At 41.8% G+C, this 144179-nt stretch overlaps 2 protein-coding genes across 4 annotated transcripts; one reads left to right on the top strand and one right to left on the bottom strand.

The window, feature by feature from the left end:
- Positions 1–45909: 45909 nt before the first annotated feature.
- Positions 45910–108334, top strand: NUP153 (nucleoporin 153). Of its 3 annotated transcripts, XM_075213112.1 has the most exons (22): positions 45910–46263; positions 52711–52939; positions 57266–57514; positions 57626–57765; positions 57988–58113; positions 60156–60272; positions 60491–60532; positions 65632–65685; positions 66784–66936; positions 67793–67845; positions 77125–77239; positions 77342–77470; positions 78286–78381; positions 81992–82076; positions 88968–89078; positions 90711–91304; positions 92858–93049; positions 93496–94266; positions 101806–102588; positions 103885–104157; positions 106734–106884; positions 107233–108334. In XM_075213112.1, exons 1-22 carry the CDS (start codon positions 46153–46155, stop codon positions 107300–107302), a joined length of 4644 nt encoding a protein of 1547 aa, XP_075069213.1. In that variant the 5' UTR covers positions 45910–46152; the 3' UTR covers positions 107303–108334. The 3 variants fall into 3 exon arrangements, with proteins under 3 accessions (XP_075069213.1, XP_075069214.1, XP_075069215.1); XM_075213113.1 differs by lacking the exon at positions 78286–78381; XM_075213114.1 differs by lacking the exon at positions 88968–89078.
- A 12122-nt stretch (positions 108335–120456) lies between these two features.
- FAM8A1 (family with sequence similarity 8 member A1) lies at positions 120457–142445 on the bottom strand. Its single transcript, XM_075213111.1, has 5 exons — positions 142062–142445; positions 138496–138616; positions 137901–138024; positions 127041–127180; positions 120457–126760 (listed from the first exon to the last, which is right to left on the bottom strand). The coding sequence occupies exons 1-5, from the start codon at positions 142393–142395 to the stop codon at positions 126619–126621; spliced, it is 861 nt and encodes a 286-aa protein (XP_075069212.1). The 5' UTR covers positions 142396–142445; the 3' UTR covers positions 120457–126618.
- Between the last annotated feature and the right edge of the window lie 1734 nt (positions 142446–144179).

The following is a 144179-nucleotide window of genomic DNA, read 5'->3' as shown; positions in this document are numbered from 1 at the left end:
ACTTGAATGATCCTATATGGACCAATAAAACGAGGGGCGAATTTCATAGATGGGACCTTCAAACGAATGTTTTTAGTAGATAACCAGACACGATCTCCAATTTTTAGTGGTGGAATAGCCCGCCTCTTCTTATCTGCGAAAGATTTATATTTGATAGATGTTTTCTTCAAACAGGTTTTGACCTGAGACCAGATATTTTTAAAGGTCTGACAGGCCGCCTCCACCGCTGGAACTTGGGTGGGCGGGAGGGCAGGAAATTCCGGAAAAGACGGATGGTGACCGTAGACCACAAAAAATGGAGTTTTGGATGATGACTCATGGTACATGCTGTTATGGGCGAATTCGGCCCAAGGAAGCAACTCTACCCAGTTGTCTTGATTGGCTGAAGAGAACATCCTTATAAAAGTCTCAAGATCTTGATTGACACGTTCAGTCTGTCCGTTAGATTGCGGATGGTAAGAAGATGAGAGTGCTAATCGTATGCCCAAGGTTTTACAAAGGGCTCGCCAGAATCTGGAAACGAATTGTACTCCTCTATCTGACACAATCTCAGATGGACATCCATGGATGCGAAAGATCTCTTTAATGAAATGTTCGGCCAGGATAGACGAGGAAGGCAAACCAGACAGAGGGACGAAATGAGCCATCTTCGAAAATCTGTCCACCACCACCCAAATAGTGTTATGATTCTTACTAGGTGGTAAGTCAGTAACGAAATCCATACTAATATGGGTCCACGGTTTGGACGGAATGGGTAGTGGTCGCAGCAACCCTGCTGGAGTTCTGCGGGAAGATTTGAATTGGGAACATAATTCACAGGAAGCAATGAACTCTTTGACGTCTCTCCTCATTGAAGGCCACCAGTAACTTCGAGAGAGCATCTCAAAGGTCTTGTGTTCACCGGCGTGTCCAGAAAAACGAGAGGCATGGAACCACGAAAGGATTTTCCTCCTTAGAGTAGGAGGCACGAGAGTCTTCCCAAATGGTAGCGTTTTGGTGGATGAAGCAGCCAGTAAGATACATTTGGGGTCTAGAATGGTATGGTTGGAAACCTCTTCTATATCAGAGGACGTCACAAAAGCTCTAGATAAAGCGTCAGCTTTTTTGTTCTTGGCAGCTGGTTTGAAGGTTATTATTAATTCGAAACGGGAAAAGAAAAGAGACCATCTTGCTTGGCGAGGGTTCAAGCATTGGGCAGACTGAAGATATGACAAGTTCTTATGATCCGTGAAGATCGTCACTGGATGGCGAGCTCCTTCCAATAGGTATCTCCACTCCTCTAATGCGGCTTTGATAGCCAGTAACTCCTTGTCCCCGATAGTATAATTCTTCTCTGCGGGCAGAAGACCCCGAGAATAGAAGGCACAAGGATGGAATTTTTGCTGTTCAGAGCGTTGGGAGAGAATAGCTCCCAAGCCTACATTAGAGGCATCTACTTCTAGAAAGAAGGGGAGTGTCACATCAGGCTGTCGAAGGATTGGAGCCGAAGAGAAGGACTCTTTGAGTGTTTGAAAGGCTTGAGAAGCCTCAGGCGACCATTGCTTAGGATTAGCCCCTTTTCGAGTCAGGGCCACAATAGGAGATGCAATGGAAGAGAAGTCTTGAATGAAGCGTCTATAGTAATTGGCAAAACCTAAAAAACGCTGAATAGCACGAAGAGTAGTTGGCTGGGGCCAATGTAGTACAGCATTCACCTTGTCTGGATCCATCTTCAGGCCAACTCCGGAAACTATATACCCCAAGAATGGAATCTGGGGTAATTCGAATGAACATTTTTCTAATTTACAGAACAATGAATTTTTTCGTAGCCTGGAGAGGACTTCTGCCACATGTTGGTGGTGAGAAGGCAGGTCCTGGGAAAAGATCAATATGTCGTCCAGGTAGACGACGACACATACATATAATAAGTCCCGAAAGATCTCATTGATGAAGCCTTGAAAAACAGCGGGGGCATTACACAGCCCAAAAGGCATTACCAGATATTCGTAATGCCCGTCTCTGGTGTTAAACGCTGTCTTCCATTCGTCACCGGAACGGATTCTGATTAAATTGTAGGCACCACGAAGATCCAACTTAGTGAAAATACGGGCTCCCTTGATGCGATCGAATAGCTCAGTGATCAGCGGAATGGGGTACCGATTCTTGATAGTAATGGCGTTGAGTCCACGAAAATCTATGCAAGGGCGTAATGATCCATCCTTCTTTTTGACGAAGAAGAACCCAGCTCCAGCGGGAGAGGTGGAAGGTCGAATAAACCCACGCTGGAGGTTCTCCTGTATATACTCAGATGTAGCTTGAGTCTCAGGTAACGAGAGTGGATAGACCCGGCCCCTGGGGGGAGTCTTGCCAGGTAGAAGGTCGATCGGACAATCCCAAGAACGATGAGGAGGAAGACGTTCAGACTGAGCTTTATCAAACACATCAGTAAATGAAGCATATTGAGGAGGGAGTCCCGGTGAGGTAGATGAGATGGAAGATTGCTGTACTTTGAGAGGAATAACTTGGGAAAGGCAACGATGGTGACATTCAGGCCCCCAAGACGTGACTTGAGGGGTGCGCCAGTCAATCTGGGGAGAGTGACACTGAAGCCATGGAAGGCCTAAGACAATCGGACTTGTCGTAACAGGAAGGATTAAAAACGAGATTACTTCATGATGCAGGGCACCAATCTGAAGTGTCACTGGAGACGTACTCTGAGTGATGAGACCGTTGATGAGACGTGATCCATCTATAGCCGTCACAGTAATGGGTGTTTTTAAGGTAATCACTGGTAGAGACCATTGATTTACTAATGATTTGGAAATAAAATTTCCTGCTGCTCCGGAATCAATTAATGCCTGTGACTCAAAGGTTTTGGTAGCAGAGGAAATCGTAACATCAAAAGCGCAGACTTTAGATTTCATGGAAGATGGAGAGGACTCCAGGGACCCTAACTTCACCTCTCCAGAACTAGTTAGGGCCTGGCATTTCCCGATCTCTTAGGGCAGGAGCTGAGAATATGAGTGGAATCAGCACAATAGATACAGAGTCTATTCTTTACTCTACGTTTTCTCTCCTCGGAAGATAATTTGGAACGTCCTATCTCCATGGGAATCACAGAGGGTGAAACTGGACGAAATTGAGGGTTAGAACGAAGAGGTGCTTTAGCAGAAGTTGTTTTCTCAGCCTCTTTTTCACGAAATCTCATATCAACACGATGGCATAGAGAGATCAAATCTTCAAGTGATGAAGGAAGCTCTTGAGTAGTCAGTGCATCTTTAATTTTATCGGAGAGCCCCTGCCAGAAGGCGGCAACTAGGGCTTCAGTGTTCCACTGAAGTTCAGAGGCTAAGATCCTAAATTGAATGACGTACTGGCCTACTGTATGAGATCCTTGTCGTAGGCGGAGGATGCTGGAAGCAGCGGAGGTCACACGACCTGGTTCATCGAACACACTTCGGAATGTAGAAATGAATTTGGCACTATCTTGTAATATCGGATCATTTCTTTCCCACAGAGGGGAGGCCCAAGCCAGAGCTTGTCCTGAAAACAAAGAGATAAGATAGGCCACTCTGGAACGATGGGTAGAAAAATTTTGAGGTTGGAGCTCAAAATGGACTGAACATTGGTTCAGGAAACCCCTACAAGTTTTGGGGTCTCCATCGTACTTTGACGGAGTAGGCAGGTGAAGCGTGGAAGCTGTAGACACCTGGGATGGCACTGGGGAAACGGAGGAAAGCACAGAAGCCTCAGGAGTAGCTGTCACAGTCCGTCCAGATGTTCCTTGGGAGGTTAATGACTGATAACACTGAAGTAACAGCTGTTGGCGGGCATCCTGTTGCTCCACACGGCTGACCAGATGCTGCAGCATCTCCTTGGCTGTAGGTTCCGTATCTGGGTCTGTCATTGCCTGATCTTACTGTCACGGGCACTAGGAGTCTTTACCCAGGGATCACCAGGTGGTAAGCTTACCAGAGCAATATAGATGGTAATAGTGTACTCTGGTAGCAGGGTGATCACGGAACAGGCAATAGTAGATGATGAGATGCTCAGGAAAGTCTATGACTAGCAGCACTGGTAATATGGAGGTGATAATACACGAGGAACTGTATGGACAAGGGCAAGTGGAGGTAGTCAGTGGTCTGCGTTAGCAAGTTGTACCACTGCTATAGTGAGGAGGAATGTCCAACAGAAACGAGGAGGTGATGAGAGTCAGCGGTCTGCGGATAGCAAGTGGCACCGCTGTCTGAGTGAAGGAATGGAATCCAAGTGGAGGTATCCGGGAAGTCAGTGGTCTGCGGTAGCAAGTTGTACCACTGCTATGTGAGAGGAATGGAACAGGTGATACTGGAACAGGAATCAGTGGTCTGCCTTCAGCAAGTTGTACCACTGAAAATATATGTGAGGAGGTGTACGGGGAGAGACTGCAACACAGGATGTACACGCACATTAAACACGATCCACAGTAATATGCACAATATATATAAATGACTGAACAGGTCTGCAAATGTAGAAAGTCTCTGAAGTAATCCAGCACAAGGTAACACAGTCAATGATGGCAAAAGACTCAGCGGATGCAAACTCCAGAGGAGAACCAACACAGTCCAGCAAGATATGCAATACACCAGCACAGTCAATGAGAAGTATGCATACCGTGGTTCAGAAGGCAGTCAGACAGGAGTGCAGTGATACCTGGGCGGCAGGAGGCCGACAGGATGAGAAGTCCCTGGATGTAAGAAGCAGGAGTCTAGTAGGTGCAGCGCACAGGTAAGTAGACCGACAGGGACACGAATCCAATGCTGACAGGAGGGTAGCGACCAGGGGAACCAGGAAGGCGTGGAGAGCGGATCAGCAGTAGATGGACGATAGGACTGGCAGCGGCAGCAGGACTCTGCGAACCCACGGGAGAGATGAGATGACGCTGAGGTGCACAGGAGCAGCGGATAGAAATCAGCTAGCAGTCACGATGATGAACACAGGCGAGTTGCCAGCTGGAGGCTGTAGTGCACGGAGGCAGCGGATAGGAATCAGCTCACGGTCACGATGATGAACACAGGCGAGTTGCCAGCTGGAGGCTGTAGTGCACGGAGGCAGCGGATAGGAATCAGCTCACGGTCACGATGATGAACACAGGCGAGTTGCCAGCTGGAGGCTGTAGTGCACGGAGGCAGCAGCTAGGAATCAGCAAACAGTCACTATGGAATATAATAGCATTGAAGTGGTATAGGAGACTGTAGTGCACGGAGGCAGCGGATAGGAATCAGCAAACAGTCACTATGGAATATAATAGCGTTGAAGTGGTATAGGAGACTGTAGTGCACGGAGGCAGCGGATAGGAATCAGCAAACAGTCACTATGGAATACAATAGCGTTGAAGTGGTATAGGAGACTGTAGTGCACGGAGGCAGCGGATAGGAATCAGCAAACAGTCACTATGGAATACAATAGCGTTGAAGTGGTATAGGAGACTGTAGTGCACGGAGGCAGCGGATAGGAATCAGCAAACAGTCACTATGGAATATAATAGCGTTGAAGTGGTATAGGAGACTGTAGTGCACGGAGGCAGCGGATAGGAATCAGCAAACAGTCACTATGGAATATAATAGCGTTGAAGTGGTATAGGAGACTGTAGTGCACGGAGGCAGCGGATAGGAATCAGCAAACAGTCACTATGGAATATAATAGCGTTGAAGTGGTATAGGAGACTGTAGTGCACGGAGGCAGCGGATAGGAATCAGCAAACAGTCACGATGATACAGTTGATGGTAGAAGTGGTATGGGAACCACAGTAGTAGAAGTGGTTAGGAAACCACAGAGGTAGAAGTGGTTTGGAAACCACAGGAATCAGCAGCGCTGAATACACGAGGAAACACCTTCAGAGGCTCATGGGGAATGAGACTCCAAGATCAGGCAACGTGGTGTTGACCACAGGTGCTTAATATAGGGAGTGTTGCCTGATCTGCCAATTGAGTTAAAGGGACATACACTGAAGTATAGGAAAGGGCTGCGCATGCGCAGACCCTCAGGATGGAGGACGACCACGGTTCCTAAATGTCCGGGAAGAGGCACTCACGGTCCGGTGAGTGACACTTGTGCACTTTAAATGGTTGAAACTGTTTATGGAGAGCAACAGAGGAACCAGACTTACTCTCTATATACCTTTATATATATCTTTATACATCTGTCAAATGACATCATCAGATGTAGAAAATTAGATATGTTTTCTGATGTTTTGGCTCAACTTGTGGAAGAACTCAAGAAAGTAACTCTACCTTTTGCGCTTAAATTGGATGAAAGTACGTATGAGGTTCAATGTAGTCAACTCCTGGCCTTTGTGAGATATGCCGCCAACACCTGCATCACGGAGGACTTTTTGTTGAGTGAACATCTGTTGGTTACAACAAAAGCTTTTGATGTTTACCGGCAAATTGATGAGTTCTTTTTAAAAAAAAAATGAGTTGGACTGGAAAGTGTAAAATTGGGTTTCTACTGATGGTGCCCCTTTAATGTTGGGGAAGAAATTTGGTTTTGGTGCCTGGGTGCAGCGGGAGGCTCCACATATATATGTAATTCATTGTTTTCTACATCGTCATTCCTTAGCATAAAAAACACTCAGTCCAAAACTTAAATCAGCCATGGATACCATGAACTTCGTATGGTCTTGAGCTCTGAACCACAGACTCTTCAAGATACTCTGTCAAGAAGTTTGAACTGCTCACGAAGTGTTGCTATACCACACAGAAGTATGCTGGTTATCACGTGGAAGAGTCTTCACTCGGTTTATGGAACTTAGAAAGGAAATAGATGACTTTTTGAGAGAAAACAAAAACAGACTGTGTGAAGAGTTTGAAGCCCAAGATTTCATTTTGACATTAGCCTATCTGCACATATATTTTCACATTTGAATGACCTCAGCATTTCACTTCAAGGGTCAGAAGTATCTGTCTGTACTTTGTGCAAATGAGTAAATAACTGCTCTCCAACAAAAGCTAGCTCTCTGGAAGAGACACGTTGAGAAGAACAATTATGCAAATTTTTCTACTCTGCAAAATGTTCTTTCGGGAGAGAGGGTCCCATGTTGGATACAAAGTGATATGGTAAGGCATTTGGAAAATATCATAGACACATTTGATAAAAACTGAAAAATGAACAGTGGATTCAAAACCCATTCACCTTTAACTTGGACTCAATGGATGATGCTGACATAAGGAAAGATGACCTCATTGATTTACAGAGCAAGGGTTTGCTGAAACAAAGTTTCTTCAGTCAAAATATTGGTGAATTTTGGTGCTCACAAATAGAGGTATACCCAGTTTGGGCAAATCTTTCAATCTTGATTCCATTTCCAACAATGTACCTTTGTGAATCAGGATTCTCAAAGTTGATGTCTGTGAAAAAGGCATGAAATCAGTTGGATTCCAGGCATGACATGCTGCTAGTTTTGTCTAAGATTGTACCCCGGATTTGTCGTCATATTGATCAGAAGCAGCAACAAGTATCTTGTTAAATAACACGGAGGACTTTAAGTGACTTCATAATCATACTGACAGACAAAAAGATGGTCCTGGAGAACACAATTTTCTTTGCTATTTCTGTGTATCTGAGGATGTTAAAATAAAATTTCCATGTCAATTACGTAATTTATCCATTATTAATTGCTTTCGGAAAGGAAGGGAGGTGTGAGACTAAAAACGTTAAGATCCCCTGCACTAGATACATGACAGTTTGCTCGATTGGAACTGGAATTATAGGGAGAGGTACCAGGGGAGCTAAATAGTTTGGTTTGGGGGCAGTCAGCTGGCATACTAGGCAGGCTTGACAGTATCTCTTGTATGCCATGCAGATTCCCAGCCAGTAAAACCTAAGGAGCAATATATAAAACAGAAAGGGCGCAATGAACATGAAAGTATAAACAGTAAAAACGTAAGACAACAGAGATGTTTAAGACAACAAAAATGTTTACAGCTCCTTTTGAAAAATGTAAGTGGAAGTACCGCGGGATAGTATACCGGATGGCATGAGGAGGGGAGAGCAAATAAAACTGATTCTTACCCTAGAATTCCCTATGTATGCTGGCAGTCCTCGGCAAGCTGTCCAGGTAAAACGGTGAGTCTCCTATGAATAGAGGCTCCGGAGTGTCCGGGTATCTCGTGTAGCCGCGTCTTGGAACGCGGAAGTGATAGGTTGACCCGCACAAGTACGGTGGCTGATTAGGTACAAAAATGTGATCCAACGCGTTTCATCCAGATAGGACTTTCTCAAGGATATTTTTAGAAAGGAATTGGAGCGTTCTTATGGGTCCTGCCTCTTCCTGATTGGATAAATACTTTAATAGTAAAAAATGCATGTAAATGGATAAAAAGCATGTAAATGTAGTACATGGATAAAAGAAATGGATAAAAACAGGCAGTTAAAAATGCCAATGAGCAAAGAAAATAAAAGTAAAAATAAAAATAAATGAATGAAAATTGCAAATTTAAAAATGAACCTAAAGCAAAATCACTGTTAAGACCAAATGGCATAAGGGTTCTCATCATATAAATCCATTTGGATTCCAAACGTGATATATTTTCCAGATAGTTTCCACCTCTCCAAAATCTGTTAACATGTTGTATTCCCAAAAATTTGAGTTGTTTTGGGTTGCATTTCGGATTGTTAATAAACAATAAGAAACAATCCGAAATGCAACCCAAAACAACTCAAATTTTTGGGAATACAACATGTTAACAGATTTTGGAGAGGTGGAAACTATCTGGAAAATATATCACGTTTGGAATCCAAATGGATTTATATGATGAGAACCCTTATGCCATTTGGTCTTAACAGTGATTTTGATTTAGGTTCATTTTTAAATTTGTAATTTTCATTCATTTATTTTTATTTTTACTTTTATTTTCTTTGCTCATTGGCATTTTTAACTGCCTGTTTTTATCCATTTCTTTTATCCATGTACTACATTTACATGCTTTTTATCCATTTACATGCATTTTTTACTATTAAAGTATTTATCCAATCAGGAAGAGGCAGGACCCATAAGAACCCTCCAATTCCTTTCTAAAAATATCCTTGAGAAAGTCCTATCTGGATGAAACGCGTTGGATCACATTTTTGTACCTAATCAGCCACCGTACTTGTGCGGGTCAACCTATCACTTTCACGTTCCAAGACGCGGCTACACGAGATACCCGGACACTCCGGAGCCTCTATTCATAGGAGACTCACCGTTTTACCTGGACAGCTTGCCGAGGACTGCCAGCATACATAGGGAATTCTAGGGTAAGAATCAGTTTTATTTGCTCTCCCCTCCTCACGCCATCCGGTATACTATCCCGCGGTACTTCCACTTACATTTTTCAAAAGGAGCTATAAACATTTTTGTTGTCTTAAACATCTCTGTTGTCTTACGTTTTTACTGTTTATACTTTCATGTTCATTGCGCCCTTTCTGTTTTATATATTGCCGTTTGTACTATAGGGGCTGCATATTAGATGAGCGCTTACCTCTGTTTTTATTAAAACCTAAGGAGCACTCGATTCTTCTCCTCCCTCAAATTTTCCCCCAAAAAGGTGGACATGTGCTGTTGCGAATACCAAATGTACATGTACCTGTGGGACCAAGAGTTGATTAACTATTTTCTCCTGTACCACAGCTCCCCTATATAGCAGATCTCCTTTTATTATGAAATAGGGTTCCCCCTGGGTGGTCTCTCAGCTTTCCATACTCAAATCACTTCCACCACATACTTATAAGCATTTTCCAATACACTATCATTTCGTTGGTGCCTTGCAAAGTCCTGGAGTGATATAGTCCTAGATATTGAGGACCAATCTTCTCAACCCGCTGGCAATGTTTCTGTTTCCTTCCAACCTCTCCAGCCCGAACTTTCCCCTCCTGTTTTAAGGAATGCGACGTTGGTCTAGTTACAGCCAAAGCCTGGTATCCAGGCTTTAGGGATTGCTGTGTCTATTTCCAGCTCCGGGTTAGAAAAGACAGGATCAAGTAAGGTCGGGTGTCCGGCTATTGACTCAGTTGCTGGTATGTTCTGACCGATCTGGTCTACTATATTTTCCCGGAACAGGGAAAAGTTTTGCCCCAGAATAAGGGAGTATGGTAGCCTTGGGGCTATTGCTTCTCTCCGACCACAACCTCCTTTCCTTCAGCCTCACATTACCTCATGCCCTCCCCCATGCCCCCAAATCCACACGTACACAACAAAACCTAAGTACTCTTAACCCAATCATTTTCAATAAAACAACTATTTTTTCCAATGACTGCCTTGTCTTATTCAAGCTGCCTCTTTCTATAACAAAACAATCACTTCAGCCCTAGGCAATATAGCTCCAACTATATAATCTCTGATGATCCAAACCCCAATCATGGCACACCAAACAGACTAGCTACCTGCAAAAATGCTCTCGCACGGCAGAGCGCTACTGGTGGGAATCTCATTCCTATCCCGATTTCCTCCACTATAAATTCATCCTTTCATGTTACAGCACTGCCCTTTCAATTGCTAAACATTTTTCAAATCTCTAATATCCACCCAGTCTTCTAACCCACGTCTCCTCTTTGCCACCTTCAACTCACTTTCTATATCCACCTCCTCCCCCTTCCTCCCTCACAGCCCATAATTTTGCCACATATTTCAAATACAAATTCGACACCATTTGAAAAGATATTTCCTCATGCCAAATTCCACATACTTCACCCACTCTACCCACCTTCACCTCTACTCCCCAATCCACCCTTAATTCATTCTCTCCAGTAACTGAAGACAAAGTCTCATATCATCTTCTCACCCTACAACCTGTTCCTTCAACCCTATCCCCTTCCAACTTTTCTGCTCCCTCTCCACCACTGCCTGCCCACCTCTATCTCACCTCTTCAACCTGTTTCTCTCCACTGGTACATTTCCATCCTCCATTAAACATGCGCTCATCACACCAATTCTAAAGAAACAATCTCTCGATCCAGCCTCTCTCTCCAACTACTACCCTATTTCTCTCCTCTCCTTTGCCTCCAAACTACTTGAGCGATTGGTGTACAAACGCCTGTCTCCCTTTCTCTCCTCTCATTCCATTCTCGACTCTCTACTTCTGCCCCCAATACTCCACTGAAACTGTTCTCACAAAAGTGATCAATGAACTATTTACTGCAAAGACTAAGAGTCATTTCTCCATACTCATTTTCCTGGACCTCTCTGCTGCTTTTGACACTGTTGATCACCCTCTTCTCCTACATACCCTTCACTCCATTGGCCTTCGTGATACAGTTCTTTCCTGGTTCACTTCCGAGCTATTCAACAGCTCCTTTAGTGTTTCTATCTCTAGCACATCCTCCCCTCCACTCCCACAAGGCTCTGTTGTTGGCTCTTTACTTTTTTCATTGTACACCTCTTCTCTTAGGGCACTAATTTGCTCATTCGGCCTCCAATACCACCTTTGACACCGAGATCAGTATCTTTCCCTCAGACCTCGCTCCTTCTGTACTATGTTATGTTTCTTCTGTACTATGTTATGTAACCAACTATTTTCTGCTATCTACACATGGATGTCCCAACACTACCTAAAGCTCAACATGTCCAAAACAGAGCTGATTATCTTCCATCCTGCCAAAGTCACCATCTTCCCTTAAATCTCACTTACTGTCAATAACACCAGAATATCATCAGTCTCCGCTGCTCTGCTGCCACACTTGACTCCGCCCTCTTGACTCCGTTGTGACTATTGCAACTTCCTGTTATCTGGCATTGCTGACATTCATATATCCACACTTCAATCCATCCTAAATACTTCTGCAAGACTGATCTTTCTCTCTCACTGCTCTGGCTTCTTGTGTCCTCCAGAATCAAATTCAAATCATTCAACCTTACCTACAAAGCCCTCAACACTACCCCTGCATACATCTCAAATCTCATATCAAAATACTCTCATTCCCACCCTCTTAGATCTACCTCCGACCTGCGCCTTGTCTCATTTCTGGTATCCACCTCTCACTCTTGCCTACAAGACTTCTCTCGTGCTGCTCCCCACTTATTGAATTCCCTACCACTCTCAATCAGACTTTCCCACAGCCTTCAAATCTTTAGACTCTCTTTGAAACCCCATCTCTTTTTCAGAGGTGACCTTATCCCCGATAACACTATTCACACTAATGCACCCTCATAACTGTCCCAATCTCCACTCTAAGACATATTTGCTTCTCTTTCAACTATGCCCTCTTCCACTTAGTATGTAAGCTCTCTATTGAAGGATACCCTTTGTTTTCATGTCTGCATTTATTTTGTCTACCTTGTATGTCCGTTCTATGTATGTATTGTTTTCACAAAGCTACGATAATAATACCACTTGCACTATTTGCCCCCTCACAGTAATAGGAAGACAGACACATTCATATTCCTCAGTGAGCCCATATATGCACAGGAAGCTGGTTTGACAGGCCTTGTGGAACTACAGTGCTGGATACCAAGGTGATTTCACTACCCGAGTCCACCAACGCTAACAACGCCTATTGCTGTATTAGGATGGTCACCCGTAGTGGGCTCCCCGTGCACGAGGTCATGATAACACAAGCTGGAAATCCGGGGCCCAGTCAAAACACTGAAAAATCCATCAGTTCTGCCTGAATTAGACAATACCTCTGGAAGTGCCCCAGCTCACCACACTCAAAGCACCTCTCTGGGGTCACCTTGAGGTCTGTTCCAACCTCTGGTGCTGGTTTCGACCTGAAGTTTGACCTGACTGTGCTCTGCCCTTAACAGATTGTTACTCTCCACCTTGGCATCGGCGACAGCTAGCATGTGTGGCAGCCACATTAGTTAAAACTCAGAGGATTTCCTCCATCTTGCTATCCAGTTCATTGGGATAACAAAACTGTACCTCCCTTAACATACAGTAACCAGCTAATTCCTGATAACTGTAGTGTATTGCAGCAGCTGCTACATTTTACCTCCCAAGGAAGAACAAAACGAAAAGGAAAAAAACTTTTTCTTTCTTTTTTAAGTCAGTTAGATTTCACTCACCACCACAGCCCTCGTCTGACAACACTCTGTAAGAATGACCAAATGAGTGGCTCGTTACTCCTTACTCCGTTCTTCTTAACCAGCTGCTGCTTTATTTTGTCACAACACTGTAAAACAATCATTACATTTTCCACAACTTCCTGACATATATATATATATATATATATATATATATATATATATATATATATATATATATATAACCCATCTCCTTGATGGTAGTTCTCCTCGCTTTCAGAATGGCTTGGGATTTGATAAACAAGACAGTATACTGAAGGAGAATGTGTGTAAGATTTATCTTTTTCTGAATAGGAATAATAACATGTTAGTTAAGCTTGGGGTCAGTAAGATACAGCGAATGACTAATATGAGCAGGGGATAGAGTCGACTGGACAGGTATTGTAGTGGAAAGAGATGAGGGTAGAGAATTAATTTCCATTTGTGGAATCAAATCAAGAGAAGGTGTCAGAGGACACGGCAAGCAATTGATGCAGGTTGTTGCTCTGGAAGAAGATACCATTTCAAATCGGTTCTAGTCGATCTTGTCATTGAAGAAGTTGGCAAGCTCTTTGGGAAGTGATGATTGTCAGAAGGGTTGGTGTTGGAGGGTTGGGAAAAGGTTTCAATTTATTTTACAAAAGCATGCCTGGTACTGGCAAAATCAGGTGGGAGGGAAGCATAGGGTCCCCCTCAAAATTACTAGTGCCAACACTAGGCTAAGCCAGTCAGGGCTGGTAGCACTATAGTAGGGAAGCCTGCATCAACCTACACTCCCATTTCCTCCCCCAGTACTCCTGTCTAAGCACAGAGAGGGACAACAGGGGACGTAAGTCTTTCTACTGCGCATGTGCAGTAAGTAAAATCGAATTTTGCGCTTATGAATTGGACTTAAGTCCGAATCTATGTGAACCCCTGAATGTGTACACACATATCTTTGCAGCCATCTCCCTCTCTAATCCCCTCACATATAGTTGCATCCTCTTCTATAACTCACAATTTTTCAAACTCAGAAATAACTCCAAAGTCTGCAACTCCATAATAAACACAGATATTCAAAAACCCTAAACAAACCCTCATATGTTCTAAATCACTTTGTCCCATTATATGAAAAATGGTTTGAGACAGATTTTACCAACAACGTCCCCCCATAGCTTCTTTCATTGCTAGTTTGTACAAACCATTTACACTATACTGCGACTAACTGAAGATTATTTGTTAAACTTTGCAGCTTAGCAGAGGTGTGTAAGTCCAGCAACTGGGTCACCAGGCTCTAAAGGCAGAGCGTGGATATGGAACTACACCTCCCATACTCATGCTTCAGATTTCTAAGCCTAAATTGAGCTTCTCTGATGTACATAAATAGCTTTCTCTGTGCAGCCAGCTCTTCTATTTCACTAAGTGGGAAGTGCTGTGAGGTCAAAATGATTATACGTTTATAGATTTAAGACAGCATTGAACTGATCATTGTAAGATTATCTATCCTCTGCCAGCCCACATATTTTAATATTTTTAATATTTTGCTTTTCAGAATTGTTACGTCCGTATGTATTGTTTGCAATAAATATTCTCCTATGCGATCACTGTGGTTCCAAAGCACAAAGGTTTTATTCTCAAAATATTACAAGACAAAGTTTGGCATGCATACACTTACCACATTGGCACCAACACATGCTCCAATCAGAACGCTCTAGTTTCCAAAGTCAGAGATGAACAATTTATACACTGTACAGTTGAAAAAAGCAGTAACAACACAAAAATACACAGTTACAGTATTAAAGTCCACATTTATAGGTCGATGGGTCATGACCTCCCAAGCAGTCGCGTGCCATTGGTTGATTCCTCTGGTCATTGTTCCTTGAGATGGCCAGGTGTCAACCTCCAGGCTCCTGCCTCTACACCTGTACAAACTGGTTCTTTAAGGACATCTTTGGACTTGCTATTTGGTGTATAAAAATTGATATTATTTATAACTAGCACTCACAATGTGTGTAAATAATACTGTAAACTGTGTGATGCAATTGCGAACAGAATTATACCAAACTTGTTGTAATTTATATGTTGGAAACATTAATTAGCCTCTTCACCACTTTATATTTTGTATTAAATGATAGAAATAAGTTAAGCTTATTTAAATGTTGCAACTATAATAACGTTGCGTATTAATCGCATCGCAACTCATTGTAGTGTACAGAAATGATTGTTCACCACCTTCGTCCAATTATTAAACTTCAACAGTCCACCCTTCGAGAGTGCATCCAATAGTATCACCCTTTCAAGATTCTAATATAACACTTCATTTTCTGTGATACCTGTCCCTCTTAATACCATCATTTTCTGGAGTCACCTCAGTCGAATATATACCACAATTCAACACAGCAGGAACACATCTGATACATAAATCAGTTACTATAAAAACACCAACTATAAGGATAAGGAGCTTTTCTATAGCAGTTTCCAGTTCTTGTTCCCATTCCCCTAAACCTGAAAACCATTTAACATAATTCAGCCATCAGATCCATCCTATTACTTTCACCTCTATTTCATATAAAGAGGAATTGTAGGCTTTACGAAATTCCCATTTTAACTGTAGGATCTCGTCAATTTTATGGTCAATTATTTCTTTAGGGTCATCTGTATTATTAGTGATATAAGTGCAACACCGAACTAGGTGGCTAACATCACACAATATCCACCAGTAATTGCAGTGAGATAATTTAGTCCCAATCTATGTTGTACTAATTCCTTCTTATAAGTTTGCAGCTCCTTAACCATATATCTGAATGTGTTATCATACATCTCAGTAATATCAATTAGTTTAGCCAGATCCTGTATATAGTTATAATTTAGGGTTCCCCAAGTAATCTTCGTGGGATCCAATGCAACCATGATCTGAAACCCTTTAACTAAATTTGCAGCTATAGGTTCTTCCCCTGGAATCATATTTCTTTTGACTCTGTGTTCATACTGTGTGTGTACCTGGAGGTGAGATTGTTCTGTGAATGTCAGTCATTTTATCATGGGAAATAGTCATTACTACAGGAACTATCTTTCCTAGAAAACATAACCATTTGTAAGCCCTTCATCCAGAAATATAATATACATCATATGGAAGGACATAAGGTACAAAATGGTTCATTATAATGTTACACAAAGTCTTGGTTAAGTTACCCATCGCCTAGCATTTCCATCTGTTTAAGACAAGTTTCAGCTTGGACAACTTCTAAACAGTAACCCAGAGGAACTTTTCCAACAAACACTTTCTAGTGTCTATTAACATAGCCTCATTTTAGATACCCCTCAACCTTTTTAGCTAGCTGTACTTTAACGTTATCAATGGGTCTTTCATTAACACTTGTGGAGTAAGTTATTGTCTGATCGTTCCATTCAGCTTCCCAATACTCATTTCTTTGAGTGCATAAAATTCAGACACAGCAGAGACCTACCGAGTATCGGTGAAGTGGTAAACTAGGAGATTTAGTGGAAAAGGTACTAGTCCTACATTATTTTGTCCCTGAGGCACATGACACGACACCCAGCATTCAGTTTGGTTTAAGACCTTATCCACCAATAAATAATAATCATCTAATGGATGTCCGCCAGGTTCAAATTATTATTAGACTGACATCGCTGGATGCACTTCTCTTCGATTATGGGGTCACAGTACTTACAAATACAATATTTTTCAGACAATAGCCCCTCACACTGTCTCCAAGCTTCAAGGTTAGCAGACCTTTTCTTTACACCTAAATTGAATAAAGTGTTAGATTGAACTGATTGTGTTAACATATTCTCCTTCATCTCCACAACATCAGTATCATCGCCCAAATCAAACTCTATCATCTGATCACCATTGCGAAAATAGATTTTCCTTGAAAAAATATGGATGAGAAAACCACTAGTAAAAGAATAACAGAAAAACTGTCACTCCATGACGGCAGAGTAGTCCTTGACTCAGATGTTATTGACTGCGATTTTAAGTCTCACGGAATAGATTCAGGGGTGACAAAATTGTAGTGTCAGCCTCAGCCTTATCTTGAACCTTCTTCGGATTGTTGACTTTTCTGCAGTGGGTGGAATGAATCTAAGTGTTTATTTCTGCTACTTACAGAGTTGCAGTGCTGGTCATCAACACTTGGTATGGGCCTTCCCACCTGTCTGTTCAACATCATGACAGTTAGTGTGTTGTATATCAGGAGACAGTATTTTGAGGTTCTTTTCTTGCTTTCTCGGCTGTCTGCTCATCTTTATAAGATATTGAACTGTCAATTCATTGTTGCATTTTAAATAATCTTGGAGATCTACTATCAAGTGAGATTGTCTACCAAAAAGTATTTCAAAAGGTGACAGGTTAAGAGGTGGTCTAGGAGTAGTTCTGATGCTTTGGAGAACTAGTGGCAATGCTTCCTGTAATGCCAATCCAGTTTCAGACATCACTTTACTCAATTTGTTCTTGATAATACCATTTACCCTCTCTATTTTCCCACTGGTTTGTGGCCTATAGGGAGTGTGTAACCTATTGTCCATAACAATGAGCTTACACATAAGCTGGAAGACATCCCAAGTGAAATGTGTATCCCGATCACTTTCAATGATTTTGGGAATACCAAACCTACAAATTCCTGAATGATTATCTTAGCAGTGAAAACAGCAGTATTAGATGCAGCTGGACAAGCTTCTACCCAGTTAGAGAAAACATTGATACAAACTAATACATAATTGAGATTCCTGCAGGGTGTCACACACCAGGCTCTCAGGTTTTGTCACTCACCTCTTTGCTACCTTTCCAAGTTGTCCCTGCGGATCTCTCTGTAAGATGCTGTCCAGTCTGTCTTCACTCCAGTGATCCCTCCAGAATCAGAGTATGGGTGTGGCCATCTTGGATTCGGTCACATGATTCCTCTCAGCCAATCGGGTGACAACAGCCTCCATTTCAGATTCCCTCCAAAACCAGTCCATGGGAGCTGCCATCTTGGATATAGTCACCTGATCAATCTCAGCAACTCAGAGTGCTGCTTCTGCCCAGCTGATTGCAGTCTCCAATCAGGAATCAACAACATTTATAAAAGGATTTCCTGGAGCCCTTACCTGTTTCCAGTGCAACGTTGTATTTCAGAAGCCAACCTGGTTCCCAGTAGTTTGCAGTCTTGCTATCTATCATGCTATTTATCCAGCTCTGACAGTGCAGTATGCATTTTGGCTCCAGTCTGATTCCAGCAATCTAGTTCCAACCACTCTGGTTCCATTCCGGTTACAGCAATCCTCTTCCAGCATTCGGGTTCCAGCAATCCTCTTCTAGTGTTCTGGTTACAGCAATCTCCTTCCACCATTCCGGTTCCATTCGGGTTCCAGCAATCCTCTTTCAGCATTCCGGTCACAGCATTCCGGTTCCATCCGATCAAAGCAATTCTCTTCCAGCATTCCAGTTACAGAAATCCTTTTCCAGCCTTCCGGTTACAGTCCGGTTACAGTCTGATCCAGCAATCCAGTTTCTGTTTGCTCTCCCCTGCTATTGTTATCACCATCTGCACCAGTCCATTCGCTACTTGCAGAAGAACATTATCAGGCCAGCCAGCTTTGTCCACATAGTCACCAGTCCAGTTCTAGAGACACAACCCAGTCTGGGAACAGACAGATCCTCAGGCGTAACAGTTTGCACTGCCCTACTGAATCCCGCTGGTGATCTGCCCCAAGGAGCAGGGCTCAATGCAAAGCCTGGTGAATCGGCTCGTGAGCCAGGAAAACACACAGGGACAAATCATGCAGTTTCTTCAAGAATTGTCCTCCTGCCTGGACAGCATTCAAACTATTCTCAGTTCAGGTGACTCTTCTGTTTCTGTACAAGCTCAACTTGTTCAAGTTCCTGCCACGGCTACTCATCTTCATCTGCCAACTCCTACCAAGTTTCATGGTGATCCAAAACCGTGCAGGGGGTTCCTGAATCAATGTGATATCCATTTTGAGCTACTGCCCAGGAATTTCCCCACGGAGAAAGCAAAAGTTGCGTACATTATCTCCCTCTTATCTGGACAAGCATTAGCCTGGGCATATGCATTGTAGAGTAGATCTCCTGCTTTCCTCTTGTCCTGGATTCACAGAAGTCTTCCGTCGGAACCACATCAACATCCTTAGAAATTGTACACCTTCGACAAGGCTCTTGTCCTGTTGGCCAATACCTGGTTCAGTTCCAAATGTTAGTTTCTGAGTTGAAGTGGAATGATAAGGCCCTGATTGCAAGCTTCTGGAGTGGCTTGTCCGATTAAAATTAAGGATGAACTATCTACTCGTGATTTGCCTTCTACACTTCAACTAAATTACTTGTGTACTAAAGTTGATTTACGCTTTTGGGAACATGCCCTGGAGAAAGGAAGGGGTGAAAGGGTTAAGCTGCATTACCAACTTCGGTCCCGGCAGTCCTCACTGCCAAACAATGAGCCCATGCAGTTGAACTGCTCTAGTTTAACCAAAGGGGAGCATCAGAGACGCCAACTTGCGGACTTATGCCTTTACTGTGCAGCTCCAGGACACTTACTTGATTCCTGCTACAAGCGTACGGGAAGCTCTCGCTCCTGACCGGTGATGGAGAAGCTAGGTTAGGAGTAGTCAATTCTTCTCCACAAAAATCTGATTGTGTACTAACAATCACTCTTGAACATGCTGAGCGAACCAAGAACCTCTCAGCTCTTCTTGATTCTGGTGCTGCTGGAAATTTCAATAATGCTAAAGTGGTTCAAGAGTTGCGGTTACCCACAGAGTCGTAACCTAAACCTTTCTACAACATGGCAGTGGATGGAAGTCCCATCTCAAATAGTCTTATCACCCACCAGACTCATCCTCTGAGGATGAGAGTGGGTGTTCTGCACTCAAAATTGCTTAAACTTCTTATCATTCCCAAAGCTTCACATTCCTTAGTCCTAGGTTTACCTTGGCTCCAGTTACATAACCACGAGATTGATTGGACTACATCTCAGATTACATCCTGGGGTGTGTCTTGTAAGGACTCTTGCCTCCAGCGTGTCATACCACTTCGAACCACAGTCTCCTCTGGTCAAGAGCTTCCACCCTTACCTTACAGGGACTTCTCCGATGTCTTCAGTAAAGCTGGTGCTGACTCCTTACCGCCACATTGACAGTGGGATTGTCCTATCGATTTAATGCCAGGGAAGACACCCCCTAGGCGTACCTACCCGTTCTCTCTTCCCGACACTAAATTAATGTCTGAATACATCCATGAAAACCTTGAGAAGGGGTTTATCTGTCCATCTTCCTCACCTACCGGAGCAGGTTTCTTTTTTGTGAAGTGGCGATGGCGGTCTCCGCCCCTGCATTGTCTATAGAGGTTTGAACAATATTACCATCAAAAATAGTTATCCTTTGCCTCTAATCACGGAATTGTTTGATCGTGTCAGAGGAGCCACCATCTTCACCAAATTAGATTTAAGAGGGGCTTACAATTTAATTCGAATTCATGCAGGGGACGAATGGAACACCGCTTTTAACACTCGTGATGGACACTACGAGTACCTAGTCATGCCATTTGAATTGAGTAATGCCCCAGCGGTATTCCAGCATTAAGTCAATGAAATTTTCCATGACCTCCTCTACAAAACAGTTGTTGTCTACCTGGACGACATCCTTATCTTCTCCAATAATCAGGAATCTCATCGTGTCCATGTCAAGGAGGTTCTGGCACGACTCCGTACTAACCGGCTCTTTTGTAAATTGGAGAAATGCACCTTTGAAGTTCCATCCATCTCCTTGTTAGGTTATATTATTTCTGCTACTGACTTACAGATGGACCCAGAGAAGCTCAAGGCGATTTTCAACTTGCCTTTTCCAACCATTCTCAAGGCAGTCCAACGTTTACTGGGTTTCACAATTCCAGAAAATTAATTTTAAATTTCTTCACTCATGTGACTCCTATCACAGCCCTTACCAAAAAGGGGTCTGATCTCTCCAATTGGTCTGAAGAAACTAAAGCAGCATTTCATTGCGTTAAACAACTCTTCGTTTCCACTACAGTTCTTGGCAGCCTGATTTATCATCCTGGAACTGGATGCCTCTGCAGCAGGTGTAGGTGCTGTTTTATCTCAACGTTTTGAAGATGTATATCTTCATCCTCGTGGCTATTTTTCTAGCAAATTTCTGTCGGCAGAGAAAAACTATTCTATTAGAGATCAAGAATTATAACCATTAAGTTGGCTTTGGAAGAATGGAGACATTTGTTGGAAGGCGCCAAATATACCATCTCTGTCGTCACAGATCATAAAAACCTTCTGTAGCTAAAGTCAGCTCAGTGTCTCAATCCAAGAATATCTAGATGGGCCTTGTTCTTTTCCAGGTTTGACTTCAAAGTAACCTACCGGCCAGGATCCCAGAATTGTAAGACCAATGCTATTTCTCGTTCCATGGTTCAAGATGATCTTTGCCTCACCCACAAAAGTCCCATCATCGATCCTGTGTCCTTTTCTACCACCAATATTGTTCCTACCCCGCATCTTGGAAAAATTTTCATGGCTCCAGCACTTTGCAAGAAATTGCTTCAATGGGCTCATGCTTTCCAATTTTCCGGACATTCTGGAGTTCAGAAGACTTTCAAATTTCTCCAAAGATCCTTTTGGTGGCCTACTCTCAAGCAAGACATCCAAGAATTCATTGCTTCTGTTCCAGGTGTGCCCTGGAAAATATCTCGCCAGACACCTGCCAGCCAACTTCAACCTTTGTTAACTCCTCACCAACCCTGGACTCATCTGCCTGTGGTCTTCAATAGTGATCTACCAGTTTCTAAAGGGTTCAACACCATCTGGGTTGTAGTTGACAGGTTCTCCAAGATGGCCCATGTTGTCCCTCTCACTGGACTACCCTCTGCTCCAAAGCTGGCTCAATTGTTTATTCAGGAGATATTCAGGCTTCATGGCTTGCCTTCAGAAATAAGCTCCGATCGTGGGGTTCAGTTCGTGGAGAAGTTCTGTCGGTCTTTGTGTTCAGCTCTTCAAGTAAAGCTCAAGTTTTCATCACCTATCACTCCCAAACAAATGGCCAAACAAAAAGAGTGAATCAGGATTTAGAAACGTTTCTTTGCATATTTATCTCATCTTCACAAGACAACTGGAAAGAACTCTTACCCTGGGTGGATTTCTCCCACAATAATCAGTACCACTCCTCCTCTGGGTCTACACCCTTTTTTTACAGTTTATGGTCTTCATCCTAGAATACCTGAGTTTCAGCCTCTTCCTTCTGCCATTGTACCTGCTGCTGATAACTGCTTACGTCAGTTCTCTAAAATATGGAAGGAAGTCAGTTCTTCCCTGTTAAAGGCTTCCTCCAATTACCAAAAATTTGCTGATCACAAATGTCGAGCAATACCCAGTCTCAAATCAGGGGATAGAGTCTGGCTCTCCACTCACAACCTGAGGCTTAAGGTACCTTCTGTTAGAAACCCCTCCAGCCAGTACAGCAAAACCCAGAGTCTGCGCCGAAAGCCTGGTGTTCACTTTTGCCCCTAGTGGTGGGGACAGGCTTGGCTGCAGGCAAACAGAGGGTCGTGAGATGGCAACTGGCTGGGGAGAACCCAGGAATAGTTTTACAGAGGCCGTAGAGTAGGAAGTGCAGGAGGGAGTCAGGTGAGACACCATGTGGATGATGTCAAGACTGATATATCACTTGTGGCCACTGGAATAAATAAAGGAACGGAACTTGCAGTGATAGGTAAAGATGATGAAACTGAAGGTAAGCAGTTGCCAGGGGTAACTACAATCCACAGTACTGGTGAGAGTCCGGAGATTTAGGGGAAACTGTTCCTAGGCGGTTGCCAGGGGTAACTACAATTACAGGCACACGGTGATATATGTAAACAGTCAAAAGTACCTGTGGCAAGGTTGAGTCCGGAGCCAGAGGGACATAGTTGAAATCTGAGCGCAGAGATGCTGCAGGGGCTGCGTCTCCGTATAAGGTTAGGATGAGCAGAGGAGCTGTAGATCATGCCGGAGCCATGCCTGTGAGCATGACTTTACCGGGGTCCACGAGATAGCTGACTGGAACTGGTGAGTAGATAGTAGAATACCGAATCAGGTCTGGCACACGGGATATCAACACAGGAGAAGAGTCAAAGCAGAGCTGAGTCGGTACACAGGGAAATCCAATGAAGAGTAGACAGGAATGGAAATGGTCTCATACACGGGGATACAACTAGCCGGCAGGAAACAACAGGAACAAGTAACAGGGAAAATGCAAGGGAGCAGAACACTATGGTAAATGTATTACCGGCAATTCTGCAGAGGATTAGCCGGCTATTTAAGGAGAGCAGAACCAATAGGCTGCAAGTGATAATGAGGAAGCCGGGTGGGTGGAGTAAGAAAAACAGGCTGGCCAGGTGAAGCACCTCATAAGAAATGACAGCATGATTGAGGGCAGATTCTGACAGAGAACAGACCTAACTGACCCTAACACCTATCTAATTTATCTAGCTAATCTATCTGCCTATCTAATCTACCTAAACTAATCTAAGAACTAAACTACCTATCTAAACACCCAATGTGGCTATCTAACTACCTACCTCCCTATCCCTAACTATCTATCTACCTATCTATCTATCTAGCTAACTCTGACAGAGAGCCTGGCGAGTCATAACACCTTTCATGAAATTGCCCCTCGCTACATTGGTCCATTTCCCATAGAGCGAATTATCAACCCAGTAGTTTACAAATTCAAACTTCCTCCATATCTACGAATCCCAAATTCCTTCCTCATATCCTTGTTGAAACCTTTGGTCCTGAATAGCTTTCATTCTGCACTCCCTGAGACTCCTAAAATCCAAACTCAACGAGGAGTCGAGTATGAAGTGGAAAGGATACTTGATTCACAGATTCGTCATGGTCATCTTCAGTACCTTATTGATTGGAGGGGTTACAGCCCAGATGAACGAGCCTGGATTAAAGCCACTGATGTATATGCTCCACGCCTGGTCCGTTTCTTCCATGCAAAATTCCCTTTGAAGCCCAAGAGGTGTCCAGGGTTCACCCTCAAAAGTGGGGGTACTGTCACACACCAGGCTCTCAGGTTCTGTCTGTCACACTTTTACACAGAGAATATCACCGACTGGTATTAGCGCTACTAACATGAGAGGCGCGGAGTCTAACACACCACCGGTGTTCACCAGGGACCCCCGCAAGGAGGTTTGGGCTTGGCTGCGTGCGATGTGCAGGTCGCGGTTCTCCCAGGAAGTCACCAGTGCAGCGAATAGGGTAGTCAGACAGGCCGAGTCAAAACCAAGGATGCAAGGTACCACGGAGAGTAGGCAAGAGTAGTCAGGGACGGTCCAAAGGTCAATACCAGTGCGGGCAGCGAAGTACAAGGGAAATCCGGAAGTGAGGTCAAACAAGCCACGGAGTCTATACACAGGAGTTCAGGAACAGGAATGCAAACTAAATGCTGGAGCAGGGTAGAACCAATACGCTGGCACTAGACATGTGTCAGAGGCTGCTTTAAGTACTCTAAAGGTGCCTCCTGATTGGGTTAGGGAGATTTAGGCGGTTTAGACATGCTGGCTGCAGACAGGCGAGTAGAGATAGAGTTCTGCTGCTAGGCAACAGGACGTGGATTGCGGAGAGAAGGTGACCATCTCCGGCGCCTGTGAAGAGCGCGGAGACGGCACCTGACAGTATCCTTCCCTTCTTTCTTACGGGTGGTGCAGGAATCCCGCAGAAATCTTGCCAACAGACGTGGAGCATGAATATCCTCTTCATAGACCCAAGATCTCTCCTCTGGGCTGTAGCCCTTCCAATGGATGAGAAATTGGCGTTTTCCTCTAGAGATACGAGATTCCAGAATGCGTTCTACCAGAAATTCTTCACCTCGAATAGTCTTGACAGGAGGAGGTGGAGAAGTTTTGCTGGAGAATTCGTTGAGAATGAGTGGTTTAAGCAGAGAAATATGGAAGGTATTATGAATCCGAAGAGAAGCTGGTAGATGAAGTCTGTAGGTGACAGGGTTGATCACATGAGAGATGAAAAATGGTCCAATATAGCGTGGAGCTTATTTCATAGTGGGAACCTTGAGTCTAAGGTTGCGGGTAGCTAAACAGACTTTGTCTCCTACCCGAAGTACAGGGAGATTCCTTCTATGCCGATCTGAAAAGTGTTTGTAACGGTCAGGAGCTTGTAGTAATCTGGAACGTACTTGGGACCAAATTTGAGAAAAATTGTGAACCATATTCTGCACAGCAGGTACCGAGTAATCCGAAAGATCAGAGAAGGTGGGGAGAATGAGATGTCTCCCGTAGATGGTAAAGAAGGGAGAGTTACCCGTGGACTCGTGTTGGTTGTTATTATGGGTAAACTCTGCCCAGGGTAAAAGTTAACTCCAAGACGACTGTTGATCCGAACAGTAGCACCTCAGAAATGCCTCCAGGTCCTGATTGGTCCGTTCAGTCTGCCCATTAGTTTGCGGGTGGTACCCGGAGGAGAATTATAGGCTGATCCCAAGCTGTTTGCAAAAGGATGTCCAGAATTGGGAGACAAATTGGACTCCACGATCAGAAATGATGTCCCTCGGGCAGCCGTGAAGGCGAAAAATCTCTCGGATGAACAGGAGAGCCAGCTGGGAGGCAGAAGGTAATCCCTTGAGGGGAATGAAGTGGGCTAATTTCGAAAAGCGCTCCACCACCACCCAGATGGTGTTAAAGCCACGACTGGCAGGAAGGTCTGTAATGAAATCCATGCTGATACTAAGCCATGGAAGGTCCGGAATGGGCAGAGGATGGAGAAGACCGGCAGGGGGTCTCCTCAGGATCTTGTGTTGGGCGCAGACCTCACAAGCGTGGATGAATTTCAGGACATCCGAGGGCAATGAGGGCCACCAATAAAAGCGAGATAGAAGAGCAACTGTCTTCTTAACCCCAGCATGACCAGCGAATTTGGCGTTATGAGCCCATCTTAGGAGTTTAATGCATAGATGTTCCTGTACAAAAGAACGACCAGGAGGAGGAGTCTTGAAAGAGGAATTGGTCGAGGCTACAATTGTGGAAGGATTGAGGATAGGTTTGGCAACCATAGATGACGAGACATCGGAGAAGTCAAAAGATCGAGATAATGCGTCAGCACGCAAATTCTTGGTACCGGGCCGGAAAGGTAGTATCAGCTGGAATCTGTTAAAAAATAGCGACCAGCGGGCCTGTCGAGGGTTCAGACATTGTGTAGACTGCAAGTAGGTGAGATTTTTATGATTTGTATACACTGTGTTGGGAAAAGCGCGCCTCCTCCATTAGATAGTGCCATTCCTCCAGGGCGGTCTTGATGGCGAGAAGTTCCTTGTCCCCAATCCCGTAGTTGGCTTCACTGGCCAAAAATCTTTTGGAGAGAAAACCACAAGGAACAGGAAGACCTACAGAATTCTTTTGGGACAGTACTGCTCCAATCCCAACAGAGGATGCGTCCACCTCTAGGAAAAACGGTTTATTTTGATCGGGTTGAGATAAGACGGGTGCAGACAAGAAGGCCTCCTTAATGGCTAGAAATGCTCGTACAGCCTCTGGAGGCCAAGACTTGGATTGGCCGCCTCTCCGAGTGAGGAGAGTAGTAGGAGAGATTAACGTAGAAAACCCTTTAATGAATTGGCGATAATAATTAGTAAAGCCAATAAAACGCTGGGTAGCCTTGAGACCGGAAGGTTGAGGCCAATTATGAATAGCCTCCAATTTGCTTGGATCCATCTGAAGGCCGGAGCCTGATACAATATATCCTAGGAAGGGTACTTGAGAGCAATTGAAGAGACATTTCTCGAGCTTGCAGAATAGGAGATTAGCACGTAAATGAGAAAACACCTCTTTGACATGCATGAGATGAGTAGACAGGTCTTGGGAAAAGATTAGGATATCATCCAAATATATAACTACTGATTGGTAGAGCAAATCCCTAAATATTTCATTCACAAAGTCCTGAAAGACCGCTGGGGCATTACTGAGCCCAAACGGCATCACCAGGTATTCATAGTGGCCGTCTCTGGTATTAAATGCGGTTTTCCACTCGTCTCCTCTGCGAATTCTGATTAGGTTGTAGGCTCCCCTGAGGTCCAACTTAGTAAAGATTTGTGCCCCTCGAATATGGTCAAAGAGCTCAGAGATTAAAGGAAGGAGGTAACAATTTTTAGTCTCCTGTAATCAATGCGCGGTCTGAGAGAGCCGTCCTTCTTCTTTACAGAAAAGAAGCCTGCCCCTGCTGGAGAAGATGGTTTCCTAATGAATCCCCTCCTGAGGTTCTCAGTAACATACTCCGACATAGCCTGTGTCTCGGGCAAAGACAGCGGATATACCCTGCCTCTAGGAATGTTCTTTCCAGGGATGAGGTCAATGGGGCAATCCCAAGGCCGATGAGGAGGAAGGATTTCGGAAGCGGTTTTAGAGAACACATCAGCGAACTCAGAGTAGACTTCAGGAAGGCCCACCAGGGAAGAAGTACTGAGACAGGTCAGCTTGGGTTTTGATGGGAAAACGGATCTCAGACATCTTTTATTGCAGGATGAACCCCAGCGGATAACTTGAGCTCGCTGCCAGTCGAATTGTGGAGAATGGAGCTTCTGCCATGGTAGCCCCAGGATGATAGGTGTGAGGACACCGGGGTTATTACCAAAGCTCTCTAGATACCCGGTCCTCTAGGTTCACAGGTCACACAGGTAAGGAGACAGGAAAGAAATAATAATCCCTTTTATTAAACAAAGTGCACACACTTAGTAAAATACAACAGTGCTCCCCAAGGAGAAACTTGTTCCCCCCGCCAAATATATCAAGTGTCAGAAAATCACCAGTGCAAGTAAAACTCCCCAACAAAATCCCCAGCAGGTTACCTCCAAGCACAGAGTCCTAGCAGGCCCAAACTCCTGGTAATAAAATCCACAGCTGACAATCCAAGTGGGCCAGGGTTTCTGATCCTTAAGGTGGGTCTGTGTATCTTGCTGATCCCAGCCGCTCGGCCAACTCTCCACCAGCTTGATGGGACCCTGGGTATCAGTCTCCCTACGGATGTAGGCTCACCAATTCCCCAGAATCTGCGAGTGTCTCCCGATGGAGTGGTAACAGAATCAGTCCTAGAGGTACACTGTCCGATCTCTGTCAAGAAGCTCCTGCCTCAAGCATTCCTTTAAGGCCCTCCGAGAATACGGTTACTCTCTAACAGGTCCTTGCTGTCTCCAGATTCTCCAACAACACTCCCATCCCCCAGACAGCTCCTTTTTGGTCCCTTCTCACCACCCCCCCCCACTCACTGTCCTCTTGTGATTGGTGGTGTGAAGAGTTTGGGTGGTAACCGGGGTGGAAATAGTGCATGACATCAGTGGTCACCCCTTGCTGTGATGGTGCCATTCAGACTGTGTTGCAGACTTGCTAGAACAATAGTTAGCAAACAGGGAGAGACCCCCTACTGATTTTAGATAAGGTCCTGACCCTCCTTTTTTTAACCCGTTCCACTACTTTTTGATGTCACAGGGTCCACAGCTGATTCACACTTCCTGTGAGCTGCCTCTCCCCTCCCTCTCTGGACACCACAGTAATAACAGATCTGGCCACCGGGCGGCATTTAATAACAGAGTGGGCCATGGTTGTTCAATTGGCCCACTGAGGACAGACCGGGTTGGCACGATATTCTCAATATAAGGCCCGGGTCTGTCACATACCTCCCCCTTATTAAATCAAGGGGACAGTTGGAGTCTGGTGGTCGGGCTCCAGATGTTCTCCTTGGCACGGTGGGTTCCTTAATGAAGGGTTCTCCTCCTCTCTTCTGGAGAGTCCGTCCGCATTTGAGTGGTCTTTTCCCTTTTTGTGCGAGATAGTAAAGTTATAACCTTGTAATGCTAAACTCCACCGTAATAACCTCCCATTTTCCCCAGCAGATCTTTGTAACCAGTAAAGGGGGTTGTGGTCTGTAATTACTGTGAACTCTTGCCCATAAATGTAGGGTTGTAATTTCTTTAGGGCCCACACTATGGCCAGGCATTCTTTTTCAATGGTGGCATAGGCTACCTCTCTATCCACCAGCTTTCGGGATAAATAAACTACTGGGTGCTCATGCCCATCCTCCCCCACTTGGCTGAGCACAGCACCGAGTCCACACCCTGAAGCATCTGTCTGTACCAGAAATCGTTTCTTGAAGTCTGGGGCTGCTAACACTGGGGACTGGGTCAATGCTGCCTTCAGAGCGTCAAAGGCTCCCTCGCACTCTGGGGTCCATTCTATACGTCTAGAGTATTTTTTCTTTGTCAAGTCAGTCAGGGGCCTGGCAACAGTGCTATACTGCGGCACAAATTTTCTGTAGTACCCTGCGATCCCGAGGAACGCTCGTACTTGCTTTTGGTTGGTGGGTCGGGGCCACTGAACAATGGCTTCTACTTTTGCCGGTTCAGGTCGTATGATTCCCCCACCAACACGGTGCCCCAAGTATTGCACTTCTGCCATGCCCATGAAGCATTTGTCTGGGCGAATGGTCAACCCTGCCTGCCTGATTCTCCTCAGGACCTCTGACACCTGCACTAAGTGATCCTCCCACGTCTGGCTGAAGATGGCAATGTCATCTAAGTAAGCCTGGGCAAATTCCTGACACCCCCCCAACAGGTCATCAACCATCCGTTGGAATGTGGCTGGAGCATTTTTCATCCCAAACGGCATTGTCGTACATTCAAACAATCCCAGTGGGGTTATAAAGGCTGACCGCTCCTGAGCCTCGGGGGTGAGGGGAATTTGCCAATAGCCCTTACTCAGATCCAAAGTTGACACAAACTTGGCTGCCCCTAGCCTGTCTAGTAGCTCATCTATTCGGGCCATGGGATAAGCATCAGTGGTGGTGACCTCATTTAGTTTACGGTAGTCCACGCAGAAGCGGGTGGTCCCATCCTTCTTCGGGACCAATACCACCCCTGCAGCCCATGGACTATTTGACTTCTTAATTACTCCTAAGGCCAGCATTTCCTCTATCTCCTTCCGTACTTGGGCCAGTACAGCGGGGGTCATGCGGTATGCTACCTGCCTTATGGGCTTCTCCTCCCCCGTGTCTACATGGTGGGTGGCTAGGTGGGTACGACCGGGCTTACAGGTAAATTGGGCCTGCTCCTTCTCCAGTACCTCCCTCATTTCCTGCCTCTGTCCCTCTCCTAGCTGCGTCCCCACTGTCACTGTCTCCACCCCCTTTTCCTCTCTCACCTCCCCTATCATCTCCAGTAGGGGGTCTACCTCTGTGGGACCCATGGGGGGACAACACACCACCATTGCTGCCACTTGCCGTTCCACATAACCTTTTAGTCGATTGATGTGGAAGGTTTTCAGCCAGGTTTCCTCATCATCCAGCGCTACTACATAGTTAACCGGCCCTACCTGCCTCACCACTTTGTATGGGCCATCCCAGGTGGCTTGAAGTTTATTCCGTCTCATTGGGATTAGCACCATCACCTTCTGTCCTGCGTTCAGCTTCCTATCCTGAGCGTGGGCATCGTACCACTCTTTTTGTCTTGCCTGGGCTCCTTTTAAATGGCCTTGCGCCAGCTGCGCTACTCTCTTCATCCTCTCCCTCATCTTCTCTACATATTTAAGGATAGGCTGCTCATTGGCCTGGAATGTTCCTTCCCAGCTCTCTCTAACCAGGTCTAGGGGGCCTCGTACCCTCCGGCCATACAGAAGTTCGAAAGGAGAGTATCCGGTGGACTCCTGGGGTACTTCCCTGTATGCAAACAGGAGCTGCTGCAGGGCCCTGTCCCAGTCTCTCCCTTCAGACTGTACATATGCCTTCAGGAGGTGTTTCAGCGTTCCATTGAAACGCTCACATAACCCATTGGTCTGGGGATGGTACGGGGTGGTTCGTAGGGGCTTAATGCCCCACTTTTCCCATAGGGTCTGGACTAGGTCCCCTTGGAATTGGGTCCCCTGGTCAGTAACCACTTCCCTGGGATATCCTACCCGGCTGAAAATGTCCACCAGAGCCTGGGCCACATGCTCTGCGTCTATGGACGACAGGGCTACTGCCTCTGGGTATCTGGTGGCAAAGTCCACCAGGGTGAGGATGAATCTTTTTCCGGTGTAACTGGGGATGGCTAATGGACCTACGATATCTATAGCCACCCGGGCAAAGGGCTCCTCAATTATAGGCAGGGATTGTAGTGGAACTTTCTTAGGGGCTCTCCCTATTCTCTGACAGGTGTCACAGGAGGCTTTGTAACGTTTCACATCCTGGGTGACTTGAGGCCAGAAAAAAGTCTGCAACAACCGGGCCAACGTTTTTCTGGTCCCAAAGTGCCCCGCTGCTGGAATGTCATGGGCCAGCGCTAATAAATGGGTCCGGTAAGCCCATGGTACTACCAACTGCTTCACTTCTGTCCCTGGGTCTTGATCTAGGGTGGGGGTGACTACCCTATATAACAGTCCTTTGTCCCACACTACTTTACTGCCTGCCACTTCCCCTCCCCCAGCGTCTGCTGCACTCCTCAGTTTGGCTAGGGATGGGTCAGTCTGTTGGGCCTTCCTAAATTCCCTTCTGTCCTCCTCCCCCAAATCAATTTCTGGTACAACATCAGATATTTCTGGGTTACTCACCAACGGTGCTGCCTCTGGCTCCTTGGTTCTGGTTGCCGGGGTTAATCTTGGTGGTCTCCTTGGCGTTGCGGCTTCTTGTGCTGCTGTGGCTTGTGCTCGGCTCTGGCTGCGGGTCACAGCTTGCACAAAGTGAGTGACCAATCCCTGGCCCAAATCATTCCCCAAAATCACTTTTGCTGGTAGTCCATCCAGAATGCCCACCTCCACCATTCCAAATCCCGCCCCCCAATCCAAATGTACCCGGGCCACCTGAATATCTGCAAGATGGCCCCCCACCGTGGAAATCCGGACCTGCTGTCCCTCCATAACTTGGGATCTTTTAATTATATCAGGCTCCACCAGGGTCAGGGATGCTCCTGAGTCTCTCAACCCCTGGACCTTGCAGTCCCCCACCCACACGTCCTGTAGATGACCCTGCATATTCCTAGGGCTCTGCCTCCCCTTCCCCAAAATCAGGTTCACCACATACACCCCGTCCCTTGCCTCTGGCACATCAGGACAGGGTGGCTCGGCCTCAATGCCGATTTCAAAATCTCCTGGGGCATACTGTACAGCGGCCACTGGTGCAGCTCTGGCTCCTGGGATCGGACTTCTGGTACGGGGGCAATCTCTCTGGAAGTGCCCCACCTGGTTGCACCGAAAGCACCTCTTTGGATTCAGGTCCCAGGGTCTGGATCGGGCTGGTTCATCTCTTGGATTCCGGGCAGAGTTCTCTCTAATAAAGGGGGCTCCCGGTGTCACTAGACCTGCTGGAATTGTTCGGCTCCCCCTCCCTGCAGCTGCTTGACTAGGCATACTAGGGGCTCTCCATCTTGGTCGACTCACCACATACTCATCAGCTAGCCCTGCTGCCTCCTCCAGGGTCTCAGGTTTTCTGTCCGCCAGCCATTCCCGGATCTCTGGGGCCATTTTTAGAGTCAGCTGCTCCAGCATAATGAGCTCTTTAATTTGCTTAGCGGAGCGGGCCCCTTTCCCTTCCATCCATTTCTCGCAGGCCCTCTGTAGCTGGCTGGCAAATTCCTGGTGCGACTGTGACCCTCCTTTATTCAAAGTCCTGAACTTGTATCTGTAGGTCTCTGCATTTAACTGGAATTTTACCATCAGTGCCTTTTTCACTGTACCATAATCCCCACATTCGTGAGGGCTTAGAGCCTGGTAAGCTTCCAGCGCTCTCCCAGTCAGGCTGGGTCCCAGATATTTGGACCACTCTTCCTCCTCAATCCCATGGACTCCCATCAAGTTTTCAAAAACCTGGAGATGGGTATCAATGTCTGTGTCTGCCTCTTTAAAAATTGGGACTCCACTATATCCCAGCTGAGGTCTCAACCGGGCCTCTCCCCGACCTTCTACTCTCTGAATCTGGGGTACCTCATATGCTACCCCCAACATTGCTTGGAGTACGGCTGCCCTTTCATGCAGGGTTGCCCTTTCCCCCAGTGCTGTCAGCCAATCTTGCAGCACTGCTGGAGTGCCGGACGGTGGTCTGGGTTGTGTCCCACTAGGGGGTCTCTGTGGCTGGTCTTTGGCCTCCTCCTCTTCCACCTCTGACTCTTCCATCTCCTCAGGGTGGGCCTTTTCCCATTCCATTAGTTTGGCCACCAGAACTTCACGCACGTCTGTGTCATCAAAGTCCACCCCTTTGGTTCTGCAGAACCCCTGCAAGTGTTGTTTCCTTGCTTTCATATAGAATCTCTCTGTGGCTTTTAAGCTGATCTGCTCTGCTTCTGTGGCCATTCCTGCTGACTTCCTAGCTAGGGTTTTTTTTTTTTTTTTTTTACTAACACTGGTGCTGACAGACTGTTGCCTTGTGTCCTTACAGAGCCTGACCGTATCTGGATACGAGTCCCTGCGCTCTACCCAAACGTTGGGACTGTGTGATCCCACTGCTGCCACCAAAATTGTGAGGACACCGGGGTTATTACCAAAGCTCTCTAGATACCCGGTCCTCTAGGTTCACAGGTCACACAGGTAAGGAGACAGGAAAGAAATAATAATCCCTTTTATTAAACAAAGTGCACACACTTAGTAAAATACAACAGTGCTCCCCAAGGAGAAACTTGTTCCCCCCGCCAAATATATCAAGTGTCAGAAAATCACCAGTGCAAGTAAAACTCCCCAACAAAATCCCCAGCAGGTTACCTCCAAGCACAGAGTCCTAGCAGGCCCAAACTCCTGGTAATAAAATCCACAGCTGACAATCCAAGTGGGCCAGGGTTTCTGATCCTTAAGGTGGGTCTGTGTATCTTGCTGATCCCAGCCGCTCGGCCAACTCTCCACCAGCTTGGTGGGACCCTGGGTATCAGTCTCCCTACGGATGTAGGCTCACCAATTCCCCAGAATCTGCGAGTGTCTCCCGATGGAGTGGTAACAGAATCAGTCCTAGAGGTACACTGTCCGATCTCTGTCAAGAAGCTCCTGCCTCAAGCATTCCTTTAAGGCCCTCCGAGAATACGGTTACTCTCTAACAGGTCCTTGCTGTCTCCAGATTCTCCAACAACACTCCCATCCCCCAGACAGCTCCTTTTTGGTCCCTTCTCACCACCCCCCCCCACTCACTGTCCTCTTGTGATTGGTGGTGTGAAGAGTTTGGGTGGTAACCGGGGTGGAAATAGTGCATGACATCAGTGGTCACCCCTTGCTGTGATGGTGCCATTCAGACTGTGTTGCAGACTTGCTAGAACAATAGTTAGCAAACAGGGAGAGACCCCCTACTGATTTTAGATAAGGTCCTGACCCTCCTTTTTTTAACCCGTTCCACTACTTTTTGATGTCACAGGGTCCACAGCTGATTCACACTTCCTGTGAGCTGCCTCTCCCCTCCCTCTCTGGACACCACAGTAATAACAGATCTGGCCACCGGGCGGCATTTAATAACAGAGTGGGCCATGGTTGTTCAATTGGCCCACTGAGGACAGACCGGGTTGGCACGATATTCTCAATATAAGGCCCGGGTCTGTCACAATAGGGTTAACCGATTGGGGTAGCACAAGGAAACTTATACTCTCGGAGTGAAGTGCTCCTATCTCCATCCGGAGTGGGGAAGTAGAGAGAGAGATTGAGCCATTGGAGACTTTATTTCCGTCCACAGCAGTGAGCATTAAATGTTGAGCCAAAGGGATAGTATCAAGGCAGAGTTTGGTCACAAGTTTGGAAGAGATGAAATTCCCTGCGGACCCCGAGTCCACAAAGGCCCAGGTAGTAAATGGGCCATTAGGGAAAACCAAGGTTACTGGCATCAAAAACTCAGACTCCTTCCGAAGGTAGGGAGAAAGGGACTGAGGTCCTAGGTTGACCTCCCTATTATCACCTAGGAGGTGGCGTTTCCCGGCCTCTTGGGACAAACAGAGAGAAGATGTCCTGGTTCACTGCAATACAAACAGAGGCGGTTTTTCATACGTCTCTCACGTTCCTCTGGGGACAGACGAGAACGGCCGATCTGCATAGGTTCTTCTGCAGGTGGAGTAGGAGGAACAAAGTTGGGTGCTAGACGAGGAAACGGCCGGCGAGTGCGGTCCCGTTTGAGAGCACGTTCCCTGTGGCGGATGTCCACCTTAATACACAGGGATATGAGGTCATCCAGGTTGGAAGGAAGATCACGAGAAGCGAAATCATCCTTGATACGCTCATTAAGACCTTGCCAGAAGGTAGCGATGAGAGCTTCATCGTTCCATCGAAGTTCGGCTGCAAGGGTCCGAAATTGCACCGCATATTGTCAAGCTGTAAGAGAGCCTTGGCGTAATCCTAGGAGACCGGAGGCGGCCGAAGAGATTCTTCCGGGTTCATCAAATACCTTGCGGAATCTTTCAATGAAAACCACAGAATTTTGCAGTATAGGGTCATCCCGTTCCCAGAAAGGGGAAGCCCAGGCCAATGCTTGCCCTGAGAGGAGCAAAATCAAATAGGCCACTTTAGCTCTTTCTGACGAGAAATTCTCCAGAGCCAATTCGAATTGAATAGAGCACTGGTTGAGGAAGCCACGGCATTTCAGCGGATCGCCATCGTATTTCTCGGGAGGAGGAAGACGGAGGCCTCTGACAGTAGCACCCCTAGCAGGGACAGTAGGATCATATGCAGCAGAGGATGTGGCGGCCGAGGAAGTGGTAGGTGGCGATGCTTGCAAGGAGTCCAGACAGGAGATGACTCCCTGAATACATTGCAATAGTTGTGCCTGGTTGGATTCTTGTCGTTCCACTCTCTGACCCAGGTGAAGTAATAAGTCGCGGGCCGAAGGTTCGTCCGGTCCGCTCATGGCCAGAGTATTCTGTCACACTTTTACACAGAGAATATCACCGACTGGTATTAGCGTTACTAACCTGAGAGGCGCGGAGTCTAACACACCACCGGTGTTCACCAGGGACCCCCGCAAGGAGGTTTGGGCATGGCTGCGTGCGATGTGCAGGTCGCGGTTCTCCCAGGAAGTCACCAGTGCAGCGAATAGGGTAGTCAGACAGGCCGAGTCGAAACCAAGGAAGCGAGGTACCACGGAGAGTAGGCAAGAGTAGTCAGGGACGGTCCAAAGGTCAATACCAGTGCGGGCAGCGAAGTACAAAGGAAATCGGGAAGTGAGGTCAAACAAGCCACGGAGTCTATACACAGGAGTTCAGGAACAGGAATGCAAACTAAATGCTGGAGCAGGGTAGAACCAATACTCTGGCACTAGACATGTGTCAGAGGCTGCTTTAAGTACTCTAAGGTGCCTCCTGATTGGGTTAGGGAGATTTAGGCGGTTTAGACATGCTGGCTGCAGACAGGTGAGTAGAGATAGATTTCTGCTGCTAGGCAACAGGACGTGAATTGCGGAGAGAAGGTGCCCATCTCCGGCGCCTGTGGAGAGCGCGGAGACGGCACCTGACCATGTCACTTACCTCTTCGCTGCCTTTCCAAGTTGTCCCTGCGGTTCTCAGGCTCTGCTGATTTCAGACCGCTCTGTAATATGCTGTCCAGTCTGCCTCCACTCCAAAGATCCCTCCAGACTCAGAGTATGGGTGTGGCCATCTTCGATTTGGTCACATAATTCCTCTCAGCCACTCAGGTGATAACAGCCTCCATTTCAGATTCCCTCCAAAACCAATCCATGGGAACTGTCATCTTGGATATAGTCACCTGATCCATCTCAGCAACTCAGAGTGCTGCTTCTGCCCAGCTGATTGCAGTCTCCAATCAGGAATCAACAACAACAACTATAAAAGGACTTCCTGGAACCCTTACCTGTTGCCAGTGCAAGTTTGCAGTCTTGCTAACTATCTCGCTACAGTTTTGCTATTTATCCAGTTCTGACAGTGCAGTCTGCATTCTGGCTCCAGTCCGATTCCAGCAATCTGGTTCCATCCACTCTGGTTCCATTCCGGTTACAGCATTCCGATCACAGCATTCCAGTTTCATTCCGGTTACAGCAATCCTTTTCCAACATTCCGATCACAGCATTCCGGTTCCATTCCAGTTACAGCAATCATCTTTCAGCATTCCGGTTCCAGTCCGGTTACAGCATTCCGGTTACAGCATTCTGCCTACAGCAATCCTCTTCCAGCATTCCAGTTACAGCAATCCTCTTCCAGCATTCCGGTTACAGAAATTGTCTTCCAGCATTCCGGTTACAGAAATCCTCTTGCAGCGTTCCGTTTACAGCATTTCGTTTATAGTCCGGTCCAGCAATCCAGTTCCTGTTTGCTCTCCCCTACTAGTGTAATCACCATCTGCACCAGTCTATTCACTACATGCAGAGGAACATTATCAGGCCACCCAGCTTTGTCCACGTAGTCAGCAGTTCAGCTCCAGAGACACAACCCAGTCTGGGTACAGACAGATCCTCAGGCGTGACATAAGGTGGTAGTTGGATGATCTTCAGGAGGAATGTGGGATGTATCTGCTGGTATTGCTCTTTCCGTATTATTTCTCAGATAGAAAGATAAGACATTACTTTCTTACTAGCCTGTGAAGAGAAGCCTGGTGCACACCAATATACTCTTACCAATTTGCACATACCCTCCATGTGCTGCCTCTGCTAAACTTGAAAGATATGCTTTGGGAGCTACTGGCCTACCTTGTCCATCTTTCCAGAGTCCAGAGGACTCTTGACCACATCCCTTTTACTTTCAGACAACCTTCTCCTCTAGGGGACACATATCCTGCATTTCTATTAATTTCTGTACACTGAGAGCTTCAAAAGCCATACATTTGGTTACATTTGTTTTTATGAGTGAACCTGCTGCTCTCTTAGCAGCCTCATCTTTTCTTTATTTACCAAGTGATATGGGATCCCTGTTGTATGTGTGTGCTTTACACTTGATGATGGCTACCTCCTTAGGTAATTGTATCGCTGTCAGAAGTCCTTTAATGTGCTGTAAGAGTGTGTTACTGGTGTGCCTGACGCTGTCATAAAATTACTAAAATGCCAGAGGGCCCCAAAGTTGTGCACTACCCCAAAGTCGTACCTAGAGTCAGTGTATATATTAACTGATTTACCCTCTGCCAACTCACGTGCTCTTCTCAATACCACAAGTTCAGTTATCTGTGCTGATTGAGGTAGCCAAAGGGGTTCAGCTGCTATAACACCTACTGCAACTACAACTGCATAACCAGCACAAACTTTTCCTGTATATGTCTGTCTATGGCAACTCCCATCCGTGTAAAACGTAAAATCTACATTTTCTAAGGGGGTGTCACGTAAGTCAGGTCTTGCGATAAAGGTCTAATTCAAATATTCCATACAATCATGCGCATCTCTATACCTGCCAAGTTCACCTTCAGCTACTGTCCTTCCACCCATTGTACATCTCGAGGCACATATGGTAGGTATGTAGCTGGATTTAGCGTATTCCACCTTTTGTGATGTTTGCAGGTGCCATTAGTGCTAACTCCAATCTTGTAAATCTTGCTGAGGAGACATGCCTAGTTTGGGCAGAATTTAGGAGGGCAGGTGCCCTCCTAATTTGTATACTCCACGTGTGGAGTATACAAAAGTGCAATTTAAATAATGTGCTATATTTAAATTACACTTTTGTATACTCCACACGTGGTGGTAATCATGACTGTTTTCCTTTAAATATATACACCCAGCTTCTAAAGGTTTTTTTCTCCTCTTTGGGCTTATGTATACTGAGAGAGATCACATATAAAGAGTTTTCTCTTTCTCTCTTTTTCTTCTTTTATCTTACATCTTTGTGCACGGATTAGAGAATATTAAAAGCATTGATCCGCTATTCCAGAGTTATACATACCACAGAAGAACTTTCCTTAAAGACTTTAATGGACTAAGATCAACTGACATTCTATTTTATACCAGTATATTTGTACAAGTCTTTTTCAACTAATAAGCGTGCAATTGTAACTTTTACTGACACAGTCAAGGGATAATGATACATTTCTTCTGTTACTCCCACAGCTGCAATGGGTTTCCCTGATAGATAACTTTAGAGGAGAAATTAATACAGATCTGGCCGCCCCTGTGTCTACACGAAAAGTTTTATTAGTACCAGATATAGCCATTTTTACTTTTGGCTCTTTGTCCTAATTATCAGTGAATTTAACCATCTCTAGATTATAGGTGTGACCCAGATTTCAGAGATTAGCATGCATACTCATGACTTTTTCTGCCATGGAGTACCCCCCTGATTATGGCCTCTCTCTAGCCTATTGTCAATCTTTTGCCTTGTCTCTTGTTATCTGCACGGGGTTTCTTATCCTGTCTGCATCTTCTAGCAACATACGCTTCTCTCCCATAGCTATAATATTGTATTGTGCTCATCTGCGTTTGCTGTGATGAATGCTGCTCTAGCAGAGCTAATATACTTAGTGCCATTAATTTAACATTCTAAATTTGTTTCTTCCTGGCAATATTTTTATCATGACTAACACCAGACTCCCGAAGGACGTCCACTGTTATACCTCTCCAATTCGGAATGGCTGTCTGCACTCTAGTTTTCAAAATTTTCTTTAAGCCCATCCATTAAGACTGAAACAACTACTTCCCTTTGGTGACCATTATCTATGATATCCTGAATTCCAGTGTACATAAGCATGTCTGACATTACCCTTGCAAAGAAATCTGCAGCACTTTCACCGTCAAGCCGGTACGGACCCTATCCTCCTCCACAGAGTCTTCCCTTCTAAGCCTACCTCCTCAATATCAGGCTTTGGTAGATGTGTTCGACAAGGTCCAGGCTGCACTCCTGCCTCCTCACTGCCCTTGGGATTGCCTTATAGAATTACTCCCAGGCAAGATTCCTCCTAGAGGACGAGTTTTCCCACTCTCTCAGCCAGAAATGTTGGCCATGTCTGTATATGTCAAAGAAAATCTCCAGAGTGGCTTCATCAGGCCATCTGTTTCCCCAGCTTACCACAGGGATGTGGAATGCATCAGCAGTAGTCAGCAGTGTGTGCAAAGTAAGTAGCAGTCGTTGATCACAGTGATTACCACAATGAGTGGAACAGATGAGCAGAGAACAGCGGTATCCAGGTATGCAGCAAACGTCGAGCCACAGCTTACCACAGGGATGTGGAATGCATCAGCAGTAGTCAGCAGTGAGTGCAAAGTAAGTAGCGGTCGTTGATCACAGTGATTACCACAATGAGCGGAACAGATGAGCAGAGAACAGCGGTATCCAGGTATGCAGCAAACGATGAGCCACAGCATACCACAGGGATGTGGAACAAATCAACAGTAGCCAGCGGTAGGTGCAGAGTAAGTAGCAGGTGTTGATCACAGTTACCACAAATGAGTGGAACAGATGAGCAGAGATCAGCGGTGTATGCAGAGTAGGTAGCGGCATTGATCATAATGGAGAGAGGAGGCCGAAACAGGCCAGGTGTAGACTTGATGAACCAGCAATGAAAAGGTAAAAGGAGGAGCCTTATAAAGGAGGACTGACCAATGGCTGCACAGGCCAAACACAGGTGAAGTAAGCACAGGTGCAAACAGTAGCTGACAGCCTGCACAATGAAGGGAATTAAAGTGAGAGTCAGTGTATTGAGGCTCAGGTGGAGATACCTGGAGAGCGGTATGTGACTTACAGTATGCTCAGTGCCTCAAGCCTCGCCAGGCCCGTTGGTCACTCTTTTTTTCCCGTTTTAACCTCCATGTGACCTTCAAACCAGGTCACTTAAACAAAAAGGCCGATGTGCTTTCCTTGGCCTTCGACTCAGAGTTGGACTCTGATCTATCTCTCAGTCATCTTGGATCCGAAATGTCTGCTAGTTCTATCCACCACCAGCTCCCATCCTTCAAGGAGAGCTTTCGTCCCCACCTCTCTTCAGAAGAAGCTGCTCCGCTGGTTTTATGCCTCCAGGTTCTCTGCACTCGCTGGGTTTCTCAAAACTTATGAGTTGGTATCCCGCTCCTACTGGTGGCCCACTCTTCGACCAGACGTCAAGGACTTTGTGACCGCTTGTAACGTATGTGCCCAACATAAGAGTTCCTGTGCGGTTCCTATGGGTCTATTACAGCCTCTGCCAACCAAACCCTGGACCCATATCAGCATGGACTTTGTTACCGACCTGCCACTCAGCAGAGGATTTAATACCACCTGGGTCGTCGTGGACCGCTTCTCTAAGATGGTTTAGTTTATTCCTCTCGCGGGTCTACCTTCTTCCTCGGTCAATTCCCAGCATTTCATCAAGGAAATATTCCGACTGCATGGTTGTCCTCTTGAGATCGAATCAGACAGGGGAGTTCAATTCACCTCTAAATTTTGGCATGCTCTGTGTAAAACCCTCGGCATCCAACTAAACTTTTCCTCCTCCTATCGCCCACAGTCCAATGGCCAAACGGAATGGGTGAATCAAGGTTTGAAGACCTTCATCAGGGTATTCTCCTCTGCCTCCCAAGACAATTGGGATGACCTTCTAGCATGGGCCGAGTTTGCGCACAACAAGCTCTTTCATGAGTCCACCGCTGCTACTCCATCGTTTATTGTCAATGGGCTTTACCCTTTGCTGCCCAAGGTTTCGGCCCTCCAAGAGACCCATGTTCCTGCTTTCGAAGAGACCATACGTGACTTTTCCACTATTTGGACCAAAGTGGTTGCCTATCTCAAAACGACTTCCTCCCATTACAAAACCTTTGCGTACAGAAGCCGTTGAGCAGTACCAGCACTCGGGGTGGGAGACAAGGTTTGATTATCAACCCGTAACATCCATCTCAAGGTCCCATCTATGAAGTTTGCTCCTCGCTTCATCGGACCCTATAAGATCCTATGAGTCATTAACCCGGTCTCCTACAAGCTGCAACTTCCTGCTTCCCTTCATATTTCCAACTCCTTCCACATTTCTCTTCTCAAGCCCTTAATTATCAACAGGTTCTCTGCTGGAGTACCTGCCTCCACGGTACCCAAGTTTTCACACCAAGAAGAGTTTGAGATCACACAGGTTCTGGATTCTAAGACATCCAGAGGAACCGTGTCTGGTAGACTGGAAGGGTTTCGGCCACGGAGAACGCTCTTGGGTCAACGCATGTGACATCCATGCTCCAGCTTTGCTCAGAAAATTCCATACTGTTTCTGCGCAAGACTCCATCTAAGCGTCCAGTGGGGGTAATGTCACGCTCTAGTCCTGCACGCGGGCACCTGTCTCTTTAACTACCTCTCACAGACCATGAAACCGACATACCTGGCATCAGGCTCACACCTTACGTCACCCTGCAGTTAGATCTGGGCAGGTGCAGAGTCTGTCCTCCTTCGAGACCTCCTCCTTTCCCTCATTGGCTATGGAGCACTATTTAAACCTCCTATGTTCACCTGTCTGATGCCTGTTCTTCAAGCTCACTTCCTGCAGCCTGTGGTTCTGGTTCCTGTCTTCCTTGTGGTTTTGCGTTTGTTCCTGACAGTCTGCTCGCAGTTCGTGGCCGGGATAGAACTACCGCTGTTCCAAGCATCTCTATTACCATCTCCTGAGTACTACATCGTGTCAGCTTCGGTTCTCAGACCGCTACCTCTCAGAGCTGCTACTGTTCCTGTGACTCCTTGTCCCGAGTTACCACCGCTAATTCAGTTTGCTCTCATATTGTGGCCAGTATAGAATTACCGCTGTTCCAAGTATTTTGGTTAACCACCTCCTGAGTACTACATTGTGTCAGAATCGGTTCTCTCTCTACTGCCTCTCAGAGCTACCACTGTTCCTGTGACTTCTCAGCTGTTGTCTCGAGTTACCACTGCTGCATCAGTTTGCTTTCATCTCCGTGGCCAGAATTGAATTACCACTGTTCCAATGTCTCTACCACTTACTTTCTGGCATCAGTGTCTGCCCTCTAGCATCTACTGGCTCCTCCACACCACTCTGCTGTCCACTCACTCACTGGACCGCGACCTGCAGGTATGGTGCCGCTAAGACCATACTTCCTTGCGGGGATTCCTGGTGAAAATCACCTACCTGTTAGACTCTGCGCCCGTGAGTGGACCTAGCCATGTTCAGCAGAGTCTAGGGATCCAAGTCAAGCCTTGATGACCGTGACACCAAGTAGTTGTGAAGAGATGCACGGCAGAGAGCTGGAGCGCTGAGGTCCACACAGGTATATAACTCTGGAACAGGACCAATGATGAGCGATGATCTGCAGAGAAGCCACAGGTCTTGACTGGGAGATAACTGGGAGATAAGCTGAACCAATATGGTGGTGAAGCGATGAGCTGCCGAGAGCAATAGCACTGATATCCACACAGGTGTTAGAACGCTGGAATGGGACCAATGATGAGCGATGCTCTACGGTGATAATACTGGGAAGCAGTGAGCTGCACAGGTAACTGCTGAGAAGTGTTGAGCTGCACAGGCAGTTGCTGAGAAGCAGTAAGCAGCACAGGAATTCTGAGCTGCACAGTTAATGCTGAGTAGAGATGAGCTGAACAGGTAATTGCTGGGAAGCATTAAGCAGCAAAGGTTATGGTGAGAAGTGATGAGTTGCACAGGTAGTTGTTGAAAAGCAGTAAGCTGGGAAAATCCCCTAATACTATAAATAAACCTAGCGCAATGCATTGTGTATCAGAGCTTCTACTGTGTAGAAGCTGTTTGCAGTGGTTCTGCACTTTTTTTATTTTCCTTCAATCAAGCAAGAAGATTTGGGGATGTTTCAAATATGGCCCCGCCCTGGCTGAAGAACAGAAGACTGCAATCAACAATGGGCACCCTGTGGGCAAAAGAACAGAATACATTACAAGCAGGACTTCTGGAATTACAAATTTATTTTTGACATGGTCAAGCATGGACTTTGGATTCAAATTTATTTTGGACTTTGGTGACAGTCATTTTTGGATTGAAAGCTGCTGACAACAGAAGAAAACTTCATTGGTGAGTATATTGGGGAGTTATTATTTTTAATATAAATATGTGGTGTAAACAGAGCCGGATTAACAATAGGGCTAAAGGGGCTACAGCCCAGGGGCCTCAGGGCAGCTTGGGGGCCCGCCGACATTCATCTGGTTGGGGGAGACATCGCACCCGGTTTTGACTGTCACCTGTTCAAGGAGAATGGCAGGCAGCTAACAGCAAATGTTATGCTGTTAGCTGCCTGCAGTCACTGCAGTACTTACGCGGCGCACAGTAATCTCCTTAGTAAGGAGATTAGAGCACGCCGCGGAAGCACTACAGGGAGTGGAACAACAGAAGGAGGTAAGATCACGGGCTGGGGCCTCATGGGTGGGGGCACATGGGGGAGGGTGGGCCCTCACAGTACCCTTAGCCCTTCCCTTAATCCAGCCCTGGGTGTAAATGAGGGTGTTTACTGTATTTATTGTGAGTTTATTATTTTTAATAAATGTTAGTGGTTGTAATGAGGGTGTTGTGATTTTGTTAACATTTTGGTTTGTGGAACTACATACAGGTACCAGCTAGCCGTGGGTGTCAGGGTATGTTGGCACTTGTGGTTCTCCAAGTGCCAACATGCCCTGCCTGCCGTGGGTATGCTGGTGCTTGTAGTTATACAAGTAGCAGCATGCCCACACTATTTAGGGCACCCTGGCTGGCTGGGACTTATACTTACACAAAACAAAGTGGCGTCCCATTTGTATTTTTAACACTTATATCGCCGTTATTACCCTACACCCACCGCCCAGGGGTGTAGGAAGAGCCCTAGTGCACTGGGCTGGGTGTCCCTAGGGCGGGGGGGGGGGGGAGCTAGTTTTTTTTTCCGGCAAGCCCCACTCCCTAGGGAATCCAGTCCAGCGCTGCACAGCCTGGGGTTAGTTAGTCATTATGGCAGGGGGACCCTTGCCGCGTGTCCCCCTGCTGTAGTGCCACCAACCCCGGCTGGTTTGCCTAGTGCTGGTTCTGTGTAAATAGGGGGGACCCCACGCAAATTTTTCCCCCGATTTTCACGGAAACCAGCAGTAGTCTGGCAGCACTAGGGTTTAGATTAAATAGAGGGGGACCCCATGCTTTTTTTTTTATTTTAACTTTGATCTATTTTTAACACTTTTGACAGCTGCAGGAGCTCCGGCAGCTGTATGACAGGCAGTGTAACAGTGATGTGTTTATAAAACTCGCTGCTACAACACAGGAGAGTTAGCTAACACGGTAGTGTTTTACATCGTAGCAAATCGCCAGAGATGACCAGCGATTTTGAAGATCAGGGTAAAGATCGCAACTTGATAGATTGGAGAAAATTTTGACTAAAATCGCGAGTTATCACCTGCGATTTGCTGCGATTTTAACACACTGAAAAAAATCGGACCTTGATACATTTACCCCCTGGGGTGTCACATGTTAGCCAACACTGGTCTATATGATGGATTTTTTTGCAGATGAATGTTTTAAATGCAATAAATAAATAATAAATATTTACATATTTTCAGTCATGTCCAATTTCCTAGTTCTCTTACAACATAATTACTAAAATATCTTAATACATAATTAATACTGAATATCGCAATACCCCCGCCTAACCTAAATAACTGAATTAAAGAGAAACCCTTAGCCCAGGTAGATGTAATGTAAAAATAAGTGGAATGACTTGGTGTACTGTAAAATCACAGCAGAAGGAATGTAACACTTGCAGAGCCTTCTGATCTACGGATGTAAAACATGCCACAAGTTATTTCACACGCTCACAAAAATTACCAGTCTAGCAAAAACTAATAGTTTACTTCAAATGTATGCAGAATACATACTGGAGGTAGGCTACCTGTCCCAGTATAGAGGTCTTAAGCTGGATTTACATTACACTAAGTGACCACCAGATTTTGTGCAACAAGTCACATAATTCGCTTTCACAGAGTAACTACCTTCATCATCCACCAATCACAGGCCGTCTCAAGCTGGAGCTCGGTACTCAACTCTCGCGTATCATTGTTGCACGCAGGCAGCCGGCATTCGGTCACAGTAGAACTACATTTCCCATCAGCCACTTGGCTTTCATGCGTCATTGCATCACCGAGTACGCGCGCGGGCGCAGTTGGAGACAAGCGAGTAGCGCGAGGAGTGGAGGCCCCAGCCCGCGTCATAGACATACCGGGAGCCTAGGCCAGTGTCCGCCAGAGCCGAGTCACCCTCTCGGCTCGACACGACTGGGCCTCGAGCACCGGTACACACCTGGACCAGTATTGTGTCCATACATCTGTCGTAGCACGCACAGGAACCTCGGGCCAGAGTGACCCGAGGAAGAGTCGGCCGGATGGCGGCAGAAGGGGGAGGAACGGGGACTGGAGGCAAGATCCGAAGCCGGAGATATCACCTGAGCTCTGGGAGAACCCCGTACAGTAAGAACCGCCAACAAGGCCAGCAGGTGTGTGCCCTGGGTTACATACATGTGTGTCCACGATGAAGACATGTGACTCTATGTGTCATTTCCCATGTGTCTCTTGATTACATGTGCCCCCTGTATGTAACAGTCAGGTGGGAGCACAGCTCTTCGTCCAAGTACCTCTGATATCATGCCTTAGACGCTTGTCTTAGGTGATAAATTATCCTGCTTCATCTTTAGCTTACGATGAAATATCTAGTTATGTGAATAATGGTTTTATTTACTTATTTGTAATATTTGTACGCGTAGGTTTCCTGTACAATTTATTCTGCTAATTGTTACTATTGGATTGCAATATTTTTGTTCCAGAAAAATATTTTCGTTTTAGAAAAACTCAGCAATTGCTTATTTTTTTGGGAACTCTGCTTATTGTGTCGTCACAGAGGTGAATTCTACCTATTATGACATCACAGAGGTGAATTCTACTACTTATGTCGTCACAGAGGTGAACTCTGGGTCAGTGGGTTGGAGGTGTGTTCTCTGCAGACATGTGCTTCTAACCTGAATATTGTCCCATGATCACAGCACAATGTTTTGATGCTTTTAAGTTCAATGTAATTTTTGTACAGTTTTTTTTTTTTTTTTTTTCTTTAGTACAATTTTCACTCAATTCTGTTATAGAATAACTGAAGCTGTATGTTTTATACCATTCCATCTGTATTGGAGCATAATTCTGTATATGAGTGAACACATTTCTGGATCACAGTGTCACATTTACTACCAATTTTCCTTGATGCATATGTTAATTTACAAACTTGACAGTATTGACAATGCTTGTAGAGTACATGGCTACAACATGACTTAGTTGCAAATATAGTAAATATATTTGAAATGGGTATATTAGGGTTTTTGTTACACAGCATTGAAGGATCGTGACACAAATAAGCAGTTAAATAGAGCTCTAAAGTGTAAAACAGTGTTTTGGAGTAATGTATCTAATAAGCAGAAGCTTCCTTTTTTCAATACTATGCTGCTTATCCTAAAGCAGACATTAAATAGGTCCACAGATTGGCCAAATCATGTCTTGAGACTGGATCCCACGGAAGAGGGTCTTTAAAAAAAAAAAAAAAAAAAAAATCAATAATCCCCCACTTGGCTCAGTTATGTAGTGGTCACATTATATATTTTTTAAGAGGCTCTGGTGAGAGAGCACTTGATTTCTAAAGAGGCTTTGCAGCAGCTTCCCTTCTCACTCAGATCTTTACTCTGTACTGATTTGGTGTAGGATTTATTGGTGGAGCAACGCGTGCAAAGCAGATAGTCCCACTGGTAACGCTGAAGGATGGTGGTAGCTCTTTCACGACTACTCTGGCTTCTATTTTGTTTGAAGTGACTTCTGTCCCCAGATGTGTTGTGGACTTGTATAATGATTTTGTCCTTGGCTTTTGAGTTCAGTCTTCTGTTTACACCTATCTGGACAAATGGCAGAGTTTTGCAAGGCATTAAGAATGCTTATATGTGTAAATGAAATATATATATTCATTAGAAAGGAACCACTTTGTATTTTCTGCAACTGCGAAGGGGCCCAGATCAGCAATTGTATTTCTGGTTCCTTTTTCTTTCTTTTTTTCCTCTTAGGCTTATTCAGTTCAAAATGGAATTCTTGGGCATAATCAAGCAACTGTGTTGGAAACAAACCTCTTGGAGGATAGAGGCCTTGTTTTATTTAGCAACAAGAGACTGCTAAAGATGGGTGTATACAACCTATGGCAGAAATATATAGTATATTAATATAATTCTAAACTGCACTAATGTCATTGTCCAAATCACAATTGTGGCTTGTTAAATCTGGAGAAGGGATCAGAGCTAAAAACTATGTAAGGGTTACAATATCCCAAAAGTACACCCAATGGTGGTGAACATGAGGAATGGGGGGGCTCAGTTGTAAAAATATATTTTTTGCCGTTTTCCCCTTCCCCTCCATGCCAGTGTAGTTAGTGTATGGGGGCTCACCTTGTATTTTGATATCAAAGTTACTTCATCTACATAATATCAATCAAATGATTTCTATGCACATGTTTGCTGCAAAATTTACTCATTGTTTGTGATTGTGTCTTCTGTGGTTAACTAAGGCTGGGTACACTACAGGTAAATATCGTGCCAATAACAAAATAAACGACTGTTGAGTCCGATATCACTCCGACGATCATGTTTTATCGTTCCATAGCACATTGTTGAGTTTGATTTTTTAAACAAAATAAAATCTCTGTAAGCAATGGAATGGTGAGCAAGAGTGAACACTGTTACCTGCCCACCCATGTTGATGGAAATAGAAGATGCTGCCTCTCGGCTGTGGCAGGGAGGCCTATCCTTCCTACGGTGTGGACATGCCCAGTCCTCTACAAGCCCAAATCCATTCTCCAACTCTGTGCTGGGCTCTCCTACCTGTTTTTGTAGTTTTGACTACCTGGTGCTGCTGCTGGTGTCTTAATCTGTTTTTGTTTACCCGATTGCTGGGATGTTGGGTCCCTGTTTGGAAAATAATTAATATTCACCACTTGGAAAGCTGTGAAGTTAGTGAAGAGCCTAATTCAGACTTTCTCTTTTCTCTTTGGCTAAAAACATAATTATAGGGTAATGGAAGCTCCTAAACAGACAATCAAATGCAACCAGGTTGAGTTGTATGTATCCTTTTCCTCCTGAGGAAATCTGGTTTAGATTTAAAAAAAAAATATTATTCCACTAGCAGGCTTGGCTAACCTGTGGCACTCCAGGTGTTTTGAAACTAAAAGCCCCAGCATTCTTTGCCACTATATAGCAGCTTATTACTGGAAGGGTATGCTGAGACTTGTGGTTTCACCACACCTGGAGTGCCACAGTCAAGCCTGCACTAGAGGATGCAAACTCTTCAGACAGCTTAGAAAGAAAAGTTTAAATTGTTTTAAAGAAGCTTCACTTCACCACAGGAGCAACAAGGAAATATGCATTAGCAATAGTAAAACCAACAGCAAAAAAAGCCCCCAATAAAACCCAACACATTCAGGTTGGTGTTAAAAGAAGTGAACTCTTGAAGATTGTCCAACAAATGCAAAGAGTAATTGTGTTTGTGAGACTTCTATGTAAGTCTATTAGACTTTCTGCCAGGACTATGGCATTTATTCTTGGATAGTAGATGACTGATCTAAATAGATCCACTTTATATCGGTCACTGGCACTGAGAGAAGAATATTGATTTGAATACAATTCATAGTATTCTGGGTTTCCTGGATAACTGCTTATGCCTATGGGAATATTTGGTTTACAATTGGGAAAATTTTCTCTACTAGCCTTACACTACACAGAAGATGTCCCACTGTGCACTCAATAAAAATGGGGTGGTTCAGGTGACACCATACCCCCTAACTTGGTACAGGTCAGATGCTCGATAAATATGCCATATCCTCTGTCGCAGAATAATCCAAAGCATGCTGTGCACATTCTACATCCATATGTTAATATACTTTCAGGATTTACAATAATATACTTTAGCAAGTAGGAGAAGCTGTATCAAGCCACTTGCTGTATAGGATCATTCCACATCAAATCAACACACTTTTAGGAAAAATTCTACCTTACATTCTCTGATTTCAATTAAATTTGGTATAATGCTGCCATTGGTGTAAAGAGAAACCCCAAATGTTAGGCTGATATATGCACTGGTTTTGAAGTTGTATGTGTTTAAAGTTTTACTTTTTTTTTAACAAAAAACTGAGCTAGAGAGTTGGACAAGGTCTCATTTTAAACATCTTTTTATGGGCTTTCATATGATATATAGTCATATTTCAATAAAAATAAAAAATATAACATTTTCAATATTTTGACTTTCTTAAAAGCCATATTTTTTTATTTTTTGAAAAACATCTCAAAAATTGTTCATACTGTTAATCTCCAAAGTTTTATTTTGGGATCATCTCCTACAAAGGTTTTCAGTTTTGAGTGATTCATGAAAATGTTATATATTGATGCACTACACATCTGAGAAAATAAAAAAATCTATATTTTTTCCAGTTCACTTCATTAGAGGAATGCACTTTCCTCTTTAGGTGTGTTTGGGGGATGAGATTTTACTGACAGCACCTGCTTCCACTTTTGTGCAGGTGTGTAAACTTATGTGGAAAGATACTTAAATTGTGTTGAATAGGCCTGCCTTTTACAGGGACAGGTTATGTTGGATGGGCTTTACTTAGTGAAGAAAAGCCCCTTAGTCACTAATTTAAGCCCACCCAAACCTAACCTGACCCTGGACCATTTGTGTCACATTTGAAAAAGTGGAGTGTTTAATTACAGTGAGAGTATCAGACTGGGAGGAACAGCAATTTGGAGAAGGGGTGCTGGGAGGGAGAGAAACAGCAGTCAGGGAGCAACACTGTACTCACTAGAAGAAGCCTTGGTCACCTGGCCAGGCAGAGAAGAGAAGGCACAGCCCATGAGGATGCTGCTTATCTCCACGGGTCAGGGAGCATGTGATGGACTCCTCTAATCAGAGCTCAGCACATTGTCCTCACCCCTCAGCTGTCTCTTGGGAATTATTTCCCCGACTACAGCCCAGTCCAAGCCTGCTATGGTATTTAAATTGGTTTAGAGCAGTGGTTGGTGTTTTTAAGTTGATTTAGAGAAATAAAGAATAAAGATGGAGGAAAGTGACAGGTACATTTATTGTTTCATCCCATAAAAAAGGCCAATCATATGTCTAATAAGAATGGGTTGAGAACTGATTCAGAATGGATGTGTAAATTATTTTTTTAAATGCCAAAAGTTGCAAAAGTTTCTGCCATAAGCAGAAAACAACTTGGAACACTTCAAATCGAGCAAGAGGGTCATTGTTCAGTTCCTCGAGATAATGTAGTATCCGGCTCCCACTTGCTGACATCAGAGGGTATGTAAATGCTGTTTATGACACAAAATGGTGGTTCGCATTTATTCTGGAGAAAGATAAAAACATAGATGAAGCGAAAGCGACATTCCTCCATCAAGCTGGTCCATCACCACCAATTTCATACCCAAAGAAGCCGGATGTTTTATGGATCACTATGGTAGATGTCCTGTGTAAGGTGAATCTGTTGACTGACTCCAACAGGTCAAAAGTACACCCTTTCTGAAATGGACATACTAAAAACAAATGAAGCCTTGAGGCAGATCCAACCCATCAAGTAGCACCATCCATCCAGAGCAGCAGCACCAAATGATAGTGATATGTAGAAAGCTTTCTTAACTTATGTGAAAGGCATAACAACATCACAAATGTTTTAAATATTTCAGTATTTAACATAATGTGTAATTGCACAAAATATACATCAAAGGGATTACAGGAGATAAAGTGAAAGTAATAGGCTTAGATAGTTCTCATTTTCATTATTTTAACAAACAGTCCAAAATGAAAGCTCTCGTAGCAGATGATCCCATCATTATTCCAAAATAAAACTTTGGGGATTTATTAACAGTGTGAACAATATTTTAGATGTTTTTCAAAAATTAAAAAATATGGCTTTTTGAGAAAATAAAAATTTTGATTTTAAACATTTTACAATTTTATTTTTATTGAAACATGATGCTCTTATATATGATATGAGAGCCCATCAAAGAGGTTCAGAATGAGACAGTCCAACTCTAGCTCAATCAGGTGAGCTACAAATGCAATTTAAAAAACCTATAAAATCAAGTGTTCAAGTGCAATTTTAAAGCCATCTAACTTCAAAACCCTAAGATTTTGGAGTTTTCTTTACACCCATGGCAGCATTTATTATACCAAATTTCATTACAATCTGAAAGTCAGTTTGAAACCCTGGGGTATATTTCTACAAAATGACAGCTAGAGAACAAGGCTTGTTACTGTGCCTGTGCTATGGAGAGCACTTAGCAGATGTGTGAACAGCTGTATCTGTATATGGTTATATGACTTCTGTGTACCCAGCATTGCCACATGAATGTACTCTAGCATATGATTTGAATCTGTCTTGAGACTTAGGCATAATGACATCTAGTTTAAACATCTGTGTTTTTATACTGTATGTTCACAAACTTTTATGAAAATATTTTTTTTTAAATAAATAGGCTTGACCTTAAGATAAGGCCGACTTCATCATTCATTGCAAGAATTTTTTCTGATGAATTGATGCATTGCTCTTTGTATAACATTTGCTCTAGTGATGTCTCTACATAGACAAATATGCCACAGTATCAGTTTAATGCTTCCCTTGTTTTTTTTCCCAGTCAACATTTGTAATCTCTGAAAAGACATTCAAGGTAGTGTACAGCACAATTTACTCCTCACGGAACTGTCTTGCTGTAAGGTCATTTGGTGATGTATTTAAATATTCTAAATATATAAATGATCACATATTTGAATGTTGTGTGCTTTGGTGTCTTTATTCTACCAAACTAATTTGATATAATTAGTAGTTATCAGATACATTAAAATGTATAAAAAGCTTTCTTTTACACCATCTACAGGGCATCATCAGCCGTGTGACGGATACTGTAAAGAGTATTGTTCCAGCTTGGTTGCAGAAATACTTTAACAAAGCAGATGATGTGCCTGGCAGATCTGTGACCATAGATGAAGTGGATGAGCAAGTGGATACTAGAGAGAATGATGTTGATAGACACACACAAGTAGAGGAAGATGGACCATCATCTGCTGATGGCAGAGTCACTCCAGAGCCAGTTAGGATGCAAGAAGGTGAGTCTATGTACCATACCAAAGTCTTTTGAACTGCTGTTCTATTTTGGTGTGTAGCTTGGAAACTAGGGTTTGCACACATACAAGTGTGTGTCCTGGTGCTTAGTTTTGTGACTGACACGATACTTAAGTTTTCCATAGGGCTCATCCTCTGCCTGCTTGATGCACCCATGGACATTCCACACTTTACCATACTCAACTGCTCTGTAGCCAACTACTACTTTCAAAGCTGCATTTTCCATAAATGTAACTTCATGTATATGACGCAAGATATACAACTAGTGCCTTACAATATTGGGATTATGAGAACTATTGTGGCAAGGAAAAATGCTTAGATTTCATATTTTGTGTACCGTGGAGATTAGTTTTAAATAATCCTGTAATGATTCCCCTGGGGGGAGGTTCTCTTGGATTTTTTTTTTCTTGCAATGCTGTTACTATAGCTGCGTAATACTAATTTTATATGTTCAGCATGGTACAAGCTGGGACTATACATATTTGTAATTTGAGTTAAACATTTTGGAGGTTAGGACTAGAAACTAAAAGCTCCAAACTATTCAAATAGTGTGATGCACAGCCAAAACCTTCATGATTCTGTTGTCCATCTGGCTGAATTGTCGCACGTTTGTTGAGAAGAGAATTGGAGGCATGAAGGGGGGTGGTGAGGGAGCCACCAAACTGCTGAATGCCAGAGCAGGGAGAAAACTATATAATGCAAGTGTTTGTTCCCAGTTGAGTGAAGGGCAGTTCTTTTGGTAGCAGATATGGGGCACATTTCCTCAATTTTATTGTGCAAGTACATTTTTGCATGGAAAGTAAGTAATGTTGGAGGCGAAAGTCTTGTGTATTGCCAAAATATTTTCTACATATTTTAAGTTCAAAGTAAGATTTAATACATTTTTGTTAGCTAGAGTTGACTTGAATCCCAGATCCGCATCCTTCTGGACAGTGGTCATCTTAGTGCTGGGCCCTGGGGGGAGGTCCTATCTCTATCCAGCACCTCTTCATTGGTAAGCTCGCCAAACAGTAGCAACTCTCCCTCTGCCCTTAGAGTATAGAATCAAGGGGATTTTGGGGGCTTGAATTTTGGCAGTCCACAATCAGTCTGTCTGTGCACTGCAGGTTGCCCTGATCTTCGTCTGTTTTGCATTGCTCTTTTCAGATTATGCACTGCATATGTTCTCTATCTCACTTCATCTTCCCTTTTATGTTTGGATAGCATGTCCAGGGCTAAGCCTGGAAAAAGGGCATTGTATGTGTGTATATATTCTACCTCTTCTAAATGCCACTCTAAATTGACAGGTGGGTTCTACTGAAACATCTGGTCCTGACCTGGTACAGGGCGGAGCACTTGCTGCTGTCTGCACTTTCCCATGGGTCCAAGCGGAGAACTTACCCTCCTCTGTGCTTGAGAACCTTTCTGTACCACAAGGCCTACTTGGTAGGAAAAAAAAAGGCCTAGCAATGTTAATGCAGGCCTTGTTTAGTTCCTTTCTTCCCTGACAGGGATGAATGAATGTGCCTCTGCAACTAAACCGGAGAATCGCACAGGCTCATGCTGCACTTCAGTCTGGGAAGGTTAGCGACTCTCAAATCCTCTCAAGAGGAAGGTGAGATGCCTGAGTACTCTTACCCTTCTTGCTCTAATGACAATTACAAAAGGATGCGATGAGTAGAGGATTTTGTGCAAGCCATCTGGTAAATGCAAAATAAATAGGACATTGGCGAGTTCTACAATTAACTGCTTAGAGGAAGCAGAAATGCACTGTTTCCCTCTAGTCATTTGGAAACCCTATGTAGCGACCAAGCTAGATGGTAAGTTACAGTTCCCTGCAGGTCATAGTCCATTATCCTTTCTGTAGTGAAGATAATGTGGAGGAATGCCCACCTAAGTTAGATTCCAGTTTTATAGTGTCAGGAGGATATTACTTAGACCACTGGTTGCAGCTGGGGTCAGCAAGACTGTGACTGTTAAATAATAATAATCACAATAGTAATAGAGGTTATGTTGTAGTAAAAAACGTTGTGGAGTTTATTGCAGTATCAAGAGCAGACCAGAAAAGCACAAGCTCTGAAGTAAGGCAGGGATGAGAAATTAGCCACACTGCAATGCAGGAATCATTCAGTAGTAGAACAGTCTTTTGTTGCAACACAGAAACAATATCTGAGAAGAAATGCTGGTGTAAGTCTGAGGCAATGCACAGTAATAAAGTCTAGATGTAAGTCTGCATCAGTATTGCTTAAGAGTCAAGTAATCTCTGTGAAACCTCACAAGAGAGTAAAAGATTGTTGCCGCACACAGTGCCTTGGGATTCTGTAGAGTTATATATGAATAGCCGGTAGATGCAGACCATAAAACGGGAAAATATAAATCAAACCAGCAGACTTGTATGATTCAATCCAGGTATCGGAATACAAATGAATGCAGAGCCAAGAACAAATAGAACACAGCCACAGGAACCAGGGTGCAAGTGTGTCCCAACAATATCATTGGCAATGAGTGCATAACCTGTGAGGGTTTATATATTATATAATAGTCTTCCAATCAGCTCACAGAGTAAAACACAGCTGTAGTCCATAGTAGATCTGAGTATCCTATAGGATGCAAGACCAATTTAACCCCAATGGTGGAGAGGAGGTGGAAGCAGTTGACGGATAGTCTTTGGTCTGGCAGGCTCAGTGCAGTTGTGTTCCCTCTGGTGGAGCATATTTGAGAGGCCTCTTAATAACCGGGGGAAGCCGCTGTGGAGAACAATTTCTTTGGGGCAGGGAGTACATCCTTCTTGGGGCTTGAGTGTCCATAAGAACTCTGGAGTATTTGTCCTTATCTGAGGTGGATTTGTTCAGTTCTGAATTACACAATTCTTTCCTTGGCCACAGGGGAAGGCAGTTTTTCTCCCTATCAATACTCTGGCCCTAGGAGCTCTAGGTTTCGCTCTGTTTGGTCCTCTTCACTGAGAAACAATCATAATTTGGAGGTCAGTGAAGAGGTAAACCAGCTTGGGCAGCTAAGTCTTCCTACACATAGTTGGTATGACTGGCAGCAAGTACCCAGCTGGTTTCTCCAATGGTTTGTCCTCTTCTATCTCTGATGGGGGTCAATTCCACCACAGATGTCTGATTGAGAGGAATCGTATTGCAGGGATACATCATGGGCCTGAAGTCCCCATCCAGACGATTTGGAGAAAAGTTCTGGCCATTGTGACAGTGTTCATTCCAGCGGTAGGGAACTGGGAAGTAGACTTCAGCACATAGACCCTTCATCTAGAATTTTTCCAGCAGCTGATGGACAGATGTGGGGTCAACTAGATGATTACATGGAGGCATCTGTTGAACCACAAGGTTAGGCACTACTCTTCATGGACAAAAAACCCACAGGCATTGGTAGATGCCCTCTCTGTACCCTGGAATTTTTAACTTGACTTACCTGTTTCCCCTGGTCGCAATGCTTTCTCATGTGTTTAGGAAGGTAAAAAAGAGGGTGCTCCAAAAAATTCTGGAGGCTCCAGATTGACAAAGGTGGGTGTGGTGCACAGACCTACTTAATTTGACAGGTGTCTCCTCTACGGCAGGGTAAATTTAAATTGCCCAAGCTCCTGTCACTATATGCTCTACCCCAATGTTCCAGTGTCCACAATTGGATTCGGAGTAAAGGATATAACGTAAGTATAAAAATCCAATTTTCTTCCCAGAGTTACAAATTAAAGAAACAAATGTTCAATGTTATGGACTTAGGCTGCCATGGTCATCTATAGCTTTGGCTTTTGAGGTCTTGTAGCTTCCATAATCTTTCTCGCAGCCAGGATTCAGTATTATATAATATGAGAGCAAAGATAGTTCTGAGATCATGGAAATTATTCTTTAAAGTGTAATATATACTGGCAAAGGAGTAAAAAGTATGTGATGGCACATATTGCTGCATAGGGGCGGTTTTTATCCAAATGATGACTAGTGATGCTGTATCATAGCCATTTTTAAATTTTCAGTAAGCAGGACTGTGTTTTTTGTTTCCACTTTAACTGAGCACTTAATGATTTTTCAGAAAGGAGATAAAAAATTATGCTTGTTTTCTTAACTATTATCTAGTAAAGTTATTGAAATTATGGCATCCTTTCAGAACTGATGTAAAGTTGATAAACTGCAACAATTTTAAATTTACATAGCCTTTCTCATCGCATCTCTATGTTGGTGTAGGTAGATATTGTTCAGCAGTCCTGTTAGAATATTAGTAAAAGTATAATGTACAGTTCTACTACACTGTTATTGAGAAAAATCTAAAAAAATTGTGAACATCCTTTTTTAATTTATTTATTTTTTTACATTTAGATCCTTCCACAAGTCGGTTCACGTTAAATGCTCCTGACACATTAACCAGGCCATCGTTACACCGGCCTAATCTAAATTTCAACATCTTGGGCTCTCCAGCACTTCATTGCCAGCCTTCCACTTCCTCTACCTTCCCCATTGGCACTACTGGATTCTCACTGGTAAAGGAAATAAAGGACTCTACCTCTCAACATGATGATGACAACATCTCCACAACCAGTGGCTTTTCCTCCCGGGCATCTGAAAAAGGTAAAACTGTTCACTAATATTCTTCCCTTCTGTTCTTGTGGATGGGCATTACTTTGACTTCTCAAGTTGGCCTTGGTTTTTATGTGTGTGTATATATGTTTTCGTCCTCAGATATTGCTGTTGTAAAAAGTGTGAATGCTCCCACTATCTGGTCCCCTGAAGCTGATCGAACACACAATCTGTCACATAACTCCTCCATGAACTCCAAGAAACCAACTTTTAACCTATCTGCATTTGGTGCGCTTTCACCAGTAAGTGCTGTACAATATATTGCCATTTTCTACTACATTTGCTGAAGAGGTTATTTTAAAATCCCTCCAATTCTGTCTTATTAGTTGTAGTTTTGATATTCCTAAATACCACATGTTTTAGCCAGTTAAATATTAAATATTTTTGTATTGATGTCAATAGTGTACATGTGAGATTTGATGTGATTGAATCATTTTATTTATATAATTTTAATTATATTGCAGTCCCTTGGAAATACATCGGTCTTAAAACACAGTCTGCTTGGAGATTCTCCATTTTATCCTGGCAAGACAACTTATGGGGGTGCTTCTGCAGCACGTGTATCTAGAGTTCGCAGTAGTCCATATCAGGTAAACTTAGTTAATATTTCTTACCCACTCTGGAGTCTGGGGGGGTGTACATGAAACATGCTTTAAGCTGTTTGCTGCAATGTGCTCCAAAGGGACTCATTTGATGATGGAGAATGACCAGCAAGTGTCCTCAGGAATAGTAAGAAATGCTGGGTTTACACAGGAGGGGCTCCACCAAAGTGTTAGTAGGGTGAAAAAGGGGTAGTCTTAAGGCTTCGTTTATAAATCCATCTCAACATATATAAAAGCCTGTGTAGGGAATATCAGAAAGAAATGAAATATTTAAATAGTCCAGAATGTGGTCGAGTCTCTATAACATTCAGGAATGTGTGGGACATATCTATTGCTATTGTGAATACTCAAAATGTTAAGATTCCCCCCTTCTTAAATAATTACTACTAAATCTCCCCTCCCTTCCAAATATTCTTTGGTCCTATGACTTTCAGCCTCTGTGTCCAATCTTTCATCGTACAGAGATCTGAGCAGCCCCAAAGGTGATCAGCAGATGTCCTGGCTATGTGTGTTCCAGGATCCTGCTGTATGGAGTAAATAAGGCCTAGCTAACCTGTGGCTCTCCAGATGTTGTGAAACTAAAAGTCCCAGCATACCTTGCCAATTATCGACTGGAGATCTTTCAGTATTGAAACTCCTGAAAATGTTATGATATTGTAAATGTATGGCAGCTTGTATATCATCTGGTGGTGTGGTACTTTTAATTATTGCCTTGCTGTCATCAATAAGTGCCAATTGTGAGCTGTGCTGCTGATATTAAATATAATACATATATGTTTTCCAGCTAAAATTCTGTTTGCTATAGTTCAGGTATTACATGTTATCCAGTTACACAATTTAGGGAATATCTCTATGCTCCTGGAATTATTCCTTTGATTTTGAAGACCCAAGTTGTAAAATTAATTTCATCTAATTTCCTGCTTAAAAATTAGATGTTTCTTAGAGGTGCTGGGATTTCACATAAAGCTGTTACGTGCCTGCTATCCATGCTGGCTTGTAAGAGTGTGGTTGTGTTATTTTGTAACTGCTGAACTGTAATTCCTGTGTTTACAGTTTGTCTTCCCACATGGATTAGCTTCAAGTGCATTGAGCACCTGTTGTCTGCTTGTTAATTTTGTGGTAGTAACACATGGTCTGCTAGCTTGATGTTGCTTGACAGTGACTTTTATTTATTTATTTTTTCACATTTAGGGGCGTATTCAATTGTTAGCGATAACGCTGATAAACGAGCTCTCAAAAAATCTTACCGTTAATACGGTATTTACTCGTGGAATTTCAGCTCGCAGCCCCCTGAGCGGCGAGCTGAAATTTTGCGAGTAAACTACCGTATTAACGCTTTTCGCGAGCAATATTACCGTATAAACGGTAATATTTTTTGAGCGCTCGTTTATCAGCGTTACCGCTAACAATTGAATACGCCCCTAAAAGTGCAAATTAAATTGATGAGAAATCAGACTGTGATAGGAATCGGGTTCCATATTATGTCTCGTCCTCTGACTCTTTTCCTAGGTACTGTCTGTGATGCAAGAAGCCGTATTGGGCACTATAAAGTTTTTATAATGGCTGCTGAAATTCAGACTTTGTTCAGTCTTGCTATAGAAGGTTTGGTTCCAGTATGCTATATTAAGCTGGTGTCTTACTTGAGCGGATCTTGGCTGCAGCTCCAGCCTTTCTCAAAAATACAAGGGATTATTTGTTTTAGCCTTGCTTGGCCAAATTAGTGTAATAAACGAAGGGTGTATATTGTAAGGTAAAGTTAAATAACTTTCCAGAAACAAGTATTTTGGACAGCAAAGACAACTATCTGTACTCTGAAGAAAGTGGAACATGTTTGAGTGTAATGACCAGTGCCTCAAATTAATTGGCTTGTGTAATGGCTTTGAGGAGAAGTTGATGTTGTTCAAATTGGCTAAATCCATGTTTCACCAATATTGTTATCAAGCTGCAAGTGGTATAACAATGTAACTATATTTAGCTACATTATTAATCATGTTAACTACTTGATGGACTCCTCTTTCTGTTGCTTGCAGGCACCGCTTATAAGACAAGTGAAAGTGAAGCCAGCAAATGCTCAGTCCTATGGTGTTACAAGCTCCACTGCACGACGCATCCTGCAGTCATTGGAGAAGATGTCAAGCCCCTTGTCGGTAAATTGCTTATGACTATCCCTGGTGAATAATTCACGTTTAATGTGTGAAACGTGATATTAAAGAGGAATGCTACATGGTTACAATATAAAGGAAGTCTGTTTAATTTATCATTAACATATCAATATTTGCATATTGTGGTCCTTTATGTGGCAGAATATATTTTTAATATGGTAAAAGCATATTTTGTAACATAAGTCTGTATATTCTTATTCTAGGATGCCAGGAAAATACCATCAGTCTCTACTCCTGTGTCATTGGTGAGTACTTTTCCTATAAAGTAGTTTTTAAATTGTAACAGTCTTGGTGGTAATTTATTTGCTGGTAGGGTGCTTTTCCGAACTCATTTTGGAACTTTAATTCTGAAGCATGGTTTCTGTAATGGTGTTCTGTACGTAATCAATATGACATTGTACACAGAATGTTTGTATGACCAGGCTGTAGTCTTGCGGCTGAGAAGGCACATCTACCAGTTCAAACGTTTACATTACTTATAACTGCTCTGATCTGAAAAAAGTAGACTCCCTTCCAAAAAAAATGTGCTGAAAGCTTTCCAGATAGGCAGCGAGTTGATTCATTATGCCAACATGACTTGTTTTTTTTCATTCATCCAATTTTGTTTAACTATGGATTATGCTTTGGAGTAAGGCACTATTCTACACTAAAACTTGTCTGAATTTTCCCCTCCTATTCTATATCCTGTCCCCTGTAAATTCCCCATTTTTATGTTGGTGCCTATGGAGCAGAGCACTCCCCCTCCCCCCCCCTCTTTTTCTTTGTTATGCAACTACATGTGTTCTTTGAAAACATCACTGTATTAGAGAGCGCATAAAATCTCATCGCTTCTCTGCCACCCCCTGTAACGTTTTGGGGCTCCCAGAGGGGGGCAGTGGTAGCATAGTTGAGGCTTGGGGCCTGTGGCCACGACTGACAGAACAGCACAGGACTGTATTCTGGTAAGACATGGCAAGTACAGCTAATCCGTCATTCAGACGGAGACTGATTGCATCCACCACAGCTATATGGAGCTGTGTTCTGTACAGCACAGGGTAAGCTGGACCTCCAGTGGCTGTATTAAGTGGGTCTGGTGGGAGGTGTGGTAAATCCCGCACTTAGGGATAAGCATGGCAAAGGGAACTGTGTGTGTAGCAGACCACACTATGCTTGGACTGGACCATCGGGTGCTTTTACTGAGAGGTAGCACCACCTCCTTGACTGGCTTTTACTGAGGAATAGCCCATCGTAAATCAAATGCTACTCTCCCCTGCAGGGCCAGATTCCTGTCTAGGCTGCTGCCTTGAATGTGGTGTATATAGTTTTCCTTTCAGTAGTGAAATGGACTGTCTGTTGCTGTAGACTCCTGCTTTTGCTTGGTGTTTTATTTATATATATATATATATATATATATATATATATATATATATATATATATATATATATATATATAATATATATATATATATATGGTACTGACTTTTAGTTAGCATACAGTTCAATCACTGTACTCTTGGTAGTTTCACACTTATTTTAGTTAGAAAGGCTGTGGGCATTTGCATTAACATTATTGTACTATATTGTCTGCTAGTTCACTCTTGGCCTTGATTGTGTTATATAGTTTGTTCCATCTCATTTTCATGTCAGACAATGGGACTACATCCAAATTCAATGCTGCAGAGGGAAGATCTGTTTTGTACTTCGCATGTTCCTAATGTCAGGCAAAATTACCTAATAGATATTTGGATGTACGGATTTTGAGACTGATGAGAACCAAGGTCCGTGCATGTCTGCAGGTGACGCAACTGAGATGGCAGAGCCCACATCATAATTGTGTCCTTTGGTAGTTTATACGAAGGATTATTATGTCAGATTATCTAGAAGGTGCAGTTCTTGACACCGGTCTAAATATCTGCACAACCTCTTCCTTATTGGTAGCAGACGGACAACACTGGCTTAGGTCATGGGAGGCAGACTTCGGAGTCCAAAAGAACTCTGTTTATGGGAAGGTTTCCATTCTTGAGCTTAGAGCAGTTCTAAAAGTGCTGCAGTAGGCCTGGTCCTTTGCAAGAACAAGGGATCCATACGTGACTGTCATAGCATCATGGAAGTAACTGAGAGTCTGTCTTTGGCCATGCTTCCTTGGTTACTAAAGAAGACCAAGTGGTGTACTCGTACTTCTGGTAGCTCCACATTGGCAGGTACTATCGTGGTATGCCGATATTCTAAGAATGGTGGCAAAACCACTGTGGAGGCTGCCTCTAAGAGAAAATCTTAAGTCCTGGTGAATTTTGCCACCAAGACTTGACTCTGCTGACTTTAACGACATGGCTGCTGAGGCTATGGTTTTTCAAATGGGGCTATCTGAAAAGGTCATTCAGACCATGATCAAAGTCAGTAAACCTATAGAAAATCTACATAGGCTAGTGCGAGAGAAACTGTGTTCACACTACCTTTAATTTTAATTTAGTCCTCCTTATAGGATGGCCTAGACCAGTGTTGGCTAACCTGTGACACTCCAGGTGTTGTGAAACTACAAATCCCAGCATGCTTTGCCAATATATAGCAGCTTATTGCTGGAAGGGTAGGCTGAGACTTGTAGTTTCACAACACCTGAAGTGTCACAGGTTAGCAAACACTGGCCTAGACAATAGGTTGTGAATAGGGTATTAAACAAAGTGTTTCTATCTTCCAGCCTAAGATGGTATTGGAATTTCATCTGATCAAAGATATAGTCCTCACTCTTGGAACAGGATCTAGCATCCTGAAGTGCCAAATCTCTCCACCTGTTGGATGTAGTTCGAGCCTTGGGGATTTAGGTAGACAGATCATCACCCTTGTTTATAACGAAGAACCTCTTTGTTCTGTGATGCACACAAGAGAGGATGGTCGGAAACTAAACAGATAGTTACAAGATGGCTCAAAGGTACAATCCATCAGATTTATATCTCAGAGGGAACTCTGGTTCTGGGTGATTACTACAGTCCATTCAACCAGATTGGTGAACACCACCTAAATCAGTGCAGCATGTAGCCTCCGTTAAATACTTGTGTCAAGCAGCAACCTGGTCCTTTGTCTACACTCTTACCAATTGAGGATGTTCAGTGTTTTTGTTTCCACAGTTGCAAATTTTGGAGGAAAGGTTCTGCATGTAGCTGGATCTAAGGCTAGGCACACACTGGGATAACAAGTCGGTCTGAAAATTCTTCAAACGATTGTACCTACGACTGAAAGTCTGATCACACTGACACTATTTACCTTCAGATCTGTGCTCTTTATCTGGTTCTCTAGTCTTCAGAGAATGACTGCACAATATTCATTCATTCATTGTCACACTAATTAAAACCACCTTGTTATAGCTATACACATGTCCTAGCGAATTTTGATAGCTTCTGTGACTCTGAAAGAAACATTCTGTCTCAGAAAGAACAAATTAATTATTCCTTCTACTGCACTCTGCATTTATTCACCGGGACATTCATTGCTAGCATTGGCTGAAAAGAGCACGATTCCGTAAACTGTATGGAGATTGTGAGCATGAGCGCATACATGCTACATGACTGGTCGTTGATTGGTCAGAAAATATTAAACACAACAACCAAATGAGCCGACAATCCACCCCTAGTGGCGGCTTTGGAACATCCTCCCAGGTTAAGCAGTGTCCCTGAAATTGGATGAATTAGAAAAGAGGATTTTTGTACACTCCATAAATTCCATTTATCTGAATCCACTTGAGGGACATTGCGTTCCCATCCCTTTTTGTCCTATCATCTGTTTTACTTTTGAGTAGTTTTCTTGTTTGATTATTTCAGTCCTATCCTATGGGCTTTTAGTTTAAAAGTTGAAGGCTTACAGTGGAAGGGGAGGAATAGTTGCAGGCACATTTTAGTGTCTAGAGTAGTGCCTTACGCCCATGCACGGTGCCATCTATACCCCCCATGGTTAAGCAGTATCCCCAAATGGATTTGGAGAAATGGATGTTGGTGAGTACAGAAATCTTTTCCCCTCTTGAAGGACATTTAGAAAGTATGTGTGCACCTAATGTTACATAGTGTTGTTCAGTAATATACACTAAATCTTTCATAGCAGTCTACAGTTCCGTTTTTAAATGGTCTCTGGTTGCATTCCATTTTCAGAAAATTATGACCTGCAGACCAAAATTGTGCAACCTTTCCAAGAAATTGGCTGTCTGTTACAGTTTATGTACGTGAGAAGAATGGTTGGTTGAACGCTCATCTGTAAAGATATGTTTGAGATAAAGAGAGCATCTTTTCTTGTCAGAACTTCTACCACAGTTCTCTTTTTTTATACAATGTTCTGTTCTGTCCAGGCCTGTCTAACCTGATGGTATAAAAAGGAGCACTACTTGCAGTTGTCAAGCAATAAGTCTGTAAACCTACTACCACTAGTTTCATTGTCAATCCTACTATAAGAATTTCAGAAGATATATGTGTATCCATTTGATGGAAGGATTAAAGTATGTACAAGCTGTGTTGGGCATCTGAATTGGTAGTAGTACAGCTATAAAGCTTATGTTCATGGTGGGAAGGGATAAGGGAAAGACAGGATATGGTAAACAGAGGAGATGGGTAGAGAAGGGTGTCCAGAGTTGGGGCCTCCCCTAGTCTAGTGGGTATCCTGGGATATTTGTGTCTTGTTCTAGAGAAAGATATGACTTTTAAAAATAACATGGATGACATTTGCATACAGCATTAGAAAAGAAAGGACTACCTTGGGTTGAGGTATCCTGGTAATGTAGATCAATTGATGTACCATAAGCACCATGTTTGGGTGGATTTGTGAGACTTAGGGCTAGATTTACTAAGCTGCGGGTTTGAAAAAGTGGGGATGTTGCCTATAGCAACCAATCGGATTCTAGCTGTCATTTTGTAGAAGGTACTAAATAAATGAAAGCTAGAATCTGATAGGTTGCCATAGGCAACATCCCCACTTTTTCAAACCCGCAGCTTAGTAAATCTAGCCCCTACTGTTTATCGTTGAGAGGAGGAGGATCTCTGTGCTTCCTTTGGGTAGTTGCTAAGCATAAACATCTAGCTTCATTGTAATCTGGACAACAAGCTTATCTTTGTGACTGTTCAGTCTGTATTGTGAGGCCCAGGAGGAAAGACCATGGGTGATTAGTGATGGAGATAATAGTTACTTATTCTTGGCTTAGTTGCAGATCCTTTTCTACTGTAATAGCACTCTTCATGAGCCGTTGTGTAACGCATTAAAACAAATACGATAACTTTTGAGAATTTATGAATTTTAAAGGAGGTTGATTTGTTCTCTTTGCTTCCGCCCCCCTATTTACTATTTGTCTTAGTCTAAAGTAAATTAAAAAAAAAAAATTTCTTCTCTACAGACACCAGAGAATAGTATCCTTGGTATTGCAGACAATTCATCTAAAAGAAAAAAGGTATGGTACTTCACTTTAGGGTATTTTAAAAGTCTGGGTGTTATGCTGGTTTATGAACACAAACTTCTAATTTAAACGTTCTCACAACTTTTTATGGTGCAAATGATTGTTATTGCACTTTTTTTTCTTCTTTTTTTTTGGGGGGGAATCCAGTAGACCACTCACATTGTAGTTATGCAAAATGTACTGAATCACTGGGTTTGTGAATTGTAGACATGGCTAACCTCTGATTTGTCTAGAACTTGCAGAGTTGATGTCCTTAAAGGATTACTCCACTTAAAACGAAATATTTTGTTGTATAGAATAAAAGTTATGGGATAGATTTGAATTGAAATAAAAGTAAATATTTCATGAAGTGTTTCTTCTTTGACTTGGGCCTTTTTTTTTTTTTTTAAAGGAACATTTACAGGCAGTTTCAGAATTGTTGCATTGTTTATGAACACTTGCCTTTAGAGTTTTACCTTGGTAGCAAATTTTGTGACGTACTTCACATCCCAGAAAAATCACTTTAATATAAGTCGTCAACTGGGTTTACGTTTTAAAACTTAGTGTTTACAAGTAACTAAACCATGAAGCCATAACAAAAGGACATACAGAACACTGTAGTTGTGCTCCCAAAAACACATGTGGATTGTGAGCTTAGCACTTGTTTGTCAGGCATAAACTGTGGCTTGTATACAGCTTTTGCTTGCAGCTGTCACTCTGTAAAGAGGACAGATAATCTATTCATTGACTTCACTTGCAGTACAACAGAAGCAACTTTACTTTAATTGCTGACATCTTTAAATACATTTTTAAAAATGTGTTATGTACTTGACTGATGTTTGTCCTGTAGTTGAATCATTAAGTATGTTTCCCATCTTCATTTCCTCTTTAGCGGGTAGTGCAACAGTACATTCTCATGGTAGCTGCTTACTGCAGTTGTCTTAGGCAAGCCATAGACAAACTCGTAACTAGACATACAGGTAACATGTCTGAGATCACAACAGTAGGGAACCCCCCCCCTCCCAGAATTAATTTTAATGTTACGGACACATTTTCACCAATTGCAGAAGAATTACATCTCCCTAATCAATCCATGTTTTTCAAAAATTATAGCTGGATTCATCAAAACCTCCAGTACAGAGGCTTGTGACGCCACAGCCCATTTCTATATCCACAAATATGTCCCTGTATATCAAGCCTTCACTAACCTCATCGTCTTCGATAAACATAGGCAATCGCAGAACTCAAAGTAGTGACAAGCACAAAGTGAGTATTTTCTTATTGGGTAATTGTTATTAAGACCCCAAACATGTAAACCGTTTTGACTGTATGAAGTGTTCTTAATATCTAGGTGTGTTTTTCTTAACTGTTGTTTGAGGGAATAATCTTTCAACGAATTGGCACATAAATGTGTGCTCTTGTGTACAAATGTGCAGTATCGGGAGAGACACATCTAAAAATGCATTTCCAAGTAACTTTTGTATTCAAAGTTGTACATCTGTTCATTTTAATTCAGTAAGTCAATTAAATGTTTGGCATCCATATGTACCTAAAAACATGGTTTACTGTAATGTAAAGGTTTTTAATGTTGCTCTCCCCTCCCTGTGGCTTTAATTGCATTGTGGTTTTGCTTTGTGCAGTTGACATGCTCTAAAAATGATGTCCAAGTAGCTGCCTGTTTGCATCTGTTTAAACTTGGTTTGTGTATGTATATTATATCCTTACAAATATACTATCCTCTCTACATATGCATTATTTTGCATTTGTTTACATAGCCATGTGGTCTAGATGGATCTGGGACTCTGCTCCCCCCCCTTAAGTACAATTTGCTGTTGGAAGTATATACACTCCAGTCATGCTGTGTTCAATCTTTAGTGTAAAACACCAGAGGTTTTAGAGCTGCTAACAATTCAAAAAAAATAATGATCACTACAGTCATCTGTAATTGGCATTCAACTATTCATTAGTTTTTAGTTACATTATCTGTAAAATTGTACAGGCTGTTTGACAAGAAAAGCAAATGGAAGAGTGGTATAGAAATCTAGGTTATAGAATATTTAAATTAACCTCTATGTTGCCCTGTTAAATCTTTCAAACCATTTAACATGTTTCTCGCTTTTAGGAAACCAGAGGAAATCGTGTGCCTGATGCCCCAGCACCGCCACAGCCAGAGAGGTTGGTATCCTGTTCAGATTTCTCCACTATTTAGTCTATAGCTCTTTTTCTGTTTTTAAAAAGTTTGAATGTTACCTGCAGATGTCTATAGTCATTCCATTGTCTGTATCTACCCTCGCCACCCACCTGCATCATCCTAAGAACCAAAAGAGATACGAGAGGTATATTGTGAGAGCTCGGTATGGCGACCTCACAATTCAGCAGTTCTGTGAGGAGAGCAGGGTGTAGAAACATAAACTAACATAATTGAACTCTGTAGACACCATGCTGTTCAATAACTTTATTGCACTTCAAAGCTATAGATTATTTGCCTTGCAATTGACTCTACTGATAGCCATCAAAACATTCACCATTCAGAAACATTATGGTTTAACATGTTATGCTGTGGTCTGTAATACCCCACTGCCTCCAAAACCCAGGTTTTTGGGTCAGGGCTTCAGTGTCAATGGGTCCTGGGCTAATGCCCGGGTCTTGTGGAGGGTTATTCCCGGGTCGCCTCCAGTCTGAACTGTGAGACCCAGGTTTTTCAACCCTGGTCTCACTGAAACCTATGTAAAGTTTAAAACAAAAAATCACAAGAGGAGCCAATCAAAGCTCCTCTTGTGATGTTGCCATGGAGACCTGGGCAGACCTGAACACGGTATACAGAGTATTTGCCTGGGTGTTCTTCACTGTCCCCCGGCAGTTTCCCGAGTTCATATACCCGGGATATTGCCGGGGTGGCAATCTGAAAGTGGTATAAATGAGGGATCAGAAGTAGATTGTGGTATTCCTTGTAAATGTGTCAAGCAGCTTACAGTCAAATAGATACAATTATCATATTTCCATGTAGACTTGAGTACTTATAATTAAAATTTTACCTTTTATGTTGAGATTAAAAGAAATTTCTTACTAAATTAAAACCAGTGAAATTTGTTAAGTGATTAGTGAAATTAAGTGAATTAAAATTTCTCTGAATTTATTTGCTTCTCAATAGCAGGTAAATCTACTAATTTATATTATATTTACATAATTAATAGTAAAATTTAATCTCCCCACCTAACTAAATGAATTTGGTCCAATCAAAATTTTCGGTCAATTAGTAGAACAATTACCAAAATAATTTGTTAACATCAAAGCCAATATAAATCCATCATTAAATGTAATATAGGCCAAATTTGTTTCTCAGTTATCCTTTGGGGGAACCCAGGGACATTGGCGGTATAGAGTAGGGACAGTGCGATCTGGCACTTTAACTTCTGTTAACTAAGCCCTAGCTCCTCCCTCCCCCTCTATACCCCACCTCCTGTCCAGCCTCAGTTTAGTTTAAGTGCCCAGCGAACGGGTTGCGTCTGACTTAGCAGCCGAATTCTGTTTTTTTGTGTTTTTGTTTTTTTTTAGTTTATTTTAGCTTTCATTTCTTTTTTTCAGTAATCAGAGATTTGTGTCTCCTGGTCCTAACAGCCGGCGGTTCAGTGAGCCGCGTAGCCGGCTGTCAGTCACGGCTGCTGTTGGGAGGCTCCGGGGTAAAGTAGTGGCTTCCCCTTCCTCCCTGTCTGCCATTGTTTAATCTGCTTCCCGAGCCTGCAGTAATAGCAAGGACTCGGAGGCATATAGTACAGCAGGGCAGCTGACAGTGCACAGTATGAAGAAGTGCCATGGAGCAGTGGTGCGCTGTCTGGAAGGGGGGATCGGAGGTGCTGTGCAGGGGCCTCCTTTGCCAGTCCCCCTCTCCCAACGTTCTTATGCCCTCCTAGGAGCCGGGCAGAGTCGACACAGGCTGTGTCCGTCATCCTGTTCTGCCTCTTCTATTTTTAGCTCAGGAGACTGGGTCAGGCTAGGGTCTCTAAGATAGTGAACCCTGCTAGGCACTGGATTGGTTGAGGCGGTTGTCCTGTTGAACGCTTGCCAATTCAGTGCTGAGCCCTGGGGGAGTGGTGTTTCTTTTTATTACACTTCCTCCATGGTGGTCTCTCACTAATTTGTGTGCAGACACCAGAATAGACAGCCATTTTATAGCTCCAGCTTCTCCCCTTTTCTGTCCTGAGTATAAGGTAAAAGGTTTGGGGGTTATTTTCAAAAGTTTATTATTTTTACTTACTGTGGGGCTTTATTGCAGGCTCACTTTCTGTTCAGTTTTGTGTGCTGCTTGTTTAGATTGTGTTTGGTTACACGGTTTATTACACTATTTTGTTTGTGTTTTGTCCCATCTGTTAACATGTCAGGGGGATAAACCATGTGTGGTAAAGCTGGTGTTACATCAATGTTGACTTTCACCTGGGCTGGTTATCACGATAAGTTACCATCAGGTCAGTCAGGCGCACAGGTTCTGTGCGCAGCCTGCCGGCTTTCAAACAGCATACCGTGTAATACAGCAGCTGTTGCTTTACATACGGCAACACATGCCTGGGTTCGGTCTATCTCCAGAACTTGCTCAGTTCGTGCGGTCACAGGCTGTGGCCGCTCCATCTTCTGATTGTGCTTGCACTGTAGTGTATGACATGGGTTCTAGTTCGCCAAGTCAAGGTTTGACTGTTTCTCCCTGGCGGAGTCTGTACAGGCTGCTTGGGTACAGGGACTTGCATCCTCTGTACAGGGTATGGTTTAGGTTTCTTCCTCTTTAGAGAGGATGTTACAATCTGCGGCACCATCTTTGTCGCGTAAGCGTAGGAAGATGACGCCACAACTTCCGGAAAATAGGTCAGATTTTGACTGTTCCCAAAATGAAGGTAATTTAGCGGTGAATTCTGACATGGATGCTCCTTCGGTGGTGAAGGACATTCATTCTGATTGTCAGAGTGTGGAGGAATTAATACAAGCTGTTTGTCAGGTACTTCACTTTCCTAAGAAAAGAGGTTCCTCATGTTGTACAAGCTTCTCTTTTTGCATGGCTATTGGAAGTTTTGTTGTCAGAGCCTTGGACTTCCCCAGATATCATGTTTCAAGTATCTTGGCGACTGCAGTCGGGTTATCCTTTTCCTCCTGAAGTTTTGCTAAATGGTAGACGCTTCCATGAGTGGATGCTGAAGTTACAAGTTTAGCCAAGGTAATTACTAGAAAATAAATCCTATTTTTTAATACTAATATGGACCACACGGACTCCTCCTTTTCTATTATAAGACAAGTGTGTTAACTCTCTCTTATGTAGCAACTATTGTTGAGTTTAAAATGTAGCCAAATAAATATTCTAACAGTTACTAGATATAGCAATAAAACAAGTATTGAAATATTCTGGTGGAAATGGTGATGATGATGTGACTGTAGTAGCAGTGTTTGTTTTATGTTATATAAAAGCATGTACAAATACGGCTCTTAATTTTTTATTTAAATAGAAGCCAATATGGTAGAAATCGATCTGCACATAATTGTAGCAGATGAGGAGATTGTTAATGTTTGTTATGAAATTACAATATTTTGAACGAAGATCTGACGTTGTTGAAGTTAAACATAAGTACAATACCTCCAATACAATATATGATGGTGGAATCAAGGTATACTGAAAGATCGAACGATACTCTAAAAAAAACCTAATTAAGTTAATTCATAATATATTACATACCGGTATTAAGACCAAAGAGAACTGGAACAGTATTTCAGATGTAATTTGCCTTATTTTCAAGAGTAAGAATACGCTGTATGACTGCCTGGATGGACTAGAGCAGTATATAGCAATATAGTATAAAATGATTAAATCTCCAATTCCTGATTTACCTGCCATTACATATAGAGAAGCAAATACCGTATTTCCCCATATATAAGACGCACCCATGTATAAGACGCACCCTAATTTTGGGGCCCAAAATGGAAAAAAAAGATGTATTACATAAAGTGGATGGAGTGATGGTTATGTTAAGGATGTTTAACTACTAATCAGCCCAACTACGGTAACATACCTAATACGAATAGCCCAGCTAGCATAGTGACATGTATACGGTACATACCATACTACAAACACGCTGGGCTCAATTATCGGCGGTCATCTGAGCTGCCGGTCACGTGACTGACAGCTCCAAGACATCAGAGACTGTGGGAGGCACCTGAAGGTCCTTTTCTAGGAAACTAGGAAGCGCAGATCGGTTCAGCGGGGACTCCTCTCTCTTATCCTCACACCAGGGGTCATCTTCATTCAGGATCCAAGGAATTGTTTAAAGTGGGCAGCAAGTAAACAGCTTTGATATAAAGAACTGCCAGCTTGTCATGACACTGTCCCAGGATCAGATGCTATAATGAGACAGCTTGTGATTTCATTGCAACACTTATAAATCTATTTTGAAAACCCCCAGATCTGCACTTAGTGCCAAAAATCTTTGGACTGGAGATACAATCACCTGGTACATGTGTTTGAGGCTCAGGAGTTCTGCCTCTCGGTTGTCCACTCCTGAAATGTGGGTCGCTAACTTATTTGGAACAGTGTTGTGCCCACAGCAAGCTGCTTCATTTATTGCATGGTAGCTGCTAGAGGCCCAAGAAAAATACAGAGATCAAACTTTGTAGTGACTACTTAGACCTGTTTATTACAGAATCTTGTGATTGATTGCAGGAGTTTAAAAGTAGATGGCGAAACACTGGCTCTCTGGATCAAATTACTACCAGGGTATCATCCAGATACAGAACAATTATGATCCCCTGACTGCAGAATTGCCACCTACAGGTAGACATCCTTGATTTCCAGGGATGCCAGAAATTCTCATTCTTTTGGCCAGGTATTCTCCTGAATCCCTGGCCCTAAAAAAATGGTCCTAAGGCTTTGTTCTCCGCCACTTAATTGGCTGAGGGTCGGGCCAATAATCTAGCAAAATCAAGGGCTGTGTGTTCAAAGTTAGAGAAAGCGTCCAATATACCAGAGGCAAACTGCACCCTGGGAGTGTTTTTGCTCAAGTGGATGTGGATTTAGCCACTGAAGCGGCTACTAAGGCTGGAAAATAGACTCTTTAAGACAGTCTAATCTTGTCCATGGTGTCTTTAAGTGATGCCATGTTCAGAAAGGGGATTTGTGGTCTCCCTAGATTGCTTCGAAACTGGGTTCACACCTGATCTGTAGCATAGGTATTGACCATGGTCTCGTGAACCTTGAATGTTTAGGGCCGGAAGTACCATTCTGTTTGTCTACAAAAGACGTTTCATGTAGGGCAACTCTTAATTATAGAAGAGCTACAGATTTATTCAGCAGATTTATTCATCTTTGTAGTTTTCCATAATTTTGCCGCCTTCGGTACTGAAGGAAGGGTCCTCCATGCACTTCTCTGAAATTGTCCCAAGAAGTTTAATCCGGAGGACAGGTTAACACTTGTGCTGCTTAAAATCCTGGTGTCTTGAGTCCTTCAAGTTTAATCAAAAGGCCTGTAATGAATTTAATTAGTTACCATGTCCGGAAAGGTTTATGGACAGAAATGTACCTATAATGGACAGATACTCCCCTGTGTGTAACGCCATACTGGGAAGGCAGTTATAGTGTCTCAAAGACTTCTAGAGGCCAGCCCACTGTGGCTTAGCCATCTAGGGGTGCCATCTGGGATTGTGGAGGGACACAGGACAAAGGGGACCTGATTACCTACATGACAACTTAATCTGGTATTTGGTACAGACAACCTAACTGGATTGTCAATGTTGGTGCTGGAGTGCAGTTGAGGTGCTCCAGCAGTAGAGGCAAATGGAAAGAATGAAAAACATGGAGGGAAAACAAACTGCATGATTTTTGCGCTTTTGTTCTATAGATTCATCTGGAGGATGTTCGTTCACTTTGCAATGGTCCTGTACCCTTCCCCAGATGTGTACTACTTCTAATTTATTTGACTTGTTTCGTTTTCATGTTAAATATTTTGGAAAGTTGACTGTGCTGTTGGGCCTCGGAGAGAGATTTATATTTGTGAAGATACCGGGTTTATCTGGCCCAGTGCTACCCAGTACCTTCTAGGATTCGTATGGTCACTCAGGCAAAATGCAGTTATAAAAATACAACAGTATATTTATTGTCATACAAATCACACTACAATATTATGTACACACAGTAAATAAATGCCAGGCAGATTTACCACATCATCTGTCCCTTACCCCAATAACTTAAGGAGATATAGTCACCTGCTGTCCAGACTTCATCACCCATGGATCCCTTTCAGCTGCATATATAGATTTGAGTTAGAATACGACAATTCAAAACTCCATCTTGCACCTTCCTGAATGAAATCCAAGCATCACCCCCCCTCGAGTTGTTCCTTATATATCACAGGTCTAATTTCCACAGTCTTTCCCCTCCCTTGGCAAACCCCTGCGTCTATTCTACTTAACCATTGGTCAGTGCTGGACTAGGGGGGAAGGGGGTTGGACAGGGGAGTGAAGATGAGCTGTCCTTCCAGAGAACCTCCCGTTAGATGGCCTGTCTGGACTAGTCTGGTGAGAACAATGGACACTAATTAGTTTTCCTACTCAGGCACATGGCAGCCTGATCCCTACCCATAATCCCCCTGGCTTCACTTTAAAGACAATGAATAGCAACCTTACTTCAAGTTATCAATATACAATAAACAATATACATATGTACTCTGAACTACAATGTCCCCTTAGCCACATGTTATTGGACAATGCAGTTATAGTCTGGTGAGCTGGGGAAACAAAAGAAGGCTATAAAAAGTATTTGCTATAATTCACATTATGTGAGAAATGAGACATGCTCACAGGGTTATCAAACTCATTTCGTCACAATATTCATAATAGAATTGGCAGCAGGTGATCCTTAAGTTACTGGATAAGTTAAAGGGCTTTTATAAATGTGGATCATGCAAAGCATGTCAGTATACAATCACTACCAAAGATTATAAGGACAAATATGGAGATGTGTAGATAATAGATGACTTCTTAAACTGTAATTCCTCTGGGATGATATATTGTCTCTCATTCCCCTGTCCAAAAAATTATATTGGCACGACTAGCCGCCCATTAAAGAGACTATTATTGGAACATGTAGAGAATATCAAAATGCAGAAAGAGACCGGAACAATTTCAAGGCGCTAACTTCAGTTGCTAAGCATTTTTTATTACACCACAATAGTAACCCGAAAGCAATAAAGGCGAAAGTGCACATGGGAGTTTGAGGAGATTTACGTGAAGAACTCCTTAAAAAAGAAACTAAAAAAAATATTTATCATGGATAGCATGATGCCCAAGCATCTTAACGACTATAATAGTTATCTGGCAATTCTATAAATGGGTTATAGGATATACAGGATAATTATTCACGCTATAATATAAAAATTTCTCTTTGTTTGACATTTTGAAATTTCTATATTAATATGAAACAATCATTTTAGTAATGATTCTTTCTAAAGATTTGTTAATAATTTATTATGGATTTATTAATTTTATTAAGATTATAGTTGGCGCATCTTAATGCACTTGTGTAATATATTTATTATCATAATACCTCAATACTTATCTATCTTTTACACATATTTATATTAATTTGTCACGGATTTTGTGATATAAATTTCCTAATCACTATAATAATGTTACAAATTGTTTGATTTATTATTTACTTTTATGACACACTTCACCTTATTTCATCTTGATAGTTTTTTTTTTATGCCCCTTTTTGGGCATTATATCCTGCACGTATTACGGAGTCTCCATAATGATATTAATTAACTTCACAATTAACTATTATATCGATACTTACCTTAATAATATATATACTACTCTCCGAAGAAATTTCCTATATGACATTGAATATCTCAATGTCAATGCAACTGTTTACAATAATCATACACTGGTTCTTCTACATTAATATAACTACTTTGCGACTGTGGCAAATATTATTTGCCATAGCAATTATGTAAAATAAAGAATGAATGAACCAGTTTTATTTACACTTCTGTTAAACCTAGATCGTTCTTGAACCAATAAAATTCTGAGATGGGCGGGATTTTTACTAGTATTGACAGAGATCGCTGTCAATTATCCAATGCGACCAATCATCTGATTGGCTGTTACAAATGACGTCGCTATGTGAGCTTGGCTTGCATAGTATAAAATACCTGTCGGTTCACACAATTGTCTTGCCATAAGAAAGCATACAAGCGGAACGCGCGTCGGCGTTTGCTTTGTATATCTCCTGACCTGATAGAGAGATATATATATATCTGTAGCCGTGAGTTGCTGTTAGTTAACCCTGCAACCAATGCACCCTCTAACAGCAACTCACGGCTACAGGTACCTTTGAATAGGCAGTCAGCAATACACACGTGCCTCCTATTATATGGCTAAACAAGCCATTTGCTCTGAAGCAAATACTATCTAAATGACGTGTTGCAATGATACACATAGAACTATCTTATGATTAACAATTATTTACTCATTGGACAGCTGACAGTATTTGATTGCCTGTACACTGAATGGCTATATTAACATAAATAATTGAATATGAATAAATTCTAGCTATTCTTAGGGAACTACCTAATGATATAGACAATGAGTGACCTGTGATTAGAGCTAGTTATTAGGCAATTAACAGACAATTATTTCGAACTGCATAGTAACACCTGTTTTGAGGGTGAAAACTTTAATAAATACTATATACCAGATCAATATTGGTATAGGAAAAACCTATGTAACACAAATGAAGGTGTTTATGAATAAAAGTACTGTGAGATAACAAAGCTATTGCAGCTGGGTCTGCAATTTTATTCACACAATAATCACTATATATTCACCCTAATCACTATTTTTATTTTTGCTATTTGTATGAAAATTATATAAAAATAATTTTTAATGCATATCAATAAAGTTGATGTTTTTTATATGACATAACATCCCGGAGAGCCTCAACATGTACTCTCTCCTTTTTTTTCTTGGATTATATTTAAGTATTTGGTTGTGCACCCTTCAGCAATATATTTATCATCGATTTCTATATTAAACTATATAATCGGGAAATTAAGGGATGTGTTATAGTTGAAATTTAAATCAATAACTTAGTGCGGTTAACTTTTCTATGAATGATCCAGTAACTTATTACATAGGTCTAGTCGGTGAACAAATTATGTGAATTTTGTTTATTTTAGATCACCAATGCCAAGTTGAGTTTGTAAGTGGAAGCATTGATAAATACTTTAATGTTTTGGAATATTTAAATTTGACATTGCATTCTATTATTTGGGCTGTTATCTGCAGCAAAAAAGTGTTGGGATATATATATATATATATTTGTTAGAAATATTGTTAGTTATCTGTGTATCTATGTTATAGGCATTATTTGTGTATTTAATAATGTATATATATATTACAGTGTGTTTTAAATTGCTCCAACAGCATTTCTTACCCCAAGTTCAGTACTCCAGCATCCAATGGTTTCCCTTCAGGAAGAGGTGGGGGGAAAATGATGAGGGAGAAAGGGTCTCATTATACAACAAAGCCATCTGATGAGGTAAGTAATGACCTATTTTTTTAATTTATTTTTTATGAAATGATGGTGTTTACTATCTGTATTATAGGTAGTAATGATTTGACAATTCGGTCTTCCCTTTAGGAGGTAGAGATCCCTGACTTGCCTGAAATACCTTTACCATTAAGTATGACAGCACTTCCAAAAATTTCCATATGTGATCCGCGTACAACGCCGCTAACTTGTGTTGCTGTTAGTAAATCTTTTAGTACAGTAAGTTCCTAATTTTTTTTATGTATTTCAGCTTAGAAATTCATAAAATGTGAGGTAAATATAAATAACTTTTTTGTTTAAATTATCTTGTCTATTTGTAGTAAATGTCTGCCTTTAGCCTATACCACAGGGTCTGAAATATTGGAAACATATAAGGCCATGCTTAATTATGACCCCCAATAAGGTTTTTTTTTATTATGAAAACATGCCTGTGGAAAAATGTATTTCAAACCAAACAAAAGCCTGTTGTAACTCAAAGCAGTACATTTTATTTTACCTTTTTCGCAAATGTTTTCTTGTTTTGTTTTTAGATGCTTTTATATTTGAGCCATTGTGGCTACTTTAGACTTATGTCATAAGAAGTGATGATTTGTGGAGATAGGGAAATAGCTTCCTAATTTTTGTCTACTTTATTTCAGTGTGGTGCTTAATGCTGCTTTTACAATTAATTTGGCAGTTACCTGTACGATGTGCCATTGTGGCTGTTTATATTATTACTATGGCTATTGTTGCGGGATTGGACTACAGTCCCACTCAACATGGTTGGTTGAGGAGATGAATAAATTAAATATTTATGTTTTTGAATTTATTTTTTATTTTTTTATTTTTTTTTGTCCTGTAATTTGAGTTCATGTCATCCTTGCACTTGGAGCCAATCTCAAAACTGAAAAGCATTGCTGCTGGTTGTGGGGAAATAAAATGAATAGCATTTGTAATCGTATTTTACATCAAACGACAATGTCAGCCTGTTGATAGGATGTGTTGGAATGCACTTATTGAAGCATCACTGTATTGTAATTATGTTTACTTATCAGGCACAGACCGCTAACTCCACAAACAACCCTGAGTTCACGTTTTCATCTCCCATTGTGAAATCCACTGAATCCAATACACAATCTCCTGGGTTGTCTGTAAGTAGAATTAAATACTGATACACTGCCTGGAAACAGATGCATGATGTGTCCCCTTTTCTGAAAATGGAAGGCAGTAATGTTAGGATCATGAGATTTTCCTCTGAATTTGTTACATCCAGTGAAATCTAAGCATATAAGTCTGAAATTGTGATAATGTGTAGGCTTTGGGTAGATAATGCCTTTGATATAGGACAAATTATGATATTGCCGTCTCAAATATTTTTGAAATTCTTTGACTTTAGAATTTTTTTTTCCTGTTTAATACATGTCCAGATATATATGGTACAAGTTAACTATAATTTACAATCTAGAGGGAGCTGTTTGTCTTTCCACAGTGGTTAATGGTCATTTTAAGGATTTTTCTGGCCAGGCAATTATGGATTCCCCATAAAGCTGTGAGGCTAGCCTTGCTGCACCACTGGTATCTGAGTTCACAAACTAATGGCTAGGTTTTATAAGTGAAGAGGCTGATTGCAAAATGTTAGGGCCTGTGTCGGTGCATTGCTTATAAAATCTTTAAGGCTTACATATGTAGACATATGTGTGTGTGTATATATGAGGTATGTGTGTGTGTTAGTGTGTGTGTGTGTATATATATATAGATATAGATATAGATATAGATATATGTATAGATATATATGTATATATAAGAAAGAGAAGCGCCAAACATAGTGTGATAAAATCAACATAAAAACTAGTGACCATAGAATTCAGATTGGCCTCGTACCAAAAAGAGATGTTAAATTCACTTATCTGGGAGAAATCCTCTTAGATCTCAGATTCCTTGTGTAGATTACACCTTCTATTCATAGGATTCCAAACAGGGAGAAGTTGTTGGTGGTATCTCACATGCTGTGTGCAGTCCCTCTCACTGATTTCTGCTCCCGACACTCAACATTTCGACAGTTTATACAGATAATATAGCCAGCGTAAGAGTGAGGAAATAGAAAACAAAATATTCTGTTATGTTTCAAATCAGAAACGAAACTTAAAGAGCAGGAAGCAGAGAGAACGACAAGGATTTGCACAAATAAGCAGTTGATCACTGTCCATCTGAAAAGCCGCAATATATACATTTTATCAGTGTAAAGATCCAGTGAAGTACCTGGGCATTAGTGAGGAGCAGCTAGACTGAGGGTCTGTATCAACTGTCGAAATGTTGAGTGTCGGGAGCAGAAATCAGTGAGAGGGGCTGCACACAGCATGTGAGATACCACCAACTTCTCCCTGTTTGGAATCCTATGAATAGAAGGTGTAATCTACACAAGAAGGAATCTGAGATCGAAGAGGATTTCTCCCAGATAAGCGAATTTAACATCTCTTTATGGTACGAGGCCAATCTGATTTCTATGGTCACTAGTTTTTATGTTGATTTTATCACACTGTTTGGCGCTTCTCTTTCTTTTTGTATCTATCTAGGTTGTACATCTGCAAGTTGATGTTAAAATATTATAATATTAGTGTGTGTGTATGTATATATATATATTATATATTATATATTATATATTATATATATGTGTGTGTGTGTATTATATTATACACACTTTATATAGACAAAAGTATTTGGACACTTGACCATTACACCAACAGGGGCTTCAATAACATTGTATTCAAATACATATACTTTAACATGGAGTTGATCCCTCTTTTGCAGCGGTCACAGATTCCACTCTTCTTGGAAGGCTTTCCACAAGATGTTGGATTGTTTCTGTAGGAATTTGTGCCCATTCATTTTGTATAGCATTTATGAGGTCAGGCACTTATGTTGGATGAGAAGGCCTGGCTCACAGTCAGTTCATCCCAAAGGTGTTCAATGGGGTTGAGGTCAGAACTCTGTACGGGCAAGTCAAGTTCTTCCACACCAAACTCATCAAACCATGTCTTTGTAGTCCTTGCTTTGCGCACTGGGGCACAGTGATGTTGGAATAGAAAAGGGCCTTCCCCAAACTGTTGCCACAAAGTTTGAAGTATAGCAATGTCCAAAATGACTTTGTATGCTGAAGCATTAAGATTGCACTTTGCTGGAGATAAGGGGCCTAGCCCAAACCCTGAAAAACAACCCCATAGCATTATCCCTCCTCCACCAAACTTCACAGTTAGTATAATGCAGTCAGGCAAGTAATGTTCTTCCGACATCTGCCAAATCCAGACTTGCCCACCTGACTGCCAAACAGAGAACCATGGTTCGTCACGCCACAGAACATGTTTCCACTGCTCCACAGTCCAGTGTGTCTGTGTGCTTTACACCACACACCATGAATATAATAGAATATATAAATATATGTGTATGTATATTCATTCTCATGGTTTACACATAAAGAAGGTACATAACTGGCAGAGTCAGAGTTATTTGTCATGTTTCTGTATGAGAAGTATTGACAGCCATTGTCGAGACTGGGGCAGAGCAATATTCAGTGCAAGTTGAGGAGTGGGAGTGGGTAATGATCAGTATCGTGGTGTAATTGTGTTTAGTTTGACTACTGTATTAAGATATTGGTAGCATGTATTTTTGACCATGTATTTTACAAAAGTTAAATTATCATGTAATTGTAGATTAAATGTGAGTAACTTTTGAATCAAAGGTAATTGCAAATATGATAGGTGAGGTAGTTATGATGGTTGTAGCTTAATTTTATTTTTGTAAATGTAATGCACTATGTTTTCTTTTGAACACAAAGTATATTGACTGTTGAATGAATATTACAGTGCAATCTTATGAAAACGATTAACAAAAAAAGTTCAGAGAACAGCTAGACTTCTAAAGAAGACGCTGAATATATGCATACCCTAATATGTATAGAAATTATCCCATACAGTGTGGTTTGAGGTGAAATGCTTTGCTGACTTTTTTTGGGGGGTTGTCCAGCCGTGTCTAACAGCAAGGCAATATTTGTTAACAATGATTGTACCAACCCATCTGCCATGGGCTCTAAATGTTTGTCTTTTGTAATGTTTTGAAACCTTAATTTTTTTTCTGATCCAAGTATGTAAAAATTTATGTGTTCTATCAATTTTACGGACACATGACGTTTTGTAGAGTTAATTCATAAATCCCTTCAGGATAATATCAAATGGCTAGAATTGACGTTTAGTCCTCAATTGTTTTTTATTGATATGAAAGGCAGTTTTGATGTGTGTTCAGCTAAATATATAGTGCAAATAGTTTTGTCTGTTCTTCAAAATGTGAAAAGTGCATGGGGCACATTTCTACTGGTCTTACACGGAATACACTGGAGAGTCAAATACTGGTATAACCGGTTGGTATGGTGAGGCAATTATTTCCGCCAAAGATGTATTTGTAGCAGTGTGTACCTTTTTTCACTTTCGTAAAGTTTTTAAGCTAAAATACTCCGGCTCTCCAAGTCTTTACTCAATCTTTTTGTGAAGCCTAAATACAACTGTCCTCTGTTTAGATTCAGCCAGCAACAAGAATGCAGTGGTGATATTACAAATACAATATGCAATAGAGCAGTTACCGTCTATTAGCCCCTCTTAATAGAGCTTTAGCCATTGTTTTATAACCAGCTTGCTATACACCATTCTATTGTTTGTTTTCTTCCATTAAGTTTAATTTGCAGTTTATCAACAATTGTTTTGTTGTTCATAGGTTGGTTTCACATTTAGTGTTCCAGCTATGAAAACTACATGTATTCCATCCCAGAATAATAGGATATCTGCTCGGACCACTCCTGGTAAGTACTATGGGGTGATATTTGACAATACTTATTCTTTTGCTTATGCTCATTTTGCAGTTGCAGCATCTGTTATAAATTTTAAGGCGCCACAGTGCTCTGCAGCGCCATACAGTAAGGGGGGACATACAAGGTAGACAAAATAAATGCAGACATAAAAACATAGGCTATTGCGGGCCCTCTCATTAGAGAGCTTATGTTCTAATTGGAAGAGGGCACAGCTGAAACCAGAGGAGCACGTGTGGCTGAGTGGGGATTTGGACAGTTGTGAGGTTGTGTATTATCTTTGTAGTATTGGTGGGGGTAGAGTAAGCTCTAATAAAGAGATGGGTTTTTAGAGTGCCTGTAAAGATTTGAAGACTGTTGACAAGTCTGATTGGGTATGGTAGGGAATTCCATAATTGGGTAGCAGCAAGGGAGATGTCTTGTAGTCAGGAGTGAGATATGGTTACCAGAGGCGCAGGTCAGAGGGCGATCTAAGAGTGAGAGTATTTTGATATGAGCTTTGAGATATAAGAAGGGTTAGTGGAGCTGAGGGTTTTTTAGAAAAGGGTGACTCATTTGAATGGGATTCTGGAGTATGCTGAGTCAGTGTAGAGGTAGTACAGAAGCAGAGAGAGAGGTCAGGGAAAGAGATGTGAATTTGGATGTTGTCAGCATAGAGGTGGTACTGGAGACTGACTTGGTTTCCCAAATGTGAAAGAGGAGTGAAAAGTAGAAGGCTGAGAACAGAGCCTTATGGGAGTGGAGAAACACCCTAAACGAGTGGTCCGATCGATAGGTAGAAAAGGGAGCCAGGAAAGAACTCGAAGGCCAATGGAATGTAGAAGAGTATGATCAGTTTTAATTATTATGGAAGTTGGTAGGTTGTGTTCTAGGAAAGCTCAGGTTAGTTTGACGGTCATCTTTGTATGTAGTGTAACAGTTTTGCATTTACATTTGTTTTAACTGATCTTTACTATTTTGTTTTATAAGTTTCTTTTCCTTTTCTCCTCCTACCAAAGTAATAAATTTGTGTTTTGCTATTTTTATCTCACTATAGTCCTGAATCTCTAGAAATCTGTTTGACCAGGCATTAACGTCTTAATTACTTGGAAAAATCATCCAGTCTGGGGGACACTGCTACTATGGGTTGTGGAGGGGAGCACAGAGTTGGCACCTAGCTAGTTAACTTTAGTCACTGCTGACAGACCCCTCCCCTCTACAATCCCCCCGCCTCTTCCTCCCAGTTTTTTCTAGGTGCCCAAGGAGTTGGGCTGCTATTTTTTTCAGTTCTGTAATTTTATTTAATATTCAACTTTTCAACTTTTATTTTTTAATCCTTTTAGGTACATTTGCTTTGAAGCATACCTGGGAGTATGTTCTACCATAGAGAGCACACTGCCAGAACAGCAGCACGGACACTGCTCTGTCAGTTGAGAGCCGAGGGCTCTCACTGGCAGAGTTTTAGGCTGTCCGAATCAGAGTGACAAGTGGTCTCTACGGACCGCTGTCACACTCCCAGCCTCCCCGATAACCGGCGCTGCCACTGCAGTCATAGAGCGCCGGTTATCGGATCATGAGCCGGTGGCCATTTTGGAATCGGAACCGGCGGGTACGATGCAGCAAGAAGGGGGCAGACCAAGATCCCCCCTCAGAAATAGGAGGGGGGTATTGGGTTCCAACCGCTGCAGGAGACCTCAATCTTTTCGAGGTCTCCATTACTCTGCTGATTTTATTTTTCTTACAAAAACAAAAAAAAAAGAGACCAGAATATCGTAAGAGGGGGAGCTAAAGCTAGATAAAGCTTCCCTACTCTACAATTCACTTGGAACATTCCAGTCTTCTGGCAAGAAGAAGCCCGGGAAGAAAAACAGCTTTGTGGGAGTAGGCATCAGGGCACTGCTGCTGGACTTCTCTCCTGTGTTTGGCCTTTTGGCTAAGTATTGCCATTTTTTATTAAGCATTTCTAAATCTGTATTTGATTGCTGACTAGTAGAGGGTAATATTATAGTACTCTTTACTTGCCAAAATTACATTGTTATTTAAAGATACATGTGCAATTTTTATTGTACATTAGTTGATTACTTGTTCTTTTCTCTTTCTCTGTCTCTCTCAAGACTGGTGTGCTTGGTGATTCTTTCCTTAATAAAATGTCAGATGAAGGAAAAGGTCCTATGGCAAAATATTTTACCTGTTCTAGATGTAATATTAAATTACCCTGTGAGCAGAAGAACCCGTTGGCGATTTGCTCTGATTGCAAAGGGGGACCCTCCTCTGCGCAAACCCAGCAGACTCTAACCCCTCTGTCGGAGGAACCAGCCTGGGCAGCTTCTCTGGCAGTCAGTTTCCTCTTTAGCCCAGCTTCTCACTAACTACTCAGTTAATGACAAGCTCGGCAGTTCTCTCTTCTGTAGTGGATAATGCAGTCATGACTGTGGGGGTTCCTGCTGTGGCTGCTTCTACTGGGACGGCTATAGCAGGCCCTTCTTTGATAGCGGATCAGGCCCCTGTCTCGGCAGAACCAGCATGGTCCTCATCATTAATAAAGGGTTTAGACAGGCTAAACCAGTTACTTGAATCACCAGATTTGGGCCCTACTAAAAGAAAGCAGTTTAGATCCACTAATTCTTTACTGTCCCCCCCTCGGATTCGGAGGGCTTTTCTGAAGTAGAAACAGATTTTGATCCTGACCAGGTTCATGTATCTGATCAGGAAGAAACCGCCAGATATCAGGGCATTGATGTTTTGGTATTACGTGTGAGGCAGGCCTTGGACCTCCCAGATTCAGAGGATCCTAGTCCTATAGACAGAAGTCTCTTTAAGAAAGTCAGAATAAAGGTTATTTTTTTTCTCGTTCAGTGGAATTGAGATATTGCTGAGGGGGCTTGGAAACAACCTGATAAGAAGTTTTCTATTCCAAAAAGATTCTTTTCCTCATATCCATTACAGGAAGAGGATCTGGCTCGCTGGGAAGGAATCCCTAAGGTGGATACTCCTGCAGCCCGTTTAGTCTGCCACACTACCCTGCTAGTCCCGGGCACTGCAAGTCTGCAGGACCCCACTGACCGCAGAATCGAATCTCAACTAAAGTCTATATTTGTAGCAGCGGGTTCTTCCTTTAGACCCACATTTGCTTTGGCTTGGCTCGCTAGAGCCATGGAAGCATGGGCAGAGCAGCTGGCTGAGGCCTTGCAGAATTCAGAATTGCTTCCCCTAGCTTTACATTTGAAAGAGGCATCGGGTTATCTTTGAGGCAATGCAGAACACAGCCTCTGTGTCTTCGGCAATCTCAGAAAGGAGAATCTTATGGCTGAAATCCTGGGAGGCGGATTCGGAATCTAAGAATCCCTAGAAACCATTCTTTTTTTCAGCATCAAGTTTGTTTGGGCCGGAATTAGACAGTATCATTTCTCAGGCAACGAATGGCAAAAGCACCTTTTTGCCAGTGAACGTAGGCAGAGCCCGCCCCCGCGTTTCAGCTCCTTTATGCAGTCCTTTCGGGGGACCTCTTTTCCTAGGGGCCAGTCATCCAGGGGCAGACAACCAAATTCTAGAGGCTTCTCAGTCAGAGGTAGGTCCTCTTTCTCAGCCAGACATCAGGCCTCCAAGGTTCAGGAGAAGCCTATATCCTGACTGCAATTCTACCCACCAGAAGGTGGCAAGAGTGGGGGAACGCCTGTCTTTCTTTCTTTCTTCTTTTTTTTTTTTTTTTTTTTAGAACAGTGGTCCTCTCAGGATCCTTGGATTTGGGGCATTATAACAAGGGGGTACATGATGGATCTTTTGAGTCCTGTTCCACATAGTTTCTTTGTAACCCAGCTACCCCAAGATCCACAGAGAAGACAATCGTTAGACTTGTATCGCCTCTTCTTTCATCAAGAGTTATTTGCAGGGTACCAGAAAGGGAAAGGGTCAAATCTTTTTCTTGTCAAAAAGCCGGACGGTTCCTTTCGACCCATCCTAAATCTAAAGAACCTAAATGTGCACTTAAAAGTATGCAAATTTCGGATGGAGTCCCTGAGGTCAGTAATAAACGGATTGGAAAGGAATCAGTTATGGCTTCCATAGGCATAAGAAACGCATAGCTCCACGTTCCTATCTGGAGCGGTCTTCAGTCTCTCCTGAGATTCACGGTGGGGGCCTTCCACTATCAGTTTCGGGCTCTTCCCTTCGGCCTCTCCACGACTCCAAGAGTTTTCACAAAGATCATGTCGGTAATGGCAGCTTGTCTTCACTCAAGGGGAGTTCAGGTCGTGCCTTACTTAGACGATCTTCTCATAAAATCCGCTTCAGAGGTTTGCTTGCAACAGCATTTGTCCCTCACCATAGCTTTCCTCGAGAGCCATGGGTGGTTGATTAACTTAAAGAAATCCCAGGTGGTTCCGAGCCAACGCATGATCTTCCTGGGACTCATCATGGACACCAAACTACAGAAGGTGTTTCTGCCAGAAGAGAAAATCAGGTTGGTTCATAGGATAACATCTCGGGTCTTGTCCTCTCCCAGTCCTTCAATTCACTTGTGCATGCGTCTCCTAGGGAAGATGGTGGCCTCCTTCGAGACAATCCCTTTCGGTCGTGCTCATTCCCGATGCTTTCAGTGGGACCTCTTGACAAAATGGTCGGGATTCCACCTACATTTGGATCGCCAGAAGATCTGTCTCCGGATGCGAGAAATTCGCTTCAGTGGTGGCTAATTCCAGATTACCTTTTGGTGGGCAGGTCTTTTGCTCCATGGTCATGGATCATAGTCACCACAGACGCCAGCCTGAAAGGTTGGGGGGCTGTAGCCCTTCATCTCGGCTCCAGGGTCTTTTGTCAGCCCAGGAGTCCTCCCTATCCATCAACACGTTAGAGTTGAAGGCAATCCTTTTGGCTTTTTGGGGGGCCGAAACCCTTCTTCAGGGTCATCCAGTCAGAGTTCAGTCCGACAATGCTGCGGCTGTGGCATACGTCAACAGGCAAGGAGGGTATCGGCTCAGATATTCGCTTGGGCGGAACACTATGTTCCAGAAATCTCGGCAGTGTTCATTCCAGAAATAAAGAACTGGGATGCCGATTATCTCGGTCGCAATGCGATGATGCCAGGGGAGTGGTCCCTCCAATCGAAAGTCTTTCAGTCTCTGGTTCAGAGGTGGGGTCTACCGGATATAGATCTCATGGCCTCCAGACACAACAGAAAGGTTCCCAGGTTTTACGCAAGGGCAAGAGACCCCTTGGCAGTAGCAGCGGACGTAATGACCGTATCATGGGACTTCAGGTTGGGATATCTGTCCCCCCCGTCCCTCCCCTTTCCAATTCCCATGATTCCTCGAGCACTCAGACGAGTGAGGCTGGGCGGTCTGCCGGTAATTCTGATAGCACCTGCATGGTCGTGGCGAGTGTGGTACGCGGACATAATCTCTATGGCGGTAGGGCGAAAGCTTCGTCTTCCACAAAGACAGGATCTTCTCCTTCAGGATCCCTTTCATCACCAGGATTTACCTCCGCTGAATTTAACGGCATGGCTGTTGAAGCCAGGCTTTGGAGGGCTAGGGGTTTCTCCCCAGTGTAGTGAACCCTCTTCTACGAGCTCGTAAGCCTGCTTCGGCTCGCATCTTATCGCATTGGCAAGCCTATATCAGATGGTGTGAAAATAGGTTTTGTTATACGTCCTCTCTTCGTCTCTTCCGACTTCTGGCCTTTCTTCAGGATGGTCTTGAGGCAGGTCTCCGCTTAGGTTCCTTAAAGGTACAGGTATCTGCCCGTTCAGTTTTCTTCCACCTGAAGTTACCGGATATGCTAGACATCAGGACGTTTCTTCAGGGGGTCTTGCATATCCAGCCTCCTTACACTCCTCCTACAGCACCATGGGATCTTAACCTGGTGCTTGATATGCTTACAGGGCCTCCTTTTGAACCCTTACTTTCAGCAGATTTTAGGTCTCTGGCCTGGAAGGTGGTGTTTCTCCTTAGCTATTGCATCTACTCGTAGAGTTTGAGTTGGGAGCTCTGTCCTGTCAAGAACCATATTTGGTGTTCCACGAGGACAGAGCAGTATTGAGAACTCTCCCTTCCTTTGTTCTGAAGGGTGTTTCAGCCTTTCATTTGAACCAGGAAATTGTGGTTCCGGTCTTTGGACAGCTTCTCAGTTTGATCAGGTGTATATGGAAAAATTAGATGTGGTTAGGGCTCTCCGCATTTATGTTAAGAGAACTTCCCATATTCGGAGTACCGATTCTCTGTTTGTCCTTTTAATGATTCTCATAAGATGCTGGCCAGCCTCTAAGCAGTGAATTGGGAGATGGATTAGGGCAACAATTAGACAGGTTTACATCAGGGCTTAACCGTCCTGTGCCAGAGAGACTTGCCCCCCCACCGACCTGGTGGAATGGGCCGTGTCTTTGGCAGCGAGAAATGGGGCTTCTGCGGACCAACTGTGCAGAGGACCAACCTGGTCTTCTGTCCATACTTTTACAAGATTCTATCAGTTTAATGTGTTTGCGTCTTCGGATGCAAATCTTGCCCGTACTGCCCTACGGGCCGGGCTTTCAGAGCGGTCCCACCCTTAGGGGGCTGCTTTAGAACGTCCCCATGGTAGCAGTGTCCCCCAGACTGTATGAAAGAGAAAAGAGGATTTTTGTATTTACGTTAAATCCGTTTCTCTGATTCCGTCTGGGGGGACACTGATCCCTCCCTTCTGCTTTTCTTCTGTGTGCTCTTGGTTGATTGGCCTTTTCTCCTTGGGGCTTTTTAATTGAAAGGAAGAGGCGGGGGGATTATAGAGGGGAGGGGTTTGTCAGCAGTGACTAAAGTTAACTAGCTAGGTGCCAACTCCGTGCTCCCCTCCACAACCCATGGTAGCAGTGTCCCCCAGACGGAATCAGAGAAACGGATTTAACTTAAGTACAAAAATCTTCTTATTTTTCTTAAGCTAAATCTCCGGTTGTGGTAAATTACAACGCAGAGGAGGAACAAGGTGGCTTTTGTAAACCTGCAAAAACATTAAAAGAAGGAAGTGTGCTTGATATTCTGAGGAGTCCAGGTGGGTAAATCCTATTGTGCTAAAAAATTTAATTAATTCGGCTGGAATTGTAAAGGTTAATAAAAAATAAAAGCTCAAAATACTTTCAAATAAATAAAAGAAAAAAAGGTATTAAAACTAATCTGAAATATGGATGCATTATGTCCCAATGCAAGGACTAGGTTTACTAAAGGGCAGTTGATTGAAACCGTTTTCTACGTTTTTTTCCGAGGATTTTTAGAACTGCTGGATTTACTAAAGGCCAAACCACCAGTTTAAAAGGCTGAAAACCAGTTTTGCAAACCACTGCTTTACAAGTCTCCATTCCAATTTTTAACATGATCAAAATACAAACGGACAAGTTTACTAAGCTGCTGTTTAACAGACCGCCATTAAAAAAGAGGTTGTTGTGAGAGGCGAGAGAGCGCCAACAACATGCTGTGTGAGCTATCTTGCCATACAGAATATGAGAGGAGGCACTGTGACTTATAACTTATGGGGCAATAATTATTTATTAATAAAAGTCAAAATTAACTTAGGGAGCAAATTTTATTTATCATTATATTAGGAGGAAACTATTGTATATCTCCCATAATATATTAACTGGGCAATACTTTTTGATATCAAGGGATATGATTTTTATGATGCACACTTGACATTACATAGTGCCCCCATAACATTATACAATAATAATTGTCCCCTTAATGTAATGAAAAATGTTGCCCTCATAACTTAGAAATTAATTTTGCCTCAACCATTAAATGATTGCCCCCATAATCTTTAAGACAGTGATGCCTCCTTATGTTCTGAATTGCAAGATGGGCTCCAACAGCATGTTTGAGCTATCAAGCCAATCGGAAATGGGCATAAAAATAACTCTCTTGCTGTTTTCAATCTGCCACACATTGCGATGTACAATGCCTGGCAGTCTCAAACCGCCCTGCAGTAAATGTGGTGGTTTGGAGCACTAAACCGCCGGCAATTTGTGGCCGCCACCAGACGCAATTTTTTGTAAATTACCCTCAAGTGTTGCCTCTAATAGTTGCACAGTCTGTAGGGGTCATCAACACTCCTTCGTATAGACTGTAATTTATGGATTATGTAAAGTGCTTTGAGTTACTCTTTTTAAGGCCTTGTTGTTTAAAAATGAAAATGTTGCACTCACTGAGCCCTCTTATACAATGCCTATGTTTGTAAAAGTCCATACCACTCAAGTTTCTGTCACATGGTAACTTCAAGATAGGAATAACACTTCAGTGCAATCTCGAATTGTGTAACATCTGTATAAAGCGGCTTATACAAAAGACACATTTTAATGGAAAATAACTTCTATTTGTGTTATGGCCTGACAATCTGATTTTTGTTTTATTTTGCAAAGAGTAACATAAACATTATACCCTAATAAGTGAATGCAAAGACTGATTTATACCCACTTTACTTAGGATGTTCCCAATACATGCTAATTGCATATTGTGTGGAGTTCAGTCACTGGCTGTATGGCTTGTGTTGCATTCTTTAAAGAGTCTTTTATGATGCAGTGGACTTGTACTTTATCTGACACAGCTTTAAAATGTATCTACTATAAATATATATATTTTCCTGTATTGTAACCTAGTGATAACTGACCATGCAACAATCTTTTTTTCATTCTAGGCTTTTCTTCGAGTTCACAAAAGGCTATTACAACTACTACTCCTATAAAAAGCACATCCCACACTGAAGATCGTGAATTGGTAATACAGGAGTGCAGTAATAAGGCTTTCGGAATTTGGTATTGCTCAAGCTGTTTGCTTGAGAACAAGGCATCTGACAGTAATTGTGTGGCTTGCCGCTCTGCTAAAAACGTACGTGCGGGTGTCAAAAAGCGGTCTTCTACTACAACACCAAGCACACCTGCAAAAAGCACAGCTCCTTTGACAAGCATGCAAGGATTTGGAGACAAATTTAAAGTTGCTCCCGGAACGTGGGATTGTGATACTTGTTTAGTACAGAACAAACCTGAATCGTCAAAATGCGTGGCTTGTGAAACTCCAAAGCCTGGGATCGGGCCTAAAGCTGCATTGCTTTTACTCCCTACAACAAAGTCTGATAAACCTGTAGTTCTCCCTAACAGTCTAACATCTACTACAAGCCTCAAGTTTGAGGAGCTAGCCAGAAAGCCTATAGGATCATGGGAGTGTACTGTGTGCCTTGTGCAGAATAAAGCAGAGGATACCAAATGTGTGGCTTGTACCTCTCCAAAACCAGGTGAGTGAACTCTTTAATGTTCATCTCTAGCTATTGTTTGTTGCAAAACATTGTTATTGCATATACTGCATTTCAGTTATGATAACTCGCTACTTCACTATACACGATGGAATTGGAGATGTGATGTCATTAAGGGTGTATTCCAGGTTTGACCAAAACTTTTTTTTTTATATGGGGATTGAGGGCTAGCTCTGTACATTATCTAAATTTATGGAGCGTTTCACATATAGACATTAGGCAGTACATCTCCTCATAGTTTAAATGACTAGGACATGATCTGCATTTAACTTTGATCCTTCTTTTTGGGCGATTCTTTGAACTCAAACTAATGAAGGCCATATTGACTTTTATTTTTTTTAATAGTCAAGATATCTAGAATGATTCGATATTCATGTGTCTAGGGTGGTTTTATACAGCATGCCTTATTATTCACAGTGAATGTGGTGCTGCCAGTGTTTGGTTAATTTGTGTATATAATAGCTGTCACTGAAATTGTTAATCTTTATTAATTTACACTTAACCTTTCTGGTTCTAAGGATCACTAATTGTAAAAGGGCTTGTTTTTTTTCTATTAAAGTGTTTACCCTTGCGTAATATGCATGACTTCAGTGAGATGCACTGCCCCCATACAAGTAGAGGATAGATGGGTGATGTCCCTGGTATCGCTCACAATGCTGCTGCTTATGGTCACTGTGAGCAGGGCCTGCCAATGATGTCACCAATAACCTGAAGCAGCAGCATGATTTGTGTTACCAGGAACATCCCCTCCTTTAGCAGATCAAGATATTGTTTAGGAGACTAGAGTGTAAACTCGCTTAACATATTTAGAAATCCTCTTTAAAAAAAAAAAAAAAAGTTAACCGATATACTACATGATCACCTTGTTGGAGCTGTGGCTCTGTTTTAATGTTACTTCTCTCCTGCAGTCTCATTGATCTACTACATGATCATCTTGTTGTAGCTGCAGCTCTGTTTTAACGTTGCTTCTCTCCAACAGTCTCATTGATCTACTTTTCAACAAACTGATATTTTTGTCTAAAGCAGTAATAGACTTTTAAGGTCTTGCATGTGCTTTCTGACTCCTCCAAAGGCCGCACATTATTGTGTGCTCATGGGGCTCTTCCAAACTCTTATAAACACTCCTTAGCTTCCCATATATCTCCACTTATTTTAGATTTCATCAACACCTCCCCTGCCTGTTTACTTCATACACTACCTTCTAGCAACTACTAAAACAAGACCTCATTACTTGGCATATTGAAGTTGGGGATTTTCATACACTTCCAACAGTTAATGAAGTGAGAAGGTGAACTCACCCTGATCATGGATTGGTGCCATGACTGGTAGAGTAAATTAAGCAATTACTTGTCACTGTAAAATGTTGGTACTTGGCTTTTAGTTTGAGTACTTTAAAAAGAAAGTGTTATTCTGTGTGCCCGAACTCTTAATCACCAAAATGCAATACATATTATAATCTATATTTTCAGTGCTTGAGCTAAACTGATATGGTTGCATTTGATGGGCTTCATTTTATTTTTTCCCCTGGTCTTAAGGAACTCCTGTGAAGTCTACATCCCTTTCAACCTCTGCATCTGCCACTCAAGGAAAACTTGGATTGCTAGATCAGTTCAAGCCTCCGGCTGGGAGCTGGGACTGTGAAGTTTGTTTAGTGCAAAATAAAGCCGAAGCTATAAAATGTGTATCCTGCCAGAGTGCCAAGCCTGGCACCAAAGCTGAACTAACAGGTAGGAATTAAAAGGGATGTTCACAGCCCCTGTAATCTTAATTTTGTATTCTGTCTAGATTATGATAGTGGATTGTATGTGTGTTTTGTTTTTCCCCCCACCCACCATGAATAGTTGTTGTTTTGCTGAGACAAAGATAAATAAGGGGTCAGTATTTGCAATAGTGACCAGCTGTGTGGCTGTACACTATGGAAAGCTTGGTAGATCCTGGTCACTATGGCAAAATATCCCTTCCTCTCACTTGATTTCTGCTTATTTACAGACTAAAAATTGAAAGTGTCATGTAATCACTTTGGAAAATTTGTATGAGTACACTTTCACCATGGTGGCAATCTTTATACTTCAGTTGCTAATTTTGCTCTCGAATGCATGTCCAAATGTCTGTTACCTATAATCAGGCTTTTACTGTAAAATGTAATTTTACCATTTTATATATATATTAATAGGATTTGGAACATCATCCCTTTCTACTGAATCTACACTTCCAGCTATTAAATTTGGATTGCCATCCTCTAGTGACTCTGGAGAAATTAAACCAAATACCTCCACAGGCTCTTCAAATATAAATGCAAGTGGGTTTTCCTTCTCCAAATTTTCTGGAGAAATCAAGTTTGGTACGGATTCTTCCAGGTCAGCAGATGAGAAGAAAGACACAAGTTTCTCATTTGGTTCAGGAATTACTACCAATGATCCAGTTTCAACAACTTTTAAGTTTGGCTTTAATAGCTCTGCTCCAGCAGAGAAGGATAGCACTGTTAAACCATTGACAAGTGACTTTACCTTTGGAACTGTTCCCAGTACAGCTTCTTCTGCTCCCAATGCGAAGCGTTCTGGAAGTGCTAGTGTACTAGGTCAGTCTGCCAAAGAGAAATCCAACTTGACTGTGTCTTTTGGCTTAAAAGAGCCAGAGGAGAAGAAAAATGAAACTCCTGGTTTCACATTCAATAAAGTGGAACAAAAAGAGCCTGCCACAACCTTTGCTTTTGGAAAAAAAGATGAGAAAACTGACTCTACCACCACTGGAAACACAGTTTTTGGATCTAAAAACGAGAGAGAGCAACCAAAGCAGTTTATATTTAGCAAACCCGAACCAGCCAAAACTGATGCATCAACACCTGCCTCATTTTCTTTTGGTGTGCCACATACTACAGGCAAGAAGGATACTGATCAGACGGCAAAACCAGCGTTTACGTTTGGCCTTCCAGCCCCAGCTGCAGGTAACCGTTACTGGTACAGAAAGTTTTCATGAATAAAGGGATAATGAGCTTCTGTTCAGTGCCTTTTTACTAGTGTTTCTATTGTTGCTGTGTGTGTATATGATGCGATGATGAATGTGCCTGGTCATATTTTAGCCTGGTCCTAGTGTAGTTCTTGCCATTAAAGGAAAACATATATTTTACATTAACATTCCCTCTACTCCACTAGCTGAATTTTAATGGTCCCATGTTCAGGACCCCCATGGTTGTCTGAAATTTCACTGACTATTGATTCTGAAGGGCCCTGTTGTGATCTGTGCATGGCTCCATCCAGAGGGCCATACCTATTATTTTCAGAATTGATTACACCATCTATGAAGCATTGTAGCATGGGATTTAGAAAGAAGTCTAGGTTGTAGTGATGCTTGCTCTTTGGACTCGTGTAGCAGATGTATACATATATTGACTGTCATATGTACATATAACTTTTCCAACTGTCCTCCCTCCTTTCCTCTTTAGGCTACTAAAGTGTCAGAAGTGCTTAACAGCCAAATTCAATTGCTCCAAGTGTAGATAGTGGCTATTCATAATTTTGCACTGTTCTTGCTGTTCCACCCTCATAAGCCCACTTTAGGCATTCCTACTCCTTCTCCATATCTTGCCTATTTCACAGGACTCTGAAATAATTCCATCATACAAAATTGTCTAAGAATAAAATTGCCATAAACAGAGTGAGGGAAAAAAAAAAAATCACTATTTTGTTTTTGTTTTTTAAATCACATTATTTTGCTTTAAATCAGATTTTTGAGGGGGGGGAGGTTGTTTTAAAAAATGATCAAGTAAAAACAATAATACAAAGTTCTCTTAAAATACTTTATTTTTAATCTGCTCAGGTTAAATGACAGTGTCACCAATCATGGCATCGCACAGCAAACTACACACAAATCACAACACAAACTGTAGAATGAAAGAAACAGTAGTGATGTTAAAAGTTACAGTAGCTGGCAATGGCCTTGCCCAATTTGTAAATATAAATGAGACTACACATTAGGTTTATTGAATGCTTTAAAAAGAAAAACAAGTTTTGTCAGTCCCCAAGCAGTTTCTCAATTTTGACTGCACCAAAACATGTGGAAAATAATCTTTCTACTGAAGCTGATGATGCTGTGCATTTTCCACCAGTCTATTGGTGCCACTGTTGACACATCGTGGTCAAACAAAAGGTCATTAAACGGGGTTGCTTTTATAGTGATAAGTTACTTCTTTCAACTGTCCTTTCTCTCTGAACTTGAAACATTGATGTGGTGTTGGTCATTCTCTCTGGATTCTGGAATTATCTGTTTCTGGACTGGACTTGTCTGTTGCCTGTGCCTCTTTGTGTCACATGAGTCATAATTAAATTAGGTCCGCAAGCAATAGCCATAGATACAGACCGTTTATTAGTAGAGCAGCTAATCAAAGGTTAAAGGACTATGGTTCATATTGCACAGTATGCCAATTACCATTAAAATCTTGTTAAAACCCTGAATTTTTTTAATGGTGATTTGAATCAATGATTTCTTTAAAAAAAAATAATGTGGTTTAAATCCACTATTTAGATCATGATTAAAATCCTAGTGATTTAAAATCTGCACGCCCTGGCCATAAATAGTACATAGTTGCCACAGTCCCAAGGGCCTGTATGCAGTTCTCAGCACGGTATCTGTGATGACAAGGGAAAAATTATTGTAAGCGTTTCCCTCCCTTCAGTATCTGTATAAATCCATAAATTACATGACTAAGCTGTATAGAATGGAAAGAGACAGACGAAGGAATCGCAGTACAGAGATGCAGAAATATTACTACAAGTTTTTAAATGCTGCTTAGTTGACACATGTATTTGGTAGCAAAGTAATTATGTTCTGTCAGTGGGGCAGCTTTTCAAACCGTCAAATAGGAGATTGTTTGCAATGTGATATGTGCAGTATTTTGTACTTCTGAATTGTTTAGATGGGGGCTATATTGTAGTCACTCAGTGTGACTGTGGACTGTATAATATGCCTCTAGTATAGTGAGTGCTGTAAGAAATGTGTATAGCTCAAGAAAATTTTTGCCTAAAAAATTGCAGTTAGTGGCACTGTTGTGTACTTCCTAACAGATGAACATGATATGCTAATGAGGTCCCAGTCTCTCAATTTAGTTTGTTCTACTGACCAATGCATCCAATTGGACATTCCTACACACTTTTTTTTTGAGTGGGGGTGATAGGTCTGTATCTAGCATAATCACAAGGGTCCTTCCCTGCAGGGACAGAAGTGACAATGAAGGGGCACAGTGTTAATATGAAGAGGCAGTGTGATGTTGAAGGGACAACATAGACTGTGAAAGGGCACAGTTGTGGCTGGAACACTTATAAATAACTTATTGTATAAATGTATTTAAATTGGTAGCACAGTGCGCCAATTTATATAATTGCAAACGTACTGATTTTTTAAAACTTCTGTTGTATCTGAATAGATATGTATTGCTATTTGAAACGTACTAGTTGGGCTTTTTCATTTGTGAATGACCAACACTTGTTTAGCTTGAACACACAGCAGGGAAAAGTTAGACTGTCATCCTATCTCTAAAGGAGGCAAGTGATTCAGGAAATCAGATTGGTGTAAATTACGTTAACTGCAAAGTTAGGGAACATATTGCACCCTGATGCAAATTATTGAATGTAATATCTCAGACGTTGTGGTGCTAGTTGGGATCAGGGGGCTAGGTTACACCCTGCCAGGCTATCTCTCCAAAACTGTATAAAAAGAGCACTTTTTGACCATGTTTTATATTGAATGATATTTATAACTAAATATCTCTTGAGCAATAAAACATTACTGCTTGAAGATTCTGCCGGAAGTATATTACCTGCTGTTTCCTGTGACCAACATATAAGCACTTGCTCTCTAATCCGTTCCCTGGCTCTACTGCGTTGAACCCAGATTCTGTGCCAGCTCTCTGCCTGCTACCCAGCAGTCCTGATCCATAGTAAGCAGTCATGAGGTACCAGCCAGCCCACAGCAAAGAGGGTTACCAGCTAACCCAGAAGTAAGCGGTTCTGGGCACTGCACAGAATCCTAGTGGAAGCCTAAATCTCCTACAGCTATTGTGCAGTTGGCATTCGCAGTCGGTGGCAAGGTGACACCAATGGGAGTGGTCAATAAGTCTGTTACGAACAGTGGAAAAAACATAGAAACTGTAGAAAGAACATTCCTCCGTTCCTCTTTTCCCTACAGACCAGATGGGAAAGTAATCCCATCTGGTCACAAGTGTCAGTGAAGGGGCACAGTGTGATGATGGAGGGACAAAAGTGACAAAGAGCAAATCTGGATTTATGTATTATTTTTGCAAATTAAGTATTTCTGTCCTGACCCAATTGCTTATTGTGTTATTTTGACCCATCTGCTTCAAAAAAATGGGACCGGCCATAATTTTTTCAAGGTACCCTTAAGTCCAAATAATTTTCGGAGATGCTAAGGGTGCCTTGAACTGAGAAAGTTTGGGAACTACTGCTATAACCCTTCCTTTTCTAACCAACCTACTTCAAATGTTTGGTACAGTGCTTTCATCATCCTCTACCAACATTGTAGATGTATTATTCCTCCTGTTATAAGCATTTACACTTTTTTTTTGGTCTCATTAACTTTGTCCTACATGGTTTTGCCAAATATATATTGCAACACTTAATGACACTGACATCTGCTGGACAAAACCGTTAAGTCTCCTTTATAATGATGAACAACCTGAATACACTTCAAGGGTCACATGTCCTGCCCAGTTACTTTGAAAAGGGCCGTCCATTACCATTAATATCAGTAACTTAAAAAAAATCGCCAAAATTGCCTCCATCACTAATCTTAAAAATGGCACTTGCTCCTCAGTTTACCCCTTGGCACATAATCCCACCACATGCCCTCAGATCTTACATGTTTTTTAAAATACCCTTCAGACTTCACCACATGCTCCCACTCACTGGGAGTACTAGTGGCCACATCAAGTACTTATCAAGTAACCAAAGTAATTGGTTACAAATTACATTTGAATTATTTTTATTAATGCCTTCCTAAAATTGCTTGCCTTCAGTCCAGAGCCTGTAGAGTATGGCGGGAAACAATGTTGTGCACACTACACTGCACCCCCCACCCCCTAGTCTGATTTAGATGTGAGCTGTGATGATTTTCTTTGTTCTGCAGAGGTCATGTCATGCAGAGGCCAACTCCACCCATCAAGTTCAGTCTTTCTTTGGTATATGATATTAAGTCAGTGGTATCATAATCTTGGTCAATGGTAAAGGCCCACATTTTATTTAACATGTCGTCCTGCCCATGCCTGCTAACAGTAGAAAAAGTAGAGTTTTGGAAACTTTTTTTTTCCCCCACAGCCTTCATCCTTCTCACATTAACCATTACACTGCAACTTAACATCACATGTCCATACCAGTCTTCTACTTTAATGCTTTCATTCTAAGAGGATTTTGTTTGTGAGTGCTATTTGTCTAATTGTTTTATTGCATGATACATGCTGTAAATGTTGAAGATGGACAAAATTATTTAGAACTAAAGTCATTCATTCAAATCTAGAATGCAGCAATTCCTTTAAAGAGCCAGGGAATGTGTATCCATTGGCATGTCATAGGAAGTACTCCCAAATGTTAGGGGTCAGCAGTCATTTTAGTTTTAGGGGCACATCTCACTTTTTTGCTAGTGTGCTCTATAAGAGAGAATATTATATAATGCATTTATGTTTATATGTAGCACTGTGGTGAGTATTGTGCGCTTTATATTGCTGAAAGGCTGTTCTTAGTCTGTTCCTGTCTTCAGTGTTTTGTCTATATCACAGGTCAAAATTATATTTTATATACAGTGCTCCATCTTTATGCAGTCATCTTATAATGAAGGTGTCATACAATGTATTTAATTATCCAGACACTATACCTGGTGGTAACCAAGGGAATGTTGTAGGAGGGCACTGTACATCCAGTTTTCTGTAACTGTTCATTTCAGTCTAATACGTGGGTTGAAATAAGGTTATTTTTCATCTATAAGAAGAAATGTCTGTCTATTCTTATTACATATATATACTGACTCCTCTGACCTTGGCGTGTTTGTGTGATCTGTAAGGAGAACATGGAGAAACATTCTTTGCTGGTCATACATAGTTATGAAGTATAATTTGTGTATTCCACTTTTACTATACACATAGTTTCAGCACCTTACCTTATGCTACATTATATACGTACAGGTAAATGTTTGTATAGATAGGTGGCCATAGCATGGTTTATTGATCGCTGTAACAATTGCAGTTACTATACTCGTTCCAGTTTCTACAAATGCTGGATAGATCAAGGGCACACTGTTAGAGCACCGCATAATATAAAGTGGAAAAATACACAACCATTCCTGGTTTATGTTTAAGAGATGTGCATCTTGGAACTCCAATTTTCTAGCTATTTCGAAAGACCTAACAAGTTGGAGCCACATGTGAGCAACTTTGCTTAGAGAATATTGCCTACGGTGTTTGTGAGCGGGGGACTTTGCGTTTAATAGCCCTCAGGTAACAGGGCAGAAGTTCTCTCTTTACTTTATCCTGTCAGCACAGAAGAGATTGACCTTACTGCTGTGATTTTCTTGCTGGAAAAGCACATTATTTAATTGCTGCCATGTGACAGCACACTAATGCTGATCTCTTGCTTTGAAACTAAAACTGCTCATTGCCTTGTGGTAGTTGTAGCCAATAGGTATCCAGTGGCTATCTGGATGAACTACTACTGTACTGTGAGAGAAAATGACTTCATAAACAAAGTATGCTTTTTTTTACAGCACATGAAGACTAACCAGTAATCTAGTAAGCAGTATGGTTTCTCACACTTTTATTAAATATGCAGTGTAGGGTGTCTGCCATTTGACTTATGGCAACGTGTTTTCCTAGAACCCTACTGTTAAATTATGCTGTACTCTTTAGACTTTTAAGATGTATTGAATGATGCATGGGAGCATTATTTCTTATTGCCTCCCACATGGATTTATTTTCATTTTTGTTTTTTACTGCATCTAATAATGCTTTATAGAAGGATAGTGAAGAAAAATTACATCCTTTTTTCAAAAAGCGCTCTGGTTAGCCAAAAAAAGGTTGCCAGACAGTTATTTTGCTACATAGATCTAAGAAAGATTTGTCTAGGTATGTGGCAGAGAGGGGATAAGGAAGAGATCACAGTGTGCACACAGCTCGGAAGACATTATAAAGCTGGTCTTCTCACTACATAATATGCAATGGTAGTTCAGAATCATAAATCATTCATAACAGCCTTAATAAAAAAAAAAACCTTTTCAGTGTGGTTTCTATCACCTTATTCTTGTATTGGAGAACAAGTCATACAGGCAGTGTAAATGACGTAAAGTTTTGGACAAAAGCATCTAAACGTGACACTTCTATAACTCTATACTCTAGGAGAGGGGGTTTATGTAAATGGATGCATAAATATGTAGGCATGTAAACCAGTCCTAAAACAGTCTTAATCATGTAAATATACCACTACAAATATGCAGCAAAGGTCGGAGCTTTACATTTTTTTTTCTCTGCTAGGTGAACAGTGTAAATCCGTGAAAGTAATACAGATCCTTTGGTGCAATACCAGAAATAAAGGCGGAGCAATCATAGTGTAATACATTCTCAGTCTGTCAGATATAGATAATCCGTATCTGACTTCTAGGTACTCCCCTTCAATGAGTAGAATTCAGGAATGTATGCCATGTTTTACTTGACTTGGAAGGCATCTAGGGACCTTTACAATATATCTCCAGGTTGCATGGAAAGAGAGGAAGACTAGAACAAATCTTATGGCCAGTGACTGAAGAGAAGGTTTGGTGCCGGTCAGAACTTTCACGGCAATGTAATTGCTACATGAGCAGAATGCCATTTAGATGAATGCAGTAACTATCCAGGTACTGTTCAGTTAAAATAACAGCTGAGAACAAAACTGGAGAGTAGATAAGTGTTGAGCACAAACAGTGGATGTCGTTTGACAGGTACAGTTTTAAAACCTTTACAAACAGTTGTTCAGAGTATAGACAAAATCTTCAGCACCACATTGAAAACACACTTTCATAGCTCAACAGCAATAAGTGTGGTACAACTATTTTAAAGAAAATGAGGCTGCTATCACTTTAGACTTCTTGGGCAACTACTCTTTTGTGTTGCAGGACACAGCACAGCCCTTTCTTTTTAATAACAGTCAAATGATCGTACATGCCTTTTCACTCTCATTACTTGGATTTAGAATTTTGACCATTGCTCCAAAATCAAATTAAAGCCCCTCGGATTCTCAACATTTTTTTTATTATATATTTTTTTTTTTTCTTTTTCTTTTCCAATATTGAAATCTCCCAGCCTGAGAATTATTATTTTGTATACTCGCAAATGTAGCGTGTATGGGGAATATAAATAAAACACGTCATTTTCAAAATGTAACATTTTATGGAGAACTGTACTAAAGTGTGTGTTTTGTTTTTGTTTCCCCCCCACCCCCCAACCTGTTTCCAGACACGGGATCTCCGAAATCAGCATTCAGTTTTCAAGGCAATGCATCCTCTGGTGCCACTCAGTCAAGCAGTATTGGAAATTCTGGCAGCGTTTTTGGCAGTGTTTCTCAGCCCAGCACTCAGACAAGTTCCAGCAATGTATTTGGTAGTGCAGTACAATCCAGCACTACATCTGTTTCCTGTGGGTTTGGTACTACGGCTCCAGCTAGTGTCCCTGCACCTTCAGCTAGTGTCCCTGCACCTTCAGCTAGTGTCCCTGCACCTTCCAGCACTGTATTTAGCAGTTCAACTTCATTGGCTGCTCCCTCTGGCCCTAACAATGTGTTTGGCAGTGCAGCCTCTTTGAACACCCCTGCGAATTCCAGCGTTCTATTTGGAAATACAGCTGTGTCCAGCACTCCCACAAGTTCCAGCAGTGTGTTTGGCAGTGTGGCCCCTGTGAATACATCAAGTTCTAGCAACGTGTTTGGAAGTGGAGCTCCCACAAGCACTACAGCAAGCTCCAACAGTTTGTTTGGCAATTCTAGTGCACCAACCAACCCTTCAACCGGGCCCTTTCTGTTTGGGCAGCCTACCACCACAGCCAGTAGCTCTTTGTTCGGCAGTACAAATGAAGCAAAGTCTACCTTTGTTTTCTCCGGACAGGAGAGTAAGGCGACCGTGACATCGACAAGCACAGCTCCAGCTACTGTTACACCATTTGTTTTTGGAGCAAATGCACCCAGTGCAACTCCAGCACCTCCGAGTTTTAACTTCACATCAACAAACACTTCAAATGTGACAGGTAAAACATTCTCTTTTTATATCTAATTCTGTAAGAATTAATGGGACGCTAACTTTTTTGTTAAAAAACAAAACAACAAATCTAATGCAAATAAGGAATGACTATAGTGAATCGTTCAGTGAATGAACATTTTAGGGAATTCTCTTGTTTGAGGACGATGTATGTGGAAGATACAATATAAAAACTGTCCACAGCTAGCAAATTAATGCGAAGTCCAGTGAATAATGTGACTTCCTTTCATAAAACAAAGGCAACAGATCAACTTACATAGATGGTATATTAAATCAAACCGGAATGCATGAAAATTGAAAATGTTCATTCACTAAACGATTCACCCTATATACAGATATGCATGTTGCGGGACCTAATTATTGCGATGGTGCTAGGGAGTCAACTTACAGAACTTGTCATTGAATACAGGATCATGCTTTCTCTTCCTCATTGTACCTTTTTATTTCCTCCAAAAGTTTGATTGAGGTGTAGGCAAGGAGTTATCTTTTATATTTATAAGCCCTGACATTACTACTCTGCACTGTAAAACGAGCGGGGCAGTGACGTGATCAAATTACATGCAATGGCATGATAAAAAAAGGTAAAGATGGTCCTGCCCAAATGAGTTTACAATCTAAGCGTATGCGTAACAAAGCAAAATAGCAATTGTAGCAGCTGGATTATCACTCCAGCCCACTAAATACTTTGTAACCTTTGCATTCCAGCTGGACAAATATGCACTATGATGTAGCATTTACCCTGGTGTATCAAACCATTGTCCCATAGATTGTCAGCTTGTCTCTATATCCATTACCCAGTATTGTTTTATTAATGTTTGTTCCCAGTTGTAAAACGCTACGGAATCTGCTGGCGCTACATAAATAAATGAGGCTGATTTTAGTTGTAAAAACTCTGCAGTGTCTGAAACACTTTACATGTGCCAGGTTAACATGGTTTCCCTACAGGAGTTGTCACCACTTGAGAATTGGGCATTTTCTTCAGTTACTGCTGTGACAGTGAGGTTTTGCAGCACTTTAGATGTCAAAGCAACTTGTAATAAGATAGTGAAGAAAATTATATGCAATCTGGCCTTATTTTGGTGAAGATTACTATATTCAGACCACCACTTCAGAAGTAGCAGTTTTGTAGAAAAGTGGGATTCATCCTCATTTATGAAAATGTAGGAAATGCCACCCCCCTTAAAAAAATGGGTCATTTTTGAAAGCTCCGCCTAGTATAGAATTTGTTCACTGTAAATTTATATAATCCTATAATTTTTGCATCTGTTGTGCTTTATCTTTCTAGGTACCAGCTCTACTCCGTTTATCTTTGGTGTGACTCAAGCAGCCCCTGCTGCTTCTGTCCTTCCTGCTGCCACTCCGGTTCCAGTGTTTGGAAATAGTGCCAGCCAAGCGAATGCCCCAGCTTTTGGCTCTTCAGCATCAGCTTCATTGTTTCCTGCTAGTTCTCAAACAGTCCCAGCTTTTGGTTCTTTGACAAGCAATGTTCAGGCCCCTCCTGTGTTTGGGCAGCAAAGTGCCCAACCTGCTTTTGGATCCAATACAACTTCCAGCGGTGGTATGCGTCTCAAATTCATACTTGTAACATTGATAGGTAGAAGACTCAAATACAAGGCTAAAGAAATCTGAATAAAGCGGCTCAGTGAATGGAATATTTACTAGATCAGGCCTGGTAATGCTGTGTTCTCCAGGTGTTCTAAAGCTACAGGTTCCAGTATACCTTGCCAGCTATCTGCTGGCACACAATGCTGGGGCTCATTGTTTCACAGTACCTGTAGAGCCACAGGTTGTCCAGGCCTGGACTAGATCAAATTAATTTTTTTATTGGGTAAATAAATGTGTGTGTTAGCGTTTTAGTAAAGTTTAGACAACAAGTAGTTATGCATTTTCCAATTCTGTGCAAACCTTTTCATAGTAGGATCTGTTTAGTGTTTAAATTTTTGCAGCTACAATGATCAACCACAAAATTAAAACCACTGATGAGTGAAGTGAATAACATTGATTATCTTGTTACAATGGCACCTGTCAAGGGGTCGGACATATTAGGCAGCAAGTGAAAAGCCAGTTTTTGAAATTGATGTGCTGTAAGCAGGAAAAATCGGCACGTATGCTCCTGAAATTGATGTAAGGAGCTGAACGACTTTGACAAGGGCCAAATTGTGATGGCTTGGTGACTGGGTCAGAGCATTATAAAACCGGCAGCTCTTGTGGGGTGTTCCCAGTATGCAGTTGTTAGTACCCTACCAAATATGGTCCAAGGAAGGGCAACAGGTGAACCGGTGACAGGGTCATGGCTGCCCAATGCTCATTGATGCATTTGGGGAGTGAAGATTAACCCATCTGGACTTATCCCACAGAAGAGCTACTGTAGCACAAATTGCTGAAAAAGTTAGTGCTGGCTATAATATGGAGGTGTCAGAACACAGTTCAGATTGGTCCGAGTGCCTATGTTGACCCCTGTCAACCGCCAAAAGCCCTGCAATGGGCATGTGAGCGCCAGAACTAGTCCATGGAGCAATGGAAGAAGGGTGGCCTGGTTTGATGAATGTTTTCTTTTACATCATGTGGATGGCCGGGCATGTGTGCATTTACCAGGGGAGGCGATGCCATCAGAAAACACTATGGGGAGAAGGCACGCCTTCGAAAGCAGGGTGCTCTGCAACTTCTGCTGGGAAACCTTGGGTCCTGGCATTCATGTGGATGTTACTTTGACATGTACCACCAAGCTAAACATTGTTGCAGATCAAACACACCCCTTCATGGCAACTGTTTTTCCTGATGGCAGTGGCCTTTCATCAGGATAATGAGTGCCGCCACATTGCAAAAATTGTTCAGAAATGGTTTGAGGAAGATGAGAAGGTGTTGACTTGGCCTCCGTATTCCCCAGATCTCGGTCTGATCGAGCATCTATAGGATGTGCTGGAAAAACAAGTCCAAGCAATGGAGGACTTATAACTTATACCTTGCAACTTATAGGGCTTAAAGAATCTGCTGCAAACATCTTGGTGTCCGATACCACAAGACACCTTCAGAGGTCCTGCGGAGTTCATACATTCACTGGTCAGAGCTGTTTTGGTGGCACAAGGGGAACATACACAATATTTGGCGGGTGGTTTTAATGTTGTGGCTGATTGGTGTATATTGACTACTTTATGATCATTTGGTACAGAAATAAATTTCTGTCGGTCACTGCACTCTAACATAGAAATTTAATTTGCTTAGTTGGTGCCTAATACAAGAACAAAATTGGTACACAAGACATTTATTCCACTGTACATACTAGAATCCAGTTGCAATTAGAGTTAACAATTTTTAAACTGATCAGGTCACTCTGTTATTACCATACGGTATGTAGCTTCTTGCTTGATCTGCAGTTATAGATGTTGTGTGTTAAGTGGATTGTGGTCATTATAAAAAAAATGCCAGTTTGTAATTTTTTTCTGACTGGATTAAAGTTAGATATTTTTGCTTAAAAGAAAAAAACTGCCAGAAATTAAAAATACATACTCATTACAGTTAAAGCACAAAAGTTGCAATCACATGCCAGGTCCTTGAGCTCTGCAAGCTAACTTTGTAATTTTATTGTTAAAGAATACTCTCAACTTATTTTCTTGTATAGATTTATTTGTTAATATCACTTGGCTACAAAAGATAAGTAAATATACTTAATCTGCTTTTACAACGGCGATTAAATGTATTTAAATATCGGATCCCTGTTTTCAGTTTGTGTTGAACCTGTTGTATTTATCTGACTAGGCTGATCACATCCAGCTGTCAGAGAACATTCATTGAGTGATGTCAATTGGAGTATACAACAAAGTTTTTCTTATTGATTCTGAGAAGTCTTGAATCTTATCTTTTGTCCTTATTAACAATTAAATTGTTTAACCCTTCTATATGGGAAATATTGAAATGTGTAAGTTCTATAACATCCAAATGGTATTATAATTGTATGTGGTTTGTAGATGGCAACAAAGTATTAGTAATCTGAGATCTCCTATATCATTGGTTCTGACCAGCTGTATTCTATTTTCTCCTAAGCAGCTAGGCTGAACCTGGTTATATCAAAGCTGTGATGCCAGCTTTCTTTTACATTCTGAAGTTTTAACATACTACTTTTTTTTTATCTTTTAGGTTCTGGATTTCCATTTGGAAACCCAAACTTTAATTTTTCCAGTGGGAACGCACCTGGAGTCTTCACTTTTGGGTCAAATCCTGCTGCTGTCCAAGCACAGCCTGCAAATACTGGATTTGCGTTTAACCAGCCTCCCACCTTTAATATGGGGTAAGCATAGATCACTTATTTATATATAATGTATACCTAAATAGCATTGAAGAATACACCATATTTTCGGACCCATTCGCTCTCAGTACAGCAGGCAGTGATGGAACAGTTAAAATGTCCTTGTAAAACTCTTCTGCACTATTACTCATAGAAAGATATATTGATGGAAGGAGTCGTTCGTTACTGTGTGTGTCTATTATGTTTGACTAGGTTTTCAGTAGTATTGTAAGGTTTAAGTGTTGCAACCTGAAATTGCTTGCTTGTATTTTACTTATCTCTACTTATTCCCATTAACCTAGTATTTCAATAACGCCAGCAAAGTAACCAAACACTTTTTTCTTTTTTCAGGACTAATGCAAGAACTGTACCTCCATCAATTTCTAATCGAAAAATAAAGACTGCTAGGCGAAGAAAATAAGCTTTGCTATGCTCAAGATACTTTTTTTTGTTTTTGTTTTTGTTTTCTTTTTTTTAAAAAACAGATGATGTCCTGCATTTTGCAAATACTGGAGTGTACCTCATGCTGTGTGTAGGGGAAGTCGGATCTGCCCATGGACTATATGCTGAAATCCCCCAGTCCCTCTCAGACCGCCCTGTAATAAAACATTTGGTGATGGGAAGTTTATTAAAAGAAATATCCAATTCTAGTAACGTTCAATGATGTGACTTGGCATGATCTGGCTATATAAACAAATATAGCCTGCACAGCGAATGGCTTCTGTATAATACCTCTATCATCTGCACCACTATTGTACCGACGCTTTGAAATTGTAATTACAAGTGAGGGATTCTGTATAGTGTAGAGAATAACGAAGATGAATGATTTCTATGCCTCGTTTGTGCTGGTGTATGTGTGAAGTTGAGTGTATTGTGCACCAAAACTTTTCTGATAGCGGAAGATTGACTAAAGGATGGTCCTTTGCTCTGGACTTGTTAGATATGTAGTTCTCCATCCAATAACTATACTCCCCCCTTGCCCTCCCTCCCTTTTTTCTACTTTAATTCTATTTTTCTCACCTTTTATTTTTCCTTATTTTATGATATTCATGTAAATATTATTTTGTTTTTCTGCATACTTTTCAGCATAACCTTAATCTGTGAACTTGAAATTTTAATTTTTTTTGTGTTGCAGCAAATCTTTGTTTAGAATTCTCTCAGATTTTATTATGTAAATCTCATTATTCAAAGTTGCCTAATTCCATAAAAATAGTCTTTAAAGAAAATTGGGAATTCTTTAAAGTATTAGGTTATTGGCTTTTCTGATCCATTTTTGTTTGGACCAAAAACCAGTATTGTACAAAGTATTAAGTATATATTTTTATATTTACACAAATGGACTGTGGTGACTTTGGATAATAAGTAAGTTTAATATTAAAGCCATGTTTATTACAGTATAATTAACATGTTAAACCATGGGATAAATGCCATCAATAAAATGATAAAATACAAATTGTTTTAACTCTACAAATGTGTTAATGCTGTGCCTGATGTGACTTGTGCTATGTGGATATAAATTCTTGTATTTCATGCAGAGGTGACTTTTTTTGCCCACTGGTGCTTTGGAAAGTAATGAGAAATTAAAGTGTCAATCACCACCACAATGGTGTCTTATCCAACAAGGAGCTGATGTTATGCTTGTGTTTAAGCATGCTGAACCCACTTGTATTCAGAATTTAATAATGACATGGTCTAATGACTTTTCAGATTATATTGCATGCAGTAGTCTCACAATATATGGTAAGATGTAGAGAAATAAATTTAAACAAGTGATCAGGATTAAAATAAACCAATTCAATACACTAAAACGGCTCTTTAAAACTAAGTGCACACACTAAAATGCGGGAAGAAAAAAAGAAAATCATGACGAAAAACATATAGGCTGGACTGGCCCACAGTAGTTGATTCCACTTTGCATATGGAGAAAATTGGCTGCCTATTGCTTCAGTTTTGTTTAGCTAGAGACAGATCAAACAAAAACACCCCCTCAGAATATATAAGCCTGCTCCTGCCCCTCATCCATGTCTTTGGAGTACTTCCCAATCTGTCTTCTGAAACATAAAACAAGCTTGGTGGGAATACTCTTGGCTACCATGGAGCATACGTAATGGTGAGATTAACATTTTTCCCTTTCACTCCTACATTGCAGCCTTTACTATTGGATGCGCCCAAACAATACACGGGGGGGGGGGGGGGGGGGTGTCAACAAAGAACTAATCAGAGTATGCTGCATAAATAATTTATTTAGTGGCTGACTGAAAGACATGTCTGCCAAATTGAGAATCTCTTGATAAATTATGAAGGTGATGACTGAAGAAGGTATGGACGGATGTCCATCCAGCTGCTTTCCACTACTATCTCCGCAATCGGAATCATCTTTGCCTATGATGGAACTACCATTTCATGTTGTATGGGGTTTCAGTATTTCAGATACTAGCTGCCTCTTTTGTATTCCTGTTACTTCTATGATTAGGCAGCATAGTGGCTAGCACTTCTGCCTCACAGCACTGGGGTCATGAGTTTGATTTCTGACCATGGCCTTAGCGGTGTGGAGTTTGTATCTTCTCCCTGTGTTTGCGTGGGTGGGTTTCCTCCCACACGCCAAATACACTGGTAGGTTAATTGGCTGCTATTAAATTGACCCCAGTATCTCCCTGTGTGTGTGAATTAAGACTATAAGCTCCAATGTGGCAGGGACTGATGTGAGAGTTCTCTGTACAGCGCTGCTGAATTAGTGGCACTATATAAATAGATGATCCATCTGGACATAGCTTGTTTATGGGGCGCATATTTTTTCCGTTGGCCTACAGTGGTCACAAACAGTTCTGTTTTCCTGGACTACTGTGTTCTTGACAAGAATATAGAAATGGCCTGGACCTGATCTAATGAATGCAGTTTATTTTTCTTATCTTTAGGTTGTGAAAAGAAAGGTGATAGCACTGCTTCTTTAATGATGTCATGTAGATAATACTTTTGGTAGAAAAGCAGGATTATCTCAACACAACTCTTAAAGGTTACATAGTGCTTGTAACTATCCATGCTCCTGGCAGAGTTCACTATTACTAGTAATAACACTTTTAAAGTCATCAATCTCACCAGTACTACTTGTAACATATGAAATTGGTCATCCATTAGCATATTGAGGACTAAATTAAGGTCCCATGGAGCCACAGAAGGTGTGTCGCTTCATGAGTAAGCACTAATTAAACAATAGAACACTTGGTGCTGACACTTGTATTTTTAGTGTGGCTAAGGCAAAACCCATAGTAATCCCATCTTTTGTAGGAAGTCTTAAAATGTATGGAATACACTGAATTTGGATTAACTTTATACTCCCACTAAGACAGAAATATTTTTCATATTCTGTAGTAGATAGTGGAAGAATAATTTTCTCATTCATCTACTCTGGGGGACACTGCTACAATGGGGTTGTATGAAGGTGCAATGGAGTTGGCACTTAAACTAAACTTGAAGATGCTGACTCCTTCCCTTTGCAACCCCCCACGAGCCTGTTTCAGTTAAGTGCCCAAGGAGTTGGGCTGTTTTCAGTACTGCTCTGTAGTACTTAATGTTAAAATAAATAAAAGAAAATCTAATCTCATTGTTTATTTTTAGTTAGGAGGGAGTAAGTGTTGTAAGAGAGCGAACAGTGTGGGGAGTGAAAGCAGAGACTTCCCCCACAACTTGGTATTCCCCAGAGTGGGAATTTTTCACGGTGACAAAGTGTTTAGCACTTCTGCTGCACAGCGCTGGGGTCATGAGTTCAATTCCTGACCATGGCCTTATCTGGGAGGAGTTTGTATGTTCTCCCCGTGTTATTTGTATATCCTAATTTTAAGCCTGGACAATTAAATAGTATTTCAAATTAATAAAAAATATTTTAGATTCCCCAATTTAGTGGTAAAACATCTGCTTGTATAGCTCACCATTTTGTACAGATCCATCAATTGTTTTCCTCATAATCCCTCTACCTCCTCCCAGAGATCCTCTGTCAATTTAATTCCAAATAAGTTATGTTCGAGTCATTTTACCTTTCCTTTATCAAGTCCCTTCAGATATCCGTGAGATAAGATGCTGGTTAACCAGGAGATCAGTAATCAAGACACAGACATGCCAATGTCAAGATAGAACTGAGCTGTGCTCATTTATTAGTGGGCTACATTTATTCATGAAAAAGCGTTTGATCTGGTTATAGGATAGAAACACATGATTGATATTTTCCTGAGTAAATACAAATCTTCTGACAAAGCTAGTTCGTTCTCTTTATGTCACTTTTTCGGGTTCTTATCAACTTTCACTGGAGCCAGTACTCCCAATGTCATCATCAATTATCCCCTGTCCTAGGGGTCTTCGAGATAGTTCAAGGCTGGAGCTGGTGATTACGCTGAATGTATTTTTAAGGAAAATACCAACATTTTTAACTCCTTCACACATTATTACCATTATCGCAGAGAACCCTAGAGATCCTTTCACAATCTCCCTCCTTTTCATTATTTTATATATATATATATATATATATATATATATATATATATATATATATATATATGATAAAGCCTGAAATGGTGACACCTAATACACCCCAGACTACTTTTGTACAGTCTCTTGTGAGACAGCAAGGGTCTTTCACCATTCACCCGGGACCGAGTAGAGATATCAGCATTTCTGCCCCTGATTATTCAAAAAGTATATTTTCTTCATGCCTCTGCTGTAATCTCTGTATATCTTTTCTGAATGTACATGATATATACCAGTTCCATCCTATCAATACCACGTGATAATGAGTAGTGGGTGTACTAGTAATTAAATATACCAGTCATAGATGGAGATGATCCGGTAAATACATCCCACCAATGTTTCTCTAAATAATCCTTCAGTTTGGTGGCTAAAGCTTTTAATTCATTACCTTCTATAACCGTTACCATTTTTGTGTGATTGTTAGTATAGTTTATCTGCTTCAAATGTTCTCAGCATTCTTGTTTCATTTATAATTTTTACTATTTCCTTTATATTTAAGGTTAACTGAGGCAGACTTAGGCTATTATACTTGAACATTATGTCTACCTGTGACATTTGGTCCTTACAAAATATAAACACTTTCCCCCTGCCACTGTAAATGTGTTATATTTATGAGACACCGTGAAAATGGGTAGGTCAGACCGTAGATTAGTATTTTTTTCATCATATGTGATTATGCAGACCATTTGAGGGGATACCTTTAGTAGTGTCTCATATTCCTTTGGGTGTAATGCCCATACACAAACACTAGTGTTATGCTGCAACATACATGGTTCAAATACTGCAGTTTGTTGTGGGCAAACAGGTCCCATGTCTGTGTTATCACAGAGATCTAGGTTATGTGTCCAGTGTGACCAGCGTCTTCTTGCAGTGTGCTGCGTGCACGCAGGAGTCTCTGTTCTGGAGTTTCACTGATGTGGGCGTGGTCAACAAGACCTGCTACGGATCCTCGTATCTTGGTTCAAAAATTCTCCTCACGTGTTTCTTTAAGTACACCCAATTGCCAGGTTTCAGCTTATGCCGCTGTAGGTCTGAATCAGGCTCTGGAAGTGAATAAAATGCTAGAACATACAAATAGTTCAAATAGTCAATTAGACTTATCATATAACTAGTCAAATCTCCATGTTTATGTTGTAATTGCTGTGGATAATAAGACCGCTTGCTATTCCTATTTGGCACAGTTCTTACACTGAACAAGGCTATGGGCAGGCATTCTGGGCATGTTTTTTTTTTTTATTTCAGCCATGATTTTCTGAATCTTCAGTTCCAATGTCCCATTCAACCTTTCTACTCGCCCACTAGCCTGTGGTTTGTACGGCACATGAAAAGCTTGCTGTATGCCTAGATCTGTTGTCATGTGTTGCATTATTTCCCCTGTGAAGTTTTTACCTCTATCTGATTCAATTACCCTAGGGACACCATACCTGCACACAATCTCACCAATCAGGTTTTTCGCAGTTGCTTTTGCTGTTGCCTTGACTACTGGCCAAGCCTCCGGCCATTTACTGAAAAGATCTGTACAGACTAGAACATATTCATATATTCCAGATTTAGGCAGTTGTATATAGTCTATCTGTAGTCTTTGAAGGATAAAAGGCTTTTGAAGTTGTACCTTGTGACGTTTTTACCCTTTTTCCTAGATTTGAAGTTCCACAGATCCAGCAGGCCTGAACATAGTCTGTAGCAGCTTTATTGAATCCTGGAGCTATCCAATGCTGATGGACCACGGTAGTCATCTGTTCCTTCCCCAGGTGCGGCTGTCCATGAGCTATCTGTAACATGGGAGGGAACAAAACCTGTGGAAGACAAAGTTTATCATTCAGTTTCCACATACCAGCACAATCTGCTTGTGCTCCTAATCGTTTTCATCTTTCTTTCTCCAATGATCCTGTTTGTTGTTGAAACATTATTAGATCAGTGTTGTCAGGCATTTCTTTCTGTACTGTGTATACTTCTCTTTCAGGCTTTCTCTTAGCTGCCTTTTTTGCTTCTGCATCTGCAAATGTATTCCCTTTTGTTTTAAAAGTCTCATTCCTTGTATGTGCTTGTATTTTAATTACGGCAACCTTGTGTGGCAATTGCAATGCTCTAAACAAGTTTCTTATTAGACTGACATGCTGTATGTCCTTACCACTAGAGGTCTTGAAATCTCTGCTCTTCCATATTGGACCAAAGTCCTGCGTCACTCCCCAAGCATACCTGGAATCCGTGTAGATATTGGAAGTGTTTCCTTCTGCATATTCCAATGCCTTGGTGAATGCTATTAGTTCAGCAGCTTGTGCTGACAGTATCGATGATAGTGGTTCTGAGTCAACTACTTCATTTTCTGTAGTCACCGCATATCCTGTAAATGGGGATCCATTATCATAATACCTGGAACCATCTACAAAAAGTTCATACGCAGCATTAGACAAGGGATAGTCAGTAACATTTGGAAGAGTCTGTGCTTTCATATCCATAAGAGCGAGACAATCATGTGAAAAAGAAAAATTGTGGTTAATATTTTCACCCAATTCATCATCGTCATCTTCACTATCACAATGTCCTTCTTCTGACGGCTCTTGTTTTTCCACTATTATTCCCTCCTTTTGAATCTTGAGATTCATACATTAGGGGTAACAATGTTGCTGGATTTAATACTGTGCACCGTTTGACTGTGACATGTGAAGCACTTAATGCTACCTCGTACTTAGTGAGTCTGGCTGCTGAAAGGTGTTTTTACCTGTTGTATCGCTTGTACTCTTTATGGCGTCAGATGTTTAGTGCCCTATGAAATGCAGTGTCCTAAGAAAATTACTTTCTTCTGTGCTGCTTGGATTTGGACACTCTGCAGTCCTGCTGGGCCAAAAAGGTTAGTAGAGAAACAGTTTCTTCTTTACACTGTTGTTCACTATCAGCAGCTATCAACAAGTCATCAACATACTGCAATGGTTAGGTAGTTTCAGGATATTGCAGTAACCAACCTTGTAAGACAGTTGACATTGCTTCAGAGAATTCTGAAGGGCGGGTGGCTCCTCCCTGGGGAAATCTGGTTCAGCAGTATTGTGTAAAATCCAGCATTTTCTGTGAATCGTTAGTTCTTGGTACAGAAAAGAAAGCATTTGCTAGATCTATAACTGTAAACCACATTGATGTAACAGGAATTTGGTTCAGCAAGGTATGTGGGTTTGGGACAATAGGTGTGTTCACAACTAGTCGTTTATTTATTTCTCCGAGATCGTGAATTAACCTGAATTCGGGAGCTCCTCCCTCTTCCTGTTCTCTTTCCTTGTGTTAAAAGGTGATTGACATTTCTTTACTATACCTTTACCTTGGTATTCTTGTAATTGTTTTGTGATTGCTTTATTCTGTAACAAAGTCAAAGGATATTGTTTAACACATATTGGTAGTGTGTTAGGTTTTAGTAAAAGTTGTGCCAGGGCAACTTTTAATAGTCCCACATCAGTTTTTCCCTTTGACCATATTTTCTCAGGTACATCCTTCAGCCACTGTGGTAATGGTGCCTCATCTTGAGATGTGTTTTCACTTGGTTGTGTCAAAAACACCTGTACTGCTTCTTCTACCTGATTAGATATGTTGTCTGGAAGTTGACTGGTGTATTTCATCCCTTCTGGGGTGTATTTAATGCATGCTCTCATTAACTGTAATATGTCGGCACCCAGTAGATTTACAGGACAAGTGTTTGAAGTGAGAAACTCTATAGGGACAGGAGAACAGTCTTTGTTTACTTGTATCTTCACTTTTCCTAAGGTGTATGGGCTGTCCTGTCAACCCTGATGCTTTTACATAATCTGGGATCACTAATTCTTGTGGTACTTGATCTTGTCTCAATACCGTTTGTCTTGCTCCCGTGTCAATTAGGCAGTCCAATTGTTGACCAGTGGGCAGTGTAATTTGCACAGTAGTTCCAGGCAGCTTACCTTCTTCAGAGGTGTTTACAAGAGCTGGACAAGGTGTGGTCAACGGGGAGTCATATCTTCATTGATTGCTGCTTATGGTGCCCTGGGGACAGCCGGTTTCTCTTTGCTGCTGCTGCCATTTCTTGTATTTCCTGCAGTCCTCCTTCATATGACCTGGTAATTTACACCAAAAACATCTGCCAGTCATGTCCTCACCTTGATTCCTTTGTCTTACTGTTTCTGTTCCTTTTGGCTGCTGCCTTACTTGCCATGTTCCTTTTCCCTGTACCAGTTACAGGAGTCTTTTGGGCCTTCTTTTCCCTTTTTTCTGCTTCCTGGTCCTCCAGTCCTTTAAGTACCTGTAGCAAAGATGACATTTTCATAGACAATGCCTCAGGTCTGACTGTACAGAGTTGGCTTCTTACCTCATTCTTTAAACCATTCAAAAACTTTGTCTTTCACATTCTTGGACCATCTGGGGTTTCTGTAGAAAAACCATCATCATTTTGTCTGGTAGTTAATTTATCCAAATACATCCTTACATTTCTCTGTGTTATGTCTGGTGCTGCTGGTGCTTTTAATTTTTGTTCATGACACCACCATTGTACTCTGGCTAGAAATTCAAGACCACTGTTATACGTATTTCTTTCTTCTACAGGGGGTGCAGGATGAGTAATACCCCCCTGTCACCTTCTGGTGCTCCTGTTGTTAACCCCATTATTTAAGTCATTACTCCTATTATTAGCAGCTTCGGCAGTATTGGCATCAAAATTTGGGTTAGGCGCCCTTTGTATTCTGACTGGATACATATTAGTGTGAGCATGCAATACCTACTTTTCCAATGTTATTCTCCTCACCCTCGGATTTGTTGTTTCTCTTAACGGACTGATATTGTGATCCTTCAACCGGCTTACCATCATTGGTCTCTTGGGAACATTTTCCTTTTTCCTGCAAGAATTATCTGTACAAGGAGGTGCATTAGATTCTACATTGCAAACACTGTCTCTCAGGAATAATCACTTATTTCATTATTAGCATACCGAGGGTGGATTTGACTTGGGGTTTGAAACGTGATTGATGGAGTGTTACCTGCGTCCCCTGGGGTCACTGAATGAGTTTCTAATTGCGGATATATCCTTGGTACTACATACTCTGACTGTAAGGGTGGTGGTGGTGTATCTGCTCTATTGTCTGGTTGCTGTGATGGAGCTGTCAGGTCCACATAAGGTGGTGGCATGTCTAATAGACCTGTACCTATGTGTGCACCCTCTCTTTTCTTTTTTCTCATCTCTAATGATACTGTATACCATATCTGCATGTCCTTTTCTGCTCATCCATGCTTTATTGGTGTTTTGAAACCTTTTCCACTTTTCTGGATCTAGTGTGCCCTCTAGTGGGAAACCTGTTCTGTCAAATATTTGTGTTTTTTTTTTTTAGAGATTTCTTTCCTTCTCTGTATTCTAGTACCTTTGTGGGTATTATAAACCCAACAAACCTGCTAGTCTGTGCACCCACGTATTCAGAATTGATCAATTTCTGAATATACTGTACTGTTGGGTTGCTTTACCGCATACACTCTTATAGCAGTTATCTGTATTTTACAGAGAATTATACCTCAATACCACCGTTCAAAAACCTCTTAATTCCTTCTATTCCTGCTGAAAAATATTTGCATACTATACAAAGAAATATCAGAAAACACACAATTAGAACCATCATGCAAATTTCTGTTGCAGCTGTAACCATTTTTGCTTTCTTATTTCATAATCGGCAGGATATGCTTTTACAATTTAGTTATGTAACACAGGTGGTAATTTCTTTATACTGTACAGACAGATAGGCTTCCCTTCAAGGGGTATGTGATTAACTTGCCAATATAGTAACACGAGACCAAAAATACCCTATATTTTGCTGCAATATATATCCTTATTTAAATGCACATTTACTGTACAATAATATTGCTTTGGATCCACAACACATCCAAAAACAGTTCTATGAATTACAGCTTCCAGTGTAGGAAGAGTATCAGCAGAATGCTTTCTAAGTATAACAGCACATGAAGTCTGAGCAATAACCAAATTAATTATTAAAATGCAAGCGTGAGTACTTTTGACATGTATTAAATTCAACCATATAGGTAGCGCTTTTTATGCTATCAAACAGATATCTGGGTTCAGGAAATCTCTCTTACCATATACAGATGAACAGCTTTTAGACACACAAGAATACTGGACATAGTAAATCAGTGGAAAAACCACAGCTGAATTTACTCATTGTACGGATTCTAGCTGATGCTGCAAGCGTTGGTTGTCATCTGTACAGGTTGTCTGAGATCCCGGCTATTTGAGCCCCCACATAATGTTAGGGTAATTTTACCTCTCCTTTATCAAGTGCCTTCAGATATCAGTGAGATAAGATGCTGGTTAACCAGATCAGTAATCAAGACACAGACATGCCCATGTCAAGATAGAACTGAGCTGTGCTCATTTATTAGTGGGCTACATTTATACATGAAAAAGCGTTTGATCTGGTTATTAGATAGAAACACATGATTGATATTTTCCTGAGTAAATACAAATCTTCTGACAAAGCTAGTTAGTTCTCCTTATGTCACTTTTATGGGTTCTTATCAACTTTCACTGGAGCCAGTACTCCCAATGTCATCATCCATTATCCCCTGTCCTAGGGGTCTTCGAGATAGTTAAAGGCTGGAGCTGGTGATTACACTGAGTATATTTTTAAGGCAAATACCAACATTTTTAACTCCTTCACACATTATTACCATTATCGCAGAGAACCCTAGAGATCCTTTCACACTTACTAGTATGTCTTTGTACTGCAAACACAGAAAGATCATGCAAACATTCAAACTTCACACATATAGGGCCCTATTTGGAATTGAACCCATAATCCCAGTGCTGTGAGGCAGTAATGCTAACCTCTGTGCTACTGTGCTGGGCAATTGTCTGTTCAAACTCACTTCTATATGGCAGCAGAAATCTCTAGCTCATCATTTAATATGCTTATTTTTCCAATAGACGATAGCAGAATATAATAATATTTTTAATCATATTTATTGAAGGATGTAAAAAAAAAAAAAAAAAAAAAGCATGCATTTCCCTTTTAACATTGATTAAAGGAAAATAACATAAAATTGTTTTCATGTCATGCCCGGTGAATTGTTTAGGGTCTTATTTCTGCTGCAATGTATGAAATATAAAGCAGCAAAATGTTCTGAATTAGATGCAAAATGAGGAGAGCTCAGTTTCAATTTTATTAAGCAATTGATAACATTGGCATACCGCTTTCTTACTTTTTTTCCTATGGGGTTCCTAGTAATGTTTTAAAGTTACAGTAAGATCGAGTTCTAATGAGAGATGACCATATAGCTACCCCATATTAAGGTCTAGTCTTTGTGTGACATGAAAATACTTTTGACAGATGGATGATTTTGTAGAAGTACAATTCTTATCTTTCATTCAGCACTTGCTGGGAGTTCAGCCTTTTACTTCCTGTCAGTGGAACGCATGTGCGTTCCACTGCGGAAGTAAAGGGCTGTAGATACAGAGCCAGGTAGCGGGCGGCTGCTGCGCCCCCTTGGCCTTGCGCCCTGGGCGACGGCACCGCCCGCACCTGCCTCGTTACGGCTCTGGTTGGCTAACGGGTCAATCATTCATGGTTCACTCTGCCCTAGTGAATAGCACAGTTGCACTCTGTAAATTTACCATTTATAACTACGAACTTCCATCATCTTCTGGTTGCAGAAAAGGTTTTTGCTTTTGTACCACCTGGGCACTGTGATTAACTGCCAACTTGGAGTAGCTGTGAGCCTGGCGATTTAGTTTAGTATCAAGCTCACTCCTGGAAACAGAGCCAGTACTTATGTATTCCCTGTGCAGTGGCAGCTGCTGTCACCAAAAAGGACAGCCATCAAAATGGCAGCTCCCTACTGCACAACTAACCAGCACAGAGAAATAAAGAAACTCTAAGGGGGAGATTCAATTCTGAAAGAAGTGTGGAATCATGTATTGCACTGTGAACACTGGGTGCAATTTAAGTTCGAGACCTGGTAATGGGGCTCGATTATCCTAATTTTTGCCCTCACTTCCTGAAAGTGCAAGCAAAAGTTAGCATAATCAAGCCCTATTCCAGGTTCAGTTATTATAAACAGTAAAGGTACATTTGTGCTTGACAGGTGCTATTTTTAAGTTTCCACAGTGACTGGTTCTTGATTGGTACAGAATAAAAAAAAGGAATGTATACCTCACAGCACTAAGTGGATCAAGCATAGACAAAGTTCGCCAGCACAACAATCACATGGGATACTGTAACAAACAATAGAAGCACATAGAATACTACTCTATGTGCTTCTATTGTTTGTTACAGTATCCCATGTGATCGTTGTGCTGGCGAACTTTGTCTATGCTTGATCCACTTAGTGCTGTGAGGTATGCATTCCTTTGTTTTTTTCTGTGTACATTATTTGAAAGCTGGTGGTCTTTCTTGTATACTTCAGGCAGATTTGAGGAGTATATTAGTGCCCATTCCCGATATCATTTTTAATTTTGGTTCTTGATTGGTGTCTCCACCTTTTGCTATCTCTCCATTTCACCCATGACATTATCGCTAGCTGCATAGAAATGCCATCCACCACGGACTGCTTTATTATTAACAATACTACGGTCTTGTAAAACCAATACACTTTCCCATCTAGCTGCTACAATGGTTATTCCACTTTCTTATGTATCAGGTGTGTTCCCCAAACCTCTTGGATTCTAAGCTCATTTGGACAGGGCCATCTTTACCTTTTTGTCATGTCATTGTTTGTAATGATCACCTCATTGTACAGCACTCTGTCAGCACTTTAGAAATAAAAGATAATAATGGCAAATACCTAAGCACTGATATTAGGAACCAACTCTACTGTATTTTGGATCTCTCCTCCTGTAATAGTAGAAGCTGCTACACTGTCTCCTAGTGTTTGTCAGCAACTACTCAAAATAACAATCTGAGCACATTAGTGCTATGGCTGATAAATGAAAGCAGTCAGGATCTCTGATAAAATGTGGCCATTAAGGATGCCCCGCCCACAGGAAGTCCTTAAATTGTTCTTTGTAGACCTTTAAGTAGCTTAATGAAACAGAAGAATAAATATTAATTTTAAAAATTGGTTTATTACACAAGGATGAGTCCAGCAGTACATTTGCTTTTAGATTAAAATATTTAATATTTGTATATCAGCAAAACAAGGATTGTTCTACAACAAAATGGTTAATTTGATGTATAAAAATCTCATGCCGTAGTATTACAAAATAAATTGACTCATTGTGGAAAATACAAAATTATCACAAGGTCACGCATTTTTAAAGATAACAGAATGTTCATGCATTTACCTATAAGAGACAAAATCATGGAGGGAAAGCAGGCAGATTCAATGAAGTTATCAACATTCTTAGTATGCCTGTGTATGTATAGTTTGAAGATCTGTCCATATGAAATTTTGGAAAAGCACTCAAGACTATGAAACACAAGTAGGTTATAATTAGGTTGTTTTTCTTTTTATATATTCCTATACACTGCCAGTGGAGAGAAAAAAAATAAAAATGAAAAAAATATTGTGTGCCGATATGGATCTTTTCCCAAATGAAAGGGGAGAGCATGGGGAATACAGGAATTTCATCAAATGCTGTAAGTATACAGAATATGGGAGCTGTACAGTGTGATTAGTGGCAAACACTGGACCATAGTTACAAGATATAAGGCATTGTTTTGCGACAAAAAAAAAAAAGAGGGGGGGGGGGGGGGAGAGGAGTAAGGAAACTATAACATGAAGAACTCTAAAATACACAGCTAGAATGACTTCCAATACAGAAATTCTTTCTAAAATTAAATATTTTTTTTTCTAAATTTCAATTAAAACTATGAGCTGCAGTTCTTTTTATTCATGCTTTTCATATGGCTTAAAGAAAACAGGTTCACCATTAATTCTTAGGCTAAATTTATAACTGTGGGCTGAAATGTCCAGATCAAACAGATAGGTCAATATTTATACTCCGCATGAATTCCAAATCAGATTAGTAAACGGAGTAAGAATTGTGCACAAATTTCCCTTCTAGATCCATTTGATTGTGGATCCAACAAAATAAGGGATATGCTCAAACAGTGCATTCACTGTGCACTTTTATAAAAGGAAAGAAACAATTCGCCCAAAACACCATGCTTCATAAACTTCTATAAAAGTCCTATCCATTCAATGAACCACTGATTTTGTGTTATGCCATTCCTGTGAAATTTAACCAGGTTGTTCCTAATTTCCCTCTGGATTGGATTTACTTTGCTTCACCACTCAAGCAGTGATTGCAGCCCTTTGCAAGATACTATTGACTATCCCAGCTCTGTCAGACCAGTTATATTACATGCTGTATTATCTTCTGCAGTGTTAGGATTGCATACAGAAACCTTTTTTTTTTTTTGATGTACCACATGTGCAACTGACGGTTGTACATTCTGATTTCTAAGAAGTTATATTTTGTGTTTATACTGTCAAAATATAACTGAAGCCTAGAAGGGCTATTCACCTAATCAGCTGCTAAATACAATACAAATTTGGTCTTGATTGCGTTATACTTGTGGCAGATGTATAAAGGGAAAATATATATAAATAAATAATCCATCCCCCCTTCCTGTTAATCTCTGTATAAACCATGCCTTCATCGCTACTTGGTTAGGAGAACATGTATATGGAAAGGGATAATGTAATCGCCTCTCCTATAAATTATTATGAATATCAGAAATCGCCTTCTATGATCGGTTTAAAACCTCTTCGTCTACATCTTCATGCTTTTTATATGGTTAATTAACTCAGTTAATTCTAAGATCCATAATTTATTAAAATAGGGAGTGCATGACCCTATATATTAACTCATTGTCACCATACTTCATTGTGCGAAAATAAATAGTTATGCAGGAATAATGTACTCCTGCAGATTTATGCACATTGTAAAATGTATTTGGAAAATGTCCATTATAGATGGTTGCATTAGTTAGCTTTTTTTTTGCATTAGTTGCTTTTTATTTAAGCCAGAGGTGAGTGTTCCAATCACGCAGTACGATGTTTAGACTGTGATCGGGTCCTTGGTTCCTCCCCATCCCTCAGAGCCATAAGTTCCCCACTTGCCAAAGCTAGGGGACACCCCTTTAAATCTCCAACACTGAGAGCTATAATGAAGGATCTTCAGGCCCACCTCCACTGCAAGGCTCAGACCCCTTCCACTTTGTTTATACTGCCATAGATATTTCTTGTGTAACATTTCTCTAAACTTCAATGGAAGAATACAGTAAACGTATAGCTGAGTGGCTTTATGAAATAAGACTGTCACACTGTGGGGCACTCCTGGTTTAGAAATCTCAGAAACCAGTAAGCAGGTATGATTTCTCAAAGAAGATGGGTTCAGGATACAAGAAAAATCTATGTTTCCAAAGCTGCACTGGCCGCCCGAGAAGAGTTAAACATTAAAAAAAAAAAAAAAAAAGAAGCTTAATATAAAACTCAATCTTGAAAACAACTGGTATCGACTTGCATCAGTTCCACAGTGACAGATTTTTCAGATTATGTCCATAATAGTAATAAGTACTATTCTTTATTAGACAAAGTTTGCACAATTGAAGAGTTGTGCTCAGACATCAGTGTGTAACCAGCCTGAAGGAGAACTTTGCACAACACATTTTTGCTCAATAAACGCTGCTCTTCTCAGGCTGATAAATGGGTAACCATTTGAACACACAAAAGCATTTGACAGCCATTCTAGGTTTAAAATTGACATTTCAAACTGCTGGCTGTTAGCCTGAGAGAAGTTTCAATGGCTTGATAGCAGAAGGGATGATTACCTCCTGAATTCATGGCTCCTGTGCATTGGACTTCTGCTGTTCTATTGGTGGGAAAAGTGGGCTTAAGTTAGAGGTAGAGGAGGATAAATACATTTAGGTGGACTTATTTTAAATTGACAGTACGTTGAGAAAATTCAGATTAGCCCGATTCTTTTTTTTTTTTTTCACGTTTATTTCCAGACTTGGTAAAAATGCAACTCTTAAGACTTCTAATATCTTAACACTGTTTGTGATAACTGGAAACAAATAATTGGATTTCCTTCTTGACTGTGATTGCAAACTGCTCTTAAAGCTATCTTTTAATAGAGTGAAAAAATACAAGTTTGTTTTAAATGTCTTGGAGTCATACATACTTTGAGTTTGATTGCAATTTTAAATTGCCCGCAAATTAAAAACATATCTAGAAAACAATAGCAGCTCCTGATTAACAACTGTTTGGAAATGTTCAGATGTCAGTCAGGACATGTGGATGAGCAACGACCACTAGCCTCACTGCTGTCAGATTACACTTGTTTGTCTCAACTGGGTCCACCATTGGGCCAGAGCACCGGTTGGCTGGATCTGTCAATTTTTGGGGCATTTTCAATTAGAATTCAGGTCCCGGTACCGCAACATCGCGGATTTCTGTGCGCAGCCCTATGGGGTGCGCACAGAAATCCGCTATGTGGCAGTACCGTAATGGCACTTTATAGGCGCAGCCACAAATTCTAATTGAATATGCCCTTTAGGGGGGAATTCAATTCTCCCGAAGTATCGCCGTGTTATAGATATTACCGTTATTACGGTAATATTAAACCGGCTTTCTGCTCGAAGCTCAGGGAGCTGCGAGCAACAAGCCGGCGTTAGAAATACCGTAATAACGGTAATAGTGTTAGCGCTAGAGATGAGCGGGCTCGGAATCCGCTAATCCGAGCCCACCCGAATAGTGCGGATCCGAACGGGATCCGAGCACTGTTCGGATATTTCCGGCGGGCAAAAAATTGAAAACGAGGCTCTGTCGTCTAAGTCTCGCGTCTAAGTCTCGCGTCGAATCTCGCGAGGGGTGGGAGAGAGGGCCCAGAACAATTCCATCTTGTAGCTCTTTTTTTGCCATTATGTGCTCAAGCTACCTCGGTGCAACCTTTTGCCCTAAAAACAATATTGTCAGGTGGTGTTCAGAATAGACTGGAAGTTAGTGGAAATGATTGTTATTGAGGTTAATAATAGCGTAGGAGTAAAAAAAAAAAAAAAAAAAACACCACAAAACTGGTTTTTAGCACTTTTTATGTTTTTTTCAAAATAAATCCGAACCAAAACCTTTTGTCAGGTGTTTTGCGAAACAAATCCGAACCCAAAACACGAGACACCAAAAGTGGCCGGTGCACATCCCTAGTTAGCGCGGCGGTACTTCGGGGGGAATTGAATTCCCCCCTTAGTATTTTACATAGATCTAGCAACTAGGGTCAGGCAGCAGCATCAGACAGTGTATGGCAGTTTCAATAAAGGTCTGTGAAACTTACCACTGAGTTACTCAAACAGCAGTGATGGCAGAGGACAGTATGTATGATGCAACTCATAGGTGCTCAAACCCAGTCCTCGAAAGCTAAAAACAATTTATGTTTTCAGGATTTCTGTCTGAGTGGGATAATTACATACCCAGAAAAATAGATTAACACACCAGTGCACAATTATATAAGTCTTGAAAACATGAACAGTTGGTAGCTCTTGAAGACTGAGTTTCAGCACCTCTGATGTAATTATACATTGCACAATTGAAAAATCAAAGTAATATATAGATATATAACTATATATCTCTATCAACATGGAAACTGCTTCCATGAAAATGTGCAGAAACATTGAAATGCCACAAAAAGTGGTTTCGCTTGTTATGAATAATGTTATTTCTCTCTTAATCAAGACTGCTGTTACCGAAACACAGAAGCTATGACATGAGCAGAAAATTTACAATACGGCCAAATGAAAATATTCTGAATGAACAAATGACACTCACAGCCCTAAATGTACCAGACAAGTCAGGCCACAAAGCACTCTACTACTGTTAATATTTTAGTGAACAAGTGAACATGTGTTTTCTGCAGCTGTTGAGCAACTTCTTGTCATATAAGCGTTTTCTATGGCAAGTTTAATAAACTTTCCTTAGGGACACTAAATTTTACTTGCTCAGCGAATTATTTTGAGAACTAACATTCTTGCTCTCAGATTCCCCCATAACTTTGGTGGAGCTGTCATAATTACGTTAATAAATGAAGCACTAAGTTTTAAGTTGACCCAGTAGGGAGATGATTATTTAGCAATTTACAAAAATACATGTGAAAGTTCCATTACATTATCAGAACTTTAATTACATGTTTAAATCACCTTAGTAAGCACACATTGTGTCAGCAACAACACATTCAAAATAGATCCTAGGACTATTTAAATAATAGCCTGCAAAGAGGAAGTCTCGTGTGCATGGGAAAAAGGATTCTCTCTTGGAAGAGAGGTCCAAATCAATATTCAGTTTTTTGATATGTTGTTGAAACCTAAAAAGCATACATGTTTTAGGATTTGTTTTACACTCTTGAGAATACCAAATGTGATTATGTTAATGTACCTGGTAAAATGAGGATTCGTGGCAAATCAAACATGTTATTCTAAAATGCTACATAAACTTTCTTTCTAATGTTTTAATTTAGAGAAATATCCAGCAGAGTTATTAATATACAAAGAAAGACAGCTGTGCAGGACTTCAGGCAGTTATCCAATCTGTGATATAAAAGCCCATGTAATCAATGGATGTGTGACCAGGAACATTAACTGCAGTGCAAATACTTAATGGTGCCCAGCATCCGGCCCCCTAAGGCCAAAGATCTATAGGATTCAGGTTGAGCATGCGGCTGGGCCAGAACCCAAGATGCATGGTTGAAGATCCTGGCTTTTATAGCGGACAAGGGTTGAAACTGAGGAGCATTGTTTTTATTGCATTATTTTTCACAAGTGATGGAAAATAGTGTTAATTGTAACTTAACATTTAAAATTGTAAGTTACTGGTTTGATGTTAATATTGCAATGCCTACAGATATAGCTGTGCATTACCTTTCAAATATTAAATATCACAATATTGTTACAAAAGACAACATGTGCAGGTCTTTTTACATACCACATGCCATCTATACAAAAACTTGGAAAAAAGTCCTCATTTAGAAAGCACTATACAAGATCTTAGTCCATAGCCTTTTTTCCAGTTAACAATACTGATAATTTGAAGCAATTGGTGGCAATAGAGGATCATTCAAGTAGGTCTATGAATATTACCTTACAAATGACCAATCAATAAACACCTCCTACTGTTAGCACGGATTTAGGAAAGCCCTTGACAATAAATAACCTCTCAGAGGAATTCCACAGTAAATGCTCCATCTCATAATGTTCTGAAGACAAGGGAAACGCTGCATCATCTCACATTCCGTCTTACAACTATGGTTCCCGCTACAATGTCATAGACTGTTCGATTATGCTGAAAGAACAGCAATGTAATAAATGCAGGGAAAAAGAACGCTATGGAAAAATTCTTAATTCCTGCCCGTATGGTCGACCTAAAAACAAAAATAAAAAACAAAATACAGTTAATTTCATTTTGAACTAAACAAGGCATGTATTGTTTTAAAAAGACCACTGAAACTTGATTTGTTATGTAGTTGTGCTACATATGCAATTCCCACCACACTCCCGAACCCCCAGATTAAAAACACACTAAAGTGTCTGGAAAATATTTGTGAAGTTCTAAAAGGAAGCCATGTGTTGGTTTAAATAAATAAAAAAATAAAAAATAAATAAATAAAAAAATTATAAAAAAAAATACTGAAGAGCACTTACGCAGTCATATTTACATTTGTGGAAGGGATCACTAACACTCTGTTTGGAGCAATTAGTACAGAGCTATCACATGTCACAACTCGAAGGCCAAGCAGGAACTTCCCTGGAGTTGCTCCACCTGCACCCCAAATGCAGATAATCTTACAAATGAAAGAAACAATAAATAAAAATTAGTTTAAATTAAACCACAATCTATAGATTAAACGATTAGTCCACCTTTGGGTTTTGTTGTCCACATTTAACCCCTAAAAAAAGAGGTCTATTTTACACCTCCTCTATCCTTTGTTTAATAGTTTGCTAGATACATTAAAACCTGACTTTCCTGCAGCTTCCGTCATTGATTGGCCGGGCAATCCTCTGTCTAAGTCTCCATGTTAGAGAGTCTGCAGGAAAGGTTAGTGCCATGTACAGTCTATAGAGTGCATCTCGCAAGAGATTAGATTTAGGACAAGGCTTTTATTTACAAAATAGTATCTTTCTTCCCTAAAAGAAAACATGTATTTGATTCCATCTCGGGGACTCCAACTATTGTGTAGAGAGTCTGGTCCAGCAGGACTTGGGCACTTAATTTGATTACTGCACAAATTGTGAAGACTCCTCCCCCTTTATATGGAAGCTCAACATTTAACTCACCAAGCCCTAAAAGGTAGGGAATACAAGAACAATAATAATTTTCCTATTTTAATTAAAAAAAAAAATATATATGGATGAGCGTATAGGAGGAAGAGCAGTGAAAGCTCAATGGAACCAGAAAGAGAGGATTTTTATTACTTACGATAAATCCGTTTCTCCGATTCCAGCTGGGGGACACTGCTACCATGATACCTGCATCCAGGCCATCCTGGAGAAATGCCAGGAACCGGGAAAGATGAAAGGACGATGTATGACAAGGCCGATTCTCACACTATCTGATATAAGTGCGCCAAATGCGGTGGTAGACACAAGTCGAAACTGGCTTACGAGCTCATAACCTCGTGTTCACGACTCTAGGAGAGAATCCTCTAGACCGCCAAAGACTGGCTTCAGCCATGCTGTTAAAGTCAGCCAAGGCAAGTCCTGATGTTGGAATGGCCCTTGGAGAAGGAGGTCATCTCTTAGTGGAAGATGCACTGCTTGATCGACCGCCATCAAAAGGTCTGCATACCATACTCTCCGCGGCCAAGTGGGAGCCACTAGTATAACTGGGAATCCCCCTTGCCTTACTCGTCTGAGAACGCGGTGAATAGGGGGGGAAACGGATATCTCAACCGAAAGTCCCAGGGTATTGTCATGACGTCTACTGCCAGGGGGTCCCTTACCCTTGCGCTGAATCTTGGGATGTTCCTGTTGTGCCTCGACGCCAAGATGTCCAGGTCCGGGAGACCTCATCTCCGGATCGGTGACTGGAAGACCTTCGAATGGAGTGACCACTCCTCCGGCATTACTGCATGACGGCTTAGATAACCTACTTCCCAGTTCTGGATGCCTGTGATGAACACCACAGATTGTGGGAACATTCCTTTCCGCCCAGGCGAATATCTGTGCTGCCATTGCACTTCTGGTTCCTCCCTGTCTGTTGACATAAGCCACTGTATTGTTGGATTGTACACTGACTGGAAAGCCCCGAAGTATGGTCTGGGCACCCTGAAGGACCATTAGCATGGCCTTCAACACCAGAATGTTGATAGACAGAGAAGACTCCCGAGTCGACCAAAGCTCTTGAAGCCATAAATGAAGGGCCACAGCCCCCCAAGCTGGCGTATGTGGTCACTATGATTCACGACCACAGGGCAAAGGACCTGCCTACCGTCAGGTGATTTTGGATGAACCACCACTGAAGAGACATCCTCCCTTTGGAAGACAAGCGGATTTTCTGGCGTTCCAACTGCAGATGGGAACCTGACCACTTTAAGAGGTGCCACTGAAAGCAGCGGGAGTGTAACAGACCGTAAGGAAGTCTCAAAGGTCGACACCATCTTTCCTAGGAGACGCATACATAAGTGAATCGTTGGACTGGGAGTGGCCAAGACCTGTGAAGTTACTTCCTGTAACGACCTGGCCTTTTCTTCTGGAAGGAACACCTTTTGTTCCCTAGGGTCCATGATGAGTCAAAGGAAGGTCATCTGCTGGCAGGGGATCAATTGAGATTTCGTTAGGTTTATTAACCATCCGTGGCCCTCGAGAATCCTGATGGTCAGAGTCAGGTGCTGTTGTAACAAATTCTCTGATGTGGCCTTGATGAGGAGGTCATCTAAATATGGTATAATTTTGACCCCTCTGGAATGAAGACATGCCACCATCACGGACATGATTTTGGGAATACTCTGGGTGCTGTGGAAAGGCTGAAGGGGAGTGCCTGGAATTGGTAGTTGGCTAACCCCACCATAAATCTGAGAAATGACCGATGACCCTCCCAAATGGAGACGTGAAGGTAAGCGTCCTTTATTTCTATCAACGCTAAACATTTGTTTGCCTCCAATCCGTGGATTACTGATGGGAAGGACTTCATGCAAAATCTGTTCACCCTTTAGGTGTAGATTTAACATTTTTAAAATTAAAATGGGTCGAAATGATTCATCCGGCTTCATGACCAAAAATAGATTTGAATAAACAACCTTCTCTTTTCTGGTTGCCTGGTACCGTGCAAATGACTCCTGCAGAAAGAAGAGAAGCGACGCAGAGCCGCATCGCCTGTCTCCTTCCTGGATCACGGGGTAAAAATGTTGCAAAGAATCGACATGGGGCTGGACCCGACAGGTCTATCACGTACCCTCTTGTCATGACCCTGCGAATCCAAAGCTCTTGGGAGGACACTATCCACTGCTCCCTGAACAGAGTCAATCGCCCGCCCTCTCATGCAGTAGCCAACAGTCAGGATGCCTTTTTTCCCGGAACTTTTGCGGACGGGCATCTTGTAGAAAAGGAGGACCTACCTCTGTAAGAGTGTCGCCTGCTACCGGTCGGCCTGCCTCTAGTTGTCTGACCTTTAGCAAAAGAACACCCCTGAAAGGAGCCAAAATCGAGGAGGCTTAGACTTGGTAAAAACACTTTTCTGCCAGTGAACGTTACTATCTGTGTGCCTGGCAAATCATATTGTCCAATTCAGGGCCAAACAAACTTGCGCCTGAATAAGGTAACATTTCAGGTGGTTTTTTAGACTCATCCCAGGACCTCAGCCATAGGGTCCTTTTCCCTGACACCACAGAAGCCTGTATAGGAGGAGGAAATAGAGGCTGCATTTTGGGCCGCCTCATAAGTATCCAGAGGCTTCCTTTAGATGCAAGGCAAGGGGAAGCAATTCTGAATTCTGCAGTTCCTCGGCCAACTGTTCTGCCCATGCTTCCATCGCTCTGGCAATCCAGGCCGATGAAAACATGGGTTTGAAAAAGGTACCTACCGCTACAAAGATTGATTTTAACTGAGCCTCGACCTTGTGGTCCGTGGCGTCTTGCAGGGCTGCTGTATCTGGCAACAGAAGCGGTAGTGTGCAAGCTAAACAAGCTACCGGAGTGTCAACCTTTGGGATCTGTTCCCAGCGGGCCAGGTCCTCTTCCTTTAGCGTGTACAGGGTAAGGAATCTCCTTGCAATCGTAAAGTTCTGGTCTGGTTTTTGCCAGGCTGCTTCTGCAATGTCTCAATTCCACTGACTGTGGAAAACGGATAGCGCGTCCTCAATTTTTTTGAAAAGACCCTGATCCAAAGATTTTGGTTCATCCAAATCCGTAAGGCCAAATGCCAAGACCAGATAGTCAATGCAGATCATCAATGCCCTGATATTTAGAAGATTCTTTCGGGTCCATAACCTGTGCAGAGTCAAAAATGGATTCGCCCTCCTCTTCTAAAGACCTCTCAGAATCAGAGAGGGATAAAAGAGGATTTGTAGACTGAAGCCTCTTATTTCTAGAGTCCAAGTTTTGAAGCCTCTAGAAAACGGTTTAATCATCCAGGCCTCTGACCAATGATAAGGACCAAGCTGGGTCTCCAGTGGTAGGGCCTGGGTTCATGACTGAGGATGATGGACCTGGACCTGCCACAGCCACTTCCGATGTCCCAGTGGTCACAGACATCCCCAAAGCCACAGGAAGGGTAGTTTGCACTGAATTGGCGGGGACAACAGCAGAAACCGCTGTTAACCCCGTAGGCTTAGTAAGTAGTTGGACCAGATAAGTAACCGACTGCGCCAGGGAAGATACCCATGCCGGTTCCTCCGGTAGTGGTAGTACATTAGACCAGGCCTGCGCAGTGAGCATCCCTGCGTCACAGTCAGTACAAATTGCCCCCAGGTCCTTTTGTCCAATAGGCAACTTAACCTTGCATTTTGAACAAGTGAAATATTTTGTAAGAGGTGCTTTTCCCTTATCCGACATATTTAACAAAGAGGAAAACACACTAAGGCAATAGAAATACAGTCACACAAGATATAGTTTGAATAAATACAAGTATAGCAACTAATTAATAACAGTAAAAGGTGTATCTTGTAACCAGCATATAAAAAAGATGTAATTGGCTAAGTAGAATACAAAATGATTTTATTACTACTTGCACATTGTGACTGGATCACTTCTAAATAACCTATGGTATAAATTTATTTAAAGGAAATAGCGCAGGGCGCTTTTTATATAATCGCCAATGCACTTATTTTTGATATTGTGTATATTTTGATATAGGAAGATGTTATTTCCAAGACCAGGGTAGAAATTTTTTTTCTGTTTTATCCTTGCTAGAAGAAATGCCTTATTTCTGATGTATATATCTGATACAATGAGCCTTTGTTTAGAAAGTCTGTTGTGCATCGTGATGTGGGGAAATGACTTGTTTGGGGTTTATACCTTTATTTTGAAATGTGTATTCTGCAACTGTTGGAAAGACTCATGCTAAATTCATGTTAATTACACCTTTTAACTTGCTAGTATACTTCCTGACTCTGAAATAAGATGCAGGAAATCAGAGCAAGGTTTTTAAAATATCACAGACAAGCATAAATATTGTTAGCTTTGCAATGTATGTAAATCCATGTTTGTGTAAACACATGACAATATTCTGATTCTAAAAATAGCTCAGATTTCAAGGGCGTTGGCTTACCCTTTGAGGCTGTATCCAAACTGTATAAAAAAAAAAAAAAAAAAAAAAAAAAAAAAAAAAAGCACTGGCTTGTATTGAAAAATCCTTCTTCCGATTTCACCTGACCTGATCACTGGTCAGGGGCGGATCTAGAGAATACACCTACCCGGGGCGATTTAGGGGGGGCGATTTAGGCCCCGCCCCCTTTTTGACATCTGAGGCTGCCGGCGGCTGCACACTATGTGCAGTTCCGTTCAGCAGTGACAGGTAGGGACAGTGTGCTGCCCGGATGCTCTGATTGTGTTTAAAACACAAAGCACTGGCTTGTATTGAAAAAATCCTTCTTCCGATTTCACCTGACCTGATCACTGGTCAGGGGCGGATCTAGAGAATACATCTACCCGGGGCGATTTAGGGGGGGCGATTTAGGCCCCGCCCCCTTTTTGACATCTGAGGCTGCCGGCGGCTGCACACTATGTGCAGTTCCGTTCAGCAGTGACAGGTAGGGACAGTGTGCTGCCCGGATGCTCTGATTGTGTTTAAAACACAATCAGAGCAGCCGGGCAGCACACTGTGCTTGCCTGTCACTGCCGAACGGACCTGCACATAGTGTGCAGCCGCCGGCAGCAAGCCCCTGCAGGGGGGGGGGGGGGGGGCATCCGCCACTGTCACCTTTAACCAGTGCAAGAACAAACAAACATCACTTGCTTCAAAGACCTGCTTGAAAATATCTTCCATTCTGAAAATCCTGTGATTTACAGATTAGACCCAAAATGTAATCTGTTCCCGGCTTTCTGGGGGTTTGGACCCAGCTTTTCCAGTACCACCGCTCTGCCTGGTACCGTGGTCAGTGCGATAGGCATGGGGGGATCCATCCACAGCAACCCTGATCCATAGTAAGAGGTCAGGAGTACCAGCCCAGATACACCAGTAACGGGGTACAATCGCAGCGTCATTTACCCAGAAGAAACCCGGTACTGGATGGCGGTAAGGAGTCCAGTGGTGGCAGCATTTGTAAGCCCCTCTTACTGCGGCAAGAGGGTGCATTTGGGATAATGAAAGGGAACGGTGGCAAAGTAAGCCCAGCCGATTCCCAGCAACAGACAGGGTGGCATAGGTGGTCCATCCTGTCACACACACATAGCCACAATAACCCTCTACCTAATATAAAGGGAAAGGTATATAAATAATGGTACTTAGCTTAGTCAGCAGTCAGCAGTGTCCCCTGAAGATAGTGTCAGACTGAGGAAGTCTGTGTTCCCGGGCAATTCCTTTGGAACGCAGACAGGTTCAACCATATATCTGTAAGAGGTGTGGGAGCTCTATATTCTTTAGCTCCACCCACCAACATTTCCTGCTGCTGTTCCTTAAATCGGTGCTGTCTGTCATCTATTGTGACAGCCACCCCTGTTCAATCCTCCGTTTTTGAAGAAAAAAAAACAGATCCTGTAGCTTAAGCCAAGATTCCCCCCTCCTTTCTCTGAGGGGGAACTTGGTCTGCCACGGCAAGATGGCGGCCACCACCGCTCCGAGTACCGGTGCTCTATGCCTGTAAAGGCAGCGGCGGTTTTCGGGAGGCTGTCAGTGTGACAGCCGCTTGATTAAGCCGCCTGTCATGCTGTTGAATACACTGTCAGCAAGAGCCTTTTGGCTCTCACCGGACACTGCCTCATAGGAGCGTGTTCTCCATCTGTAGAACACACTCCTCAGATCAAAATATTAAAAAAAATAGTACCCTGAAAAATACAAATAAAAGGGAAAATTGAAAAAAAACTACAAGTACAAAAAAGTAAACCCAACCCCCTTAGGCACTTAGTCCAAATTGAGGAGCTACAGGGGATTGTAGAGGAGAGGTGTCTGTCAGCATGAATTTATTAAACAAGTTAACTATTTAAGTGCCAACTGCCATGCTCCCCTCCACAACCCATGGTAGCAGTGTCCCCCAGATACGATGAAAGAGAAAATGGATTTAACATAAGGGACAATTAAGGCACATTGCTATATGAGGAGTTTAAGTTGCCCCTAAGGGAGGGAAGATGCTGAGTGCAAAAATTTCCGTCCAAAACTAGCCTCTTTGGATGCAAAAACATTGGAACATTGGAACATTAAAATATTATGAACATATGGACAGGAGAGTAGCTGTGACGAAGCTGCACAGCCCAGGCTCTGTGCTGCATCACCCAGCAGGTACTCGCATATCTGGCAGAATTTTCATATGCCCGTCAAATTGCAGAAGGAATCCATCTAGTAATGGAGTACTTAGTTGCTGGCCAACCTGTTTTGATCATCATGCAGGACAACACCACCACCTTCAGGATAAACTGTATGCTAATCAAACAAACCTAACGGAGATTAAAGAATTTTATGAATGAAGTAGGGTAATTAGAGGGTCACAAGCAAATGAAATGTTCTTGTGGGTGGCCTAAGGTTCTTTGGTCTTGGAAAATAATTTTGCAGAGCTGTTTATAATGGCGGTTATGTATTGGTCATGTCTTTCTAACAGCCGACATACTGCCCAATTAGTCCCTCACTTTGGGGAAGAAATTAGACTTCAGATCACATCCAACAAAGATAATGTCTTGATTCAGATGGACTTTAACCACCACAGGATGAATAGAGTGTTTTGCATGGAGTACAGCCCACGTGGAAAATGACAGAGAGAGCAACATGACAGAACTCTTAGTTCAGAAACTCTGCTATTCAGAAGATATTAAGCGAGAAAATTTAACTCTACTGTTGTCAAAGGTTTAAATGAAGGATTTTATAAAGTGGTCATGTTAAATTAAATTGACCAAATTAAGGTAAGAGTCCACCTTTTGAGTTAAGGTCTCGCCATGATGAGCCTGCAGCCATATCTAAAATGTCTGTACCATGACCTTCTTGGCCAGTCTGCCGACACGAGGAGGACCCGAGGAAGCATAGCTATTTGATTAAATAGGTAAATAACTTAACGTCTCCAAGGGACAGACATTGAATCCTCCAGAAACACCTTTGGATCCCTAGATCTTGAGCAAAAGTGGTTCAACAGAGATGCATCTTACAGACATCTGGTAATTTTCCTGTAATCTGAACAAAAACATCTGGGTGAAAGGACCATTCCCCTTGGTGAAAAGCACACTTCCCTAAGTCAGCTTATCCATTTTCTATCCCTAGAATGAATGCAGCCGAGATTGCTGTAACATTATGGCCAGCAAATAATTTTGGTGGTCACCTTCTTTATTTAGTAGCTTTTTGAGTCTCCCTCATTGCTTATATAAGCCACCGCCGTTTCATTGCCCGATTGGAACTTTAATACTGTCCCCTCTTAGAGACCATCTCTTTGTTAGAGTTCAAAACGGCTTAGTTCTAGACCGTTGATGGGAAGTTTTAACACTCAAGGGTCAGAGTCCATGCTTGCAGCACTGCAGAGTCACATCTCCCCAACCCTGCAAACGTGCAGTTAGTATTATCCAGTCCCAAACACCTCCTTTAGGGCGAGCAGTGCAAGCTCTGCAATAGACTGGGATAGTGTATTGCCTGCGAGGGTTATGCAATTTAGACTGCCGCCCCCAGAAGTGCGCATTATGTAGCCCTCAGTCTCGCACACCGCAGAATCGATGTCCACCTGACATTTAGAAGTCACAAGTACAATGCATTACAGACTTTCCTCAGCCAGTTAGCTCTGGAACTGCTCCTCTAAGCTGCCATTTTGACAGAAGGGTAACAAAATAAAGGGAATGCTGTAGTGCAAGTGAGAATGTACAGAAATAACAGGCTTTATAAAATTGCTGAAGTACACAATGAGACTGTGCCACAATACTTCCCTATAGAGAATAGAAAAAGGGACTCCAGAAATATACCATGCTGATGCTGAAGAAGTCAAGTTAGCTCTGTGGGCTTGCCTCTGTGAGGTGAATCCAAAAAAGTAGGAGGTTGTGACAGCTGGAAATAAAAAAAAACCCAAGACCCACTCTAGACATGGCAGCTGTCCCCTAGACAGATTGCATAGTAGACTTGCAAGTTTTGGGCAGTCCCTCACTACACACCAGAGATCCCATACCATCTCTGATGGCCTGCAGTTGCGGGGTGAGTGCTGCAGACCACTGTACCCGTACAATGGGGGAAGAGAGATTTCCCACCTCAAATTAGGCCTATAGTGCGCACTCAAGTGCCACTCAGCTGTGCCTGAAGGCAATACAAATGCAGGGTACTGCTAGGAGCTACCCAAATTAGAAGTGCCCAGGTACCTTCTCTGAAGACCTCCCAGATGTGAGCAGAGGACCACTGTACCTCTACTTGTTACACAACAGCACAAAGTTTGCTGTACAGTAAAACTGTTGATGAAGTGAACTTATACATAAAGAAATAAAAGGATTTTTTTTTAAAAAAAACTACACAAATATTTCCTGAAGTTCACTGTGCGATAGGTAGCTCTGTGCAAAAGCGCACATACTCCATGGGCACTTAGTTTAAACTTGAAATTCCCTGACAGTAGGGAATATAGAGTAGGTAGAGCTTTAAGAATTTATGTAGAATTCAAATAAGTGTCTAACACCTTGGACCAGCCTTCCCCACTGTAGCAGCGTTCCCCAACTGAATGAAAGAAAAGGTATTTTCTTTTAACCATTTTTCAGTTAAGTTTTTAGTAAACATGTCCCAGATTAAAGCTTTCTGGTCTGCCTTTTAATATGTGTTTTCAGTGAAAAACCTGGTAATATTTGTCAGTTACATTGCGACATAGTGTTGTTTTTGTGTATAGGTCATGACACAATAGAGCGAGTGTGGGTTTTTTTGCTGTATTTTTAGGGTTGTGAAATAAAACTCAAGAAACATTGTCAGTAAAAAGACCATATGGAAACGAAACCCAACTATATAGAGTAGCTATATGGCTCTTCACGCGAGCAGTATTTAACGTGATACAATGTTATACTTCATTGTCCAGCACCAGTTTCAGACAATTCTAGAGTTGCAGGCAATTATTATTTCAAACTGAATCTGTTTAAACCATGCAAGACTTGCTTTTTTTCCTATTAGAGTAAATATTATGGACTGAATGGTTTCCTACATGTCTATTGTGTTAAAATGCACCTTTTACCATTTACATACAGAGTGGTACTTCCAATAACATGCTTTTTATTTGTTCCAGTAATATTTAATTTTTACGGGTTCAGACATTTACATCTAAATAATTTTATTCAATATTTTAATGCAAAAGTTATATTCACAATTTCTCAACTGAACTGCCCTGAACTCAATCTGCTTTTTGTGTGATAAAAAGTTCACTTTTACACAATTTGCCATCATTGATCCTGTGCATAACCACATTGCCAATAGGTGAACTCCTACAACATGAAGCCAGGAGTCACTACCGTTGCAGCTTGTACCACTGGAACTGAGCACTTCCACTGAATACAGGAGAAAGTTGCACAGACTTCCTCTTACAGTGCTGTTAGCTCACAGCATGATCAGCTCCTGGCTTGAGATAACAGAGGGCCAAAACCAAAATTGCCCTTTTAAAGCTGGAAAATAGTCTTTTTGTTAGTCTTTTAAATACTTGTATTTCAGTGCATATTGATGTTGAACTATTAGAAGTCCCCCTACTGCCAGCAGAATTTTATGTAATTAAAAGGAGAAAGATTAAACAGACATTCTAGAAATTAAATATGGCTGGGGCTACAGTAGCTGTATGGACAGGAATTGTTCATGTTTCAGTCAAACATTCAAATACATATCTGGTATTTCATAGTCCACTTTCAAACATTTGTTGAAATCTGAAGCCACAAATCAAGAATTGTCTTTAAACTATAGACATCCTAAATATGCCACACATTGATAACTTACTTCATAAAAACAGACCAAAAGCCTGTAAAGAAGTGCTACCGCCATCATTTTCTGTAAATCTTCCATTGACATATCTTCATCCACTTCTTCAATAATGTAATGCATAGCAAACTTGGAAAGATCTCTATGTGGGTACAAAATATTTTTTTTATAGTCTAAAACATTTACACAATATTATGTAACCATTGTTCCTAGTTGCTCTGTCCTAAGCATTGCTTAATTAATGTATTTCTGAAAGATTACCACACCGTAATTTACAACAGTCATTAACTTAACACTCTCCCACAGTACATCATAGAGGATCACATCCTCCCCCAGTGCATTTGTAGAAGTACATTGACATAACGGCTAACGCCACTTTATGTGCATGTGTGAATGTAAAAGGCTTATATCCAAAAAGGTGCATAAAATTCTTACATACCTAGTTATCATTAGCTATACAATTTATCTTAGAGTGTATCCAACAGCTCTACTCCCAATCAAATAAATCTGCAAACAAAAAACTGGATACACTCTAATAAAGTGCATCTACCCAACAATAAATAGGAGAGTAATCATTTTGGTACCCAAATAATACTTTTACTAATACACTCACTTAATTCCACTGAAATGCATTATGCTTAATATAACAGCTGCTTTTATAAAAAACAGAATGAAGAAATCCACCATCTCAGCTCTGAACCTTTGTGCCAAGGTTGGAATGATATATTCACGGCCTGCAAGAGGAGACAAAGCACAGTTTATCATTACAAGAAAAAAAATGTTTGAAGTACAGGCTAAAATAGTTTTAATTAGCATTTCAGGTGCAAAAACTACTACAATTTAAACGCATTTCTAGACACTCCAACACGACCCCTTCAAAATGTTCTGCTTCCAAACTTGCCTTTTTAAATATACCATTTATCCTCCTGTGCTGAATTAAGGTTTAAAGTGTCATACCCACTGGTGTTTAAATGTTGCATTTGACTTGCTCTTTTAACATAAGTGTTAAGCACAATCTATTCTACATGTCCATATCAATGTGTGTTCATGCTTGCGTCTGTAGTGAGGTTTATTAGATGCTCCATTACAGCGTGTTGAACACATGCACCCACAGTTGAAAACGTCCATTCATCTCTATGGAAGCGCATTGAGTGTGCCCAACAGAAATTAACAAGAGTTGTTACACCAGTGTTGGTCTGGTAACACCACTGCAATGAATGGTCTATTTAAATGAATGGGAAAAGCTCCATATCACTTGCGTTCTGGATGTTTTTGAAAATGCATGCACATACGTCAAGCACATATCGAAAGGATTTTGATCCGTATACGCTTATTGGATGCACGCACAAACACATAATATTCATATGCATTATCACATTCAATTTGCACTTCTGGTTTTTGTTGCAAATGCAACACTCGTGGTTAAGAACCAAAGGGTAATATGAAATAAGTAAGTGTGGTGCTTAAATACTATACACTGACAACTAAGTATACACACTCTGCAGTTGATAACTCAGTCTCCAACTGTTACCAAGTGTCACTACTGTATATAAAAACCAGCCATCCAACTTCAACAATAAATTCAGCCCAGGTAAATGCAATAGGAAAATAAGTGAGATTCAGGTGTAGAGAAATTTGAAAGGTGAGAAGAGGTCCAATTGGAGGGTCTATGTCTCATGATAGGTAGCCAGTAATAAGACCACTGGACAGTAAAATACAATGCTGTTGCATTTTACATACCCCACAACACTGAATAGGAACAGATAATCATATTTAGAAGGAGACGATATTACATGCAATCAGCCAGTATTAAAATTTAAATTGGTGTAAGCTCTCATGAGCTGGGCCCTCTGTTTGGGTGTAGTACCAATTAACGGTACTGATTACCCCGACAGAGAAGATGACGACAGGAGAACACCGAATGCATAGTATAGTGACCTGAAAAAAAACCTACTTACCAGAATGCAGATGTCTTCATGGGACGACTCGCTATGTCGCAGACTGTGCAAGATGACGTCATCACAAACCGCGACTTGTCTTAGAGTGGCAATGGACGGACCCAGCTGTCAGTGATGTAATGAAAGTATTATTTTAGGGGTTAGTGCCAAACTTTTTCAGTTCGCAGCACCCTTAGAGACTCCATAATTTTTTCAAAGCACCCCTCCAAAATAATTATCGAGCAGTCTCGTTTTATTAATAGTTGGGTCAAAAAAACGTAATAAGTATTTAGGTCAGGACAGAAATACTTATTTAGTTGTATGCAAAAATAATACACATAAATCCAAGGGAAAAGAATATTTTTATATTTTTTTTTCAATTATATTTCTGTCAAAGAATAATTTACAGCTAACTCACACTCTGCCCCCTCTGCATCCTCCTCTCACTCTGCCCCCTCGGACAGGTAGAGAAAAAAACAAAAACAAAAAAAAACCAACAACTTACCAATCCGGTGGCGCCTGGGACCCAGCATCCTCCTCTCTCCTGCTGCTTGTCACGGAATTTCGGGCATGACGTCATCACGCCCAACATTCAGTGACAAGCGGCATTAGAGAGGAGGATGCTGGGTCTTGTTTTATTTTTCTCTACCTGGCCGCGGCACCCCTGTGACAGCGCTGCGGCAGCCCTGGGAGCCGCGGCGCACACTTTGGGAACCACTGGGTTAGAAGTTAAGGTTAGAGTTAACCCCAATACCCATAACCCCTAAAATAATACTTATATTACATCAATGACAGCTGGGTCCGTTTAAGGCCGCTTTAAGACAAGTCGCACTTTGTGATGACGTCATCTTGCACAGTCGGCAACACAGTGAGTCGTCCCATGAAGACATCTGCATCCTGGTAAGTAGGTTCTTTTTCAGGTCGCTTTACTATGCATTCAGCGTCCTCCTGTCGTCTTCTTCTTTGTCGGCGTAGTCAGTACTGTTAAACTGACTACCACCACTCTGTTTTCCATATGAGGGTTATGTAACTTGTTGCTTGTATTTATTTCATTTTGTCACTTTTGTACTTTAATTATTTTGTCATACGTTCTAACCCACTAGTAGGGTGCTGCAGAAACCTTGTAAGAGATAGTACTATTAAGAATATAATTTGGCAGAAACAAAAAATCCTTCTACATTTTTAATGCAGCAATCCCATAGATTTTTTTCTTCTTTAAATATATAAATTTAGTACCATTGAAGCATGCATTTGATTGCATCTCATTTTTCTTAGCCATCCTCCTATAAATCATTATCTCCTTTTCAAAATCTTTCTGGCAAACAGAAAGTGGCTATGGCTGATATGCTGAGTGCTGCGAGTCTGTCATGTGATGGCAGAGAGGGAAGACAGAGGAGGTCATAGTACAGACAGAATTCAGTGGGCGTTCTGAAGTCTCTCTGCTCAATACATTATGTGCATGTGAAAGATTGCAATGGTAGTCCGGAATGATAAATATTTAATAACACCCAGAAAAAAAAAACAGGGGAAAATGATAAATGCAAATAGTATTCTTATAACCTGTCAAAATAATGTTAAAAACCGCACACCTGATTTTTCCATGGGATCGTGGCTTTAACACAACAATATGTAAACAAAATACATATAATACAAGTCAGAAACTATTCAGTCAGTTTTTATGTCTTCTCCGTCTCTAACATCTGGATTGGATTTATAGATGTAATATAAAAGTCTGAACCCGATACTGCCACTTTGCTAAGAATAAAGAGTACAAAATGTCACCAATGATGATTGCATTGGTAAGAAACACTTTATATAATAAAAAAGAAAAAAAAAAAAGAAAGGTTATAGGAGAATATTTTGCTTTGAAAAATAAAACTAAATGTATAGCAAATCTCCCAACTGTCCCAATGCAGACTTAAGAAGGGGCAGTGCTTTAAGTAAAGTGGTCTTTTTGTGGCATTATCTTGTTTCGATTTTGCATTAGGAACTCAGAGGTGTAAGTGAAGTACTACTAGTAGCCTGCTAAATGGAGCTGTAACAATTCCCCTGAGCCGTGCAGTTATTATAGTAAATTGATGTAAACCCTCACCAGATAAACATTGCTCAATCTATTACAAGCTCTGGCAATATGTGGCACCCCAGCTAGTGTGGCACTACAAGAGCTACTATACCTAGCTGGGACTTGTAGTGCTACACGTTGCCCCAGAAGAGCGGCTGGGTGATGGACTCGTTAAGTTACCTGCAGCTGGCGCTCCTGTGGATTGTGAATTGCTATTAGCAGGAGCTGTCAGAGTAGCGGCTCTCCCGGCCCCGCTTCCGGGCACCCTGGGTTGGTCTCCAGCGCCGCCCGAGGCCGCATTCAGCATCACTATAGCAGCCGCAGTAGCGCAACTGTTCTGCCAGCACAGAGAGCCGCAATGACACTGCCAAAGCCACTCCTGCAGCCGCCGGGAATATTCTCCCGCGCTCATTTTGGGATTCGTCGCTGGGGGATCCCCTCCACCCAAAACCTTCTCCCCACAGCGGGTCTTCCTTTCCTGTAGCTCTCCGGCTACTTGTAGAGCCTCCGCCATGACTAGATAATAAAGTCACCATCAACTGGCGCGTCATCAACCCTGACAGCCTATCAGCGCACAGCAGTGACGTCTAATTACTAGAGTGCTGTACAGTGGGACCTGAATGCACGTCTGTATAGACTGGCACAGATGCGGCCATTTCCTCAGAGACCAATCGTAACCGACGCAAGGGTTATTAACTACCACAAAATGTCTAAAACATATTACCCGATGGTACTTGTTGTTAATGACGCGCTAAGGGGCAGAAGTCTAGCACTGATAAGAAGACTTTTATCTTCTGGTGACAGATTGTTATTGTTGCTCTTTTTGTAAACATGCCATATACGCCATGAATTGCAAATCCAAGTAGTGACCCATGTAAGTATGTTTTTGTAATGTCATTATAGGTCACTGCTTTTTGTTGAAAAGCTAAAAGACCAGCAACTAAGTGGGTGGCTCTGGATCTCACCCTCAAGATTATTTAGCCGGCTTGCACATGTTACTAAAGAGAATACTTATACTTTTTTGTCTAGCCTCAGGTTTTTATTAAACACAGCAACTAGCCAGGGTTTTTTTCTTTTATTGTCTGTAAGTGTAGTACAGACCAATGCATCTCTGCGTTGAACAAAACTAAAATTGTCAATACGTATGAACATACTGATCAGGAACCTAAAAATGTTAGCCACTTCTAAAAGCTCCAGGAGGTGGTGAGGAGGGTTAAAAATGTTCAAGTATGGTTAACAATCATTATATTATATTATACATAATACAGTTCTGCTGCTATTTACTATTCTGGGGCTGCTATTCCACAAAGTATTTTTACTCTTCACTGGAAGCCTAACGAAATGCGTATATGCAGCTGACCTAGCATGGGATCAAGCAAAGCCATTCTGGCTTCACTGGACCCCATAGAACAGGTAAACTAAAAGATTCTACCCACCACAATCATGTAAGATAAACAATTAAACTGGCATAAAAGTAAAAAATAGATGAGATACCACTGCTAAACTGCTTGAGATGTAGAAACAAACAAGGCATAAACAAAAGTGACGAGAACTCAATGAAGGTGGAACTAAGTGATGTTGAGGAAGTGGTAATGACTTTCGCTCCTCCAATGCTCTGTACCATTCTATATGATTTCAAGAGGCTTTGAGAATACATACGGTTTGGACATGGAAGGTCCTGATACCTATTGCATAGGAAATTATCTCAAGTCAAAGTCCACTCCTTTAGCTACAGTCATAACCAAAAGTTTTGAGAATGACACAAATATTATTTTTCGCAAAGTCTGCTGCCTCAGTTTTTATGATGGCAGTTTGCATATATTCGAGAATGTCATGAAGAGTGATCAGATGAATTGCAATTAATTTCAAAGTCCCTCTTTGCTATGACAATGAACTTTATCCCCAAAACAACATTTCCACTGCATTTCAGCCCTGCCACAAAAGGACCAGCTGACATCATGTCAGTGATTCGCTCATTAACACAGATGAGAGTGTTGACGAGGACAAGGCTGGAGATCCCTCTGTCACGCTGATTAAGTTAAAATAACAGACTGGAAGCTTTAAAAGAAGGGTGGTGCTTGAAATCATTGTTCTTCCATTGTTAACCATGGTTAGCTGCAAGGAAACACGTGCAGTTATCATTGCACAAAAAGGGCTTCACAGGTAAGGATATAGCTGCTGATAAGATTGCACCTAAATCAGTAATTTATTGGATCATCAAGAACTTCAAGGAGAGAGGTTCAGTAGTTGTGAAGAATGCTTCAAGGCGCCCAAGAACGTCCAGCAAGCACCAGGACC

Source organism: Mixophyes fleayi, chromosome 5 (assembly GCF_038048845.1).
Source record: "Mixophyes fleayi isolate aMixFle1 chromosome 5, aMixFle1.hap1, whole genome shotgun sequence".
NCBI classification, from domain to species: domain Eukaryota; kingdom Metazoa; phylum Chordata; class Amphibia; order Anura; family Limnodynastidae; genus Mixophyes; species Mixophyes fleayi.
The sequence above is the reverse complement of the archived record's forward strand: the minus strand, read 5'-3'. Positions and strand labels throughout refer to the sequence as shown.

What these genes read in the sequence shown, in the direction of transcription:
- NUP153 (XM_075213112.1), top strand. Translation starts at nt 46,153, where the DNA reads ATGGCGGCAGAAGGGGGAGGAACGGGGACTGGAGGCAAGATCCGAAGC. An exon ending in CACCAAAGCTGAACTAACAG is followed by an intron (nt 93,050 to 93,495) that starts GTAGGAATTAAA and finishes ATATATTAATAG; the next exon opens with GATTTGGAACATCATCCCTT. An exon ending in CCTCCCACCTTTAATATGGG is followed by an intron (nt 106,885 to 107,232) that starts GTAAGCATAGAT and finishes TTCTTTTTTCAG; the next exon opens with GACTAATGCAAGAACTGTAC.
- FAM8A1 (XM_075213111.1), bottom strand. Translation starts at nt 142,395, where the DNA reads ATGGCGGAGGCTCTACAAGTAGCCGGAGAGCTACAGGAAAGGAAGACC. An exon ending in CACAGGAGCGCCAGCTGCAG is followed by an intron (nt 138,617 to 142,061) that starts GTAACTTAACGA and finishes CTCCTCTTGCAG; the next exon opens with GCCGTGAATATATCATTCCA. An exon ending in ACAAATGTAAATATGACTGC is followed by an intron (nt 126,761 to 127,040) that starts GTAAGTGCTCTT and finishes TTTTGTTTTTAG; the next exon opens with GTCGACCATACGGGCAGGAA.